The sequence below is a fragment of the Zingiber officinale genome, chromosome 7B (genome assembly GCF_018446385.1).
Source record: "Zingiber officinale cultivar Zhangliang chromosome 7B, Zo_v1.1, whole genome shotgun sequence".
NCBI classification, from domain to species: Eukaryota; Viridiplantae; Streptophyta; class Magnoliopsida; order Zingiberales; family Zingiberaceae; genus Zingiber; species Zingiber officinale.
In genome coordinates, this window is record NC_055999.1 from 46,071,888 (window position 1) to 46,216,066 (window position 144,179).

Here is a 144,179-nt window from a genome sequence, read left to right on the forward strand (position 1 = left end):
TCATTTTCAATTTTGATCAACTCAAATCTATATAATAATTTTGACCAAAAACTGTTTTATGGGTTAATCATCAAAATTTAATTAACCTCCTTTATAATACCTGTACCATAAAGTCATTTAAATATATATATATATATATTTTTAATTTTGATTAGCTTAAGTCAATATAGTAATTTTGGCTAAAATTACTATGTGAATTTAAACGATGAGGATGTATGACATTTGACATCAGGGTTAATTTTTAAAAATTGACGATTTATAATTATTCCATCATACATCTAATATTTGTGTATTTATATTTATCTTCCTCTATATTTATAAGACTCTATAAGACCGATGATATTAAAGGGTCGTTAAGATAACAAATTTATTTTTTTAATTTAAATTTTTTTATACTTAATACTATAATCTAATTCTTAATTTCTAAAATTAAAATCTTAAATGACACACAACAAACTAAAAAAATAAAAATAAAAAACAAACTCTGTCCCAGTGCTCGTCCGCAACTTAGAATTCAGTTTAAAATATTTAAATTTTATAAATAATTGTTATATTGCTTTTCTGGTATTTTTAGAGTTATTTTATTTTATATATATATATATATATATATATATATATATAGAGGATACATCGAAACAAAATTATATAGGTATAAAATTTAGTTATCATCAATCTTACAGTATAATTGATATCAAAATAATGACGAAACTGAAGGATTGACCTGGTCCAAAGCCAATGCACTGTATCTTACTTGTCGTTCGATGAAATTCCTGCCAGCGCAACGAAAAGTCTCTTGCAAGAGGAAGGCGACAATTGAAGTCCTCGTCTCAATAGGGAAGTAGAGTGGAAGTAGAGAAGATTTAGAATTTAGCATATACCCAAATTGAAATAAGCCCTCTCCTCTTGTACCAAGTCCATCCTATCGAATTATTAGGTCTACATATTCAATCTACGTTCGATAATTTAATCTCCTTTGATATATCAAATATTAAATTTTTAATGAGTTTAATTCTTAATGACAAACTTAATCCTTAAATCTTTCACTTAGACTATAGGTGATACCGTATACACTACACAACACCTTAGTTGAGTTCAACCATGCCAAAATTTTATGGGTTAAATACCTCTTAAGCAACTTGGTCCATTAATTCCATCAATACAAGAATCAAAAGACTTAATATTAATCGCAATACCAACTTTATTAATGACATATATCTAATATGAATGTATAGTATGAAAATGACATGAAATGTGATATGTACATGTCATTCTCAATAAGATCTCTTTATGATAGGACCCAAATCTTGTTTACTAATACTTTATGCTAAACCACAATAGTAAATATGTTAGGAGATTATTAGTGCAATCATTCCCAGAGTCGTGGTTGACCAGTTTGACTAAGCTCGAGTGGTTTCGAGTTTGAGTTTTGAAATTTGGACAATATGTTGTGGATAACATATTTGGACAATATATGAGAAAGGTCAAGTAGGTGAAGGAGGATTTGTACTTGACTGGTAAAGTCCTAAGTGAAGGTTAGGCAAGGCAAGTCCTAACTCGAGGGTTAGACAAAGGAAAAGTCCAAGTGGGTGAGAGAGGATTACACTTTTGTAAGGAAAGGCCTAACTACGGTTAGACAAAGGAAAGTCTAAGTGGGTCAAAGAGGACTACACGTTGGCAAGGAAAGTCCAAGTGGATCAAGGAGGATCGCACGTTGGCAAAAAAATGTCCTAACTACAGTTAGGCAAAGGAAAGCACAAGTAGGTCAAGAAGGATCGCACGTTGGTAAGGAAAGTTTAAGTGGATTAAAGAGGATCACATATTGGCAAAAGAAAGCCCTAACTGTGGTTAAGCATAGGGAAGTCCAAGTAGGTCAAGGGGGACCGCACGTTGATAAGATAAAGTCATAACTGCGGTTAGGCAAGAGGAAAATCCAAGTGAGTTAAGGAGGACTGCACTTAGTGATCGAATGTCTAACGGGAAGTTGGCCAAGTCCAAGTTGGTCAAAGGTTGACCGAACACTTGGTGGAGAAATCCCAACAGGTCATGGTTGATCAGAGATTAGGCAAGGGAGCCCTAGACTTGAGTTAAGCAAGTTAGAGTTTGATAATTAATTAGGTGATTGATTGAGACCTGTGCCAATCAATCAGTGCATCTCTTCGTGAAGTGCATAGTGAATCGATCAGGTGATCGATTCACCCTGAACTCAATCGATCAAGTGATCGATTGAAAAGTATTTTTCATGAAGCATAGTACATTGCACTGTGCTAAATCGATTGAGAAGAATTCCAATTGATTAAGGATATCGCGAGATGCTTGATCAATTGGCTAATCAATTAAGTTTGGTCGCAAGCGAACGGAGAGCTTCTAAATCAATCATGTGATCGATTAAAGAAGCTTGATCGATTGGGTACTCTATTGGGAGAAGTTTGAGAGCGAACAGAGGGCTTCGTAATTGATTGAGTGACTGATTAAGAAGACCCGTAATTGATTGGCTAATTGATTAAGTAACAAAGAAAATAGCCATTACGAGGTTTGGAGGGCTAGATGTGCTCAGATCTGATATGGCAATCGATTGGGGGTAAGGCCAATCGATTGGGAGCCCTAATCCGCAGGATATAAAGGCGACGATGAAGATTCAAATGAAACTCTTCTTCTCCACTCTTCACTGCTAGTTCTTGGACGATTCAAGGTAAAGTGTTGCTGCACTTCTGAGTCTACAAGAGGTGTTTTCAAGCAAGAAGAAAGCAAGCAAAGTTCTCTTTGTATCTGTGTATTCATTTCCTTGTTATTGTTGTATTTCTTTTACTGTGAGCTTGTACGAGGTTTCTTCATATCTGGATTATTTCTAAGAATGAGTGCTTTTCATAGTGGAGTGTGTGCATTGTGTGGATCCTTGGATTAGTCACTTCAAGGAGGTAGATACCAAGTAAGTCCTAGTATTAATGATTGCTTCAAGTTGTCTACTTTAAATCATCATCAACGAAACGATTGGAGCTAATCACCTCCCATTTAGCTCGCCAGAGTGTCCTAACAAAATCATGATTTAATCTTATAACTCAAAATGAAGTCCTACATCATATTTACAAGCACTATATACAAAACTATAATAGTAAATCATGATGTCTTTATATCAAAGTCATAACTTTATACACATGTATAAACTTTAGTACGTATATTAAGCCAAAAAAAAATATGTATTCATTAATATAGAGCATTACACCATATTCAAACTTCCACTAAATGGGTATTTCGTTAAAATGAAGAACCCCCCCTTATTCAACACATGTTGATGAAACACTTTAGGAGGCAAACCCTTGGTGAATGGAAATGTTAACATTCAGTCTATTCTTATATGTTTTATTTGTTGGTGCAGTTAGCACTAACGGTCTAACTCAGGTTTTGATGAATGACAAATCAGGTTAAGTTAGGTGTGTCGTGATCTAACACTCTGATCGAGTGTGCAGGCTAAGTCCAGATAGGTCGACGGGCTAACCGTATGTCTGGCAAGAAGTCCAAACGGGTCGACGGGCTGACCAGACGCTTGGCGAGAAGTCCAGCTAGGTCGACGGGCTAACCGGATAGCTGGCGAGAAGTCCAGACGGGTTGAAGGGCTGACCGGACGTCTAGCAGGTAAGTAAAGGTAAGTCATTGGAAGGGAGTGACTGTGAGGACGCGTTCCCAGGAAGGGAACATTAGGCGTCGATCCGACTTAGATCCATTTCAGATATCTAAGTCGAGATCATGACTAGATTTCGGTCTCGGAAAGACGGAATCTAAGTCATACTTCTTATACTGAACTCATAAACTGTGCTAACACTTTATTTTGTAGGATCTATTTGTCTCAGACTAACCTTATTTTGCAGGAAAGCTGTTCGGTGGAAAAAGGTGGTCTGGGCGCCCGGGAGGCACCCGGGCGCCCTGGAGGCAAAAATTATCCTGATCGCGCGTCGTCACTTGGAGCTCGCTAGTTGGACTTGCCACGTCTCACCATGGCGCCCGAAAGGGATCCAGGGCGCCCCGAGCTTCATATAAAAGATGGGGCGGAGGCAGAGTTGAAGACACAACTATCAACTAAGAATCTACTGCTTACTCTGCTGCTCTACACTCCTGCGACGCCGCAAGGCTATTCCGACAAAGCGCTTTCTTAAGTCTAATTCTTCTTCTCCTGTCGGTATTTTATTTCTGTCAATTCTTGTACTTAATTATTTTGTAATCATCATTCGAATTGATAGTGATTGCCCAACGAAAGTACTCACAGAGTACAGGCCTTTGAGTAGGAGTCGTCACAGGCTCCGAATGAAGTAAAATTACTGTGTCTGTTCTTTTAAATTTCGCTGCGCTTAACTCTTTACAACGTTGTTTTTTTGAATCGATATTCACCCCCCCCCCCCTATTATTTGATCACTCTGAATTTTTTTTTAAACATGATCATTTTTAATGTTGATGTGTTTAGACTTTAACGAACTGTAGTTATTCTTAGAATATAATTCTATAATTTTATTAACAAAATTGATCATCAATAGTCTGTCAATAACCCCAAGGATTTGTAATCCTGTGATAAGGTTCTGCAGTCATAGCCCATGATTGGATGCTTTATAGTAGGCTATAAATTCTACCTTTATCGTGGAAGTGACTATTAGCATCTACTTGATGCTTTTCCATGATATAGCTTCTCCTGTCAACATGAAGACATAACTTGAGGCATACCTCCTTCTATCTAAGCATCCAACAAAATCATAGTCTGAATATCGAATGGTCTCCAGATGACCTGATCTCCGATAAGTGAGCATGCATGTAATACCTTGTTATTTGCAAATATTGCATAACCGTCCTTGTGACTTTTAAATGCTCTATATGGGTACTCAGATATCTTCCTAACATCCCTACTATATACATAAGATCTGAATACTTACATACCTGAGCATACATCAAACTCCCAACTATTGATGCATAAGGGAATTATTACATTTTCTTTATTTTAAGTTCATGGCATAAACTGTTGGGATTTTCGAGCCGCAAAAACCGCTTTTTGCGTTGCGGAAACCCCGAAATCTCATGCCACCGGATCCGTGTGAAGATAAAATTTTACATGTACAAGTTTTTCTATCCTAGATCTATATTAGATCTACATGGTTAAGAGTTTACCCTTGTAGCGAAGCCCTTCGAGAATCCCACTTGTCCAAAAGTTGCCGGATCTCAAGTGTATTCAAATGGACACACCTCTATACGTATCCACACGAACAATAGAGATGGAGAAAACACTTAGAGTGTGCTAGCACTCTAATGGTGTTCGGCCGAGGAGAAGAGGGGGAGCAAGAAGAGAGGAGGAAGAAGATGAAGTTAAGGTTGCCTTGAATTAGCACACAAATGCACTAATTCCTCCTTTTAAGTGGCTGACCACACAAGGAAGACCAAGAGTCATGGCTCTTGGTTTTCCCTCATGAGGTGGCACACACATGTGCTTACCTTGATGATGTGGAACATTATCATTGACCCACTTAATGCCAACTCACAAATGAGGTGGCAATTGTCAAGTCAAACTTGACCTTTCATCTTCCCTCTCAAGTCAAGTCAAACTTGACTTAAATTCCCCCATGGTTGATCAAAATTCAACCATTTGATTCAAATCAATTTAATATAATGAATCTCTATTCATTGATTAAATTGATTCAATGAAATATAATCTAAACTAGATCCATTGAACACATGAATCAAATCGAGTCCAACTCAATTAGTTTAATTTGGATTACTCTTAATCCAATTTGGTTCATCACATGAACCTAATCCTCTAGGTACATCAAATGAACCTAATCTCCATCTAATTTCCCTTTCTGTGTGACCCTATAGGTTCTTGTAACGTTGGCAATAAACCCATTTAGAAGCATAAGTAATGAGCAGTATCTAGCAACATATCATTACTACCTAAGTTACAAGAATGTTGAGATCCAACATCACCTTGTTACTACTAATTATGAGTCTTCATAATATATAACAAGTGTCCTTCTATCCTTGACACCTAGATTGATCAATGTGAGGCATAGACCGTGTCATCCTCTAATGAATCTAAATCTTGAACTCCAAGTAGACTCACTATAATCAAATGAGCTCAATATCTCATATTGATTCATTTGGACATGACCATGCACTTAGTAGTCTCACTCTATCAAGAATAACGATGTCACTCCCGTTATATAGGAGGGATAGATCCCATCTACATCATTCACATCCCTCCACATAATTTGTTACATACCCAGTAATCGCCTTTATAGTCCACCCAGTTACGGGTGACGTTTGTCGAAGCCAAAGTATGTGACTCTTTATGTAGGGAACCATGGTGACTTCAGGTCCAAGAACTAATAGTCATACTAATAGTCACATGAGAAAGTATATGACACTCATATAACGATCCATGATACTTTCTCATAGCGGGTCATTCAGTATACATTCTCCAATGTATACCCATGTGTCAACTTGATATCTCTATATCCATGACTTGTGAGATTAAGTCATCGAGTTGACCTACATGCTAGTCTCGTCGCATTAACATTGTCCCTGAATGTTAATACTTGACTAGGAATGATTAAGAGTAGTGTTCTCTATATCATCTCACTATCGATTCAACCAATCGATTGATATAGATAAGAACCTTCTACTCAAGGACGTTATTATACTTAGTTATTTGATACCAATACAAGTAAGTATAATAACCAAAACAAATGCCTTTATATACATAGGAATATGATACAATGAGTCCATACAACAATCATCATATGATTGACTCTAGGGCTCTAACTAACAATCTCCCACTAGCACTAGTGCCAATCAGTGTAGGCTCTAAGGCCCAATGACCTAGTGTGACCATCATACTTTCTCTGTGCCAAAGCCTTGGTCAAGGGATCTGCGATGTTAGCCTCTGTGGGTACTCTGCAAATCTTCACATCTCCTCTATCGATGATCTCTCAAATGAGATGGAAGCGTCTTAGTATGTGTTTGGTCCGCTGGTGTGAGCGAGGTTCCTTAGCCTGTGCAATTGCTCCAATGTTGTCACAATAGAGCTCTACCGGATCGGCTATGCTAGGAACCACCCCAAGCTCAGTAATGAACTTGCAGATCCAAACTGCTTCCTTCGCTGTTTCTGATGCAGCAATATACTCGGCCTCTATTGTAGAATCAGCGACTGTGTCCTGCTTCAAAGTCTTCCAACTCACGGCACCACTATTTATGTAAAACACGAACCCAGACTACGATCGATAATCATCCTGGTCAGTTTGGAAGTTATCATCACTGTAACCCTTTACAACTAGCTCGTCATCACCTCCATATATCAAGAAATATTCTTTAGTCCTTCTCAAATACTTAAGAATATTCTTGACCGCTATACAGTGACTTTCACCTGTATCTGACTGGTATCTGCTCGTCATGCTCAAAGCATACGAAACATCAGGACGAGTACATAGTATGGCGTAGGTGATAGATCCTATGGCTGAGGCATAAGGGATCGTATCCATACGGTCTCTCTCCTCTCTAGAAGAGGGACTTTGAGTCTTCGAAAGACTCACACCATGTGACATCGGTAGAAAACCTTTCTTAGAATTCTGCATGGCAAACCGTAGTAATACCTTGTTAATGTATGTACTCTGACTTAGGCCAAGCAATCTCTTAGATCTATCTCTATAGATCTGTATGCCTAGAATACGGGTTGCTTCACCTAAGTCCTTCATTGAAAGATAATTCCCTAGCCAAGTCTTTACAGACTGCAACAAAGGGATGTCGTTCCCAATGAGTAGTATGTCATCCACATACAATACAAGGAAGACAACAGTGTTCCCTAAAACCTTCTTGTAGACACAGGGTTCATCTTCATTCTTGATGAAACCAAAATGTTTGATCGCATCATCGAATCGAAGATTCCAGCTCCGAGAAGCTTGCTTTAGTCCATAAATGGACTTATGCAGCTTGCATACTCTGCCAGTATGCTGTGGATCTACAAAACCCTCAGGTTGTGTCATGTACACATCCTTGAGCAGGTTTCCATTCAGAAACGTGGTTTTGACATCCATCTGCCAGATCTCATAATCGTGGTATGCTGCAATAGCAAGCATGATCCGAATGGTCTTAAACATCGCTACTGGAGAAAAGGTTTCATCATAATCAATACCATGAATTTGCTTGAAACCTTTAGCTACCAGACGACCCTTATATATAAGTCCATCCATGTCAGTCTTTCTCTTAAAGACCCACTTACACCCAATGGGTTTAACCCCTTCAGGTGGATCAACCAAAGTCCATACTTGGTTGGTGTACATGGATTTCATCTCGGATCTCATGGCTTTTAGCCATTTCTCAGAATCTGGTCTCATCACAGCTTCCTGATAGGAGGTAGTCTCATTCTCAATAAGCATAGAGTCATCATGGTTAGACAAGAGAAATGAGTATCTCTCAGGCTGACGACGTATCCTATCAGACCTGTGAAGAGGTATGCCTACTTGAACTGGTTGTTGTTCCTCAACTCCTTGTGGAACAATCTCATCATCTATAACACTTTGTGGTTCCAGTTCAACTTCCATCAAGGCTTCAGTGCTATGGTCCATATCTTGAACTTCTTCAAGATTGAACGTACTCCCACTAGTTTTTCTAGAAACAAAGTCCCTTTCTAGAAAAACCCAGTCTTAGCCACAACTACTTTGTGTTGACTGGGAATGTAGAAGTAATATCCCTTTGTTTCCTTGGGATATCCTATAAAATAGCACTTATCGGATTTTAGTCCCAATTTGTCTGAGACTTAACATCGAACGTAAGCCTTACAACCAAATCCTCATAAAAGACACCTGGGCATCTCTCCCAGTCCATATCCTATATGGTGTCTTTATCACAGCCTTGGATGGAACACGGTTGAGTATGAAGGCTGCAGTGTCCAGAGCATAGCCCCAAAGAGATATAGGAAGATCTGTGTGACTCATCATAGACCGTACCATATCTAATAGGGTACGATTCCTCCTTTAGGATACACCATTCCATTATGGTGTTCTAGGAGGAGTGAGCTGGGATAGAATCCCACACTCAGCTAGATTGTCATGAAACTCATGGCTAAGGTATTCTCCACCTCGATCTGATTGAAGTATCTTAATACTCTTGCCAAGCTGGTTTTGTACTTCATTCTTGAATTCTTTGAACTTTTCAAAGGATTCTAACTTATGTGTCATCAAATACACATAACCATATCTACTGAAGTCATCATTAAATGTAATGAAGCACCTATAACCACCTCTAGCAGCGACATTGAAAGGTCCACATACATCACTATGTATAAGTCCTAATAAGTCAGTCGCTCTCTCGCTGTGTCCATTAAAGGGAGTCTTGGTCATCTTGCCCAGTAGGCATGACTCACATGTCTCATATGATTCAAAATCAAATAAGTCCAGCAAACCATCTTTATGGAGCTGGGATAGACGTTTGTCATTTATATGACCTAAGCGACAGTGCCAAAGATAGGTTTGATTCATTTCATTTGATTTGAACCTTTTGGTATTTATGTTATAGATGGGGCTCTCTAAGTCTAGAATATAGAGTCCGTTAATCAGAGGTGCACTACAATAGAACATATCATTTAAATAAACTAAACAACATTTGTTCTTTATTATAAATGAAAAACCTTTCTTGATCAAACAAGAAACTGAAATTATGTTCTTAGTAAGAGTAGGCACATAACAAGATTCATCTAGTTCTAGTACAAGCCCAGAGGGCATAGATAGAAAATAAGTTCCTACAGCAATAGCATCAACCCGTGCTCCATTGCCTACTCGTAGGTCCACCTCGTCCTTCGTCAATGCCCTGCTATTTCTCAACGCTTGCACATTAGTACAAATGTGAGAAGCACATCCGGTATCTAATACCCATGATGAAGAAATAGAGAGATTAACTTCTATAACATATATACCTGAAGTAGAAGTCTCACTTCTCTTCTTCTTAAGATCTTCCAGGTAGACTTTGCAGTTCCTCTTCCAGTGCCCGATCTGACCGCAGTGGAAGTAGGTAGCATCCTTGGCAACCCCTCCTTTGGGTTTCAGTGCCTTGTCTTTGCCCTTGCCTTGGGACTTTCCCTTACCTTTAGGCTTGCCCTTGCCTTTGCCCCTTTGCACCATCAAATTGGAGTTGGGCTTAACCTTCTTAAGGTTGATCTCAACAGTTCTCAACATACTCAGAAGCTCAGGCAGTGGCTTGTCAATTTCATTCATATTGTAGTTCATGACGAATTGACTGTAGCTCTTTTGCAAGGATTGCAAGATCAAATCAGTGGCCAACTCTTGGCCAAGGGGAAATCCCAACCTCTGTAGGTTTTCTATGTACCCAATCATCTTGAGTACATATGGACCTACGGGAGTCCCGTCTTGCATCTTGCACTGAAATAGTGCCTTAGAGATCTCGAATCTCTCGTGCCTAGCTTGTCCTTGATATAGTTGATGAAGATGTTCAATCATATCATAAGCACCCATCAACTCGTGTTGCTTCTGAAGCTCAGAGTTCATGGTTGCGAGCATGAGACAGGACACATCTAATGTGTCATCTTGATGCTTCTTATAAGCATCACGGTCAGCTCGCGTGGCAGTGGCAGGAGGTGCCTCGGGAATAGGCTGCTCCAGGACGTACAGTTTTCGTTACTGTGTGAGAACAATTCTTAGGTTCCTGTACCAGTCTAGGAAGTTAGCTCCGTTGAGCTTGTCCTTAGCAAGGACAGAACGCAGGGAGAAGGAGTTCGTGTTTGACGACATGACAATCTACAATAGAAAATACAAAAAATAAATAATCATATTCCACTAATCATTTAATTAGGCTTTTAACTAAATGATGCTCCCACTGAATTATAGAACTTTTGTAGAATCAAGTCATGGATGTGGTCAAACCACACTCATTAGATTCTAACCAACTAGCTATAATTCTTGCGGTACAAGATCCACATCATACTATGACCTGAGTTAGTTTTGGCTAAATCGCCCAAGACTTAGTATGATCGGTAGGTAGCTAATTACCAATTACATATCTATGCAACTCTTGTTTATAGGATCAAGATCCGCATGTATATTAAAACTTGAGTTAGCTTTGGCTAAATCGCCTAAGAGTTAATATAAATGTGATTTTGACCTATCTATCAACCATTGGAAAATGCCTATAGTTAAACCCGATCTAATTGAGTTTAACTAGTTTTACTCAATGTAATTGAGTTTGTACTCACCCATGCATTGATAGGCGAGACCAAGATTGTCCCTCCGCACTCTACCAAGATAATATGCGTTGCTCTGCTTTGGTAGATTCAACAACAATATGTGATCGAGGTAGTGATGGGTATCACGGCATGGTAGGCATTTCGAGTTGACGCGATTTAGATCTAATCTAATCATTGATGTGTATCATATACTCGATTTAGATCTAATCTAATCGTGGGGTATCATATACGCGATTTAGATCTAATCTAATCGTTAAAGCACTAATTAATTACTCTACTCTAGCATGCATCACATACACACACACAAGCAATTAATTAAATTGTGATTAGTCATGGCCCTACTATGATCTTCTCAAGCCAATGAGAAGATCAGATGGTCAACCTAGGGTCAACAACTTCTCCAAGCTCCTACCTTTGACCGCCATGTGTTGCTCGCACCCTCCTCGTAACTCCTCCTCGAGTGGACCTTCCACCGCTTCAATTTTGTACATTATAAATTTGAAACTCGAGTTACATTCAAGTATAAACTATTTACAATAGGAATATAAAATAAAGGAAGGCACGACGCGCAGGTCGCGATCATATACAACACGCACAATCACACAAAAATGGCACACATGCTATATTATGAATTACAACACATATTTCCAATCAAATTGGGTTCCTTGGGCCATGACTATCAAAATATCATATATAATTCTAAATTATGTATTTTATATAAATTTCTGTGATTTTACTGCTATTTTTACAATTTTATGAGTAACAATTTCCCGGCGATCCCGTTTAGCAATTTTCGGGCGCGATCGCGGGACAATGCCCCTTGCGGGGTTATGGGCAACCCCCCTTCTCGTGAAATGAGTCTCACGAGTGTCCCACGATGATCTTACAGTGCCCTAAGCCACTGTCCCAAAATATTTTGGGCGAGAACTTGCTGTTTCAGAAAATTTTTCTTGGTAGTCGAAGCCTATAAGTGTCCTAGCACTCGTTGCTTCGCTTCTACTAGAAAAATACTCATAAAAACCATAAAAATCATAAAATCACAGAAACTTATAGAACTTTAATTTTTCATAAAAATTAAAATAAAAACAAGTACATGTTCGCATGTGGCTCTGATACCACTGTTGGGATTTTCGAGCCGCAAAAATCACTTTTTGCATTGCGGAAACCCCGAAATCCCATGACACCAGATCCGTGCGAAGATAAAATTTTACATGTACAAGTTTTTCTATCCTAGATCTACATTAGATCTACATGGTTAAGAGTTTACCCTTGTAACAAAGCCCTTCGCGAATCTCGCTCGTCCAAAAGTTGCCGGATCTCGAGTGTGTTCAAGTGGACACACCTCTATACGTATCCACACGAACAATAGAGATGGAGAAAACACTTAGAGTGTGCTAGCACTCTAATGGTGTTCGGCCAAGGAGTAGAAGAGGGAGAGCAAGAAGAGAGGAGGAAGAAGTTGAAGTTAAGGTTGCCTTGAATTAGCACACAAATGCACTAATTCCTCCTTTTAAGTGGCTGGCCACACAAGGAAGACCAAGAGTCATGGCTCTTGGTTTTCCCTCATGAGGTGGCACACACATGTGCTTACCTTGATGATGTGGAACATCATTATTGGCCCACTTAATGCCAACTCACAAATGAGGTGGCAATGGTCAAGTCAAACTTGACCTTTCATCTTCCCTCTCAAGTCAAGTCAAACTTGACTTAAATTCCCCCATTGTTGATCAAATCAATTTAATATAATGAATCTCTATTCATTGATTAAATTGATTCAATGAAACATAATCTAAATTAGATCCATTGAACAAATGAATCAAATCGAGTCCAACTCAATTAGTTTAATTTGAATTACTCTTAATCTAATTTGGTTCATCACATGAACCTAATCCTCTAGGTACATCAAATGAACCTAATCTCCATCTAATTACCCTTTCTGTGTGACCCTATAGGTTCTTGTAACGTTGGCAATGCTCCTAAACCCATTTAGAAGCATAAGTAATGAGCGGTATCTAGCAACACATCATTACTACCTAAGTTACAAGAATGTTGAGATCCAACATCACCTTGTGACTACTAATTGTGACTCTTCACAATATATGACAAGTGTCCTTCTATCCTTGACACCTAGATTGATCAATGTGAGGCATAGACCATGTCATTCTCTAATTAATCTAAATCTTGAACTCCAAGTAGACTCACTATAATCAAATGAGCTCAATATCTCATATTGACTCATGTGGGCATGACCATGCAATATGTCCGCGGGACTTGGGCCTTGGAGTAGGAGTCGCCGAAGGCTCCGAACCAAGTAAAAATCACTTATGTTTTTCTCATGTTTCTTCTCTTTTATTTCTTACTTTCCGCTGCATACTTATGTTTTCAAAAATCGAAAAAGAAGTATTTTTGAAAACCACATGATTACCCCCCCCCCCCTTCACGTACATCATGATCCAACGCTATCACCCTTTGATATAGGTGTGTTACCAAGAGCACAATTTTGTATGCGATACAGAATGACCACCTTTTTAATATAGGCCTTTTTATGAAAGTCTAGGTGTGCCCCTTAAATGATCACAACAAATTTGTATGTCTGAAATAAAAGATGTAAAATTTTCATTTCAAATTCACCTAATAGAAATGTCTTGGTTTTATGCAGTAAACCTTTATCATTGTTTACTAGAAAAATATTGTCCACATATAGAATAAGTATAATATGTTAGGACATGTATGAGCTAAAGGAGGGAGGGGGGGGGGGGGTTGAATAGCTCGCTTCATTTCTTTGATTTTGAATGACAGCAAGAAACTTGAAGCGAAGACTCAATGCTAAGACTTTGATTTTACTTGGTATCTACCTTCTTAAGGTGACTAATCTAAAGGTTCACTCCTCACACTCACAACTCCACTATGAATGACTCCTTCTTGAAAACTTTTTGGAGATAGAGAAGCCTCATACAAGCTTGAATACGAGAATACAAATAAGAAACACAAATAAGATTACAAAGGAAATTGAAAAATGATTTAGAAATATGAACCTTTCTTTGCTTGCTATTTTCTTACTTTGGATTACCTCTTAGTTATAGGAAATGTCATAGCACATGTTTCCCAAACACCTAAGAACTAGCCCCTTCAAAATATCATGAAACCCACTTTTCAAGGATTTCTCTTGTGCTGAAAAATGCCTCCCAATTGATTGGCTTATCCCAATCGATTGTCACATAGGATCTAACTCTTCAAACCTGCATAACGACTATTTTTTCACTTGACCAATCGATTGGTGAGCCTTACCAATTGATTGATAGCTTCACAATTTATTGAGTGAATCAATTCAAAGCGTTCTATTTTTATGAGAAAATACTCCCTAATTGATTGACCATGCTGAATCGATTGCCCCAATCGATTCAACACCTTTTGTTTTCTCACAAATTTCATCCAATCGATTGCCCTAATAGATTGGTGACATTAAAATCTATTGTCCTAATCAATTCCAGATACTTCTGTTATTTCTCAATGACGCCTTCAATTGATTACCCTAATCGATTGACCTATGCTAAATCGATTATCCTAATCGATTCAATACCCTTCTATACTTCGTGAAAACATCTCTCAATCGATTACACCAATCAATTATTTTGGGTCAATCAATGAAACTAATCGATTGTCTAATCTTAAACTTTGAACCTGAATTTAGGATTCCTTTGCCTTACCCTCAAGTCATCTGTGACTCGTCGAGACTTCTCGTTGCCTAGAATTAGGTCAACCTTGACCTTCCAGGACTTCTTTACCATGTGTTTATCCAACTCTTGACCCACTTGGACTTTTCATCTGGTACCAAGTGTTCAGTCCTACAAGACTCACTTAGACTTACCATTTCATGCCAAGTGTTTAGTCCTCTATGACCCACTTGGACATACGGTCTCGTGCCAAGTGTCTGATCCTCGGTGATCCACTTGGACTTTTTCCTTTCCTAGCCCCACTAGGACTTCCATTGCTTAGTTCCCAACTAGGTCTTCGACTATCTAGCTCCACTAGAACTTCCATTGCCAAGTTCCCAACTATGTTTTATATTGCCTAGCTCCACTCGTTCTTGTTGGTGCGGTTAGCACTAATGGTCTAATCCAAATTTTGATGAATGATAAAGTAGGTTAAGTTAGTTTCATTGTGATCTAACACTTTAACTAAGTGTACATGAGAAGCCTAGACTTGTCGGCGGGCTGACCGGATGTTTGGCACGAAGTCCAGCTAGGTCAACGGGTCGACCTGATAGCTGGCACGAAGCCCAGACTAGTCGACGGGATGATCGAATGTTTGGCACGAAGTCCAGTTAGGTCGACGGGTTGACCTGATAGCTAGCATGAAGTCCAGACAGATCAACGGGCTGACCGGGCGTCTGACAGGTAAATTAAGGTAAGTCACTGGAGGGGAGTGACTTGGTGAAGACACGTTCATGGTTAGGGAACTTAGGCACTGATCCAACTTAGAACCATTTCGGAACTCTAAGTTGAGATCTTGACTAGATTTCAGTTTCGGTGACACGGAATCTAATTACTACTCTTCTTCTATTGTGCTAACTTCTATTTTGTAGGATAGTTTAAACTATTATTTTGCCTCAGACTAACTCCTTCTTGCAGGAGAAGGACTTTCTGGAGAAAGGTGGTCCGGGCGCCCAGAGGCGAAAATTCTATCCTGTCGTCACGGGGAGTGTGCTGATTGGCTGGACCTATGTTACGATTCAGGCGCCTGGAGCATCCTATATAAGGAGGTCTCACCCTGAAATAAAATACAACAACGACATTTGCTCTACTGCGCTGTGCCCCTGCGACGCTGCAAAGCTTCTCCGACAACGTGCTCTTTTTCCTTTTCTCTATTGTTATTGGTATTTCTTATTTAAAGTTCTTGTACTCAAATTTGTAAATCTTTTATGAACTATTAGTGATTGCCCAACGAAAGCACTCGACGAGTGCGGGCCTTGGAGTAGGAGTCGACCAAGGCTCCGAACCAAGTAAATTGGTTCTTGTTAGCATTGTTCTCTTTTGTTTCCGCTGCGTACTCTCTACGAACATTTTTGATCAATATTGACCCCCTTTATCAACTTTCACTATCCAACAAGTGGTATCAGAGCAGGTACCGCTCTGATTTATTGCAACCACCAATCAGACAAAAGGAGTGAATTTTTTTCTTTTCTTTCCCTTTTTCTTTTCGGCTTTAAGTTTTTCGGAACAATCCAAACTGGTATTGTTGCCTTTTTGGATTTTTTTTCATAGAAAATTCAAATTTCTTTCTTTCTCCCACACTGCTAATCCAAGACCAAGTCTTGGGATTTCTTTTTTTGTTTTTTTGTGTGCAAGAAAAAAAGAAAATATCTCAAATCGAAGGTTTCAGCACAGTCCACCCCCTTCTATTCAACGGTGACAATTTCCCTTACTGGAAGAAGCGAATGGAGGTCTATCGGAAGACTGATTTCGACTAGTGCTTCAGAGTCACTAGAGGATACAAGGTTCCAGTCGACAACTCTGGAAATCCACTAGATCCGAAACAGTGGACTCCGGACTTGAAAAAGAAAGCATCAACGGACTTTAAAGCCCTCAACACGCTGCAATGTGGATTGCCGAGGGAAGAGCTGAATCGAGTGGGCCCACACCAAAATGCGAAGGAATTATGTGACAAGCTGGTCAAACTACACGAAGGAACAAGCGACGCCAAGGTAACTAAATGTGGCCTTCTTTTAAATAAACTTTTTAATATTAAAATGCAGGAAGAAGAAATGGCAAGTCAGCTCCATGCGAGGATCAAAGACATCCTCAATAGGCTTCACGCGATCGACTACCAAATAGAGAATCACAACTAAATCAGGTATGCGCTAAACACGTTTCCTTGAAATGCATTGTGGGAATCCATCATGGATGCTTACAAGATTTAGAAGAATCTCTCTAAATTAAAATTAGATGAGTTATTTTGCGAACTTGAGTTATACGAGCATATTAACACCAGAACCGAGAAAGGTATCACTTTATTTATAGGTTCCTCCAAAGAAAAGACAAAGACCAAGCCTGAACCTGAAGATGAGTCCGACCAAGATTCAGAAGACGAAAAGTACCTGGTGAACCTAGTAAGAAAGATGTTCACCAGGAGGAAGAAGAACTTCAACAGAAAATACCTGCAGAAGATCAACTCCCCAATTGAACCAAGGAGCGTGACTTGCTTCGGGTGCAACAAGAAAGACCACTACAAGAACGAGTGCCCAAAGTTGAATAGCGACAAGTCGAAGACAACCAAGAAGAAGGCTCTAAAAGGAACATGGGACGACTCGTCTTTAGAAGAGTTAGAAGCCAAGGAGCAGAAGCACCAAAGCCACCTCACGTTGATGGTCCGCGAGTTAGAATCGGAGGAAGAATTGGAAGATGGGTCCGAACCCGAATTGAGCCACGAGCCCATACTCATTTCCGATGGCCCCGAAGAGGTATACCTTAGTCTAAATAAGAAAATTTTCAAAGTCATTGCTTGTTTAGATAAAAAATTAACTGCAATTGAAAAAGAAAATAAATTTCTTCTTGAGGAAAACCAAAATCTCAAGGAACAAATCACAATTTCTAATCCAACTCAAGATTTAACACTTGAGGAGGAAAATTCAACACTAAAAATAGAAATTAATAAATGAAAAGGGCTTTTAGAAAAATTTACAACAAGGTCTAAAAATTTAGATCTTATTTTAAATAGTCAAAAAACTATTTACAATAAAACTGGACTTGGCTACAAGTCATGTTCGAATAAACGTTTATACCACTAATAACTCAACATAAACAACAAACTAAAGCTTGGGTTCTGAAAGCATGCTTAACCATGTAAGTAGGAATTTACCAATATTATATACCCAAAGATAAAATATATTATGTAAAATCAAATAAACCAAATCAAAAGTCAAAATACAAACCTAGACCAACTAAACCAAAAACAAACTTTAGAACCTACCAAAAATCATACTATCAACAAGTTAAATATAATTATAAAAGTAATCGACATAAATCCAAAACTAAAACCTAAATCTGATCAATAATTCAGGGGAGGCTTCAGAATAACTGGCACCTCCAAAACTAACCTACCCGATAGGGTAACCAAAAACTAACCTACCCGCAGGGTAATTAGGACTAGTTTAAAAAGGGATAACAGTTTAACTTGATCAACGGTACTGGTGAAGTTTTGGATGATAATACATTAGGGAAACAGACGGGAACTTTGTCTATGCATGTCTAGAAAATATGGCTTCGACCTAGTGCATTTGGCGTAGTGGAACTAACCGAAGCTACCATTTACGGATCCTAACCAATTAGACCAAGGTTTTGTATTAAGTTCAGTGGATAGAATTATTTGAAAAACCTCGAAGGCATGGTTACTCTAATGATGTCCAAGTGACTCACCATAACTCAGAAATTTATCCAAAAAATACATGTCTGTTGAGCCCAAAGCTAAACCTGAATCTAACACAAAGTTAAACCAAACCCTAAAAATCTAATTTAACTCATCTCACAAAATTATACGATTCCCTGATTGAAAATTTAGATCGGATGAGATGACTAAGGACAAAAATCAAAAATAAAATAAAATAAAATAAATTAAGTTAAATTAATTTAAATTAAATAAAATTAACTTAAATTAAATTAAAACTAAAAATTCAATTTAGATTAACTTTAAAATTCTCTTAAAATTAATTTAACTTAAAATTTAATTTAGCAATTATCTTAAATTTTTTTTAAAAACTTAAAATATTATTTTAAAAAAAAATTTTAACTTAAAAATTATTTTAGATCTTTTTAACTTTAAAATTATTTTAAACTTAAATTATTTTAAAAATTATTTTAAACTTAATAATTATCTTAAACCTTTTTAACTTAAAAATTAACTTAAACCTTTTTAACCTAAAAATTATTTTAAATCTTTTTAACTTAAAAAATTATTTTAAACTTAAAAAAATATTTTAAACTAAAAAAATTATTTTAACTTAAAAATTATTTTTTTAAAAAAATATTTTAAATTTAACTTAAGAATCATTTCAAGTAAAATCAAATTTAGACTAACCCTAACTCCTATCTATTGTAGGAAACCAAGTGGATTTGAGATAGTGGTTGCTTCAAACATATGATTGGAAATCACACCAAATTCGCTCAACTTACCTACAAAAGCTTAGGAACAATTGCATTAGAGAACAACGACAAACTCAAGATAATCGACATAGGTAATATTGAACTTAAAACTAACTTTATTAATACAAATGTGTTACTTATTGAAAATTTCAAGTATAACCTTCTTAGTATTAGTCAATTATGTGACACTGGATAAAAGGTTAGGTTCTTATCTTCGGAATGCTTAATCAAGCACTTAGATAACCCTACAATAAGTCTAAAAGGGTTTAGAAGAGACAACATCTATGCAATTAACCTAACCATTTCTTCACTTAAGTGTTATTTAACACAAAAAGAAGAAACTTGGTTATGGCATAGAAGATTGTCACACACAAACTTCAGAAATATAAGCAAATTAAATAGATTAGTTAGAGGATTATCAAAATTACCTAACTTAGACTCAACAATCTGTAATGCTTGTCAACAAGGAAAGCAAACAAAATCCACTCACAAACCAACTAATCAACTTCAAACAAACTCTATACTAGAACTTTTACACTTAGACTTATTGGACTCCCATGGGGCCAAATCCATAAATGGAAGTTTATATTGTCTAGTAATAATAGACGACTATTCTAGGTTCACATGGGTAAAATTCTTAAAAAATAAGGATGAAACTTTTGAAACCTTTACAAATTTTTGCAAACTTTATAAATTTTTGCAAACAAGTTGAAAATAAAAAAGACCTTAATATTAAAAGAATTAGAAGTGACAACGGGGGTGAATTTAAAAATCATAATTTTAACAAATTTTGTCTTGAAAATGGATATCATCATGAATTTTCGTGTCCTAAAATACCTCAACAAAATGAAATTGTAGAAAGGAAAAAATAGAACTCTACTTGAAGCCTCTAGGACAATGGTTAATGAATATAATTTACCTAAATACTTTTGGGCAGAAGCTGTTAGTACAACCTATTATGTGCAAAATGGAACCACAATAAATAAAATACATAACAAAACTCGCTTTGAAATATATTATAATAAACAACCCAATATAAAATATTTTAAGGTATTTGGATGTCCAGTCTTTATACTAAACATAAGAGAACACTTAGAAATTTTTTTTGGTGCAGCGGAGGCCGGCAAGAGGGGGGGGGGGTGAATTGCATCAAAGAAAAATAAAGTATACCCTCCTCGGAGTTTTCAACTTAAAATAAAAGCAATAGTAAATAATAACAAATAAATTAACAGAAACAAAAAAGGAACTCAGCTATTTACTTAGGGTTGTTAATCCAAGGTAGTAAGAAAAAGCGCACTGAAGATTCTCCTTCTCTGAAGGCGGAGAAGCCTTTTCCACTTTAAAAGCTTAGAACTATTGCTAGGAAAGACTACACAGTTGATTGCTTGAGTTGTTGGTTATTTCCTAGCTCCAGGGGCCTTTATATAGCTCCTGGAAAGTCTATCCCGAGGGTCCAAGGTGCCTTTAACAAGGTTCAAGGCGCCTCCAACTCGGTGTAGCAGATAGAACTCTATTCGCTGCGAACGATCAAGTTTGACCAGGCTGAAGGTGCCTCAAAGCAAGTCTGAGGCGCCTTAGCTTGAGGCGCCTTCAACATTGGTTGAAGGCGCCTCGAGCAGTCTTCTCAGCTCCCTTTCTTCTTGGCTTTGACATCCGAGGCTCCGTTTGTTTGGGCGATTGCAGCCAACCGAAATAGGGCTCACCTGAACCCAATTTCCGGCCTTCTCCTCGAGCAGCCTTCCTCCCCGGCTTTACATCCCTCGAACGCCGCACACGTTCTTCTCGCCCACCGGTGTACTCTTCCGTAGCTCTCTTGTCCTTCGAACGTACTGAGCCCGTTGGATCTCTTCCTGTGCCGTCCTTCACGCTAGCTGCATCTTCCGCTAGACTTCCTGCGCTCCTAAGCTCCTACACACTTAGAGACAGGGATCAAACACAAAGCAAAACCTAACCTACTTGGTTGATCACATCAAAACAACACGGGGTGTAACAATCTCCCCCTTTTTGATGTGCATCAACCCAAGTTCAAGTTAGGGTAAAATAGACAAGTAGTAATTTGTAAATAAAATTACTAAACTAAGATGTTAGGCATAAGTTTGCAATAAATAAAATTGCAACTACTTAATTAAGAGTTAACTAGAATTTTTCAAAAATATTTTTAATTTAAAAAAATTCTCTCCCCCTAAACTTGTACTTCTCTCTCCCCCTTTGATCACAACAAAAGTGGGGTAATAATAAGAGAATATGATTTAAAAAATATTTAGCAAATTATACGTTAGAAAAAATTACTGAGCAAGATGAATTTTTTTTAAAAAATATCTAAGCAAAATTTTTTTTTTTGAATTTCCAAAAAAAAATTCTAGGTAAACTGAATTTTTAGAATTTTTCAAAATAATTTATAATTCAAAATTAATTTTTTTTTAGAATTTTCCAAAAAAAATTTCTAAGTAAACTAATTTTTTTTAGAATTTTTTAAAATAATTTCTAAGTCAAAATTAATTTTTAGAATTTTCAAAATATTTTCTAAGTAAACTGAATTTTTAGAATTTTCAAAATAATTTCTAAGTCAAAATTAAATTTTTTTTTCAAAAAAAATTTCTAAGTAAAACTTTCAAGAAATATTTTTCTAGATAATTAAAAAATTTTTAAAGAATTTCTAAGGAAATGTTTAAAAACTTTTCAAAGCATTATTTAATTATAATTTTAATGCTTTTATCAGAAAGTTAATTAAACATTTTTATTTCGATATTTCGGCTTCTAGGTCGTGGCGGGACACTAGACCTTCTTGGTTATTGGAGCAACAACCACTTCCTTAGACAAAGGTTCCATAAAGAAACTCAATGTTTAATTTTCTCACTGTAAGCTTTTAACTAAAAGAAAAATTTAAACTACCAAAGATTTTGGAACCCAATAAAGGTTCCTTCCTACAGGGTTGGTCAAAAACTTAGGGGGTACATATCCTTTAGGTATTCTTCTAAGTTGGCCCTGGTGTTTTCTTATATACCAGTTCAATTTTCCATAAATTCTTAATTTTGATTTTGGAAATTTATTTATGCATGCATCATTATCTTTCAATTTCTCAATTTCAACTTTTAATTTTTCATTTTCTAATTTTAGATTATCATACATTTCTAGTGGGCATGCTTTTGCTAGGTTCAATTTCAATTCAGCATTTTCTTTTTCTAATTTGAATAAGTCTTTAGAAAGAGACTTAATAAAGCGAAAAGATTGAGTTGGGGTTAGATTACGTACCTTACTTACTTGACTTGGTGAGGCTCCCCCTTCACTGCAGCTTTCCTCTTCTGATGTTCCTCCCCCTTCATCTATGCTCTGTTGGATTTTTCGGGCCGCAAAAACCGCTTTTCGCGTCGCGGAAACCCCGAATCACCCAAAAGCCGTAGATCCGTGCATGAAAAACCGAATGAAATTACGAGTACGAGTTTAAAAATTTTAGATCTACTCCTCGATCTACATGTAAAGAATTTTACCCTTGAAGCGTGCCCTTCGCGTTCCCGCTCGTCCAAGGTGTCGGATCTCTAGACCGTCAAGTGTACGGTCCTCTAGAAGTATCCACACGAACAATCCTTGATGGAGAAGACCAAACAAAGGTGTGCTAGCACCTTGTCTTGTTCGGCCAAGAGAGGAGGAGAGGGAGAAGAGAGAGCTCTAGAGGAAGAAGATGACTTAATCACACTTGAATGAAAAATGAATATTTTCATTCCCAACTAGAGTGGCCGGCCACATCTTGGAGGTGTAACTCCCCACATTAATTCCAATTAATGTGGAGACCATTAAGAGTTGTAACCCCCATGAGGTGGCACTCTAGGATGATGTGGATCAACACTATTGGTCCACATATTGCCACCTCACTAAATGACATGGCAACTAGTGTAACCTCCTCATTTAATGTGGGCCGGCCACATTAAATGCTATGGAGGCTTGTAACCTCCATGAGGTGGCACACATTGATGATGTGGAGCAATCCTATTGGTCCACATCTTGCCAACTCACTAGTGATGTGGCAAAAAGTCAAGTCAAACATGACTTTTTCCCTTCCTCTCAAATCAAGTCAAACTTGATCAAATCTCTCTCATGGTTGATCTAATCCAACCATATGATTCAAGCCAACTTAATATAATGAATCTAATTCATTAAATTAAGTTGATTTAATGAGTCATAATCTAAATTAGACTCATTGAATACATGAATCAACTTGAGTCCAACTCAATTAGCTCAATTTGGATTACTCTTAATCCAATATGATTCATCAAATGAATCTAATCCTCTTGGTTCATCATATGAACCATATCTCCATCTAATTGTCCTTAGTGTGTGACCCTATAGGTTCTTGTAACGTTGGAAATGCCCTAAACCCATTTAGGAGCATAAGTAATGAGCGGTATCTAGCAACACATCATTACTACCCAAGTTACAAGAATGTCGAGATCCGACATCACCTTGTGACTACCAATTGTGACTCCTCACAAAATATATGACATTGTCCTTCTATCCTAGACATCTAGATTGATCAATGTGAGGCATAGACCGTGTCATCCTCTAATCAATCTAAATCTTGAACTCCAAGTAGACTCACTCGATCAAATGAGCTCAACATCTAATGTTGACTCATTTGGGCATGGCCACGCACTTAGTGGTCTCACTCTATCAAGAATAGCGATGTCGCTCCCGTCATATGGGAGGGATAGATCCCATCTACATCACTCACATCCCTCTGCATAATTCGTTACATACCCAGTAATCGCCTTTATATTCCATCCAGTTACGGGTGACGTTTGACGAAACCAAAGTACATAACTCCTTATGTAGGGATCCATAGTGACTTCAAGTCCAAGGACTAATAGTCATACTAATAGCCACATGAGAAAGTATATGACACTCATATAATGATCCATGATACTTTCTCATGGCGGGTCATTCAGTATACATTCTCCAATGTATACCCATGTGTCAGCTTGATATCTCTATATCCATGACTTGTGAGATCAAGTCATTGAACTGACCTACATGCTAGTCTTATTGCATTAACATTGTCCCTGAATGTTAATACTCGACTAGGAATGATTTAGAGTAGTGTTCCCTATATCATCTCACTATCGATTCAACTAATCGATTGATATAGGTATGAACCTTCTACTCAAGGACGCTATTATACTTAGTCTATTTGACACTAATACAAATAAGTATAATAACCAAACAAATGCCTTTATTAATATACAAGAATATGATACAATGAGTCCATACAATCATCAAATGATTGGCTCTAGGGCTCTAACTAACATGCTCATCTCTGAGCTTGACTCTTCTTCCATCTGATGGTTAGCCATTAGCGCTAACCCCGAGAAGGCTTCGATGTCTGATTCAGAAGACGACGAATTTGACCAAGTGGCCTTCAGGTTCTTGTGCTTGGAGGATTCTGGCTTCTTGTACTTGACATTTTCCTTTTCTTTCTACTTGCTCTTTAATTTCGAGCAGTCATCCTTTATGTGCCCTTCTTTGTTGCAATTGTAGCAATGAACCGCTCTTCTTTTTCGCTCATACTTCTACGATCTAAATTTGTTAGATTTAAAAAACTTATTAAATCGTCTTACCATTAATGCAGCTTCGGATTTGTCGATCGAGGCTTCGGAGTCAGAATCGTTTGTTCTTGCCTTCAAGGTAATGTTCTGACTTGCTTTCTCCACTTTAATGGGCTATGCAATATGAGATTAGTGAAGTTCAAATGTAGAAAACAAATTTTCTAAAGTACTTACCTTGAAGTCCTTAGAGATGTAATACACATCTACCAAGGAGGCCCACTTTGGAGTTCTGGGGAAGGCGTTGAGTGCGTACCAGATTGAGTCCCGATTCATTACTTCTTTTCCAAGGTTGCTTAGTTGAGTTATTAACTCCTTAATCCTTGCTTGGAGTTGCACTACCTTCTCGCCGTTGTTCATCTGAAGGTTCGTTAACTAGGTCCGGAGGATATCGCGCCTCGCTAGCTTAGCTTCCGAGGTACCTTCGTGAAGCTCCAGGAATTTTTCCTAGAGGTCTTTCACAGAGTCGTAGCTTCCGATTTGACTTACCTCTGTGGTGGTAGCACGCTAAGCAGGTGGAATTCTGCCTTTCCATTGGCGATAAACTTGGCTTGCTCCTTCTTGCTCCACTAATGCTCTTCTTTGTCTTTCAGAACTTCAAAACCATATTTCATAGTTAGTAAAATATCGAAGTCGGTTTTAAAAAATACCTCCATCTGATGTTTCCATGTCGCAAAGTCTCCGTCGAACTTCAGGGGATGAATATTCACTCCGGCCATCGTCTTGATCGTTGTGCTTCAGTCAGCGGTTAGTCCTTCTGAGACGGTCTGGCTCTGATACCAATTATTTGTAACGACCCAAATTTCCTCATTTTGAGCCTCAAAAATAATTCAAAAATATTTAGAAATGCTATAAAAAAATTCTAGAGATTTTTAGAGTATTATTATGCTATTTTTGGAGTTCGTTTGGTATTTTTACCAAGAGGAAGAAGTTTAAAAAAATAATAAAAAATATATATGTTGAAGCCGGGTTTTGAACCCAAGACCTCGGACCCGAACCAGGTTTTAACCGGACACAGCCAACCAGCCGAGCTACGCTCGTTTTGTTAATCATATATGGAGCGATATATATTTAAGTAGTAGTTAGGAACAGTAAGATAAATTGTAAATAAAAGTGCGCGACTGAGGATTCGAAGCCGAGATCTCTGACTTGGTTAAAACCTGGCTAACCAAGTGTGCTGCGGGCGGTTTTGTTTAAGAATAGATAGTAAAATTATTTAAGGTATAGTTGATAATAGAAATAACCCTAGGTTATAAAAAGGGATAAGTTAAGAGAGAAATTAATTTTCTCCCGAAACCCTTTCTCTTCTCTCTCGCGACGGCGTTGCGGGCGAAAACACAGAAGCCGCAGCTAGGGCTTCTCTGACAACCGGCCAACGGGGACTTCTCCGCGAGCTCTTCTCAGATTCGAGCTCCTCTCGTCAAGAAGGAACAGTAGGCACGAGGAAGAGGGCGAGTTTGCGAGATCCTCCGCAAGCCCTCGAAGCATTGGAAGCTTTCTTCTTCGGCTGTAAGTCCAAGAAACCCAAGATAATTTGCTACTCACCTGCAGTAGGATAGCTCCGAGGTTTAAATCTTGATCCTCTCCTTGTTTCCGAAGCTTTGATTGAATTCTCTTGCGTTTCCAGTGTTCGAATCTATTTTGTGCTTGTTGCCGTGTGCTTCAAAGAAAGGGAATAGGGTTTTGTTGTTTAACTTGTGCTTAATTGCTTTGGACCTTGTTTCCTTTTGTTACTGCATATTTCTGAATTATGGCCTGAAGATGACAGAATTTGGGGGCTTGGGTGCTTTCTGCCGTGGTCTTCATGAGGGAAAGGGAGAAGAAAACACTTTGTTTAGTTAGGATTTGTTTGTTTTGTTTATAGTGCACGAGTAGCTATTTTCCTGCTGTTTAGACCTTCATATGTTATGAATCTGCATGAGCAGATTTTCTGTTCTTTCCTTGCTTGGAGATGCACATGAATAGATTTCTAATTTTGTTTCCCTTTTGCTTTTAGATGTGGATGAGCAGAAATAGCATACATATATACATGTAGGAACTTAGTTTTGGTTGTCCTCTTCTTTGCTGCCATGTGTAGGAATAGGCCTTTAAACGAGCATGCAGTAGAGTGGTTTTATACTGTTAGCATTTTCGTTGTTTAGTTTTGATATAGATCCTTCCTTATTAGTTCTTATGGATGCAGATTTCAAGCTTATGTAGCTCCAATGAGTAGGAATAGCTATGTCAGTTCACGTTGCAGTTTTGGGTTTCCTTTGCATTATAAAAAATCTGAACAGCTTTCATTTTAGCATGCTTAAAGATTTCAGAATTATTTTCCTTTGTTTTAAATCTGTTGTAACATGTTTGAAGAAGTTAGATATGCTTTTGTTTGATTTGTTTCTGATATAGCATGCTTATAGAAGTAAGATTTTCTTTCCTTTGATTTAATCCTGTTGTAGAATGCCTATATTCTTTTTAAGAGTTTAAGAAAAATATACGAAAGATAAAGAAAAGAAAGAAAAAGGCCAAGGCCTTAAGTAGATCCCAAAGTCAAGACTTTATGGATTTTGGCACACAAGGTGCTAAAGAAAATGCCGAGGCATTATATAGAAGTGTTAAAAGATAATAAGTATTTTACTTTTATCAGTGGCACTGTACTGGACTCTCAGTTGTCCTTGGGTTGGGCTCCCATAGTCGTCCCTAGGTTTAGATAACCTAGTAGTAACGGCTCGGCCGACGGTCGACGATCGACGACCCGAGGGTCGCCAAATGGGCCGCCAAATGGGTCGGGTCGTTACAAAAGTAAAAGCACAGTTGCCGGGCCCAAGAAGAAGTTGATTATTATTTTGAAGTATTATAAGTATAAGTTTTTGGACAAGTAAAACGAGTTTTACATAAACATAAAGTATTAAAGATTAAGTTTAGAACAAATGAAATAAGATTCATATAGTTCTAAAAATCAGTAAGTTTAGTTCTTTATTCTACCATGTTTATCTAGTAGATGAGTAGTTTTTCATGTTTACCTATTAGATGAGCAACTATTTACTTAGTTACAACCCAGGGGGTTGTTAATCCAAGGCAGTAAGAAAAAGCGCACTGAAGAATCTCCTTCTCTGAAGGCGGAGAAGCCTTTTACACTTTGGAAGCTTAGAACTATTTCTAGGAAAGACTACACAGTTGATTTCTTGAGTTGTTAGTTATTTCCTAGCTCCAGGGGCCTTTATATAGCTCCTGGAAAGTCTATCCCGAGTGTCCAAGGTGCCTCCAACAAGGTTCAAGGCGCCTCCAACTTAGTGTAGCGGATAGAACTCTATCTGTAATGACCCGCCTTCTACTGACTAGGCTGTAAGGCCGATCGCTACATTATGCTGTGCTAAATTACTATTGCGGAAATCTGGATTGATTAAAATTTTACTAAACTGATTACTGTAAAATCTGAACTTAATGTTCTAGGTGTACCTAGGAGTTGTACACATGCTAGGGAAGATAATCTATGCCTCTCGGATTTCCTGCTAGCTGTAATCAGGCATTTCAATCGATCCATGAATCGATTGGGCTGTCGGATCGATCCAGTGATCGATCCAGCTTGATACTGGCACGGAGAAAAACCCTGGATCGGTCGGCTGACCGATCCACAAGCCATCTCGCTTCTGTATGCGGCTGGATCGGTCTATCGACCGATCCAGGAGTACACTGATCGGAGACGATCCGAGGGCTCACCGATCGGTTGGTGACCGATCGATGAGCTTTGTACTGTCAGATCCGACGTCGGCTCGACCGATCCATAAACTCTGTCCGATCGGATCGGTGGGCGACCGATCCAGGGCACTACCCCATTTCTGATCGATCCGTAGATCGATCTGGGTTTCTGATTTCACACTGAAACTCTGATTTCAGCACTAGTTCGTGCCAAAACCTCACACAACAATTATACAATGCATGGAAAACATTCTAATATCCACTAACTAGCATTCTAACATGACATAGTGCAAGGTTTATTAATTCATAGCATTTAAATGACTAGAAATGCATAAAAGTGTCTGAAGAGAAGAAACTAAGTTCTTAATTTGCTAAACTTTCTAAGGATCTTCATTCCAGGTTCCTGCCACACACACCATCTCTGCATTGACCTCCAGCTTCCTCTGCTAGTCCATCTTCCCTTTACCTTTATCTGCTGTATAAGGGAAAATAGTATCTGTAAGCTTTAAGTTTAGTAAGAAACCAACTACCTCACTAAAACATGCAACGATGCAAACATATTTTTAAAGAATGCTATTTAAAAACATGCACTGAATTTTGTTAAAGCATGGCATACTGAAGTTACAAGGCATAAATACTGAAACATGGCATGCATAATAAAATCTAAGCATGGAGCTATCTCATGGTATCAACTAGGAGAACTAAACTGAAACTGAAACTGAGCTAAAACTGAGCTTAAACTATATTCACATAACTAGGTTACGAATTTGAAAGCTATTATCATAATAAGTGTAACGACCCACCTTCTACTGACTAGGCTGTAAGGCCGATCGCTACATTATGCTGTGCTAAATTACTATTGCGGAAAATCTGGATTGATTAAAATTTTACTAAACTGATTACTGTAAAATTTTAACTTAATATTCTAGGTGTACCTAGGAGTTGTACACATGCTAGGGAAGATAATCTATGCCTCTCGGATGTTCTGCTAGCTGTAATAAGGCATTTCAATCGATCCATGAATCGATTGGGCTGTCGGATCGATCCAGTGATCGATCCAACTTGATACTGGCACGGAGAGAAACCCTGAATCGGTCGGCTGACCGATCCACAAGCTTCATCGCTTCTGTATACGGCTGGATCGGTCTATCGACCGATCCAGGAGTACACTGATCGGTCGGTAGACCGATCCAGTGCCTCACTGATCGATCGGCTGATCGATCAGTGAGCTTCTATACCCACTGTTCGCATCTGGATCGGTCGGCTGACCGATCCATAAACTCTCTGTTCACGCCTGGATCGGTCAGCTGACCGATCCAGTGGCACTACCCCATTTCTGATCGATCCGTAGATCGATCTGGGTTTCTGATTTCACATCGAAACTCTGATTTCAGCACTAGTTCGTGCCAAAACCTCACACAACAATTATACAATGCATGGAAAACATTCTAATATCCACTAACTAGCATTCTAACATGACATAGTGCAAGGTTTATTAATTCATAGCATTTAAACGACTAGAAATGCATAAAAGTGTCTTAAGAGAAGAAACTAAGTTCTTAATTTGCTAAACTTCCTAAGGATCTTCATTCCAGGTTCCTGCCACACACACCATCTCTGCATTGACCTCCAGCTTCCTTTGCTAGTCCATCTTCCCTTACCTTTATCTGCAGTATAAGGGAAAATAGTATCTGTAAGCCTTAAGCTTAGTAAGAAACCAACTACCTCACTAAAACATGCAACGATGCAAACATGTTTTTAAAGAATGCTATTTAAAAACATGCACTGAATTTTGTTAAAGCATGGCATACTGAAGTTACATAGCATAAATACTAAAATATGGCATGCATAATAAAATCTAAGCATGGAGCTATCTCATGGTATCAACTAGGAGAACTAAACTGAAACTGAGCTAAAACTGAGCTTAAATTATATTCACATAACTAGGTTACGAATTTGAAAGCTATTATCATAATAAGTGTAATGACCCACCTTCTACTGACTAGGCTGTAAGGCCGATCGCTACATTATGCTGTGCTAAATTACTATTGCGGAAAATCTGGATTGATTAAAATTTTACTAAACTGATTACTGTAAAATTTTAACTTAATATTCTAGGTGTACCTAGGAGTTGTACACATGCTAGGGAAGATAATCTATGCCTCTCGGATGTCCTGCTAGCTGTAATCAGGCATTTCAATCGATCCATGAATCGATTGGGTTGTCGGATCGATCCAGCGATCGATCCAGCTTGATACTGGCACGGAGAGAAGCTCTGGATCGGTCGGCTGACCGATCCACAAGCTTCATCGTCAGAGATATTGGTGGATCGGTCTACCGACCGATCCAGAGTACATCGATCGACGAGACCGATCCGGTGGCTCACCGATCGATCGCCGACCGATCGGTGAGCTTCGTATCATCGCAGATCGATCGGTCGGCCGATCCGATCCATAAACTCGTTCGGTTGGATCGGTCACCGATCGATCCAGTGGCACAGCCTAACCCTGATCGATCTGTAGATCGATCTGGGTTTCGGATTTCGCACTGAAACTCTGATTTCAGCACTAGTTCGTGCCAAAACCTCACACAACAATTATACAATGCATGGAAAACATTCTAATATCCACTAACTAGCATTCTAACATGACATAGTGCAAGGTTTATTAATTCATAGCATTTAAACGACTAGAAATGCATAAAAGTGTCTTAAGAGAAGAAACTAAGTTCTTAATTTGCTAAACTTCCTAAGGATCTTCATTCCAGGTTCCTGCCACACACACCATCTCTGCATTGACCTCCAGCTTCCTCTGCTAATCCATTTTCCCTTTACCTTTATCTGCAGTATAAGGAAAAAGTATCTGTAAGCTTTAAGCTTAGTAAGAAACCAACTACCTCACTAAAACATGCAACGATGCAAACATGTTTTTAAAGAATGCTATTTAAAAACATGCACTGAATTTTGTTAAAGCATGGCATACTGAAGTTACATAGCATAAATACTGAAATATGGCATGCATAATAAAATCTAAGCATGGAGCTATCTCATGGTATCAACTAGGAGAACTAAACTGAAACTGAGCTAAAACTGAGCTTAAATTATATTCACATAACTAGGTTACGAATTTGAAAGCTATTATCATAATAAGTGTAACGACCCACCTTCTACTGACTAGGCTGTAAGGCCGATCGCTACATTATGCTGTGCTAAATTACTATTGCGGAAAATCTGGATTGATTAAAATTTTACTAAACTGATTACTGTAAAATTTTAACTTAATATTCTAGGTGTACCTAGGAGTTGTACACATGCTAGGGAAGATAATCTATGCCTCTCGGATGTTCTGCTAGCTGTAATAAGGCATTTCAATCGATCCATGAATCGATTGGGCTGTCGGATCGATCCAGTGATCGATCCAACTTGATCTTGGCATGGAGAGAAACCCCGGATCGGCTGACCGATCCACAAGCTTCATCGCCAGGCGGGGGATCGGTCACCGACCGATCCAGAGTACATCGATCGGTAGAGTCGATTCAGGCTCACCGATCGATCGGTCACGATCGGTGAGCTTCGCTCCATCGTTGACCGATCGGCCGGCGACCGATCCATAAACTTTGTTCGCGGTTGGATCGGCACCGACTGATCCAGGGCAGTGATTAACCTCGATCGATCCGTAGATCGATCCGGGTTTCAGATTTCACATCGAAACTCCGATTTCCACTAGTTCGTGCCAAAACCTCACACAACAATTATACAATGCATGGAAAACATTCTAATATCCACTAACTAGCATTCTAACATGACATAGTGCAAGATTTATTAATTCATAGCATTTAAACCACTAGAAATGCATAAAAGTGTCTTAAGAAAGAAACTAAGTTCTTAATTTGCTAAACTAACTAAGGATCTTCATTCCAGGTTCCTGCCACACACACCATCTCTGCATTGACCTCTAGCTTCCTCTGCTAGTCCATCTTCCCTTTACCTTTATCTGCAGTATAAGGAAAAATAGTATCTGTAAGCTTTAAGCTTAGTAAGAAACCAACTACCTCACTAAAACATGCAACGATGCAAACATGTTTTTAAAGAATGCTATTTAAAAACATGCACTGAATTTTGTTAAAGCATGGCATACTGAAGTTACATAGCATAAATACTGAAATATGGCATGCATAATAAAATCTAAGCATGGAGCTATCTCATGGTATCAACTAGGAGAACTAAACTGAAACTGAGCTAAAACTGAGCTTAAATTATATTCACATAACTAGGTTACGAATTTGAAAGCTATTATCATAATAAGTGTAACGACCCACCTTCTACTGACTAGGTTGTAAGGCCGATCGCTACATTATGCTGTGCTAAATTACTATTGCGGAAAATCTGGATTGATTAAAATTTTACTAAACTGATTACTGTAAAATTTTAACTTAATATTCTAGGTGTACCTAGGAGTTGTACACATGCTAGGGAAGATAATCTATGCCTCTCGGATGTTCTGCTAGCTGTAATAAGGCATTTCAATCGATCCATGAATCGATTGGGCTGTCGGATCGATCCAGTGATCGATCCAACTTGATACTGGCATGGAGAGAAACCCTGGATCGGTCGGCTGACCGATCCACAAGCTTCATCGCTTCTGTATGCGGCTGGATCGGTCTACCGACCGATCCAGGAGTACACTGATCGGTCGGTAGACCGATCCAGTGGCTCACTGATCGATCGGCTGACCGATCAGTGAGCTTCTGTACCCACTGTTCGCATCTGGATCGGTCGGCTGACCGATCCATAAACTCTCTGTTCGCGGTTGGATCGGTCAGCTGACTGATCCAGTGGCACAGACTAACCCTGATCGATCTGTAGATCGATCTGGGTTTCGGATTTCGCACTGAAACTCTGATTTCAGCACTAGTTCGTGCCAAAACCTCACACAACAATTATACAATGCATGGAAAACATTCTAATATCCACTAACTAGCATTCTAACATGACATAGTGCAAGATTTATTAATTCATAGCATTTAAACCACTAGAAATGCATAAAAGTGTCTTAAGAAAGAAACTAAGTTCTTAATTTGCTAAACTAACTAAGGATCTTCATTCCAGGTTCCTGCCACACACACCATCTCTGCATTGACCTCTAGCTTCCTCTGCTAGTCCATCTTCCCTTTACCTTTATCTGCAGTATAAGGGAAAATAGTATCTGTAAGCTTTAAACTTAGTAAGAAACCAACTACCTCACTAAAACATGCAACGATGCAAACATGTTTTTAATGAAATGCTATTTAAAAAAACATGCACTGAATTTGTTAAAGCATGGCATACTGAAGTTACATGGCATAAATACTGAAACATGGCATGCATAATAAAATCTAAGCATGGAGCTATTTCATGGTATCAACTAGGAGAACTAAACTGAAACTGAAACTAAACTGAGCTAAAACTATATTCACATAACTAGATTACGAGTTTGAAAGCTATTATCATAATAAGTGAAAATAGTAATCATGCTACTGTTTGGGCCCGGCAACTGTACTTGCTATGCGCGCATCCTTAACTAGACCCGGGGTTGCAAATCCCGAATTTAGTAAGGTTTACTAGGTTATCTGAACCTAGGGACGACTGTGGGAGCCCAACCCAATGGATATCTAATCCTGTACAGTGTCATTAAAAATAAAATACTGAATATAGCTACTAATTGTTTATTTTGCTGTTTCTAGGTTATCTGAACCTAGAGCTAGGTTATCTAAACCTAGAGGTGACTGTGGGAGCCCACCCATTGGACCGTAGTCCCATGTAAGCTGAAACTAGACTAATATACAGATTTAAATGCTACTAATGCATTTAACTGAGTTGTTAAAAATATCTGAGGTAATATTTAGCTACACTAATCATTTTGTCGAACACTTGGTGTGCTCCAACTCTCCCCTCTAATAGGGAGACCACCTCTAGGCACCTGACAACGTCTAGAGCCTCCAACTGAAGGAGAACAACATGTCTGGCCCATCTAGAGGTGCTCAACTAGATCCCTAATCTGCGAGGAGGGTTTAAACACACCCTAGGTGCCGAAAAATCTGCATATAGTTAAACTAAAGGCATGCAATCAAACGAAAGCTACTTATACTGCAGGTGAGAGGTTTCTTACTGTTGGTTGCTACTCGGAAAACCTATAGGCTCCACTGTACAAAAATTTTGTACAAAGGTCTGAACCTTTTCCTAGCTACCATGTGTTCTTTTAAATTAAATTTTGGATCGCCTGCGGAACTTAACACGTTTGATCCAAAACTTAATCTATTTGTTCTTTTAGGTTTTGACTTGGATCTCCTGCGGAACTTAACACATTCGACCCAAGTCTCCTTAAATTATTTATTTCATTAAATATTAATTTCCATAATTGGTTCCCAGTACTGACGTGGCGAGGCACATGGCCTTCTTGGATATGGGAGCAACCACCACCGACTAGACAAAACCTTTTATAGAAACCTAATATTTAATTTCCTAAAATAACTTTAGGTTAACCAAAGAGAACAATCAAATCACAAGGAAAAGAAAAAACAAAAGAACACAATATCGAAAAACATATTCGAAATTCTAGAACGTAAGCCTCTTGTATTTGGTATTATTTCCATAAATAACTAGCATTATGCGGAAAAGGAAAAACTACTAGTTATACCTTCTAGAAAGACCTCTTGATCTTCTACCGTATTCCTCTTCTAACCTCGGACGTTGTGTGGGCAACGATCTACCAAGATGAGAAACCACCAACCACCTTCTTCTCCTCCAAGCAAGGTTCGGCCACAAAGGAAAAACTTTACCAAGGAGGAAAACCAAAATACTAACCAAGCTCCAAGAGATGCTAGCTTCCTCTCCTTCTTCTTCTTCTTCTCCTAGTAGTATCCGGCCACCACAAGAGCTCCAAGGGAATAGAGATGTTCGGCCACCACAAGAAGAAGAGAGGGAAAGGGTGTTGGCCGGCCACACCAAAGAATAAGAGAGGGAGAGAAATAATAAGGATTGTCACATGAAGGCACCCTCACCCCTTCTTTTATATTCCTTGGCCTAGGCAAATTAGGAAATTTAATTACAATAAAATTTCCTCAATTTCCTTGACATGATTTAATTTAGAAAAATAAAATAAATTTTCCAAATCAAACTTCAATGGCCGGCCACATCATTGGAGAACAAATTGGACAAGTTTTAATCAACAATTAAAACTTCCTAATTTGTTTCCGGAAATTTTTAAAAAATAAAATTTCTCTTTAAAATCTCTTCATGGTTGATAAAAGGAAATTTCTATAATTTTAATTTTATCAACATGTGAATAATTTTTAAAGAGAAAATAAACCTCTCCAATCTACAAATAAGGAAAGAGATCTAATCTCTTTCTTATCTTTGTAGATCTTTTACAAGAGAGATATTTTATTTTTAATTCTCTTTAAATTATATCTTCCACATAATAATAAAAATTAAAATTAAATTTCTTTTTAATTTTTGCCGGCCCTACTAGCTTGGGTTCAAGCTAGGCCGGCCACCCAATTTTATACCTAGGCGGCCCTAGCTTGTTCCCAAGCTAGCTTGGCCGGCCCAATTGGGTGGGTATAGAAGGTGGGTATAGGTGGGTATAGAACTCTATAAATAAGAGGCTACGATAGGGACCGAGAGGAGGAATTGGTTTTGGTCTCCGATAAAATTATCCCGTGTTCGCTTAACACACAACTTAATTTTATCAATGATAATTCATTCCACTAGAGAACTATCATTGAACTACCGCACCAATCCCAAATTACATTTTGGGCTCCTTCTTATTATGAGCATGTTAGTCTCCCTGTGTTTAAGATATCGAATGTCCACTAATTAAGTGAGTTACTGACAACTCATTTAATTAATATCTAGGTCCAAGAGTAGTACCACTCAACCTTATCGTCATGTCGGACTAAGTCCACCTGCAGGGTTTAACATGACAATCCTTATGAGCCCTCTTGAGGACATTATCAACCTAGTATCTCTAGGACACAGTTTCCTTCTATAATCAACAACACACACTATAAGTGATACCATTTCCCAACTTATCGGGTTTATTGATTCATCGAACTAAATCTCACCCATTGATAAATTAAAGAAATAAATATCAAACATATGTGCTTGTTATTATATTAGGATTAAGAGCACACACTTCCATAATAACTGAGGTCTTTGTTTCTTTATAAAGTCAGTATAAAAGAAACGACCTCTAATGGTCCTACTCAATACACTCTGAGTGTACTAGTGTAATTATATAGTCAAGATAAACTAATACCTAATTACACTACGACCTTCTAATGGTTTGTTCCTTTCCATTTTAGTCGTGAGCTACTGTTTATAATTTATAAGGTACTGATAACATCATCTTCTGTATGTGACACCACATACTATGTTATCTACAATATAAATTAAATGAACAACTACAACAAATGTAGACAATTTGACCAAATGTGATTCTTTATTCATAATGAATGTTTACAAAGCTTAGACTTTCAGTATACACTCCAACACTTACCTCCTGTTCGTAATTTCTTACGATTATAATCGCTAGGTTTCACGGAGGAGAGATCTCTTCAACGATCTTCTCGCGTCTATGCGTTCCTCTCGCGGAGGGGAGCGTCCTCGTGCCTTTGATGTTGCCGGGAGGTGCTCCTAGGGCCCTTGGCTTGGTGCGCCGTGAGAAGGAGGAGGAAAGGAGAGGGGCGGCGTGAGGCTAGGGTAAGGAGAAGAAGTTCACGGTGGAAACCAAAAATATCACCCTCACTTAATTCTTTTCTATTTATATTAAGTGATAATTCCGGCCTAACTCCAATATAAATATAACGGCCTCCTGGTTACTAGAGTTATCCGTAAACCATAGGTCTCGGGTTCAATTCCCTCTTGGGCCGTTTTCGGTTTCTATTTGTTTTTGCTACTTCCGCTACTCTAAAAATTCTGTAAAAATATCCTAAAATTCCAGAAAAATCATAGAATATTTCTAAAATAGTTTTGAGAATTTTCGGGCATTACAATCCCCCATACCTTATAAAAAGTTCATCCTCGAACTTAGAATAATTCTGGGTACTTCTGTCTCATGCTGGCTTCTGTCTCCCATGTTGCCTCTTCTGCTGTGTGACTGTGCCAAATGACTTTGACTAATGGTACTTCCTTGTTCCGCAATTTCTTAACTGCTCGGTCTATTATCTTAATAGGCCGACTGTCATAGCTGAGGTCTTCGCGGATCTGTACCAACTGGGGCTCAATCACCTGGGTGGCATCTGGGGTGTGCTTCTTCAGCATAGAGACATGAAATACATTGTGGACAGTTGACATTTCCTGAGGTAGCTCTAGCTCATATGCTACCTTGCCCACCCTTCTGCTGATAAGGTATGATCCCACATATCTGGGACTTAGTTTGCCCTTCTTCCCAAAATGCATTACTCCCTTCATGGAAGCTACTCTAAGAAACACTGAATCCCCAACTGAAAACTCTAAAGGTCTGCGGCGTGTATCAACATATCTTTTCTGGCGGCTCTGAGCTGTCTCTATCCTTTGGCAGAACTGCTGTATAGCTGCTGTGGTATCTGCCACTAGATCTGTCTGAAGTTCTAGTTCTTTCTGTTCACCACTCTCATACCAGCAGATTGGAGATCTACACCTCCGCCCATAGAGAGCCTCGTAAGGTGCGATACCGATAGTGGCCTGATAGCTGTTGTTGTATGCAAATTCTGCTAGACTCAGATATTTGCACCAACTTCCTTTGAAATCTAGGGCACATGCTCGGAACATATCTTCGAGTACCTGATTTACTCGCTCCGTCCCATCCGTCTCGAGGATGGAAGGTCAGTGTAAACTTTAACTTGTGCCCAAAGTCGATGCATACACCCCGTAAGTGTGATGTGAATCTACTGTCCCTATCTGAAATAATGGTTCGTGGGACTCCATGTAATCTAACGATCTCCTTGAGATACAACTGAGCTAGCTACTCCATGGAGTAGGATATCCTGATAGCTAAGAAGTGGGCTGCTTTAGTTAACCTGTCAACTACTACCCCGATGGTGTCAAAACCGTTCGTAGTTCGGGGTAGTCCCACTATGAAATCCATAGAAATGTCTTCTCACTTTCATTCTGGGATCTGAATGGGCTGCAAAACTCCTCCTGGTCTCTGATGTTCTGCCTTGACCCTCTGACAGGTTAGGCAGGTGCTGACATATCGAGCGATGTCTCTCTTCATCCTGGGCCACCAAAAATGCTTCTTCAAGTCCTGGTACATTTTGGTGGAGCCTGGATGCATCGCATAGGGAGTCTTGTGAGCCTCATCTGAAATCTTCCTTCTGAGTTCCTCCTGATCTGGAACACATAATCTGTTGCCAAAATACAACACCCCGCTATCTGATATTCCGAACTCTCCACCTTCTGATTCTGATAATCCTTGCTTGATTTTCTGAATTTCAGGATCCTGTTCCTGAGCTGTCTGGATGTCACCAAGCAAGGTCGACTCTAAGGTCATAGTAGAGAGCTGTCCGACTATGAGTTCGAGACCGAAATCTGTGATCTCTTTCTGCAGGGGCGGTGACATGGCTGCTAGAGATAATAGGGTAGCGCTGGACTTCCTGCTGAGGGCATCTGCTACCCTATTCGCTTTCCCTGGGTGGTAGAGGATGTCTATATCGTAGTCCTTGACCAGCTCTAGCCATCTCATACGCATATTCGATCCTTCGAGTGAAGAAGTACTTGACTGACGATCTCAGATACACTCTGACCGAGCTCCATACAAGTAATGTCTCCAAATCTTGAGAGCGAACACCATTGCCGCAAGCTCAAGGTCATGAGTAGGATAGTTCTTCTCATAATCCTTGAGTTGTCTGAGGCATAGGCGATCACCTTTCCATCTTGCATCAGGCACCGCTCCTAGTCCCAACTTCGAGGCATCACTATATATGTCAAAGCTATCTGCGTTCTCGTAGAGTCGAATAAGTGTCTCGGTCAATCTCCTTTTCAAACTGAAACTGCTCACCCTCCGCCCACCGAAATTTTCTGCTCTTTACGGTAAGAGCCGCTGGGGAGGCAATCTGGAGAAATCTCACGAATTTCCTGTAGTAACCGCTAATCCCGAAAGCTTCCGATCTCACTAGCGTTCTTGGGTCTTTTCCATTGCTCACAACTTCTATCTTCTTGGGTCTACCATGATACCATCCTTTGAGATGATATGACCCAGGAAGGACACTGATCTAACCAAAATTCACATTTTGTGAACTTGGCATATAACCGGTTCTCAAGGGTCTGTAATAATCGCTCGTGCTCTGTGTTCTTCCTGAGTTCCTGAATAGATAAGAATATCATCGATAAACACGATGACAAACTTAACTAATATATTCCCTGAATACTCTGTTCATGAGGTCCATGAAAGTAGCTGGAGCATTGGTCACACCAAAGGGCATGACTACGAACTCGTAATGTCCGTATCTAGTCCTGAATGCTGTCTTAGGTATATCCCCTTCTTTGACCTTCACCTGATGATAACCTGATCTGAGGTCTATTTTAGAGAACACTGCTGCTCCCTTTAGCTGATCAAACAGGTCATCTATTCTGGGAAGAGGATACCTGTTCTTGATGGTGACTTGGTTCAGCGCTCGATAGTCTATACACAGGCGCATGCTCCCATCCTTCTTCTTCACGAACAATACAGGCGCTCCCCATGGTGAGTGACTAGGACGTATGAAGCCCTTGTCAAGCAGCTCCTGTAGTTGCTCATGAAGTTCCTTCAGTTCTGCTGGAGCCATGCGGTAAGGTGCTTTGGAGATAGGATTTGTACCGGGGATGAGCTCTATCTCAAATTTGATCTCCCTGTCTGGTGCTAGGCCTGGTAACTCTTCGGGGAAGACTGCTGGGTAGTCACATACAACTCGAACCTCTGCTAGCTGTTGGTCCTTGTCCTGACTGGTGCTGACTACGTGTGCTAAGAACCCCGTACATCCTGAATCCATCAATCTCCGTGCCTTCATAGCTGAGAGAAATTTCTTGGGCTTTCTCTTTGGTTTTTCGACGAACTCAAACTGTGCTTCTGCTTCAGGTTGAAATACAACTTTCTGCTTACGGCACTCGATGGAGGCACCGTATCCGATCAAGAAGTCCATTCCAAGGATGACATCGTAGTCCGTCATATTTAGCACTATCAGATCACAAAAGGGTTCTCTGTCTGCTATAATGACTGGCACTGCTCTGAGCCAGTGCGTGGATGCCATAATTTCTCCTGAAGGTAGCGTTGTCAGAAACTGACTACTGAGTACCTCTGGAGGTATTGCTAATTTCGTTGCAAATGCCCTGGATATATATGAATGGGTAGCCCCAGTATCGAATAAGACAGTTGTATTTTGTTGTAAAATACTAATCTGACCTATAACAACTGTCGAGGCATTTGCTACGTCCTCTCTAGTAAGTGAGTAGATCCTCGCATTGGTCGTAGCTAGAGGGGCTTCTAATCTACCCTGGCTGATGTATGGACCATCTAAAGCGGCCTGCATCTGATGTAACTGAGCTGGCTGGCCTCCGTACTGAATCGGCTGTGGCTGAGGATGACTGGTCTTGTTTGGACACTGCTTGGCCATATGCCCTTCCTGTCCGCATTCAAAGCATCCTCGTGTGCCCTTACGACAAACTCCAGGATGGAATTTCCCACAAGTAGCACACTTTGGATAACTGGGCTGCTTTCTGGCTGGTCCTCCTTTTGGGTAACTCCCTGGTTTGCGCTTGTTGCTGGAGTTCCCTTTCCAGTTAGAGCCGTGGGAGCTGTGACGCTGCTGCTTCTGAGTGCCTGAGCCTCCTTGACCTTTAGCTTCTGAGAGGACTTGCTTCTGCTGCTTGATGCTATTCTGGTAATGCTCAGTGATTAGAGCATTGCTCATTAATTCTTCTGTGGTTTGTGGCCTATGAACGCCACCAGCCACGTTCATTGCTATTTCCGGCCTCAGCAACTTGAGCATCAACCGGATTCGTTCCCTTTCTGTGCTGACTAATTCAGGGCATAGACGAGCCAACCTGTTGAATTTCTTCACGCTTCTCCACCGATAGGGTGCCCCGACGAAACTCGTGAACTCGTCAGAGTGACGGTTGGTGACCCGACGTGAAAGAACTCCTCAAAGAATTCCTTCTCGAAGTCAGCCCATGTCATCTGGTTCACTGGGCGCTTCGCTCTGATTCTCTCCCACCACATACGTGCATCTCCTGTCAGACAGAAGGAGGCGCACTTCACCTTCTCATGTTCTGGCCAGTCCAGAAGCTCCATCGTACTTTCCAGTGTTTTGAACCATGCCTGAGCATCCCATGGTTCATTGTTGCTTGAGAAATTCTCTGGCTTGACTCTCTGCCACTGGATCAGATAGGCTTCTCTCTGCGTTCCTGCTGCTGGGGCTACTGGTGCCGTAGGCTGGACTGGTGGAACCTCTAAGACTACTGGCGTCGCTATGTTCGGTTCCGGGGTGACTGTGGGAGTATTCTGTTGATTAGCCTTTAAGGTGGCTATCTCCTGTTGCTCTTCAGCTAGCTGCTGCTGTAACTGAGCCACTAATGCTGTCAGGTCTGGGGGAGGCACTGAACTGCCTGCCTCATGCTGGGGCTCAGTAGCTGGTGCCCTTATAGCTGGATGTCCTCGTGCCATTTCTAAAGATATAGAGGATAGGACATGCATAACTAATACAATCATAATTGTATAACTATTGCTATCATGTTATATACTATCACATACTAACATACATCAGTTATCTATAAACATGAGCTATAACAAGAAAGCAAGAAACATAAATAAAGTAGAGGTATTCTTACTTGGAAGCTGCAGGTACAATGCTGATGTGTGTGTAGGAAGTATGGAAACTGCTCTGATACCACTCTGTAACGACCCGCCTTCTACTGACTAGGCTGTAAGGCCGATCGCTACATTATGCTGTGCTAAATTACTATTGCGGAAAATCTAGATTGATTAAAATTTTACTAAACTGATTACTGTAAAATTTTAACTTAATATTCTAGGTGTACCTAGGAGTTGTACACATGCTAGGGAAGATAATCTATGCCTCTCGGATGTCCTGCTAGCTGTAATAAGGCATTTCAATCGATCCATGAATCGATTGGGCTGTCGGATCGATCCAGTGATCGATCCAAATCTTCGCACGCATCTGGATCGGTCGGTGACCGATCCACAAGATTCATCGCTTCAGATGCGGATCGCTCACGACCAATCTAGAGTACACCGATCGGTCGAGACCGATCCAAAGGCTCACCGATCGCGGCCGACCGATAAGTGAGCTTCGACTCCATCGTCAGATCCGGATTGGTCGCGACCGATCCATAAACTCTACGCTCGATCGGTCAGCTGACCGATCCAGTGGCACAGCCAAACCCTAATCGATCTGTAGATCGATCTGGGTTTCTGATTTCGCACTGAAACTCTGATTTTAGCACTAGTTCATGCCAAAACCTCAAACAACAATTATACAATGCATGGAAAACATTCTAATATCCACTAACTAGCATTCTAACATGACATAGTGCAAGATTTATTAATTCATAGCATTTAAACCACTAGAAATGCATAAAAGTGTCTTAAGAAAGAAACTAAGTTCTTAATTTGCTAAACTTCCTAAGGATCTTCATTCCAGGTTCATGCCACACACACCATCTCTGCATTGACCTCCAGCTTCCTCTGCTAGTCCATCTTCCCTTTACCTTTATCTGTAGTATAAGGGAAAATAGTATCTGTAAGCTTTAAGCTTAATAAGAAACCAACTACCTCACTAAAACATGCAACGATGCAAACATGTTTTTAAAGAAATGCTATTTAAAAAAAACATGCACTGAATTTGTTAAAGCATGGCATACTGAAGTTACATGGCATAAATACTGAAACATGGCATGCATAATAAAATCTAAGCATAGAGCTATTTCATGGTATCAACTAGGAGAACTAAACTGAAACTGAAACTAAACTGAGCTAAAACTATATTCACATAACTAGATTATGAGTTTGAAAGCTATTATCATAATAAGTGAAAATAGTAATCATGCTGCTGTTTGGGCACGGCAACTGTACTTGCTATGCGCGCATCCTTAACTAGACCCGGGGTTGCAAATCCCGAATTTAGTAAGGTTTACTAGGTTATCTGAACCTAGGGACGACTGTGGGATCCCAACCCAATGGATATCTAATCCTGTACCGTGCCACTAAAAATAAAATACTGAATATAGCTACTAATTGTTTATTTTGCTGTTTCTAGGTTATCTGAACATAGAGCTAGGTTATCTAAACCTAGAGGTGACTGTGGGAGCCCACCCATTGGACCGTAGTCCCATGTAAGCTGAAACTAGACTAATATACAGATTTAAATGCTACTAATGCATTTAACTGAGTTGTTAAAAATATCTGAGGTAATATTTAGCTACACTAATCATTTTGTCTAACACTTGGTGTGCTCCAACTCTCCCCTCTAATAGGGAGACCACCTCTAGGCACCCCACAACGACTAGAGCCTCCAACTGAAGGAGAACAACGTGTCTGGCCCATCTAGAGGTGCTCAACTAGATCCCTAATCTGCGAGGAGGGTTTAAACACACCCTAGGTGCCGAAAAATCTGCATATAGCTAAACTAAAGGCATGCAATCAAACAAAAGCTACTTATACTGCAGGTGAGGGGTTTCTTACCTCCTGTTCGTAATTTCTTACGATTATAATCGCTAGGTTTCACAGAGGAGAGATCTCTTCAACGATCTTCTCGCGTCTATGCGTTCCTCTCGCGGAGGGGAGCGTCCTCGTGCCTTTGATGTTGCCGGGAGGTGCTCCTAGGGCCCCTTGGCTTGGTGCGCCGAGAGAAGGAGGAGGAAAGGAGAGGGGCGGCGTGAGGCTAGGGTAAGGAGAAGAAGTTCACAGTGGAAACCAAAAATATCACCCTCACTTAATTATTTTCTATTTATATTAAGTGATAATTCCGGCCTAACTCCAACTTAAATAAAATTGATTCCCTTTCCTTTCAGCACGGCCCTGCTGGGTTCACTTGGTTACCATGGTTCACCATAAGTCGTAGGACCCATAGGTCTCGGGTTCAATTCCCGCTTAAGCTACTTTCATTTTCTATTTGTTTTTGCTACTTCCGCTACTCTAAAAATTCCATAAAAATATTCTAAAATTCCAGAAAAATCATAGAATATTTCTAAAATAGTTTTGAGAATTTTCGGGCGTTACACTATCCACTACAAACGATCATGTTTGACCAGACTGAAGGTGCCTCTAACCAAGTCTGAGGTGCCTTAGTTCTTGAGGTGCCTCAGACTGAGGCTTGAGGCGCCTTAGCTTGAGGCACCTTCAACATTGGTTGAAGGCGCCTCGAGTAGTCTTCTCAGCTTCGTTTCTTCTTTTCTTTGACTTCCGAGGCTCCGTTTGTTTGGGTGATTGCGGCCAACTGAAATAGGGCTCACCCAAATCCAATTTCCGGCCTTCTCCTCGAGAAACCTTCCTCCTCGGCTTAACGTCCCTTGAACTCCGCGCACGTTCTTCTCGCCCACCGGTCTACTCTTTCGCAGCTCTCTCGTTCTTCAGACGCACCGAGCCCGTCGGATCCCTTCTCGTGCCGTCCTTCTTGCTAGCTACGTCTTCCGCTTGACTTCCTGCGCTCCTAAGCTCCTGCACACTCAGACACAGGGATCAAATACAAAGTAGGACCTAACCAACTTGGTTGATCACATCAAAACACCACAGGGTCCAACAAAATTTACTTCTAAAATAAAAATGGAATCTTTGTAGGATACTCACTAAATAGTAGATGTTATAGAATATATAATAAAGTTACACTAAGAATTGAAGAAACCACAAATGTAAAATTTAATGAATTCAACCAAAACCTAGAACAAACCTAAATTCAGCCAATCGATTTTTGTCAAGGCAACAATAATAATGAGGGAACCAGTGAAGATTTAAATCACGAAGAGGAAGATCAACCTTAAGTGAATCAACCTCCTAAAACCATAAGAGTCAACCCAAATCATCCAATTTGATCAAATAATTGGTGATCCAGACCTAAGGGTTCAGACTAGGTCATCATTTAGAAACCTAAGTTAAATCTCTCTGATTTCAAAAATTGAACCAAAAACCATAGCTGAATCTTTACTTGACCCAGACTGGGTCATAGCTATGCAAGAGGAACTAGCTCAATTTACGAAAAATGAGGTTTGAGACTTAGTACCACCACCCAAAAATAAAAAGATAATAGAAACAAAATGAGTGTGTAGAAATAAATTAAGCGAAACTGGGAAAATTACTAGAAACAAAGATAGGTTAGTTGCTAAAGGGTTCAGTCAAGTAGAGGGACTTGACTATGATGAAACTTATACCCCAGTAGCTAGACTAGAGTCCATTAGGATGTTACTCAATTATGCAGCCCATAAAGGGTTTAAATTGTATCAAATGGATGTCAAATCTGCCTTTCTAAATGAACTAATAAAAGAAGAAGTATATGTAGGACAGTCACCTAGGTTTGAAAATTTAGATCACCATGACTATGTCTTTAAGTTAAAGAAAGCATTATACAGACTTAAGCAAGCACCTAGGGCATGGTATGAAAGGTTGACCTCCTACCTAACATCCAAAGGGTTCAACCAAGGTCAAATTGACCCAACCCTTTTTGTCAAATCAATAAAGGAGGATATCTTTATATCCCAAATCTATGTAGATGATATAATATTTGGATAAACCAACTCAGAATTTTTACAAAAATTTACAACTCTAACGGAACAAGAATTTGAAATGAGTTTAGTAGGGAAATTAACTTACTTTTTAGGATTACAAATCAGACAAATTACATTTATCAACAAAAATATACTAAAGAATTACTTAAAAAATTTAGGATGAAAAATACTAAAGAAATAAAGACACCTATGGCAGTTAACACAATCCTAGATGACAACCCTAAAGGTAAATCAATTGATTTAAAATACTATAGGAGTGCCATAGGTAGCCTACTATACTTAACTGCAAGTCGATTCGATATTTTATTTGTAATTAGTATGTGTGCTAGATACCAAACCTATGCTAAAGAATCTCATTTGACTCAAGTCAAACGAATCTTTAGATATCTTAAAGGAACATCAAATGTAGGAATTTGGTACCCTAGAACTAACACTTTTGAACTAATAGGCTATTCTGACTCAGATTATGCTGGCTATAAATTAGACCAAAAAAGTACAAGTGGTGGATGTCAACTACTGGGCTCATCACTTGTCAGCTGGTTCAGTAGAAAGTAACACTGTGTTGCACTATCTACTACTAAGTCAGAATACATAGCTATAGGTGAATGTATTGCACAATTATTATGGATGATGCACACTCTAAAAGATTTTAATTTAAATCTTACAAATGTAAAAGTATTAATTGATAATATTATCTCAATTAACTTAACAAAAAATCCTGTGCATCATTCAAGAACCAAACACATTGAAATTAGACACCACTTTATCAGTGATCATGTTACTAAAGGAGATATTAAACTCAAATACATTGAGTCCAAGTCTAATTTAGTTAATATATTCACTAAACCCCTCCCTGAAAGTTAGTTTAGTAATCAACGTTGAAAATTAGGAATGTGTTTAATAGACTAGGATTCTTAAATTACAGATATTTTTTAAAAAAATGTTTTTTTAGGATAAAACTTTTATGTTTTCAAAATTTCTCATTTTTAGAAATTTTGAAAATCAGCTTTAGCCTTAGAATAGATCAATCCCTTAGAAAGCATGCTCCTATAGATCTAAGGTTTGAGCATCTCACCAACATACTAGGGCTAACTTGTTTGTGTATTTCTGAACTTAGAAAGGGTGAGATGTATAGGCAAATTGCCTAGACTTAAGATGTTTATGTTGGTTCAGTGGGGCCGGCAAGAGGTGGGTGAATTGTCTGCAAAAATAAAAGTATACCCTCCTCGATTTTTTAACTCAAAATAAATAGCAACAATTAAAATAAAAGACAGAATTAAAATAAGAGATAATAAATGAACTTGGTTACAAGCAAGACGGTTGTTAATCCAAGGCGGTTGAACAACTCCACTAGAATGTCTCCTTCACTGTAGGCGGAGAAGCCTTTATACACACTAAAAGAGTTCACAAGTTGCTAGGAATTGAATGATTGATTTAATGAATAATTCCTAGCTCCAGGGGCCTTTATATAGCTCCTGGAAAGCCTATCTCGAGGGTCGAAGGTGCCTCCAGAGAGGTCCAAGGTGCCTCCAACCAGTTTGAATGGATGGAACTCTATCCGAATGTAAACCATCATTTTGACCCGGGCTAAGGCGCCTGAAACAAGAATGAAGGCGCCTCCAATTCTGCTTGAGGCGCCTTCAAGGTTGAGGTGCCTCAAAGCTGGCAAGCATATAAGTGTTTCCAGCTTCTCTTTTTTACTTCTTTAGCTTCTGATTCTCTATTCGTTTGGGTGATTCCAGCCAACCGGAATAGGGCTCACCCGAATCCAATTTCCGGCCTTCTCCTCGAGCAATCTTCAGTCTCGGCTTTACGTGCCTCAAACGTCGCGAATGTTCTTCTCGCCCACCGGTGTACTCTTCCACAGCTCTCTCATCCTTCAGACGCACCGAGCCCGTCGCCTTCCTTCCCGTGCCATCATTCTCGCTAGCTGCATCTTCCGCTCGACTTCCTGTGCTCCTAAGCTCCTGCACACTTAGACATAGGGATAAAAAATAAACAGGACCTAACTAACTTGGTTGATCACATCAAAATAAGCACAGGGCCCAACAATGCCCCCCTTTTTGATGTGCATCAACCCAAGTTCAAGTTAGGGAAAAAACAACCAAATAGTAATTTTAAGAAAATTACTAAACTAACATTTTAAGTACAAAAATTGCAATAATAGATTTACAACATAAGTTAGAAAAAAAATTTATAATTTTTCTAACTCCGCCAAAACCCTAAACTTAACTATCTCCCCCTTTGATCACAGCAAAAAGAGTGGGGAACAAAGTAAAAAAAAATTCTAAGTTAAAAATGTTGGGAGATTGTTGGTGCAATATTCCCCAGGTCAAGGTTGACCTAGTTTGACTGAGCTTGAATTAGGTCAAGCTCGATTCTTAATATTTATGTTTTGATGGTTTGACAATACATGGTTGACAATACATGTAGACAACACATGGAGATTGCAGGTGCAATTGTTCATGTGTGGAGATTGTGATGGAGAGTCAAGTAGGTCAAGGTTGACCTGATACTTGACTGGAAAATCCTGGTGAGTGAAGCTAGGTGAAAGTCCTAACTTAGAGGTTAGACAAAGGAAGTCCTGGTGAGTGAAGCCAGTCAGAAGAAAATCCTGGTGAGTGAAGCCAGTTGAAAGACCTAGTGAGTGAAGCAAGGCAGTGAGGAAATCCTAGTGAGTGAAGCTAGGTGAAAGTCCTGGTGAGTGAAGCCAGGCAGAGGAAAATCCTGGTGAGTGAAGCCAGGTGAAAATCCTAGTGAGTGAAGCTAGGTGAAAGACCTGGTGAGTGAAGCCAGGCAGAAGAGAATTCCTAGTGAGTGAAGCTAGGCAGAAGGAAAGTTCTGGTGAGTGAAGCCAGGCACGAGGAAATCCAGATGAGTCAAGGTTGACCAGACATCTAGTGAAATTCCAAGTAGGTCAAAGGGTTTGACCGGATACTTGGCACGAGGGAGAAAAGTCCAAGTAGGTCAAAGGGATTGACCGGATACTTGGCAAGAGGAGAAAAGTCCAAGTGGGTCAAAGGGATTGACCAAACACTTGGTGAGAGAGTCCTAGCTAGTCATGTTGGAGTGTATACTAAAAGCCTATCTTTTGTAAACATTTATTTGTTAAAATAAAAGAATCACATTGGTCAATATCTACATTTATTTATTAAATGTAATTGTTCAATTAATTTATATAGTAGACAATATAGAGTGTGGTGTCACACTCAGAAGATCATGTTGTCGGTTCTCTATAAATTATAAACAATTGCTCGCGACCAAGATAAAAAGGAACAAACTATCAGTATAGTCGTAGTGTAATTAAATATTAGTTTATCTTGACTAATAAATTACACTAATACACTTTAAGTGTATTGAGTAGGATCATTTAGGTATGTTCTTTTTGTACTGACTTAGTAAAAGAACTAAACCTTAGTTATTATGGAAGTGTGTGCTCTTAATCCTAATATAATAATAAGCACATATATTTAATATTTATTTCTTTGATTTACCAAAGGGTGAGGTTTAGCTCGATAAATCAATATGCCCGATAAGTTGGGAAATGATATTACTTATAGTGTCTGTTGTTGATTATAGAAGGAATCTGTGCCCTAGTTATCTAGGTTGAGAATGTCCCCAAGAGGAGCTTATAAGGATTGTCATGTTAAACCCTGCAGGTGGACCTAGTCCGACATGAAAATAAAGTTGAGTGGTACTACTCTTGGAGCTAGATATTAATTAAGTGAGTTGTCAGTAACTTACTTAATTAGTGGACATTCGTAATCTTAAACACAGGGAGACTAACACACTCATGATAAGAAGGAGCCCATAATGTAATTTGGGATTGGTGCGGTAGTACGGTAATAACTCTCTAGTGGAATGAGTTATTATCCATGAACTTGAGTTGTGTGTTCGGGGCGAACACGGGATACTCAAGCTTATCGGAAGGCCAAAACCAATTTCTCCTCTAGGTCCATGTCTAGCCTCATTATAGCCTCAAGTCCATCCAAATGTAAGGATCTTCTTGGTGTCCAAGAAGGGGGCCGGACCATTGCTTGGTGACCAAGCAATGGGCGGCCACATCCTCTTGAAAGGGGTCGGCCCTATAGCTTGGTGACCAAGCTTGTAGGGGCCAGCCATAATAATTCAAAAAGGGAGGGTTGTTTTGAATTTTTTAAAAATCTTCTCTTTGTAGAAAACTATAAGTTTTAAAAGAGAGATTTTAATTTTTAAAACTTTCCTTATTTGAATTAGGCCACATGTTTAAATAAAGAGTTTAAAAGATTTTAAAACTTTTCTTTTTTAACCATCCTTATGGTTTAAGAAAAAAAAATGAAAAGAAGTTTTAAAATTTAAATTTTCTATCACCATGTTAAAAAAGGAAATTTTATAAGAGAGTTTTTTAAATTTTAAAACATGGTTTTAAATTTTAGAAACTTTCCTTTTTTAACTCATACTTTAGGAAAGAGAGCTTGTAAATTTTATAAGAGGATTTCTTCTTGTAAAATTTTTAAAATTATTTTTCCTTTTTCCCCTTGCTTGGTGCCCAAGCAAGGGCCGGCCAATAGGATTAAACCAAATTCAATCCTAAACCAAATAAGATTGATCATAACCATTGATTGGTGATTGATTTAATCAAGAGGAAAGAAAAGGAAAAATAAAAAGGGAAAAGGAAAAACTCTTGGATGATTTTATTTTTGTAAAAGGTTTTTCCTTATTTGTCTTGGGCAAGTAATATAAAAGAAGGGGTGAGGGGGCTTCATGAGACACAACTCTTATTCTTTTGCTTGGGTGATCTCTTGGTATGGTCGGCCCTCTCCCTTCTTCCTCTCCCTTTGCTCTCTTCTCCTTGGTGGTGGTGGTGGTCGGATTTTAGAAGAAGAAGGAGGAAGCTTTTGGCTGGTGTTCATCTTGGAGGATCATCGCCCACATGACATCCAAGGCGAAGCGAGGAATACGGCAGAGGATCTCGAGGTCATTAGTTACAAAGAGAAGGTATAACTAGTATTTTTTTTCCGCATCATACTAGTTATTTTTCTTTGTATGAATTCTAAATACAAGAGGAAATTAGATCTAGTTTATCGAATTTATTTTTCGATTTTGTGTTTTCTTCTTTTTCGAATTTGTGATTTGACTGTTCTTTTTGGTTAACCTAAAGTTATTTAAGGAAATAAATATTAGCTTTCCTTAAAAGGCTTTGCCTAGGCGGTGGTGGTTGCTCCCATATCCAAGAAGGTCATGTGTCTCGCCATGCAGTCCTGGAAGTCAATTTTGGAAATTAATATTTATGGAATTAATAATTTAGGTAGATTTGAATCAATAGTATTAAGTTCCGCTTGCGATTCAAATCTAAACCATTAAGAACAGATAAGTTATATTTGGAATCAATGATGTTAAGTTTTGTCTGCGATTCTTGATTTAATTTATAAAGAACACAATAGGTTATTTAAGGAAAGGTTCGATACTTGTACAAAAATTTTTGTACAGTGAAACCGGTACGTTTTCCTAGGATTAACCAACAGGTCAAGGGTGACCGGATGCTAGGTTTTATGTACCAACAAGTCATGGTTGACTGGATGTTGGTTTAGGAGGCTTTGGACTTGGTTTTGGGCAAAAACCAAGATCTGGATCGATCAGCCGATCGATTGGGCAAGTCTTCACGACAAGCCTCCTCTCAATCGATCAGTGGATCGATTGGGACAAGTGCGAGATCGCACAGAACAGCGCTGGATCGATTCGTTGATCGATCCAGAGCCCCCAATCGATCAGTGGATCAATTGGGGAGCTGCGATTTCACCCGATAAAGGCTGGATCGATCAGAAGATCGATCCAGACTATTCCTGAGAGCACAGAGGCGCTCTGGATCGATCCAAAGCCTCCCCAATCGATTGGGAGCAATCCAATCGATCGGGATCCGACCGTTGGCGTCGTATTTAGCTATAGGCGTTCGATTCCTTCAGCAGTACTTCATGCATACAGCTTCGATCTTCACAGGCGACTCCACAGCTTCTCCACAGAGCTCTCCATGCCAGATCTTGAAGATTCTTGGAAGTTTTGTCCAAGTCAAGAGGCGAAGAAGAGAAGTTAGGGTTAGGGCTTTTATTGCACTTCTTGTAAGCGTTTTCTTGTTCATTACTGCCCTTTTTCTTTCTTCTTTTATTGAGAGTCTTGTAGGGCTTCTCCGCCTTCGGTAGTTACCGAAAAGGAGTGTTGATTAGTGGAGGTGTGTGTGAGTGTGTGGATCCTTAGACTAGTCACCTCCTTTGGAGGTGGATACCAAGTAAATCTACTTGTTAGCATTGTGTGTGTTGTTTCTTGTATATTTCCGCTGCACATCTTTGAAGAAACAAGCAACGCCGACCACGAGCACGTGACTAGCTATTCACCTCCCCCCCCCTCTAGCTACATTTTGGTCCCAACATATGGTATCAGAGCGAGGTCGCTCTTCACCGGAATCATCGCCGGAAGGGGCAAACATAACAAGAAGAGCTAGAGGGTGAAGAAGTTGGAGAAAAATTATCAAAGTCAAAGAATTCAAGAAGCTTAACTTCAAGATGCAATTCTAAGATAGACTTGGATTTGACACAAGGGTGGCTCCACCGTACACATCTACAAGCTTCGATCTTTGGAAATCAAGGATCGAAAACTTCTTAATGGTGGAGATAGAGCAATGGTTTGCTCTTATGGAAGGCTTTGAAGCTCCAACAAATTCCAAGGGCAAAGTTCTCAAGAGGAGCAAGTGGAGCCAAGACCAAATCCGAAGATGTGAGGCAAATGACAAAGTGACCAAGTTTTTGGTTAATCTATTGCCTAGCCACATTTTGGAGCAAATTGGCGAATTCAAGGATACCAAGGAGCTTTGGAGCAAATTGGCATCAATTCATGAGATCCCCTCCACTGTACCAAGCAAAGAAAAATCCAAAGAGGGTGACTCATTGGAGCAAGATCAAGAGGAGGAGAATTCCGAAGATGAGAGATGCTCATCTTCCGAGGAAGATGTCCAAGAAGCCTCATCTTCAAAAGAATGCAATGAAGATGGCATGGAGAGGGCATACTCCTAGTTCCATGTCCAAGATGAAGATGAAGAAGTCTCCACCTCTAGGATTGAGGGGAGCAACTTTGGTGACACCGGATCAAGAAGAAGGAGAAGTCTCCACATCCGGGTCAAGAGGAGAAGAGGATGAAGAAGCTTCCACCTCCACAAGTCAAGAAAAATCTATTGGAGGAGTATCAAGTTCAGATCAAGAGGAAGCTTTTACCTCCGGATCAAATGGAGAAGATGCCACCCCTACAAGCAAAGGTATAATAATTTCAATAGAAGATAACAAAAATCATATCATTTGTTTTGAGTGTAGGGAAAAAGAGCATTACAAAAGTAAATGCCCTAAATTGGCCAAGAAGAAGGGCCAAGTGGCACAAAAGGGCAAGGAGAAGCCCAAGGAAACCGCTCCCGGAACAAAAAGGAGCAAGGAGCACATTGTGTGCTTTTTGTGCAATCAAAAGGGACATTATAGGAGCCAATGTCCCAAAGGGAAGAAAGCGGTCAAGGCTCTTGGAGGAAGCACAAGTTAAGGGGGAGCCTCCAAGGTAAAAAGAAAGGTATCATTTATTGAGCCTACCCCTTTAAATAATGGTAAAAAGCATGATAGTTCTAATTTATATCATTTCAATGCTATTTACCATGAAAATAGGAGGCATGATAAAGTTAAGGAAAATCATGTAGCTTATCATGCTAAAACCTCTCAACCTAGGTTTAGTAAGGTAGATAGGAATTTAGGTAAGAACCCTAAGGATTCGAGGTATTTGCCTAAGAAGAAGAAAAATCAAGGTTTTAGTGAGAAACCTAAGGTTGAAGAATTATGGAAGGAAAATCAAGTCTTGAGGTCAAGACTTGACAAATTAGAGAGGACTCTTAGAAAAAATCACAAATATGACACAAGGGTCCAAGAGTCAAAACCTAGGTCTAGAAGTATCAAAGTCATCCAATGGTTATAAGGGCTTGGGATACAAATCTAAAACCAAGAAGGATGTAAATTCTTACCATAGGGTTCCATATAGCTATGGAATCAACCCTAGGCCTAGTGGGCAAGTCAAAAATACTAGGGAGGTCATCCCTAAGAGTATTTTTACAACAAATGTGACTAAGACTTCTAAGAAGTCTAGGAAAGTCACTAAGAAGGTCACAAGGGAAGAAATCCCTAGAATTGACCTAGAAAATGTGACCAAGGCTTCTAAGAAGTCAAACAAGGTCACTAGGAAGGTATCTAGGGAAGTTATCCCTAGTGAGTACCTAGAGCATCCAAGAAGCACAAATAGGTTTTGGGTTCCTAGGAGCATCTTCTCTACCCAATAAATGGGTTAGAGAGTGTCAACTCCAATTAGAAGGGTAGTTAACCCAACTTTGATGAAGTTGGCACTCGGAGAGCATTTTCAAGGTTATTGTTAACCTTTGAAAATGAAAAGAATTTTTAGTTACTCTTATAAGAGTAAAATGTGTCACAATTTTATAAATTGGATGATGTTTTAAGTGACACAAATTGAGAAAATCATAAGAACTACCAAGTTGGGATTTTGGTATGTTCTTAGGAAATTAAAGGCAATGTATGCTTTAACTCAATTGGTTACTCTTTAAAGGAGTAAATTGTGCCAAAAATTTGAGGAATATGTTTAATTTAAATTGGCATAAATTAGGAAAATTAAAGAAATGCCAAGTTGGGTTTTGGCATTTTCTTGAGGATAGTGGGCAATCTAGGGTTTAAATTTTTAAGTTAGCTAAGGGTTAAGGATACTTAGGTAGGTAATCTAGGTATTTTATCTATGCTAACTTGCCATACTTTGCTTGCCCATCAAATTCCATGACATCATATTTATTTATTTATGTTTGCACTCATGCCTTATTATGAAAAACAAAAAAAATACCATGTCATGCCATACATACATCATGTAGTTATAGAAATTTTCTTTTGAAAATTATTTCTTTTTGATGTATGCCATAACATCATCATGCATTATTTTATTCCTTGCAAATTAAGGACTAATGACATTTATTAACAAGTAACATCCTTGGTGGATGTTTACAATTCAAAAATGCCTAGATAGATATGCATGATCCCTAGATTAGGGTAAAACCAAAGTTTACATCTCACTAAAAGAACTATAAGGTGACTTGTATGTGTTTTAGTACACATTAGATACAAGTGAGATGTAAGAATGATGAACAAAACTCAAGATGTTGATTCAGTGCATTCTTTTGAGTTTTAGGTTCATCAAAACACAAAGTTATGTGTCTTCCCATCATTGGGAAAGCTAATGTACAAGTCATGTGCATTAAGCCCAAGGAACATGGTGGGATATTGGTTTTGAAAATTATTCTAAAATTCTTTTTGAAAACCTTGGTGAAGGCTATCTTTTGATAGTAATCACCATTGAAAAGTTAAGCACAAACTTGGAAGAAAACACTAAGGTTTTTGCAAGTTTTCAAGTTTGTGTCAATCTTGGAAAATATGAAGTATTTTCTTATAAAACTATTTTTCAATGATAATATAGGCCCTAAATAATATCTACAACAGTTTTCACGATTTTTGGGATTTTGTAGAATTTTCTAGGGGTTTCTGAAATTGACTGAAATGAAATTTCAACAATTTCAGAACTTCAATCGATCAGTTGATCAATTGGAGTGCCTCAATCGATCAGCCGATCGATTGAGAAGGTCATTCACGCGAGCAGAAGCTCGCTAGATCGATCAGTCGATCGATCCAGACTGGCTGAATCGATCAGTGGATCGATTCAAGGTAGTATAGTCGATTGGATCCCAACTCCAATCGATTGGAAATGCTGATTTTGGCTGGGAAAGCCTGATTTCAGCATTCCAAACCAAGTTTAGTCTAGGAAACCATTCCTAACCCCTCAAAATACATTTGTATACATAAAAAGGGTGTTTTCATGTTGAAAACAAGGATGGATTGGTTGAGGAAGACTAAATTGAAGTTTAGGTTGAGGTTTGGTTTCAATATTGAATTTTTGAATCTCAAACTTCTAAATTTGGGTTTCTTAAAGGTTTAGGGATTCCAAGTCATTGTTGGTGCAATGATAGAAGTTCGTGCATATCTTTATGGGGAGTTACTCTTTAAGGACATGAAAAATACTTTTCATACACCTTGGAAGGTGGTTAACCTTCTTTCACAGAAATGCTCAGGGTTGAGCATTTGAAAATAATGGAGAGTGGATATCTTCATTGTTTAAGTTGTAAATGCTCAAGGTTGGGCATTTGTCTACATTGGGGGAGAATGCAGGGTTAAAGGAAAATGAAAGGTATGAGACTTTCATTATCGAGTTGATCACAACGAGTGAGGTTGTGAACAACGATAAGTAACTTTTCAGGGGAAGAGTTTTCTTTTGATGTGTGCCCAAAGATGGGGAGTGTTTGTGATGTGTGCCAATAGGGGGAGAAATGTAGGGTTTAAGTTAGGACTTCATTATCTAAGAGGGAGTTTGCCCTCTTAGGAGGAGAATGAAGGGTTTAACTTATGACTTCATTACCTAGTGGCATGAAAGAGGTTTAGGCTATGGGATTAGCCTAACTTAAAGAAGGTATTGTCAAACATCAAAAGGGGGGAGATTGTTGGGAGATTGTTGGTGCAATATTCCCCAAGTCAAGGTTGACCTAGTTTGACTGAGCTTGAATTGGGCCAAGCTCGAGTCTTAATATTTATGTTTTGATGTTTGACAATACATGTTGATAATACATGGTTGACAATACATGTAGACAACACATGGAGATTGCAGGTGTAATTGTTCATGTGTGGAGATTGTGATGGAGAGTCAAGTAGGTCAAGGTAGACCGGATACTTGACTGGAAAATCCTGGTGAGTGAAGCCAGGTGAAAGTCGTAACTTAGAGGTTAGACAAAGGAAGTCCTGGTGAGTGAAGCCAGGCAGAAGAAAATCCTGGTGAGTGAAGCCAGGTGAAAGACTTAGTGAGTGAAGCTAGGAAGTGAGGAAATCCTAGTGAGTGAAGCTAGGTGAAAGTCCTGGTGAGTGAAGCCAGGCAGAGGAAAATCCTGGTGAGTGAAGCCAGGTGAAAATCCTAGTGAGTGAAGCTAGGTGAAAGACCTGGTGAGTGAAGCCATGCAGAAGAGAAGTCCTAGTGAGTGAAGCTAGGCAGAAGGAAAGTCCTGGTGAGTGAAGCCAGGCACAGGGAAATCCAGATGGGTCAAGGTTGACCAGACATCTGGTGAAAGTCCAAGTAGGTCAAAGGGATTGACCGGATACTTGGCACGAGGGAGAAAAGTCCAAGTATGCCAAAGGGATTGACCGGATACTTGGCAAGAGGAGAAAAGTCCAAGTGGATCGAAGGAATTGACCAGACACTTGGTGAGAGAGTCCTAGCTGGTCAAGGGTGACCGGATGCTAGGTTTTATGTACCAACAAGTCATGGTTGACTGGATGTTGGTTTAGGGGGCTTTGGACTTGGTTTTGGGCAAAAACCAAGATCTGGATCGATCAGCCGATCAATTGGATCATGCCCAATCGATCGACCGATCGATTGGGTGAGTCTTTGCGACAAGCCTCCTCTCAATCTATCAGTGGATCGATTGGGACAAGTGCGCGATCGCACAGAACAGCGCTGGATCGATCTATTGATCGATCCAGAGCCCCCAATCGATCAGTGGATCGATTGGGGAGCTGCGATTTATCGCGATAAAGGCTGGATCGATCAGCAGATCGATCCAGTATATTCCTGAAAGCACAGAGGCACTCTAGATCGATCAGTGGATCGATCCAAAGCCTCCCCGATCGATTGGGAGCAATCCAATCGATCAGGATCAGACCGTTGGCGTCGTATTTAGCTACAGGCGTTCGATTCCTTCAGCAGTACTTCACGAATACAGCTCCGATCTTCACAAGCGACTCCACATCTTCTCCACAGAGCTCTCCACGCTAGATCTTGAAGATTCTTGGAAGTTTTGTCCAAGTCAAGAGGCGAAGAAGAGAAGTTAGGGTTATGGCTTTTATTGCACTTCTTGTAAGCGTTTGCTTGTTCATTACTGCTCTTTTTCTTTCTTCTTATATTGAGAGTCTTGTAGGACTTCTCCGCCTTCGGTAGTTACCGAAAAGGAGTGTTGATTAGTGGAGGTGTCTGTGAGTGTGTGGATCCTTGGACTAGTCACCTCCTTTGGAGGTGGATACCGCTGCACATCTTTGAAGAAACAAGCAACGCCGACCACGAGCATTCACCCCCCCCCCCCCCCCCCCTCTAGCTACATTTTGGTCCCCAAAAAAATTTTTCTAAGTAAGAGAAAAATTCAAGTTTAGACTAAAATATTTTAAGTTAACAACGTTCGTAAAAACAACTTTAAAGCATTTGCTAAGTAAAAACAAATCTTTTTCAGAAAAATTTAGTTAAGATAATTTTAAAAAAAATCTAATTGAGAATTTTTCTAAGAAACATTTTTCTAGAAAAAGATGTTTTTGAAGAATTTCCAAAAAAAATATTTAAAAACTTTTCAAAGTATTATCTATTTTTAATTTTAATACTTTTATCAGAAAGTTAATTAAATATTTTATTTTCAATATTTTGGCCTCTAGGTCATGGCGAGGCACTAGGCCTTCTTGGTTATTGGAGCAACACCCACTTCCTTAGTCAAAACCTCATAAAGAAATTTTAATGTTTAATGTTCTTCTGAAAGCCTTAACTTAAAGAGATTTCAATCTAGTAAAGATTTTGGAACCCAGTATAGATTCCTTGCTGCAGGGTTAGTTAAAAACTTAGGGGGTATATAGCCTTTAGTTATTATTCTAAGTTGACCCTGATGTTTTCTTATATACCAATTTAATTTTCCATAAATCTTAATTTTTGATTTTTGAAAAAACATTAGTATTTAAACATGCATCAGATTTTAACTTTTCAATTTAGAGTTTCAATGTATCATTTTCTGATTTAAAAATATCTAACATTTTATTTAAGTTAGTAATTTCTTTTTCTGATTTAGCTAAGTCTTTAGAAAGAACTTTAATAAATTGAAACGACTATTTAGGGTTTAGAGCACGTACCTTACTTACCTTACTTTATGATGCTCCCCCTTATTCATAGTTTTCCTCTTCTGATGTTACTCCCCCTTCATCTATGCTCATTTTTGAGCTTGACTCTTCTTCTGGCTTTAGATTCGGAGGACGTCGAATCGTCCCACATGGCCTTTAGGATTTTGTGCTTGGAGGAATTTGACTTGTACTTTACCTTCTCCTTGTCTTTTGTCTTTTGCTTTGTTTTTAGGCAGCCATCCTTGATATATCCTTCTTCGTTGCAATTGTAGCACCGGGTCGTTCTTCTGTTGTGCTGATGCTGTCTCGACGGTGATCAAAATTTATTAGTTTTAAGAAATTTATTGAAATGTTTTACCAGTAGCGCCGCTTCGGTTTCATCGATCGATGCTTCGGAGTCAGGATCGTCCTTTTCGGCTTGTAGGGCAATGTTGAGGTTCGATTTTTCTACTTGTTGAGGCTCTGCAAGTCGAGACTCGTGAAGTTCGAAAGTAGAAAATAAAATTTCTAAACTACTTACCTCAAAGTCCTTAGAGATGTAGTAAGCATCTACTAAGGAAGTCCACTCTAGAGTCCTTGGGAAGGCGTTGAGTGCATACCGGATGGAATCTTGGTTTATTACGGATTCGTCGAGATTTATCAGTTGCGTTATCAGCTCCTTGATTCTCGCTTGGAGTTGTGCTACCTTCTCGTCGGTCCGGATTCGTCAGCTGAGTCCGGAGGATGTCACGCCTCGCTAGCTTTGCTTCTGAGGTGCCTTCGTGGAGCTCCATAAATTTATCCCAGAGGTCTTTGGCGGAGTCGTAGCTTCCAATCCGACTTACCTCCTGGGGCGGCATAACACTGAGCAGGTGAAATTCCACCTTTCCGTTGGCCACGAAATCAGCCTGCTCCTTCTTCATCCAGTTGCATTCTTCTTTGTCTTTTGGCGCTGTATATCCATATTTCATTATTAAAAGAATATCGAATTCGATCTTAAAAAATACCTCCATTTTGCGTTTCCACGTAGCGAAGTCTCCGTCGAACTTCGGGGGATGAATGTTCGCTCCGGCCATCGTCTTGATCTTTGTGCTTCATTTGGCGGTTAGTCCTTCTGAGGCGGTCGGGCTCTGATACCACTTGTTGGTTCAGCAGGGCCGATAAGAGGGGGTGAATTGCCTATAAAAATAAAAGTATACCCTCGTCGAGTTTTTAACTCAAAATAAATAGCAACAATTAAAGTAAAAGGCAGAATTAAAATAAGAGACAAGAAATTAACTTGGTTACAACCAAGACGGTTGTTAATCCAAGGCAGTTGAACAGCTCCACTAGAATGTCTCCTTCACTGTAGGCGGAGAAGCCTTTATACACACTAAAAGAGTCCACAAGTTGCTAGGAATTGAATGCTTGATTTAATGAATAATTCCTAGCTCCAGGGGCTTTTATATAGCTCCTGGAAAGTCTATCTCGAGGGTCGAAGGTGCCTCCAGAGAGGTCCAAGGCGCCTCCAACTAGTTTGAATGGATAGAACTCTATCTGAATGTAAATAGTCATTTTGACCAGGGCTGAGGTGCCTCAAACAACCATGAAGGCGCCTCCAAGTTTGAGGCGCCTCCAATTCTGCTTGAGCGCCTTCAAGGTTAAGGCGCCTCCAATCTTTGCTTGAGGCGCCTCAAAGCTGGCAGGTATATAAGTGTTTCCAGCTTCTCTTTTTTACTTCTTTGGCTTTTGATTCTCCATTCATTTGGGTGATTCTGGTCAACTGGAATAAGGCTCATCCGAATCCAATTCCCGGCCTTCTCCTCGAGCAGTCTTCCATCCCGGCTTTACGTTCTTCGAACGTCGTGAACATTCTTCTCGCCCACCGGTGTACTCTTCCGCAGCTCTCTCGTCCTTCGGACGCACCGAGTCCGTCGCCTCTCTTCCCGTGTCGTCCTTCTCGCTAGCTGCATCTTCCGCTCGACTTCCTGCGCTCCTAAGCTCCTGCACACTTAGACATAGGGATCAAAAACAAACAGGACCTAACTAACTTGGTTGATCACATCAAAACAAGCACGGGGCCCAACAGCTTATTTCAGTGCATCGACATAAGTCTGGGTGTTAAATACAAACCACATATCAATCAGGTTAAGTTATTCAGCTTAGTCAAACACTAACTAATAGCAATTAACTTAATCTGACAAGCCCAGTGAAAGTTGTTATCCTCTAATAGTTAGCAAGTAACTAATTAGTTAGATAGTTGTTTTTGATGTCAGGTTCAGGGGCAGAATTATTTCAACTTATTTTCATACTTAGTATCAAAATTATTTTCTCCGCTTTGAAAATATCTTTGAAAAATATTTCCTTAAAATTATTCTTTTTAAATCTGACCTTATAAACTTATTTTTGTAAATCTAATTTCATAAATCTATTTTTGAAAACTAGTATTTTTATAAAACTAATTCTTTGAAAATTAGAATCTTATGTTTCTTAAAAAAAATTGGCCTTTATATAAAACTTATATACAAACCTAGTTTTGAAAATTTGATTTTACAAACTTAGCTTTGAAAATTTGATTTTACAAACTTAGTTTTGAAAATTAGGTATATTTGGAAGTTTGATTTTACAAACATGGTTTTTGTTAATCTTACTTTTGTAAAGTAGGCATATTTGAAAATTAGCCTTTATAAAAATTTATGTTTATAAACGATTTTTAAGTTTTTTTTTTAAAAGGCTAGTATATAAAAATTTAAATTTTGTAAAGTTGGTTTTCTAAGTTAGCTATTTTTTCAAACTTAGCTATTTTTGAAAAACTAAAAGATAAAGTTTAAAGCAAATTTTCTACTTTAAACTCCTCCAAGTCAATCTGACCTTAGTTTGGATTCGTAATTTCATTTTTTTCTCTCTCTCTTTGACTTAACCATTTATCTATTCTATATTCTTTTTTGACGAATGTCAAAGGGGGAGGTTTAGGTGGGTTTAAGTTAGTTAATAAACAAAATACAAAATATCAAACACTAAACCCTAACCTAAAAAACCATCTTAATTGATTGCTTACTTTTTGCATATGTTTTCGCTAACTTAACTCAGGTTATCATTGTATCAAAAAGGGGGAGATTGTTAGTGTGGTTAGGACTAACAGTCTAACACAGATTTTGATGAATGACAAAGTAGATTAAGTTAGTTTCATTGTGATCTAACACTTTAACTAAGTGTGCAAGAGAAGCCTAGACTGGTCGACAGGCTAACCGGATGTCTGGCACGAAGTCTAGCTAGGTGAATGTGTCGACCTGATAATTGGTACGAAGCCTAGACTGGTCGAGGGGCTGACTGAATGTCTGGCATGAAGTCCTGCTAGGTCAATGGAAAGACTTGATAGCTGGCACGAAGTCCAGATGGGTTAACGGGCTGACCGGACGTCTGGCAGGTAAGTTAAGGTAAGTCACTAGAGGGGAGTGACTTGGTGAGGATGCATACCCGGTTAGGGAATTTAGGCGGCGATCCAACTTAGAACCATTTCGAAACTCTAAGTTGAGATCTTGACTAGATTTCGATCTCAGTGAGATGGAATCTAATTACTACTCTTCTTCTATTGTGCTAACTTCTGTTTTGCAGGCTAGTTTAAACTATTATTTTTCCTCGAATTAATTCTTTCTTGCAGGAGAAGGACTTTCTGGAGAAAGGTGGTCCGGGCGCTCGGAAGGGATCTGAGTGCCCAGAGTTGGTCAGGCGCCCGGAATCGGTCCGAGCGTCCGGAGGCAAAAATTCTATCCTGTCATCATGGGGAGCGCACTGATTGGCCGGACCTACGTTACGGTCCAGGTGCCCAGAGCATCCTATATAAGGAGGTCTCGCCTTGAAGCAAAATACAACAACGACATCTTCTCTACTGCGCTGTGCCCCTGCGACGCTGCAAAGCTTCTTCGACAACGTGCTCTTTTTTCGTTTCTCTATTGTTGTTGGTATTTCTTATTTAAAGTTCTTGTACTCAAATTTGTAAATCTTTTACAAACTATTAGTGAGTTCCCAACGAAAGCACTCGACGAGTGCAGGCTTGGAGTAGGAGTCGACCAAGATTTCAAACCAAGTAAATTGGTTCCTGTTAACATTGTTCTCTTTTGTTTCTGCTGCGTACTCTCTATGAATCTTTTTGATCGATATTCAACTCCCCCCCTCTATCGACTTTCACGATCCAATAGTTCTTTCATTATTTTACTTAACCTCTAGTTTGGACTTTTCATTTCCTAACCTCCAATTAGAACTTTTCATTACCTAACCTTTAGTTAGGACTTTCCTAGTTAAGTATCTGGTTCTCCCTTGACTTACTTGACTTTTCTCTCATACATTGTCAAATATCAAAACTCAATCTCGAACCTTCCTAAGTTTAGTCAAATTTGTCAACTTTGATATAAAGAAGATTGCACCAATAATGTTTCCCCTTTTGATGTTTGACAATATCATTAAGTTAGGCTAATACATATTTGCCCAACTTCCTTCTTCATCCCATGCCAAAGAATAAATAAGGGTTTCTTAACTTAAACCCTACATTCTCCCCCTTTGACACATATCAAAAATCTTCTCCCAAGATTCATTTCTCTTATCCAAATGAAGGTTCCCATACTTTCATTGTTTTCAATACTCAACCTTGCGCATTCATCTATCTATAGATCTTCTTTGATATCCAAATCATACCTTTAAGGGTTACTTCCCTCTCAAATTATGCTCCAACTTCTATCATTGTGCCAACAATGATTTAGAGTTCCTAAACCTTTAATAAATCTCAAAATCAAAGTCATGAGGTTGAAAATTTAACCTTGAATCGAAACCTCTTTCTTATCTCCACATTAGTTTCCTTAATTATTCATTTCTAATTGATTCCAACCTATGTTAATCGATTAGTATGGACTGCTAATTGATTACTACCCATTCTAATCGATTGGTAATAGTGGCAAATCAATTGGTAAATCTGATTTTCAGATTCAATTTTTGTCCAAAATTTAGAAATGTCTAAATAATTCTACATTTTTTAAAAAATTATGAAACTTCATGTAGACATTACTTATATCATATACTATCAAAGAAAATAGTTTTATATGAAAATATATCTCATTTTTAAAGAATAGTACAAAATTGGTAACTATTGAAAACTTTAATTTTTCATTCTAACTTTGTATCTAACTAATCAATGACGATTCCTATCAATAAATAGACTTCACCAAGGTTTTTCAAAGTATTTTTAAAATCATTTACAAAAAAATTTTCTAGCTATGATATTTGGGATAAATTCAAATGACTTGCACATTTGTTTTTTTCTATAATTGGACTTTACAACATCATGTGTTTTGATGAAACTAAAATTCAAATAGATGCACTAAATCAACATTTTAAGTTTTGTTCATCCTCCTAATATCTCACTTGTATCTAGTGTATCTTAATACATATACAAGTCAACTTTATGATCTTTGTGAGATATAAAATAGGATTTTCTAAATTAAAGGATCATGCATATTTAACTATACATTTTAACTTTGATCATTCTACCTAGAATGTCAATTAATGTCATTGTCCTTAATTTCAAGGATTAAAAATTAATGCATAATAATGATTATGACATACACCAACTATATTTTTTTCAAAAGAAAAACTATCATATCCTAACAATGCATATATGTCATGACATGTAGCATTTTCCATAGCAATATAAATATATGATATGGTGTCATAACATGTGATAGGGTACACAAGCATGGTAGTTATACCACAAAAGAAAATACCTAACACAAATAAAAATAACTAGCTTTGCTATCTAAGTTTCAATAACTAATTGTTAAGTCAAATTAACAATTTGACATAGATGGCCCTAACTCTCTAAAAAGTGTCAAAGTCCCAACTTAACATACAATTTATACCAATTTGAGTAATCTCAAATCCTCAAGTTCTTATTGACACATTTTAAACTCTTTAAGAGTAAAAGTTAAATTTCTCATTTTCAAGGAGTCCCAATACCTTAAGAATGCCTAAAAATGCCAACTTCATCATGATTAGATTAACTTCCCTTCTAATCAGAGTTAATACACTTTAAACTCATTTAGTGTAAAGAGATCATACTTTTAGGAATCCAATACCTATTGACGCTCCTTAGGTGTACTAGATATTCATTAGGATAACTTCTCTAAATACCTTTATAATGACTTTCCTAAGCTTCTTAGAAGCTTTAGTCATACTGGTCTCCTCAAAGTCAACTCTAAAGATGACTTTCCTTGTAACCTTGACTCAACTTCTAGACATAGGAGGAATTATATAGCTAAATGGAACTATTAGGAGATTGTGTTGCAATCATTCTCGGGTCAAGGTTGACTAGGTTGACTAAGCTCGAGTGGATTTGAGTTTTAGTTTTGATGTCTAGACAATATATGAGAAGAGGTCAAGTAAGTTAAGGTTGACCGGATACTTGACAATATGTGAGAGAGAAGCCAAGTAAGTCATGGAGGACCAGATACTTGACTAGGATAGTTCTAACTAGAGGTTAGGCAAGGGTGAAGTCCTAACTAGAGGTTAGATAAGGCAAAGTCCTAACTTGAGAGTTAGACAAGAGAAAAGTCTTAACTATAGTTAGGCAAAGAAAAGTCTAAGTGAGTTAAGGAGGATCACATATTTGCAAAGAAAAGTCCTAACTGTGATTAGGCAAAAGAAAGTCCAAGTGGGTCAAGGAGGACCGTACGTTGACAAAGGGAAAGTCCTAACTGCGGTTAGGCAAAAAAAAAATCTAATTGGGTCAAGAAGGGTTGCACTTGGTGTTCAGAAGTCTAATAGAAAGTTGGCAAAGAGAAAGATCAAGTGGGTCAAAGGTTGAACGAACACTTGGCAGTCGTAAATCCAACAAGGAGTTGGCATGAAATAAGAAAGTTCTGACGTAGTAAACTTTTGGAGGCTATAGTTTTTGACTTGAATATCAAAATGAGATGATATTAAATGTGAAATGAAGCTCATTTAGAGCTCTACACTTTTTACTACTTACCAATCGATTGGGGGGGGGGGGGTCAATTAATCAGGTAATAAATTGGTTCGTGAAGCACAGTATATAAGGTGTCTTAATATATTGGATAATCGATTACGATCAATCCAATTGATTGATTGATCAATTGGGAGGTTTCTCATGATAAACTATGGCTTCTAAATAGATTAAGTGATTGATTAAAGTCACTCAATCAATTAGATAATCGATTGGGAGAAGAAGTTCATGACAAATAGTGAATCAATTGGCTGATCCATTGGGAGAAGTTTGCGGGCAAACAATGAGTTTCTAGATTGATCAAGTGATTGGTTGAAGCCTTGTAATCAATTAGGTAATCATTTGGGAGAAGTTTGTGAGATTTGGATGGTTAGATTTGGTAGGATCTGACATGCCATTCGATTGGGGGTAAGACCAATCGATTGGGAGCCCTAATCTAGGGATATAAAGGCATTCACAAGGATTCAAATGAACTTCTTCTTTTCCTCTATTCATTGCTGGATCTTGGGTGTTTGGGAGAACAAGTGTTGTTGCATTTTCCACCACCAAGAGGCTATTCCAAGCAAGAAGAAAGCAAGCTAAGCAAATGTTCACGTTGTAAATCGTTTTTGATTTCTTTGTAACCTATGTTGCAGTTCTTGTTTGTATTTCTTGAATTTGGAATTGTATGAGGTTTATCCACTTTCGGATTATTCTTGAGAAGTATTTTTAATAGTGGAGTGCGTGCAATTTGTGGACCCTTGGATTAGTCACCTCATGAAGGTGGATACCAAGAAAAATCAAGAGTGTTAGCATTGCTTCTAGTTTTCTGCTGTAAATCTCATCGACGAAGAAATTGGATCTAATCACCCCTTCTCTAGCTCTTGAAGTGTTCTAACAGGAACTTTATGATATAAGACCATACTTTCCTTGGACATAGGTTTATATCCCAAAATCCATAGATGACTCTTGTCTTTCTAAATCTAGGTTTTTCTTTTTGGACCTTTTGAGATTATTTGTCATTTTCTCTAGGGTCTTCTCTAATTTATCAAGTTTTGACTTTAAACCTAGAATTTAAATTATTAAATCCTCAAATTTTGATTTTTCTTGATTGCCTTGGATTTTCCTTTTTATAGGCATATTTCTAAATTGCTTAGTATTTTTGCCTAAATCATTTTCTACCTTCCTATCCTTAGATAAGGTGGTTTTAGCATGATATGACCTATAATTCTCCTTAATTAGAATTATCATTCTTCATAACTTCATGATAATAAGCATTAAAATTATAAAATTTATTTCTAGCATGCTTGTTATTTTATTTTTAAGGTGATATCATTAACTAATGATACCTTAGATTAGCTGTTAGAAGCTCCTTCTTGATTTGAGATTCCTCCTTTGTTCTTGCTTGATGCCCTCCTCTTTAGACATTGATTTTGATAATGTCCCTTATGATTACACAAGAAGCACACAATGTTCTCTTTTCCCTTTTGTATCAAGGTTCCGACCTCTTTGGATTTTTCCTTCACCTTGGGTGCTATTTGAACCTTATTTTTCATTAATTTGGGACACTTGATCTTGTAGTGCCCTTTTCCTCTACACTTAATGAAAAATGATATAATTTTTTATTTTTAATAATCAAAATTGTTATACTTTATAGAGGTGACACATTCTTCTTCATTTGATCTGGAGGTAGAGACATCCTTTCGGTCTAGTATCAATGGCCTCTCCCCCTCAATCCTTGAGGTGGATACTTCTTCAATTTTGTCCTCAGATATTGAGAACCTCTCAACTTATGAATCCTCAAGTTCTTGATCCATGGAGTCTCCCTCTTTGGGCGCGCTTTCACTTGACATTGAGGTTGGATCTTCATGGGGCTTGGTCATTTTACTTCATAATTCATTTTCACTGTTGTAATCCATTAATTTACACAAGATATCAATAGGAACCAAATTAAGAAAAAAATTTGTTACCTTGTCATTTATCTTGTATTTTTAGAGTTTCTCCTCGGTCCACTTCTTTTTCTTGAGGAGTTTTCTTTTGTTTCCCATGGGTGCTTCAAATCTCTCTATTAGAGCAAACCATTGCTCTATGTTTATCATGAAGAAATTCTCAATCCATCTTTCCATTAGTCGAATCCTTCCAATCCAAAAGATGGAAGTGCCCAAACGTCATATCCTAACCCATCTCAAGAATCCAATTTTGAACTTGAGCTCCCATCTTTGACGTGTTGATAATTAGGGCTCAAACTTTCACTATCTTCTTCTTCCTCTAGCTCTTGCTTCTTCCAACAATAAGTCTGATGAAGAGCGGTCTTATTCTGATACCACTTATTAGGACATGTATGAGATAGACGAGGATGAATAGCTCGCTTCACTTTAATTTTAAATGGTGGCAGAAAACTTGAAGCAAAGACTTTACAATGCTATCACTTAGATTTTACATGGTATCCACCTCCTTGAGGTGACTAATCTAAGAGTCCACTCCTCACACTCACATATCCACTATGAATGCCTCATTTTTAGAAACTTTTCAGAGGTGGAGAAGCCTTGTATAAGCTCGAATTACAATGAAAATTGAAAAATGACTTTACAACATGAACCTTGCTTTGCTTGCTCTTTTTTTGCTCTGGATTACCTCTTGGTGGTAGAAAATGCAGTAGCACTTATCTCCCAAACATCCAAGAATTGGTCCCTTCAAAACATCGTAAAATCACCTTTTCTAGGACTTCTCTTGGGCTAGAAAATACCTCCTAATCGATTGACCTTACCCCCAATCAATTGCCACATAGGATTTGACCATTCAAATCTATAGAACAACTCTTTTTCATCCGATCAATCGATTAGTGAGCCATACCAATCGATTGATAACTTACCAATTGATTGAGTGAATCAATTTCGAATCCTTCTATTTTCGTGAGAAAACACTCTCAATCGATTATCCTAATCTATTGATCATACTGAATCAATTTTCCCTAATCAATTTAGCACCTTTCAACTTCCACATGAAAACCATCCAATCGATTCATAATTGATTAGTGATACCAGAATTGATTGCCCTAATTGATTTTGGATCCTTCTATTCTCTCATGATGACCCCTTCAATCGATTACCCTAATTGATTGACCCATGCTGAATTGATTGTCCTAATCGATTCAACACCCTTTTGTGCTTTATGAAAAGAGCTCTCAATCGATTACACCAAGCAATTATTTTGGGCCAATCAATCATACTAATTGGTTGCCCAACCCTAAACTTTGAACCTGAGTTTAATGTTCCTTTTTCTGACCCTCAAGACATCCATGGCTTGTCCCGTTGCCTAAAATCATGTCAACCTTGACCTTTAAGGGTCTTTTTTACCAAGTGTTCAGTTAACCTTTGATCCATTTATACTTTTAATCTCGTGCCAAGTGCTTGGTCCTCCATGACCTACTTGGAATTACCGTCTCATGCTAAGTGTTTGTTTCTCCATGACTCACTTGAACTTGCAGTCTCATGCCAAGTGTCTAGTTCTCTATGACCCACTTGGACAATATCCCAATCTAACCCTGCTAGGACTTCTATTGCCTAGTTTTCAATTAGGTCTTCCACTGTCTAGCTCTATTAGGACTTCCATTGCATAGTTTCTAGCTAGGTCTTCTACTACCTAGCCCCACTAGGATTTTCATTGCCTAGTTCTCAACTAGGTATTTCACTGCCTAGTCCCGCTAGGACTTTAATTGTCTTATCTGTTGGTTAGTCCTAGGAAAACGTACCGGTTCCACTGTACAAATTTTTTTGTACAAGTGTCGAACCTTTCCTTAAATAACCTATTGTGTTCTTTAGAAGTTAAATTAGATATCGCAGACGGAACTTAACATCATTGATTCCAAATTTAACTTATCTGTTCTTAATGGTTTAGATTTGAATCGCAAGCAGAACTTAACACTATTGATTCAAATCCACCTATGTTATTAATTCAATTAAATATTAATTTCTAAAATTGGCTTCCAGGACTGCATGGCGAGGCACATGGCCTTCTTGGATATGGGAGCAACCACCACCACCTAGTCAAAGCCTTTTAAGGAAAGCTAATATTTAATTTCCTTAAATAACTCTAGGTTAACCAAAAAGAACAATCGAATCACAAATTCGAAAAAGAAGAAAACACAAACTCGAAAAATAAATTAGATAAACTAGATCTAATTGCCTCTTGTATTTAGAATTCTTACAAAAAAAATAACTAATATGATGCGGAAGAAAATTACTAGTTATACCTTCTCTTTGTAAGCTAATGACCTCGAGATCTTCTGTCGTATTCCTCGCCTCGCCTTGGACGCCGTGTGGGCGATGATCCTCCAAGATGAACACCACCCAAAAGAGCTTCTCCTCCTTGTAATATTCGGCCACACCACCACAATAGAAAAGAGAGCAAAGGGAGAAGAGAGGGAGAGAGGGGCCGGCCACCAAGAGAGTCTCCAAGTCAAAGAATAAGAGTTGTATCTGATGAAGCCCCCTCACCCCTTCTTTTATATTACTTGCCCAAGGCAAATAAGGAAAAACTTTTTACAAAAAATAAAATCATCCAAGAGTTTTTCCTTTCTCCTTTTAATTTTTCCTTTTCTTTCTTCTTGATTGAATCAATCACCAAAAATAAATTTGATGATTTTATTATTTTATAATATGGCCGGCCACTTGCTTGGGCACCAAGCAAGGTGGCCGGCCACCTCATCCAGAAGAATAAGGAAATATATTTTTTTATAAAATTTTACAATAAAAACTCTTATAAAATTTTATAAGCTCTCTTTCCTAAAGTAGGAGTTAAAAAAAGGAAAGTTCTAAAAATTAAAACTATATTTTAAAATTTAAAACTTCTCTTATAAAATTTCCTTTTTTAACATGATGATAGAAAATTTTAATTTTAAAACTTATCTTCCTTTTTTTTCTTAAACCATGAGGATGGTTAAAAAAGGAAAGTTTTAAAACTTTTAAAACTCTCTATTAAAACATGTGGCCAAATTCAAATAAGGAAAGTTTTTTAAAATAAAATCTCTCTTTTAAAACTTATAGTTTTCTTCAAAGAGAAGATTTTAAAAATTCAAAACAACCCTCTTATTTGAATTATTCTTGGCCGGCCCCTACAAGCTTGGTCACCAAGCAATAGGGTCGGCCCCTATAAAGAGGATGTGGTTGGCCATTGCTTGGTCACCAAGCAATGGTCCGGCCCCCTTCTTGGACACCAAGAAGAACCTTACATATGGATGGACTTGAGGCTATAATGAGGCTACGACAGGGACCTAGAGGAGAAATTGGTTTTGGCCTTCCAATGAGCTTGAGTATCCTGTGCTCGCCCCGAACACACAACTCAAGTTCATTGATAATAACTCATTCCACTAGAGAGTTATTACCGCACTATCGCACCAATCCCAAATTACATTATGGGCTCCTTCTTATTTTGAGTGTGTTAGTCTCCCTGTGTTTAAGATTACGAATGTCGACTAATTAAGTAAGTTACTAACAACTCACTTAATTAATATTTATCTCCAAGAGTAGTACCACTCAACTTCATTATCATGTCGGACTAAGTCCACCTGCAGGGTTTAACATGACAATCCTTATGAGCTCCTCTTGGGGGTATTCTCAACCTAGATAACTAGGACACAGATTCCTTCTATAATCAACAATACACACTATAAGTAATATCATTTCCCAACTTATCAGGAATATTGATTTATCGAGCTAAACCTCACCCTTTGATAAGTCAAAGAAATAAATATTAAATATATATGCTTGTTATTATATTAGGATTAAGAGCGCACACTTCCATAATAACTAAGGTCTAGTTCTTTTACTAAGTCAGTACAAAAGAACTTACCTAAATGGTCCTCCTCAATACACTTAGAGTGTATCAGTATAATTTATTAGTCAAGATAAACTAATACTTAATTACACTACGATTATTCTGATGGTTTGTTCCTTTCCATCTTAGTCGTGAGCAAATGTTTATAATTTATAGAGAACTGACAACATGATCTTCTGAGTGTGACACCACACTCCATGTTATCTACTATATAAATTAATTGAACAATTACATTTAACAAATAAATACAGATATTGACCAATGTGATTCTTTTATTTCAAAAATAAATGTTTACGAAAGTTAGGCTTTTAGTATACACTCTAACATTATCTAACCTCCAGTTAGGACTTTCCATTGTTTAACCTCTAGTTAGGGATTTTTGTTGCCTAACCTTCAATTAGGACTTTTCCATTCATGTATTCGGTCCTCCCTTGACCTACTTGACTTTTCTATTACACATTGTCAAACATTAAAATTCAAGCTCAGACCAACCCGACTTAGTCAAACTAGCTAATCTTGACTCGAGGTCGATTGCACTAACATAAAAACTTTCTCTCACTATTCTTGATATACAAATATTGATCAACAGTATTTTTCTTAAAATCGTATGAAGAAACCACTTGATCAATTTTTTTATATCATTGACAAGATGTCTACTTTAGACAATACATGGACTACCTTAATTTACACACCATGTGAAAGTTCTTTGGCTGTAGCACCATCTATATAGTTTCTATTGAGAAATGTTATCTTAATGCCCATTTGGTGTAACTCTAGTCATAATTGTTAGTTTTGGAAGTACCTACTAAACCTAATTTTGATAATGGCAAAGAGTTTAAAGTTAAGCTATGTTGAGATCTAACAAGCTTACCTGAGTGTGTAGGAAAGATCTATTTGAGTCTAGGTAATGAAGTCTTGGTCAAGGGATTGGACATGATGTTCTAGTCAAGGAATTGGGCATGAAATCCTAGTTAAGTGAACTGGATAGAAGTCTTGGTAGATAGAGGACACAGGGCGAAAGTCTTGGGGGTTGCAAACACTAGATAGAAGTCTAGGCGGGTCAAGGATCGAATGCCTAGCAAAATTCCCAAGGGTCAAGGTCAGATGCTAAGTAAAAGTCTAAAAAGGTGTTTGCCAAAAGGTAACTCTCTTGAGAGGAGTAGGTGAGGATGCATTCCCTGTTGAGGGAATAGTAGGATTTTATTTGACCTAGGGTGTAACAACCCAAATTTCCTCATTATAAGTCTTAATAGTGCTTACAAATATTTAGAAATATTATAGAGATTTTTAGGAATTTTTAGAGTATTTTTATGTAATTTTTGGAGTTCGTTTGGTATTTTTACCAAAAGAAAGAAGTTTCAAAAAATAAAGAGGTTCGGCCGAGGTTCGAACCCCTGACCTCCGACCCAACCCGAGTTTTAAGCGAAGCGCGATAGCCAAGCGCCCAAGAGGGCCATGCTAATAAAATAGATAGTGAAATTTATTTAAGCAATAGTTGGTAACAGAATACTGGAGTTATAAAGGGAGAACTTAGGGATTAATTGCGATGACCTAAACCATCCTCTCCTCTCCTCTTGCTCGCGACGGCAGTGCTCGGGCAGGAAACAAAGACAGAGTTAGGGCATCGTATCCGGCGGCCAGCCAAGGTTCAATCCGAGGGATTCTTTACAGTTTCAAGATCCTCTCGTCGAGGAGAGCTCGTGAGCACGAGGAAGAGCCGAAATTCGAGCAATCCGAAACCCTAGCAGCCCTTTCGTTCAGTTGTATGTTCAAGAACGAGGTAAGCGCTACTCACCTGTAGTAAGGGTAGTTTTGAGCTTTGATTTAGGTTTTCTTTTGGTTTAGAGAATAGGCTGTAGAGGATTTCGGCTTCTAGGGATTTAGGTTTCCCTTTTGGTTTTCGAAACAAGCTGTTAAAAATTGTGGTTTGCTAGGGATATGGTTTTATTTTGGGCTTCGGATTATGCTATGCATAATTGGGTTGCTGGAGGCTTAAGTGTAGCTTCGGGATTTGCTTTCTCCTTTGCATTCCTGCTGTAGCATGCTTAAAGATATCTATATTACTCAATGAAAGTACAAGCTTTGAATAAGTCTCACATAGTTTTTAAGCTTCAGTAGGTTTTAGTTTGGAATGGCTATGAGTAGCAATTTGGTTTCTTTGTTTTCCTTATCGTGGCACTGAACAGGAGGTTGGATGGTTTTCGATTTGTGATTGCAATGGGTATGAATAAATTTAGTTGTGCAAAGATTTAGTAGATCATTAGTAGTATAATTAGATGTGCAGCTTTGTTTTCTGTCCATGGAACTTATTAGTAGAGATGGCTTGTGAGTTAACCATGTTATTAGTCTTTTGGTCAGTTGTTTTAATATGCAGTGTAGAATTCTTCACTGATTCATTTAAGCATTGCAGTTAAATTTTCACAAGCGCTGTAGTTTTAGATCTTTTATCCGAGCACTGCATTCTAAGATTTTATTCAAGCATTTTAGTTTCAATTTATATATATATGCAATGAATACAAATAGTTTGTATAAGCTTGTTGTTTAATTGCCGAGGCATTCACCTTATTAGAGATATTAATAAGTAAGAAGTATTTTACTTGAAGAGGCTAGTACCCGACTTCCGAGGTTGTCGTTAAACAAATCCAAGTGACCGTTTCCGAGGTCTCGGCCATGGTAAGACCAAGGTCTTTACCCTCGTAGGACTGGTGGCTCGCTACCTCAGTTTCTATTAGGGAGCACGTAATGGTACTAAGCTTGGGCCCAAGAGATTATTATTTTGAAGTATAAAAGTATAAGTTTTAAACAAGTGAATAAGCTTCACATAAGTTTAAAATTCAGAAAGTTTAGTTTCCTTTTATGCTAGCATGTTATATAGAATTTTCTTGCTGTTATTTGCTATTAGATGAGGAGCTTTCCATGTTTAGTATTTCAGTATATTCACATGCATATTCGAGTTTTGTGAGTTAGATAGCGCATACTAAGCAATTTTGCTTATAGTTGCATTTCCTCTTACTGCAGATAAAGGAAAGGAAAAGCTATAGAGAAGGAAGGCGACAAGGAGGTGCGGATGGATGTGTGATGTTTGGACTATGGAAGCCTTGGGATTTAGTTTAATAATTCATTAAGACTTTGTATTCAGAATATTAGAACCATTCTTTCATGTTGTTAGATTTGCATTGGATATCTTATGTTTAGAACTCTTTCTTTTAATTGCTATGCACATTGGTTTATTATCTGAGTTGTATCATTGTTGCATGCTTGTGTAGATTTATATATATAGTTTCTAGCATGTTCAGATTGATGTATAGTTTTAGTTGTGAGCGTATGCTTGAGTAGTATGTTTTCCGCTGTTACATATTGTATGCTTTGAGTTTTGAGAGTTTTAAGCATAGATAATTTCATGTGAGAAACATTAGTTAAGACAAGTTAGTAGTCCAGTAGCGCTCCACCCTCACAGACTAGTAGGGAGGAGGGTGGGGTGTTACAAGTTGGTATCAGAGCAGTCCCATTCTCCAGCATCACACACACATCAGCATCAACCTTGCCGTCTTCAAGTAAGAAAGTATTTAAAATTCTTTCATTAGTATGCTTTTCCTTATTATTTACAGTAAAGAGAAATTTTTAGAAGTATTTGATTTTATGTGCAGAATAGTGAGGTGTTTAGAAGTGCTTACTCATAAATGTTTAAAGTCAGGAATTTTGCTTCATTTTCTCTCCCTACATAACTTGATATCAAGAAGAGGACGTCCCCGTACCGCTCATACTGAAGACCGAGCTCCGGAGAACGAAGAACCCAGAACAACTGAACTAAATCTTTCTAAAGTTGTTGCTCAACTCCAGAGACAAGTGGAAGAGCAGCAACAAGTGATCGTTAATCTGATGATGAATCGGCAGCCAGTCCCTCCCACTCCTCCAACTATCAATGTGGAGACTCAAGTGGTGACTGAGGTTCCACCAGCCACCCTGGAAGTCCCCACGGCATCTAGAAGACAAGAAGCATACCTGATACAGTGGTTGAAGCTAAAGCCAGAAAGTTTCTCTGGCACGACTGATCCCTGGGATGCTTAGGCTTGGTTTAAGACACTGGAGAGCACCATGGAGCTTCTTGACTGGCCAGAAGTCGAGAAGGTCAAGTGTGCCTCTTTCTGCCCATCTGGAGATGCTCGTATGTGGTGGGAAAGAGTTAAGAGCAAGAGAGGAGTCAATCAGATGAGCTGGACTGACTTCAAGATAGAGTTTTACGAAGAATTCTTCCGCCAATGGATCACCAATAAACATTATGAGAAGTTTATAGAATTCAGACAAGGTTACCTGTCAGTGGAAGAAGCATTAAAGAGATTCAACAGACTAGCTCGTCTCTGTCCAGAGCTAGTAGGTACAGAGAAAGTATGAGTCAGACTGATGCTCCTAATGTTGAGGCCAGAAATAGCACTTAACATGAGTAGTGGAACTCACCACCACAGACTGGTGAAGAGCTGGTCAGCAGGGCATTAGTCGCTGAGCACTATCTAAAAAACATCAAGGTACAACAAATGCAATTCAAGCCAGTCAAGATAGAAGACAAGACAGCAGGGAGTCAGAAACCTCAGGCAAGTAAGCAGCACTAGAAGGGCAAAGATAACAAGAGGAAACGGTGGAATACAGGAGGTAGTCAAAAAGGAGGTCCAACAGACAAGCAGGCCAAGTTCCCTCCCTGCCCTAAATGTGGGAGACTACATCCAGGAGCTTGTCTTTTGGGTCTGACTGAATGTTATTCGTGTGGTCAAGAAGGACACCTGGCTAAGGCATGTCCTAACAAGCTTAAAGCACCTCAGCAACAGGCAGCGTAATACGGGAACAAGCCTCAGTTACACTACATGCCTGCAACTCTGGACGGACCTCAGCTCAGTTAAGGAAGGTTGGAAGCCCCACCAGAGTCAGCCAGTGCCAGAGTATTCTCCCTCACTAAAGAGAAGCTGCTAGTGCCTCCACGATGGTAACAGGTCAAGTAGTTATTTTTCTTCATTTAGCTACTGCACTATTTGATACAGGGATGCCCCATTCTTTTATATCAGTACTCTTTACCAAAGAATTTGAGATGCCTACAGAGAGCATGAACTCTAAGTTTTTAACGACTCTTCCTTCTGGGGAAGTCATGGAGTTCAACCAGTGGCTTCGGGCTGTACCAGTCAGAATTTTAGACCGAGAGCTATATGTTGATCTAGTAGTCCGTGCGATGCAAGATTTTGATGTCATTCTGGCTATGGATTTCCTCAGTAAGTACAGCGCTTCGGTGGACTGCCGCAGAAGCAAAGTGATTTTCAGCCCAGAAGGTGAACCATCCTTTGAGTTCACGGGAGTGCCGAAGAGGAAGACCCAGAAATTCCTCTCTTCTCTAACAGCTCACCAGATGTTAACTAAAGTGTGTACTAGTTTTCTTGCGTACATTGTGAATGCAGAAGAACAAGAAAGACCCAAGTAGGAAGATGTTCGGGTAGTCTGTGAGTATCCAGAGGTATTCCCAGAAGAGCTACCTGGATTACTGTTGGTGCGGGAAGCATCCGACGATCGAACCTGAATTTTGTTAATGGCAAAGGATTCAAAGTTAAGGGTTGTTGTAATCTAACATGGTTGAATGAGTATTTCAGGAAAGTCCTAGCTGCGGTTAGGCAAAGGGAAAAACCCTAGGGGGTGGTAACCCTAGGTCATAGGGGGTGGTAACCCTATGCGGAAAGTCTTGGCAGGTCGATAGCTTCAGGCAAAAGTCCTAGGGGGTGGTAACCCTAGGTGGAAAGTCCTGGTGTCGCGAACCAGTTGAAAGTCTGGACTAGCCAGGAAGCGGATGTCCAGCAGAAAGTCCGGAAGCATCGAGTGCTGAGCAAAAGTCCAGTCGATCTGGTGGATCGACTGGCAACAGGTAAATCTCCTGAGTGGAGTAGGTGATGACGCGTTCCCCGTAGAGGGAACAGTAGGCGTCGGGTCGACCTAGGATTTCCGGTTGGAAATCCGAAGTCAGACTCGGACAGTCCGAAGACTGTCAATTCTTCTTTATGATGTTTTGTCTTATTCTAACACTGTCTTGCAGGGGATTTTGCTCGGACTAACCTTTGTTTGCAGGTGAGGAACCTGCTGGAAAAAGGCTGTCCGGGCGCCCGGGATGGATCCGAGCGCCCGGAGGTCCGGGCGCCCGGAACAGGTCCGGGCTTCCGGGACCAAAGTTTATCCCCTGCGCGAAGTTGACACGTGCAGCATCCTGGTTGGCTGGCCACGTCACACTCCAGGCGCCCGGAACATCATATAAAAGAAGGGTCAAGGTGCAGCTTCAAGAAAGACAAGAATCTAAGTAATCTCCCTGCGACAAGCTGCTAACGACTCAATCCAGAAAGTGCTGCAACGACACCCCGACAACCCGGAGCTTCGATTTAGTCTTTTGTTGTCGGTATAATCTGTTTACTGCTTTAAATTGTAGTTAATCTGTAATAGTTTTATCGTGCTTATAGTTGTTGCCCACGGAAAGCGATCAAGGATCGCGGGCCTTCGAGTAGGAGTCGCTTTAGGCTCCGAACGAAGTAAATCTTCCTGTCTCTCTGTGTTTGTTATTTCTTTATTCCGCTGCGCTTTTACTCGTTTGTTTTACGAATCGAAAGAAATAGCCACGAACGCTATTCACCCCCCCTCTAGCGTGGTCTCGATCCAACAATTGGTATCAGAGCGGGGTCGTTTTGAATTGGTGCAACCACCTTTCAAAACAAATTTTTCTTTCGATTTTATATTTTTCGGAGTCAATTAGAATTTAGCCTTAAAGCTTTATTCTAATTCTTTTATCGAATTGGCTTTTGCCCGAAGTTGGTGCAACACCACTCGAGCTCGTTATTATTACTATTCTTTATTCCCGCACTACTAATCCAAGACGTAGTCTTGGAACATATATTTTTTTTCGTTGCATATTACAAATGGCTCAACAAGAGGGGTTCAGTACTGTTCGTCCCCCACTATTCTCCGGAGATGATTTCGGTTATTGGAAGGGAAGAATGGAGACGTATCTGAAGATTCAGTTCGAAACATGGATGATCATTAAGACGGGACTTCAGCTACCTTCCGATGACGACGGCAAACCAACCCCCTGCGAGAAGTGGGGCGCCTCTCTAATCAAAAAGGTGGAAGCCGACGCCAAAGCTACCTGCACCCTCCAGTGCGACCTTACCAAAGAAGAACTCAACAGAGTCGGTCCGTTCTCTTCCGCAAAGGAGCTCTGGGAAAAGCTAGTTGAACTCCACGAAGGCACTAACGACACCAAGGTAAGTAAAAGAGATCTTTTACTTAATAAATTATATAATCTAAAGATGCAGGAAGGCGAAACGGCAAGTTCTCTACATGCGAGAATCCAAGACATCCTCAATTCTCTTCACGGAATCGAACAGAAGATAGAGAATCGGGACGTCATAAGGTATGTTTTAAACTCATTTCCAAGGAACACATTGTGGGCATCAATGGTAGATGCCTACAAAGTTTCCAAGGACTTGTCTTCAATAAAATTAGACGAATTATTTTGTGAATTTGAACTTCATGAGCAGACTAATGCACAGCCAACCGAGAAAGGTATTGCGTTGGTTGCAGGTACAAGTCGAACACGGGAACCGAGATCATGACGAAGAACGGAATCGGAGTCGGAGGTTGAACCAGACTCAGACGATGAAGACATTGAAATTACAACCGAGCTGGTAAACCTCGTAAAGAAGCTCTACAAAACGAAGGGCTTCAACAAAAGAGATCTAAAAAAGGCAGTAAAAACGAAGGAAGGTTCACAGAACTCAAAGATGAAGTTTGAAGTTACATGCTACGGCTGCAACCAAAAAGGGCACATCAAATCCAACTGCCCTAACCTGAAGGAGGTCAAAAAGCAAAGAAGGAAAAAGGTCCTTAAGGCAACATGGGACGAATTTTCATCGGAGGACGACGACGAGCTTGAACAGACGAGTCTACTCGCATTAATGGCCCGGGACCAAATCGTCGAATCCAGAAGCGAGAGCGAGTCCGAGGCGGAGTCCGAGCAAAGCCACGGATCCGTATCCGTTTCCGAAGGACCAGACCCCGCTGTAAGTATCTCTCGGTTAAACATTTTAGTTAGTTATTTATTGCGCAAATTAGCTAAGTCAAACCTGAAAGTTAAGTCACTTCTAAAGGAAGTATCTGTCCTTAAAGAAGTGGCTGACACTAAAACCTTACCTGACCAGAGTCAGACTGAATTTCCAACTCAAGTTCATAAACATGAGGAAGAAAATTCAAGTCTAAAAAATCAGGTTAAAGATTTAAAAACTACTTTAGAACGGTTTTCTTTGGGCTCCAAGAACTTGGACTTAATTCTTGGGACACAAAGGGCCATTTACAATAGAACTGAGCTAGGATATAAAAGTAAATATAAATCTTACTTATCCTTAATAAACAAACAAAGTAGTAACACAGCCCAAGCATGGGTCCCCAAGTCCAAATTGATCAATCAAGTTGGACTTGGTAAATACTGGGTCCCGAAGGATCAAATACATTACCTCGATAGACCATATCGAGGTCGTGATCCAGGGGGAGCAAAAAGAAAAACAATAATTCGAAATTAAATTATAAATTCAAAAAATTAAATTCAAAATTCGAAATTAAATTATAAATTCAAAATTCGAAATTAAAATTATAAATTCAAAAATTAAATTCAAAATTCGAAATTAAAATTATAAATTCAAAAATTAAATTCAAAATTTGAAATTAAATTATAAATTCAAAATTCGAAATTAAATTATAAATTCAAAAATTAAATTCAAAATTCGAAATTAAAATTATAAATTCAAAAATTAAATTCAAAATTCGAAATTAAATTATAAATTCAAAATTCGAAATTAAATTATAAATTCAAAAATTAAATTCAAAATTCGAAATTAAAATTATAAATTCAAAAATTCAAAATTCAAAATTAAAATTATAAATTCAAAAATTCGAAATTAAATTATAAATTAAAAAATTAAATTCAAAATTCGAAATTAAATTATAAATTCAAAAATGAAACTCAAAATTCGAAATTTAATTATAAATTCAAAAATTAAATTCAAAAATTAAATTATAAATTAAATGAAATTCAAAATTCGAAATTAAATAATTAAATCAAATTAAAAGGAAGGCTCCAGATTATCTGGCACCTCCGAACTTAATATACCCGATAAGGGTAACCAAGAGTAGACCACCCGGCAGGGTAATTGAGGTTAGGTAAAATGACCTAGGTTTAACTTGACCCACGGTACTGGTGAAATTTTTTGGATGATAGTACGTTAGGGAAGCTTGGGCATCGCATGTCTAGGAAGATATGGCTTCGACCTGGTGCATTTGGCCAAGTGGAACTGACCGAAGCTACCCTTAAAATGGATCCTAACTAGTTAGACCAAGGGTTAGTATTAAGTTCAGTGGGTAGGACTATTTGGAAAACCTCGAAGGCATGGTTACTTTAATGAGCTCCGTGTGACTCACCATAGCCCAGAAGTTTATCCAAAGAATGCTTACTTGTTGAACCCAAAGCTAAACCTGAATCTAATACAAAGTTAAACCAGACCTTTGAATTCAACAATAAATCATCTCACATCAATTATAGGATTCCCTGATTGACAATTTAGATCGGGTGAGATGACTAAGCAAACTAAATTTTAAATCTTACTTAAAGTTAAGTTAAACATCCTTCAAAATCAAATTAATTCAAATATCTCCAACCTAAACAATGTTAATCAAGTTAAATTTATAATAATAATAAAAAAAAAAAAAAAACTTTAAAACACTTTTCTAAAACAATTGCAACAATATGACCAATTATTGTTAACTTAGCCTGGGTAAGATAAAATTCTAAGGAGTCCACTTCAGTCAAACTATCTTTTTATCCATTAATAAGAAACCAATTCATTCACTTTATGTGTAGGAGTTGGATCAATGGATGTTGGATAGTGGATGCTACAGACATATGACTGGAGATAAATTGAAGTTTTCAATGCTCAAACTAAAAAATTTAGGATCAGTTGCATTCGGCAACAATGGTCAACTTAAAGTGATCGGGAGAGGTAATATCGAACTCAGCTCCGATTTTATTATTAGAAAAGTTCTGTTAGTTGAAAATTTCAATTTTAACTTACTAAGTATAAGCCAATTGTGTGATAGCGGATACTTAGTCACTTTTGACAAAGCTAGATGTTTAGTCAAAAATATTGAAAATCCTGAAATCACACTTAAGGGACTTAGGAAAAATAATATGTACTCAATCAATCTACCCACATCCTCAATAAAGTGTTTAATAACACAGGAAGAGGAAACTGACTTGTGGCACAGAAGACTGGGTCACACTCACACTAGACTCATTTCAAAAATGAGTCATAATGGTCTAGTTAGAGGTTTGCCCAAAATAAAATTCATTGAAAACTCAATCTGTAATGCTTGTCAACAAGGAAAACAAACTAAGTCAACACACAAATCAACAAATCTAGAAAGAACCAACTCGTTACTTGAGCTCCTTCACCTTGACCTATTTGATTCACATGGAGCCAAGTCACTTAGCAAGAACCAGTATTGCTTAGTAATAATTGATGACTACTCTAGGTTTACATGGGTAAGATTCCTAAAAACAAAAGATGAAACCTATGAAATATTTAGTAATTTTTGCAAACTAATAGAAAATGAAAAAGATACTAAAATTAAAAGAATAAGAAGTGATCACGGGGGAGAATTTGAAAATCATAGATTTACTCAATTTTGTAAAATAAATGGATACCTACATGAATTTTCATGTCCTAGAACCCCTCAGCAAAATGGTCTAGTGGAACGTAAAAATAGAACACTACAAGAAGCCGCTAGAACTATGTTAAATGAATATAATTTAAATCACCAATTTTGGGCTGAAGCAATAAATACTGCAAATCATATTCAAAACAGAATTTTAATCAACAAATTTCACAAGAAAACCCCTTATGAACTATATTATCATAAAATTCCTAACTTAAACTATTTAAAAATATTTGGGTGTAAAGTTCACATTTTAAATACTAAAGATTATTTAGGAAAATTCACACCCAAATCTAACCCAGGAATATTTTTAGGATACTTCTCAAATAGTAGAGCTTATAGAGTCTACAATCAAAACACCCTAAAAGTTGAAGAAACAACTAATATAATATTTGATGAAGAAAATAATCTACCAAATATAAATGTGAATGTTGAACCAAGAAATATAGAAGATGATGAAATTCAACCAAATCTTAATAAACCAGAGGAACCAGCCCCTGACCCAATTATAAGACCAACTAGGGCCAGTACCTCTCATCCACCTGACCAAATCTTGGGTGATCGAAACCTAGGAGTCAGAACTAGATCTTCCTATAGAATCCATAGTCAGATTGCCCTAATTTCTAAAATCGAACCTAAAACAATAGAAGAAGCACTACCCGACCCGGACTGGATCATAGCTATGCAGGAGGAATTAGCCCAATTTGAAAGAAACCAAGTCTGGGACCTTGTACCTAAACCCATAGATAAATCAATAATAGACACCAAATGGGTTTTTATAAATAAGTTGGATGATCAGGGTGATATCATAAGAAACAAAGCTAGACTAGTAGCCAAAGGGTTTAGTCAAGTTGAAGGATTAGACTATGATGAAACCTATGCACCGGTAGCTAGACTCGAATCCATTCGAATGCTATTAGCCTATGCAGCAAATAAAGGGTTTAAATTATACCAAATGGATGTTAAGTCAGCCTTTTTAAATGGTTTCATCAAAGAAGAGTTCTTTGTAAGCCAACCCCCAGGATTTGAAGACTTAAACAATCCTACTCACGTATTTAAGTTAAAAAAGGCCTTGTATGGACTTAAACAAGCCCCTAGGGCATGGTATGAACGGTTGTCCAATCACTTAATTTCCAAAGGCTTCAACCAAAGTAAAATAGATCCAACTCTATTCGTAAAAACTATAGAAAAAGACATCTTCATAGCCCAAATCTATGTTGATGATATAATTTTTGGATCTACTAACTCTAAATTTCTAAAAGAATTTGTTAAATTAATGGAAAGTGAATTTGAAATGAGTATGGTTGATGAACTTAATTTTTTCTTAGGCTTACAAATAAAACAAACTAAAGATGGAATTTACATTTATCAAACTAAATATGCTAAGGAGTTAATTAAAAAATTCTGCATGGAAAATTCAAAGATAATAAACACTCCAATGGCAACCAACATCAATATTGACTCTGACTCAGTAGGAAAACCAGTAGACCCAAAATATTATAGAAGTGTAATAGGTAGCTTATTGTACCTAACTGCAAGCCGACCTGATATATTATTTGCTGTAGGTATGTGCGCAAGATACCAATCCTGTGCAAAAGAGTCACACTTAACCTATGTTAAAAGAATACTTAGGTACATTAAAGGTACTCTAAATATAGGACTCTGGTACCCTAGAACTTGCACTCTTGACCTTCATGGCTATTCTGACTCAGATTACGCTGGATGCAAGTTAGATAGAAAAAGCACAAGTGGCAGTTGTCAATTTCTAGGGCAATGCCTTGTAAGTTGGTCAAGTAGAAAGCAACATTGTGTTACTTTATCTACCACTGAAGCTGAATATATAGCCTTAGGTGAATGCGCATCTCAATTTCTATGGATGATGCATACTTTTAAAGACTATCAGCTAGAATATCATAAAACAAAAATTTTAATTGATAATATAAGTTCAATAAATCTAACAAAAAACCCAATTCATCACTCAAGGACTAAACATATAGAGGTGAAGCATCATTTTGTAAGGGATCATGTAGCTAAGGGTGATATCATACTCAACTATGTTGAGTCAAAATCAAACCTAGCTGACATTTTCACAAAACCCTTACCTGAACTTGAGTTCAGCTCACTTAGAAGACAAATAGGCATGTGTTGGGTAGAATAGATACTATAACTTTATATTCTTTACTTTTTTTTATAACTTCTAGGCAAAATTGATTTACCAAAATCCCCACTTTACTAGACTTTCAAAAGTTGGATTTAGTCTAGGATTGTACCCTTAGAAATCATGTTCCTCCAGGACTCAGCCAGAGCATCTCACAAACACCTAGGTTTACCTTGATTGTGTTTGTAAAACATAGAACGGTGTGAGATGCATAGGGTACAGCCTGGACTCAAGAATGCTTATTTCTGTGCATCAATATGAGTCTGGGCATTAAATACATAATTAACAGTAATCAAATCAAGTCTTCCAGCCTTAGTCAAATCTAACTGGATCAATTAACTTGACTTGACTAACCAGGTGAACACTGTTGCCCTCTAGGCAATCAGCAAGTAGCTAAATGGTTAGACAGTTGGTGGAGGCAATATTAAAGTTTAAGCATGTTTGTACTTAAGGGCTCTGATACCTGATCAAAATCAAATCTTGACTCATGCTTGGACTTTAGAACACTGAAACCTTACTAAAACTAAATTAAGGTTATCTCTTCTCCTTTGCCTTAAGTATTCCTGAAATTTATCTCAAAAACATTCCTTAAACAGTTTTATCAAAATTTTCTCCAAACTTAACTTTCAAATATCTTCTTCTTTGAAAATTTTTTTTAAACCCTTTTGAAAATTCATTAAGTTGTTAAAGCTTTAAAAATTATTTTTCCTTCCAAATTTATTTGAAAATCTTTGAAGTTGAAACTTGTATTTTGAAAATTTTTCTATGAAAATTTTGGAAACCAATGTTTTTCTATAGACTCTATAGACTCAAAAAGAGCTCATGTTTTTCTATGTCTATTCAAACAAAATAAATTCTAAGGTGTTGTCCTTCACTTCCCTTGCCTAAGTTAAAATGTTTTTAATTCTGTCTTGAAAATTAAGTTTTTCAAAACTAGCTCATTTTTGATATATGGCAAAGGGGGAGAGTAGAGAAATTCAAAGTAGAGAAATTCTAAAGAAAAAGGAAACCCTGTATTAAGGGGGAGCATCACAAAAAGTTTAAGTGTTAGCTTAAGTTAGGCGTTCATTTGAATTTAGATACTTAAGCTTGCTCAATATACTTATGCATTTGTTTTTTCACTTAACTTTGAATCTGGGTTGCCATAATCAAAAAGGGGGAGATTGTTGGTGCGGGAAGCATCCGACGATCGAACCTGAATTTTGATAATGGCAAAGGATTCAAAGTTAAGGGTTGTTGTAATCTAACATGGTTGAATGAGTATTTCAGGAAAGTCCTAGCTGCGGTTAGGCAAAGGGAAAACCCTAGGGGGTGATAACCCTAGGTCATAGGGGGTGGTAACCCTATGTGGAAAGTCTTGGCAGGTCGATAGCTTCAGGCAAAAGTCCTAGGGGGTGGTAACCCTAGGTGGAAAGCCCTGGTGTCGCGAACCAGGTGAAAGTCTGGACTAGCCAGGAAGCGGATGTCCAGCAGAAAGTCCGGAAGCATCGAGTGCTGAGCAAAAGTCCAGTCGATCTGGAGGATCGACTGGCAACAGGTAAATCTCCTGAGTGGAGTAGGTGAGGACGCGTTCCCCGTAGAGGGAACAGTAGGCGTCGGGTCGATCTGAAGTCAGACTCGGACAGTCCGAAGACTGTCAATTCTTCTTTACGATGTTTTGTCTTATTCTAACACTGTCTTGTAGGGGATTTTGCTCGGACTAACCTTTGTTTGCAGGTGAGGAACCTGCTGGAAAAAGGCTGTTCGGGCGCCCGGGATGGATCCGGGCGCCCGGAGGTCCGGGTGCCCTGGACCAAAGTTTATCCCCTGCGCGAAGTTGACACGTGCAGCATCCTGGTTGGCTGGCCACGTCACACTCCAGGCGCCCGGAAGGGATCCAGGCGCCCGGAACATCATATAAAAGGAGGGTCAAGGTGCAGCTTCAAAAAGACAAGAATCTAAGTAATCTCCCTGCGACAAGCTGCTAACGACTCGATCCAGAAAGTCTTGCAACGACACCCCGACAACCCGGAGCTTCGATTTAGTCTTTTGTTGTCGGTATAATTTGTTTACTGCTTTAAATTGTAGTTAATCTGTAATAGTTTTATCGTGCTTATAGTTGTTGCCCACGGAAAGCGATCAAGGATCGCGGGCCTTTGAGTAGGAGTCGCTTTAGGCTCCGAACGTAGTAAATCTTCCTGTCTCTCTGTGTTTGTTATTTCTTTATTCCACTGCGTTTTTACTCGTTTGTTTTACGAATCGAAAGAAATAGCCATGAACGCTATTCACCCCCCCCCCCTCTAGCGTGGTCTCGATCCAACAATTACCTCCCAACAGAGAAGTGGAGTTTGAAATTGAGTTGGTTCCTGGTACCGGTCCAATTTCAAAAGCTCCGTGCCGAATGTCTCCAGCAGAACTGAAAGAGCTACAAGAACAACTCCAGGAGCTGCTTGACAAGGGTTTCATCCATCCTAGTCATTTACCTTGGGGAGCTCCAGTGTTGTTCGTTAAGAAGAAAGACGGATCTATGCGGATGTGCATAGATTATTGAGCGCTGAATAAAGTAACTATTAAGAACAAGTACCCTCTTCCCAGAATAGATGATCTATTTGATCAGTTAAAGGGACAACAGTGTTCTCTAAGATAGATCCGCACTCTGGGTACCATCAGTTGAAAGTGAAAGAAAGTGATATACCCAGGACAACTTTTAGGACCAGATATGGACACTACGAGTTTGTAGTCATGCCTTTTGGTGTGACTAATGCACCTAAGGTCTTCATGGACATAATGAAAAGGGTGTTCATCGATGACATTATAATCTATTCAAGAACCCCAGAGGAGCATGACACACACTTGAGGATAGTACTGCAGACCCTTCAGCAAAAGCAGCTTTATGCTAAATTCTCAAAGTGCGAATTATGGTTAGAGCAGGTGGCGTTTCTAGGTCATATTATTTATAAAGAAGGTATCCAGGTGGATCCTGCCAAAATAGAAGCGGTCAACAACTAGAGTAGACCCAAGAATGCTAGGGAGATTAGAAGCTTCCTTGGTTTAGCTAGGTACTATAGAAAATTCGTGGAAGACTTTTCCAGGATAGCCTCTCCATTAACATCCCTAACTAGGAAGAACAAGAAGTTTGAATGGTCAGACAAATGTGAGCAAAGTTTCCAAGCATTGAAGAAGAAACTGACCAGTGCTCCTATTCTGACTGTTCCAGAGAGTGACAAGAGTTTTGACATATACAGTGATGCCTCCAAGATGAGCCTCAGAGCTGTTCTCATGCAAGAAGGGAAGGTTATAGCTTATGCTTCCAGACAACTCAAAGACTATGAGAAGAACTACCCCACTCATGATCTTGAGCTGGTTGCTGTGGTTTTTGCACTAAAACTCTGGCGACATTATTTGTATGGGGTTCAGTGCAGAATCTTCACCGACCATCAGAGTTTGAAGTATTTCTTTACCCAGAAAGATTTAAACATGAGACAGCGCAGGTGGCTAGAGTTGGTTAAGGATTATGACTGTGAAATCCTCTACCACCCAGGTAAAGCTAACAAAGTGGCGGATGCACTGAGTTGAAAGTCTAGTGCAATGCTAATGCCCTTGTCATCATTAGCACTGCCACTGCAAAAGGAATTGTCAGATTTTGGAGTCAAAATTGTTTATGGGCAACTCTCTGCATTAACCTTAGAGTCAACCTTGCTTGAGGATATACAGAGAAAGCAAAGTGATGATCCAGATATCCAGAAGATCAAGCAAGGAATACAAAAAGAAGAAAATTCAGAGTTTCGAGTATCAGACAGTGGAATCCTTTATCAGGGGAGTCATCTTTGTGTCCCCAATGATGAGGAATTAAGAAAGAAGATTCTGGAAGAAGCTCATAGCACACCATACTCCATGCGTCTTGGTTCCACCAAGATGTATCAAGATTTGAAACAAAGATTCTGGTGGTCTGGACTCAAGAGATATGTCGCAAAATATGTCAGTACCTGCCTGACATGCCAGAGAGTCAAAGCAGAGCACCAGAGACCAGGAGGAGTTCTACAGCCTCTCCCAATACCAGAGTGGAAATGGGAAGAAATATCCATGGATTTCATAACAGGTCTTGCAAGAACTACTAATGGATATGATGCAATATGGGTGATAGTGGACAGATTGACCAAGTCTGCCCATTTTATAGCCATCAAGGTGTCCCACTCTATAGAGCAGTTGGCACAGCTATATGTTAAGGAAGTGATCAGATTTCATGGAGTTCCGAAGTCGATTGTTTCTGATAGGGATGGGCGCTTCACCTCTCATTTTTGTGAGTGTGTTCAGAATGCACTAGGCACCAAACTCAAGTTCAGCACAGCCTTCCATCCCCAGACTGATGGACAGACAAAACGAGTAAATAAGATTTTAGAAGACATGCTCAGGGCTTGTGCATTAGATTTTAAAGATAGTTGGTGCAAGTATCTGTATTTAGCTGAATTCGCCTACAACAATAGCTACCAGGCCACTATCAAAATGGCACCTTATAAGGCACTGTATGGTCGAAAGTGTAGATCACCTATATGCTTGCTGTAGACTGGAGAAAGAAAAGAGATGGAATCAGAACTAGGCAGGCAGACTGAGATGATAGAAGAAACCACACAGGTTATCCAGAAGATCAGAAAGAGGATTGAGACTGCCCAGAGCAGACAGAAAAGTTATGTTGACACTCGCCATAGGCCACTTGAATTCCAAGTAGGGGATTTAGTCTTTCTCAAAGTTGCTCCTATGAAGGGAGTGATGAGATTTGGCAAAAAGGGCAAGTTGAGTCTCCGCTACGTAGGACCCTATCCGATCATAGAGAGGATTGGGAAAGTAGCTTACAAGCTGGACTTACCACAAGATATGTCAGCAATACACAATGCATTTCATGTCTCCATGCTAAAGAAGTGTCTCCACGACCCTAGCCAAGTGATTCAGCCTCAGTCAGTGTAGATCCAGGAGGATCTTAGCTATGAGAGCAGACCTAAACAGATAGTGGACAGAGAAGTTAAGAGACTAAGAAACAAATAAGTACCACTAGTGAAGGTCATCTGGCAGAATCAGAAGCACGAGGAAGTTACTTGGGAGCGTGAGGACAGCATGAGACAGAAATATCCAGAATTATTCTAAGTTCGAGGACGAACTTTTTATAAGGTATGGGGAATTGTAACAACCCAAATTTCCTTATTACAAGTCTTAATAGTGCTTAAAAATATTTAGAAATGCTTTAGAAATATTCTAGAGATTTTTAGGAATTTTTAGAGTATTTTTATGTAATTTTTGGATTTCATTTGGTATTTTTACCAAAAGAAAGAAGTTTCAAAAAATAAGAAGGTTCGGCCGAGCTTCGAACCCGTGACCTCCGACCCAACCCGAGTTTTAAGCGAAGCGCGATAGCCAAGCGCCCAAGAGGGCCATGCTAATAAAATAGATATTGAAATTTATTTAAGCAATAGTTGGTAACAGAATACTGGAGTTATAAAGGGAGAACTTATGGATTAATTGCGGTGACCTAAACCATCCTCTCCCCTCCTCTCGCTCGTGACGGCGGTGCTCGGGTAGGAAACAAAGCCGGAGTTAGGGCATCGTCTTCGGCGGCCGACCAAGGTTCAATCCGAAGGATTCTTTACAGTTTCAAGATCCTCTCGTCGAGGAGAGCTCGTGGGCACGAGGAAGAGCCGAAATTCAAGCAATCCGAAACCCTAGTGTTAGCTAGAGCCCTAGAGCCAATCATTTGATGATTGTATTTTGGACTTGTTATATCATATTCTATATAAATAAAGGCATTTGGTTTTTGGTTATTATACTTACTTGTATTGGTGCCAAATAAACTAAGTATAATAACGTCCTTGAGTAGACGGTTCTCACCTATATCAATCGGTTTAGTTGAACCGATAGTGAGATGATATAGGGAACACTACTCATAATCATTCCTAGTCGAGTATTAACATTCAGGGACAATGTTAATGCAATAAGACTAGCATGTAGGTCAACTCGATGACTTGATCTCACAAGTCATGGATATAGAGATATCAAGTTGACACATGGGTATGCATTACAGAATGTATACTGAATGACCCGCCATGAGAAAGTATCATGGATCGTTATATGAGTGTCATATACTTTCTCATGTGGCTATTAGTACGACTACTAGTCCTTAGACCTGAAGTCACTATGGTTCCCTACATAAGGAGTTATGTACTTTGGTTTCGTCAAACGTCACCCGTAATTGGGTGGACAATAAAGACGATTACTGGGTATGTAACAAATTATGCGGAGGGATGTGAGTGATGTAGATGGGATCTATCCCTCCTATATGACGGGAGAGACATCGGTATTCTTGATAGAGTGAGACCACAAAGTGCATGGCCATGCCCAAATGAGTCAATATAGGATATTGAGCTCATTTGATTGAGTGAGTCTACTTGGAGTTCAAGATTTAGATTGATTAGAGGATGACACGGTCTATGCCTCACATTGATCAATCTAGATGTCTAGGATAGAAGGACACTTGTCATATATTGTGAGGAGTCACAATTAGTAGTCACAAGGTGATGTTGGATCTCAACATTCTTGTAACTTGGGTAGTAATGATGTATTGCTAGATACCGCTCATTACTTATGTTTCTAAATGAGTTTAGGGGCATTGCCAATATTACAAGAACCTATTGGGTCACACACAAAGAACAAGTGGATGGAGATTAGGTTCATATGATGAACCAAGAGGATTAGATTCATTTGATGAATCAAATTGGATTAAGAGTAATCCTAATTGGGCTAATTGAGTTGGACTCAAGTTGATTCATGTGTTCAATGAGTTTAATTTAGATTATAACTCATTGAATCAATTTAATTAAATGAATTAGATTCATTATATTAAATTGGCTTGAATTAAATGGTTGGATTAGATCAACCATGAGAGAGATTAAGTCAAGTTTGACTTGACTTGAGAGGAAGATGAAGAGTCAAGTTTGACTTGACTTTATGCCACCTCATTGGTGAGTTAGCATTAAGTGGACCAATGATTGTTAGGTTCCTTCGTACGGCTAGAGAGGGGGGTGTGAATAGCCGACCCCAAATCTTTGCTCGTTTCTTCCTACGATTAGGTTAGCGCAGCGGAAAATACAACAAAGAAACGAAAGAGAAGAAAATCAAACCTTAACACAGCGATGTACGAGGTTCGGAGATGATACTCCTACTCCTCGGCGTGTCCGTTAGGTGGACGAGCCCTATCAATCCGTCGGTGGATGAGTCCCCGGAGAACCGGCTAATATCAACTCCTTGTGGGTGGAGAAACCTCGCCACAATCACTTGCAACAGCAAGCTAAGAGTACAAGAGAATAGCAAGAACAAAATGAATGTAAAACAAACAAGCTTGCCTTCTCGTCGACTGAGGTCCCGGATGAAGTAGCAACTCCACGGACAGATGCAACAGCAAGCCAGTCGAGAAAACTGTCGGGGAAGCTCACGCGAAGCTTCAGCAGCGGTTGAGCTCAGCAAAGCTCGGAGCACCAGAAGAAGCAGAAGCTTCAGGCAGGAGAGAACTTCCAGAAGGAAGAAGAAGAAGAAGAAGGCTCGCAGCAGCAGCCCTCCTTTTATAACCTGCGAAGAAGGCGAAGAAAACACAGAAGAAATCTAGCCGTTGCGTCGCAACGGCTAGTGCCTGGATCGGTCTGTGGACCGATCAGGCTCCATGTGGATCGGTCCACAGACCGATCCATTCCCTAACTTCGCTTCTGTTCCGTCTCTGATCGGTCCATGGACCGATCAGGGAAGCTCCTGATCGGTCCACAGACCGATCAGGGAACCTCCTGATCGGTCCGTAGACCGATCAGGCTTCTCTTCTCCCGAACTTCTTTGCGCCTCTGATCGGTCTGGCAGACCGATCAGGAACTAATCTGATCGGTCACCAGACCGATCAGTAACCGAACAGAGAGCTTCTATTCGGTATCTGATCGGTCACCAGACCGATCAGAGCAAACAGAGTATCACTGGATCGGTCTGGTGACCGATCCAGAGCTTGGTTTTTGCCCAAACCAAGTCCCAAGACTTCCAAACCAATATCCGGTCAACCTTGACCTATTGGTACTTCATCCCTAGCATCTGGTCACTCCCTTGACTGCTAGAACTCCTCGCCAAGTGTCCGGTCAATCCTTTGACCTACTTGGACTTTCAACACCAAGTCCGATCATCCCGATCCATCTGGATTTTTCCTCTGCAGCTTCACTCACCGGGACTTTCACCGCTTCACTCACCAGATTTCCATCGCCTAACATCCAGCTTAGGACTTTCTCCCGCTGCTTCACTCACCGGACTTTCCCACTGCCTCGCTTCACTCACTGGGACTTTCCACACCGCCTAACATCCAGTTAGGACTTTCTCACTGCCTGACTTCACTTTCCCCGCTTCACTCACCAGGATTTCCACACCGCCTAACATCCCAGTTAGGACTTTCTCACTGCCTGGCTTCACTCACCAGGACTTTTCCCCGTGCCAAACTCCCTGCTTGGACTTTTCCGTGCCAAGTCTCCATACTTGGACTTTTCGCGTGCCAAGCTCCCTGCTTGGGCTTTTCCGTTGCCAAGTCTCCATACTTGGACTTTTTCCCGAATCAGGTCAACCAAGTCAACCTTGACCTACGGTTGCACCAATAATCTCCCAAACATCTATTCTTGTCCCACATCAAGAATAGAACTCTCTCACGAGTGTCAAACATCAACATGCAACTCAACTAGGTCAATCTTGACCTAAGGTTGCCTCAACAATCTTCCCAAGTCAAACATCAAAATACAACTCGAGTCACGTCAACTCGAGTCGGGTCAACCAGGTCAACCTTGACCTAAGGTTGCACTAACAATCTCCCCCTTTTTGATGTTTGACAAAACCATAATCAAGTTAGGTTAACCCGATAACCTAACTTAGGTTTTCAATCATCTTCCAATGTCCAATGTTCTTTCCTTGAACATTCTCTGGACATTCTCCCCTTAGTTTTACCGTTATAACCTAACTTGTGTTCTCCAATAATTCTCCCCTTTTGACACACATCAAAAGAATTCCAATGTTCTTCCTTGAACATTCCTTGACATTCTTTCCCTAGCTTAGGTTAACCCGATAACCTAACTTGGGTTCTCCAATAATTCTCCAATGAACACTCTCCCCTTTTTGACACACATCAAAAAGAAAAAGGAGAGTATCAAGGTCAAGAGTTTCTTCCTAATGAAAGTCCCATACCTTTCATTGAAACTCTTAATTTCCCTTTGATACTAAACTCAACAATCAATTTAGTGATAATCCCATATCACTAATCCTCAAAAGTCTTAAGGAGTACAAACTCCCCTAAAAGTCAACTCCTCTTGACAATTAGGTAAAACTCCCCTAAAGGTCAACTCCCCTTGACCATTGCACCAACAATGTCTTTGAGATTTCCAAACCTTTAAAAATCCACAAAACCCAACTTCCGCTGAAATTTCGGACCAACAACTGAAAATCGAATCGCACGCTCGATCGGTCCCCGGACCGATCAGAATCCCCATGTCCCTGACCGATCCACGCTCACTTATCGCATCGATCGTCACCGATCGGTCACCGGACATCGATCAAGATTTCTGGATCGGTCCGGTGACCGATCCACACTCTGAAATCAGAGATTTCTGATTTCCCTTCCCGGAAATTCAGAAACTCCTAATAAATTCCAGAAAATTCCAAAAATCGTAAAATTTTGAGGATACACTCCTCATACCATATACTATCACGGAAAAATAATTGTCTATGGGAATAGTTTCCATTTTTCAATCTTGATACAAAGTTCAAAAACTTTGAAATAGTTCAAGTTTAACTTAACTTTGTATCACAATGTTCAATGATGAATGCTATCACTAGGAAAGCTTCATCAAGGTTTTTCAAATCAATTTTAAAATGCTTTTAAAACCATTTGAATTTAGGACCATAATCTTAGGGCTAGATGTACATGACTTGTACACAAGCTTTCCCTATGATCCTCAATTTCTTGAATTAGGGTCATCTAGGTACAAGAACAATGCACCTTGATCCTAACTCATGATCCTAATATCTCACACACATCTAAGGTGTATCAAACCACATTCAAGTCAATTTGATGTGAGATATGGGTTAAGGTCAACTTAGGCTAAGTTCTCATGCATTTTCTAAACACCAATTTGATCTCAATATCAAAAAGTGTTTTTATCCTTAGATCAATTTCATTGATTATTAATGCAAGAGATGATGACATGGCATAAAATGGTATCATAAATGAAAACATGTGCCAATGTCATGATGTCATGGCATAAAGTTTGAAACTTAAATAAACATGACATAAAAACTAGCCTAAGCATTATCATGACATTTCAAATGATAATAACTTAAATATGATGTCATGACATGGCATATGGCAAACAATCATGGTAAGTTAGCACAAATGAAATACCTAGATTACCTATCTAAGTATCCTTAATCACTTAGCTAATTTAACTTCTAATCCTAGATTGCCCTTATATCCCTAAGAGAAACCAAAATCTCAATTATGGTATTTCTCTAGGTTTTCCTCAAATTGTACCACTTAAGATTAAAAATGATATTTCCACCATTAGGCACATTTAGCTCTTCAAAGGAGTAAATGATAATTCCACTTCATTTTCAAAGGTTCTCAACACCTTGAAAATGCTCCTTGAGTGTCAATTTCCTCAAAGTTGGGTTAACTACCCTTCTTATTGGAGTTGACACTCTCTAACCCATTTATGGGGTAGAGAAGATGCTCCTAGGAACCCAATACCTATTTGAGCTCATTGGGTTCACTAAATATTCACTAGGGATAACTTCCTTAGCAACCCTCCTAATGACCCTCTTAGGCTTTGAAGCCTTGGTCATTTGGGTCTCGTCAAGGTCAACTATAGGGGTGACTCCTTGTAACCTTGGTAATGGTCTTCCTAGCCCTAGGTTTTGTTCCATAATCGAATGGAACATTGTGGTAAGTGGGCTTGACCATTTGGGACTTAGGTTTATGACCCAAACCTTTCTTGTCCTTGGACTTGAGTTTTTGACTCTTAAACCCTAGAGATGACTTCTCCATATTTTTAAGAGTCTTTTCTAAATTATCAAGTCTTGACCTCAAGACTTGATTTTCTCTCTCTAATACCTCAAGTTTTAATTTGTCATTTTCTCTTGAGATATTCCTAGGCATGTGTCTAGTCTTCTTGGGATTTCTACCTAGGTTTTCCTTAACTTTAGAAGCGTTAATCCTAGGGTTGGTATTTCTAGTGTTATCCTTACCTAGGCTAACATGTTTAGCTCCTAAGCACATGTATTGGTTCCTAAAGTTAACATGCTTATCATTATTAACAATTGCAACAAAACTACTAGCATGAGTTTTATTAGAATTGCAATAATGAACCTTAGAGGTTACCTTAGGGTTTGCCTTAGCTCCCCCTATCGATGTGCCCGGTCTCTTGCCCTTGTGAGGTTGCCTCCCCCTCGGACATTGGCTCCTATAGTGTCCCCTTTGCTTGCATTGGAAGCACACCACGTGCTCCTTGCCTTTGCGTATCGGGACTCCGGCTTCCTTGACCTTTGGCGCCGGTGGAGTCTTTCTTACCCTCTTTGGACACTTACTCTTGTAATGTCCATGTTCCCTACACTCAAAGCACATAATGTGTAATTTAATTGAACTTAAATTGCTTGAGTTACCTAGGGTTGAGGGTGGAGATGAGCTTTCTTCTTCAACCCTTCCGGAGGTGGAAACTTCTTCTTCTTGCTCCGAACTTGAACAAGAGGAACTCTCCTCCTCTTCTTCCTTGGATGTTGAGTAGCCCTCAACTCTCAATTCGCTCCCTCCATGATGTGAGCTACTTGGCTCACTAGGCTCCTCTTCATGGCTTGAAGTGGAGCTCTCCTCATGAAACTTGGCCAAGTTGTTCCACAATTCCTTGGCGTTGTTGTACCTATCTATCTTGCACAAAACATTATTAGGTAACGCAAATTCAATAATTTTTGTTACCTCGTCATTGATTTCGGATTGTCGGATTTGCTCTTTCGTCCACTCCTTCTTCTTGATAAGTTTTCCTTCCTCATCCATCGGAGGGGAAAACCCTTCTTGTATACAAAACCAATTTAACATATTAGTCCTAAGAAAATACATCATCCTTACCCTCCAATACGTGAAGTTGTCGTGAGACTCGTAGAAGGGTTGAATCGTGATATCTTCTCCATAGAGATCCATCTCTAGCCCGTGCTCCCCCGGGTGTTGATCCGTCGAAGAGCAACCTCGCTCTGATACCACTTGTTAGGTTCCTTCGTACGGCTAGAGAGGGGGGTGTGAATAGCCGACCCCAAATCTTTGCTCGTTTCTTCCTACGATTAGGTTAGCGCAGCGGAAAATACAACAAAGAAACGAAAGAGAAGAAAATCAAACCTTAACACAGCGATGTACGAGGTTCGGAGATGATACTCCTACTCCTCGGCGTGTCCGTTAGGTGGACGAGCCCTATCAATCCGTCGGTGGATGAGTCCCCGGAGAACCGGCTAATATCAACTCCTTGTGGGTGGAGAAACCTCGCCACAATCACTTGCAACAGCAAGCTAAGAGTACAAGAGAATAGCAAGAACAAAATGAATGTAAAACAAACAAGCTTGCCTTCTCGTCAACTGAGGTCCCGGATGAAGTAGCAACTCCACGGACAGATGCAACAAAGCCATCGAGAAAGCGGGGAAGCTCACGAAGCTTCAGAATGGTTGAGCTCAGAAAGCTCGAGCACCGTAAGCGAAGCTTCAGGAGAGAACTTCCGAAGGAAGAAGAAGAAGAAGAAGGCTCGCAGCAGCCTCCTTTTATAACTGCGAAGAAGCGAAGAAAACACGAAGAAATCTGGCCGTTGCGTCGCAGGCTGGTGCTGGATCGATGCGTGGACCGATCGGGCTCCATGTGGATCGGTCCACGGACCGATCCATTCTGTTCCGTCTCCGATCGGTCCATGGACCGATCAGGAAACCTCTGATCGGTCCACAGACCGATCAGGACTCCTGATCGGTCCGTAGACCGATCAGCTTTTCTCCCGAACTTCTTTGCGCCTCGATCGTTGTCCGATCGGCAGACCGATCAGGAACTAATCTGATCGGTCACCGACCGATCGAATCGGAGCATTTTAGCACGCCCGATCGGTCACCGGACCGATCGAGCAACAGATATCACCGGATCGGTCGGTGACCGATCCGAGCTTTTTTTGCCCAAACCAAGTCCCAAGACTTCAAACCAATATCCGGTCAACCTTGACCTATTGGTACTTCATCCCTAGCATCTGGTCACTCCCTTGACTGCTAGAACTCCTCGCCAAGTGTCCGGTCAATCCCTTTGACCTACTTGGACTTTCCAACACCAGAAGTCCGATCATCCCTGATCCATCTGGATTTTCCCTTGCCTGGCTTCACTCACCAGGACTTTCACCTGGCTTCACTCACCAGGATTTCCATACTGCCTAACATCCCAGTTAGGACTTTCTCACTGCCTGGCTTCACTCACCAGGACTTTCCCACTGCCTGGCTTCACTCACCAGGACTTTCCACACTGCCTAACATCCCAGTTAGGACTTTCTACTGCCTGGCTTCACTCACCAGGACTTTCACCTGGCTTCACTCACCAGGATTTCCACACTGCCTAACATCCCAGTTAGGACTTTCTCACTGCCTGGCTTCACTCACCAGGACTTTTCCCCGTGCCAAACTCCCTGCTTGGACTTTTCCGTGCCAAGTCTCCATACTTGGACTTTTCGCGTGCCAAGCTCCCTGCTTGGGCTTTTCCGTTGCCAAGTCTCCATACTTGGACTTTTTCCCGAATCAGGTCAACCAAGTCAACCTTGACCTACGGTTGCACCAATAATCTCCCAAACATCTATTCTTGTCCCACATCAAGAATAGAACTCTCTCACGAGTGTCAAACATCAACATGCAACTCAACTAGGTCAATCTTGACCTAAGGTTGCCTCAACAATCTTCCCAAGTCAAACATCAAAATACAACTCGAGTCACGTCAACTCGAGTCGGGTCAACCAGGTCAACCTTGACCTAAGGTTGCACTAACAATGATGATGCTCCACATCATCATGGTTACTTTAGTGAAGTGCCACCTCATGGGAGTTACCAAGAGTTGTGACTATTGGTATCCCATGGAGGTTACAAACCACTTAATTAGATGAAAAAAGAGTTTCATTTTTGCAAGTGTAACTCTCATTCAAGTGATCTTCCTCCTCCTAAGCTCTCTTCTTGCTCCTTCTCTTCTCTTGGTCGTGGGTTTCAAGCAAGGGAGAAGAAAGGAGAGTGAATCTAATCCAAGAAGAAAGGTTAATGAAAGTCACATAGAGATTTTAGTGGAGTGTGTTCTCTTCTTTTCCTTTCTTCTTCTTCCAATCCTACCCAAGAGCCCTAGAGAGTACTAGCACACTTGTGGTGCTCTCTTCTCCATCCTTGAGTGTTAGAGAACACTTCTTGTTCGTGTGGATATCACTAGAGAGTTGTCTACGTTGACAACTTCGAGATCCGGCGTACCGTTGGACGAGCTGGATTTGTGAGGGCACGCTTCAAAGGTATAACTCTTATCTACTGTAGATCTGGAGTGTGAAACTCGTATTCGTAGTTTTAGAAATTTTTCTTTGCACGGATCCGTTGGCTTTGGGGATTTCGGGGTTTCCGCGACGCGAAAACGCGGTTTTCGCGGGCCGAAAAATCCAACAGTGGTATCAGAGCCACGTGCGAAGGCGTGTACGAGTTTGTTTTTGATTTTTTATGAAAAAATAGCTTCTGTAATTTTCTGTAAATTTAGGTTTTTTATAGTTTTTTATGGGAAATTTTCTTGTAGAACCGAAGCACAAGTGTTTCGGCACTTGTAGGCTTCCGCTACCGGGAAGATTTTTCCAAAACGGCTTGGTTTCGCCCCAAATCTTTTTGGGATAGTGGGCTAAGGCACTGTTAGATCGCAAAGGAACTCTCGCGATGGTTAGATCGCGGGTAGGGGCGCTGCCCTTGGCCCCGCAAGGGGATTCATTCCGCGATTGCGCCCGAAAACCGTTAAACGGAACCGCCGGGAAATTATACTCGTAAAAATTGTAAAAATTATAGAAAAATTACAGAAAATTATAGAAATATATAATTTTGAATTATATATTGTTTTTGTGATAGTCAAGGCCCAAAGACCCAAATTGGATTTGGAAATGTGTTGTAATTCATAATACGGCCTGCGTGCCGTTATGTGATGTGCGTGCTGTATTTATTTTATTTTATTTTCATGACCTGCGCGTCGTGCCTTTCTCTTATATTCTAGTTGTAAATTTGATTTAGACTCGAATGTAACTCGAGTTTCAAAATTGTAATGTAAATTTTGAAGTGGTGGAAGGTCCACACGAGACGGAGTTACGAGGGGGGCGCGAGCAACACAAGGTGGTTAATCGAAGAAGCTTGAGAAGCTGTTGACCTTAGGTTGACCATCCGATCTTCTCATTGGCTTGAGAAGATCGTAGTAGGGCCATGACATAATCACAAAATTATTTGATTAATTATTTAATTAATTGTTTGTGTGTATGTGATGCATGTTAGTTAATTAAGTAATTAATTAGTGCCTTGCGATTAGATTAGATCTAAATCATGCACATGATGCATTCCACGATTAGATTAGATCTAAATCAAGTATTTGATACGCATCATCGTTTAGATTAGATCTAAAACGCGTCAACTCGTAATGCCTACCATGCCGTGATACCTACCACTACCTCGATCGCATGTTGTTGTTTAATATGCCAAAGTAGAGCAACACATACTATCTTGGTAGGGTACGGAGGGATAATCTTGGTCCCGCCTATCAACGCATGGGTGAGTACAACTCAATTAGATTGAGTATTCCTAGTTAACTCGGTTGGATCGAGTATAACTATAGGCATTCTTCCAACGGTTGGAAAGATAGGTCAAAATCACATATATATTAACTCTCGGGCGTATTAGCCAAAGCTAACTCGAGTTTTAATATAAATGCGGATTTTGATCCTATAAACAAGAGTTGCATAGAGATGTAATTGGTAATCGTTACCTACCGATCATACTAAGTCTTGGGCGTATTAGCCAAAGCTAACTCAAGAGTTAGTATGATGTGGATCTTGTCCCACATGAATTATAGAATTCAGTGGGAGCATCATTTAGTTGAAGGCCTAATTAAATGATTTAAAGAATATGATATTTATTTCTGCATTTATTTCTGTTGTAGAATTTCCATGACGTCAAATACGAACAACTTCTCTCTGCGTTATGTCCTTAAGAAGGACAAGCTCAATGGAGCAAATTTCCTGGACTGGTACAGGAACCTGAGAATAGTTCTCACCCAAGAACATAAACTGTACGTTCTGGAGCAGCCCATTCCGGAGGCTCCTCTTGCCACTGCCACGCGAGCAGACCGAGATGCTTACAAGAAGCATCAAGATGACGCATTAGATGTGTCCTGTCTTATGCTCGCGACCATGAACTCTGAGCTTCAGAAGCAACATGAGTTGATGGGCGCTTACGATATGGTTGAACATCTTTGTCACCTATATCAAGGACGAGCGAGGCACTGGAAGAGGAACTCCAAAGAATACCTGGAAGATCTTACGAAGAAGAGAAATAAGATTTCTACTTCAGGTATACATGTTATAGAAGTCAACCTCTCTATTTCTTCATTATGGGTATTAGATACCGGATGTGCTTCGCACATTTGTACTAATGTACAAGCGCTGAGAAATAGCAGGGCATTGACGAAGGGTGAGGTAGACCTACGAGTAGGCAATGGAGCACGGGTTGCTGCTATTGCTGTAGGAACTTACTATCTATCTCTGCCTTCTGGGCTTGTACTAGAATTAGACGATTGTTGTTATGTGCCTGCCTTGACTAAGAACATAATTTCAGTTTCTTGTTTGGACAAGAAAGGATTTTCGTTTATAATAAAGAATAAATGTTGTTCCATCTTTTTAAACGATATGTTCTATTGTAGTGCACCTCTGATAAACGGACTCTATATTCTAGACCTTGAGAGCCCTATCTATAACATAAATACCAAGAGGTTCAAGTCAAATGACATGAACCAAACCTACCTCTGGCACTGTCGCTTAGGTCATATAAATGACAAGCGCTTATCCTAGCTCCATAAGGATGGTTTGTTGGACTCATTTGATTTTGAATCATTTGAAATATGCGAGTCATGCCTACGAGGCAAGATGACCAAGACTCCCTTTAGTGGGCACAGCGAGAGAGCAACTGATTTGTTAAGACTCATACATAGTGATGTATGTGGCCCTTTCAATGTTGCTGCTAGAGGCGGTTATAGATACACTTCATCACATTTACTGATGACTTCAGTAGATATGGTTATGTGTACTTGATGACACATAAGTCTGAATCCTTTGAAAAGTTCAAAGAATTCAAGAATGAAGTACAGAACCAGCTTGGCAAGAGTATTAAGATACTTCGATCCGATCAAGGTGGAGAATACCTTAGCCATGAGTTTCGTGACTATCTAACAGAGTGTGGGATCCTATCCCAACTCACTCCTCCTGGAACACCACAGTGGAATGGTGTATCCGAAAGGAGGAATCGTACCATATTAGATATGGTGCGATCTATGATGAGTCACACAGATCTTCCGACATACCTTTGGGGTTATGCTCTAGACACGGCAGCTTTTATACTCAACCGAGTTCCATCCAAGGCCGTGATAAAGACACCATATAGGATATGGACTGGGAGAGATGCCAGGTGTCTTTCATGAGAATTTGGGGTTGTGAGACTTACGTTAGACGTCAAGTCTCAGACAAGTTAGGACCCAAATCCGACGAGTGCTATTTTATTGGATATCCCAAGGAAACTAAGGGATATTACTTCTACATTCCCAGTCAGCACAAGGTAGTTATGGCAAAGACTGGGGTCTTTCTAGAAAGGGACTTTGTTTCTAGAAAGACTAGTGGGAGCACGTTCGATCTTGAAGAAGTTCAAGATGCGAACAATAGCACTGAAGCCTCGATGGAAGTTGAACTGAAACCACAAAGTGTTGTGGATGATGTTGTTCCACAAGGAGTTGAGGAACAACAACCAGTTCAAGTAGACATACCTCTTCACAGATCTGATAGGGTACGTCGTCAGCCTGAGAGATACTCATTTCTCTTATCTGACCATGATGACATTGTGCTCATAGAGGATGAGCCTACCACCTATCAAGAAGCTGTGATGTGACCAGATTCCGAGAAATGGCTAGAGGCCATGAAATCCGTAATGGAATCCATGTATACCAACCAAGTATGGACTTTGGTTGATCCACCTGAAGGGGTAAAACCCATTGGGTGCAAGTGGGTTTTTAAGAGAAAGACTGACATGGATGGACTTATCTATAAGGGTCGCTTGGTAGCTAAAGGTTTCAAGCAGATTCATGGTATTGACTATGATGAAACCTTTTCTCCAGTAGCAATGTTTAAGTCCATTCGGACCATGCTTGCTATTGCAACCTACCATGACTATGAGATATGGCAGATGGATGTTAAAACCGCATTTCTGAATGGAAACCTACTTGAGGATGTGTACATGACACAACCTGAGGGTTTTTGTAGATCCATAGCATACTAGCAGAGTATGCAAGTTGCATAGGTCCATTTATGGACTAAAGCAAGCTTCTCAGAGCTGGAATTTTCGATTCGATGATGCAATCAAACAGTTTGGTTTCATCAAGAACGAAGATGAACCTTGTGTCTACAAGAAGGTTTTAGGGGACATAGTTGTCTTCCTCATATTGTATGTGGATGACATACTGCTCATTGGGAAGGACATCCCTATGCTTCAGTCTGTCAAGACATGGCTAGGGAGTTGCTTCTCAATGAAGGACTTAGGTGAGACATTCCGTATTCTAGGGATACAGATCTATAGAGATAGATCTAAGAGATTGTTTGGACTAAGTCAGAGTACATACATTGACAAGGTACTCCTTCGGTTTGCCATGCAGAACTCCAAGAAGGGATTTCTACCGATGTCACATGGCATGAGTCTTTCGAAGACTCAAGGTCCCTCTTCTAAAGAGGAGAGAGACTGCATGGATCAGATCCCTTATGCCTCAGCCATAGGATCGATCATGTACGCCATGCTATGTACTCGACCTGATGTCTCGTATGCTTTGAGCATGACGAGCAGATACCAGTCAGATCCAGGTGAAAGTCACTGGATAGCGGCCAAGAATATTCTTAAGTACTTAAGAAGGACTAAAGAATATTTCTTGATATATGGAGGCATTGATGAGCTAGCTGTAAAGGGTTACAGTGATGCTAGCTTCCAGACCGACCAGGATGACTATAGATCGCAGTCGGGGTTCATGTTTTACATTAATGGTGGTGCTGTGAGCTGGAAGAGTTCGAAGCAGGACACAGTAGCTGATTCTACGATAGAGGCCGAGTATATTGCTGCATCAGAGGCAGCAAAGGAGACAGTTTGGATTCACAAGTTCATCACTGAACTTGGGGTGGTTCCTAGCATTGTTGACCCTATTGAGCTCTATTGTGACAACAATGGAGCTATAGCACAGGCGAAGGAACCTCGCTCACACCAGCGGACCAAACACATACTACGGCGCTTCCATCTCATTCGAGAGATCATCGAGAGAGGAGATGTGAAGATTTGTAGAGTACCTACAGAGGCTAATATCGCAGATCCCTTGACCAAGGCTTTGGCACAGAAGAAGCATGATGGTCACACTAGGTCATTTGGGCTTAGGGCCTACACTGATTGTCACTAGTGCTAGTGGGAGATTGTTAGCTAGAGCCCTAGAGCCAATCATTTGATGATTATATTTTGGAGTTGTTATATCATATTCTCTATAAATAAAGGCATTTGGTTTTTGGTTATTATACTTACTTGTATTGGTGCCAAATAAACTAAGTATAATAACGTCCTTGAGTAGACGGTTCTCACCTATATCAATCGGTTAGTTGAACCGATAGTGAGATGATATAGGGAACACTACTCATAATCATTCCTAGTCGAGTATTAACATTCAGGGACAATGTTAATGCAATAAGACTAGCATGTAGGTCAACTCGATGACTTGATCTCACAAGTCATGGATATAGAGATATCAAGTTGACACATGGGTATGCATTACAGAATGTATACTGAGTGATCCGCCATGAGAAAGTATCATGGATCATTATATGAGTGTCATATACTTTCTCATGTGGCTATTAGTATGACTACTAGTCCTTAGATCTGAAGTCACCATGGTTCCCTACATAAGGAGTTATGTACTTTGGTTTCGTCAAACGTCACCCGTAATTGGGTGGACCATAAAGGCGATTACTGGGTATGTAACAAATTATGCGGAGGGATGTGAGTGATGTAGATGGGATCTATCCCTCCTATATGACGGGAGAGACATCGGTATTCTTGATAGAGTGAGACCACGAAGTGCATGGCCATGCCCAAATGAGTCAATATAGGATATTGAGCTCATTTGATTGAGTGAGTCTACTTGGAGTTCAAGATTTAGATTGATTAGAGGATGACACGGTCTATGCCTCACATTGATCAATCTAGATGTCTAGGATAGAAGGACACTTGTCATATATTGTGAGGAGTCACAATTAGTAGTCACAAGGTGATGTTGGATCTCAACATTCTTGTAACTTGGGTAGTAATGATGTATTGCTAGATACCACTCATTACTTATGTTTCTAAATGAGTTTAGGGGCATTGCCAACGTTACAAGAACCTATTGGGTCACACACAAAGAACAAGTGGATGGAGATTAGGTTCATATGATGAACCAAGAGGATTAGATTCATTTGATGAATCAAATTGGATTAAGAGTAATCCTAATAGGGCTAATTGAGTTGGACTCAAGTTGATTCATGTGTTCAATGAGTCTAATTTAGATTATAACTCATTGAATCAATTTAATTAAATGAATTAGATTCATTATATTAAATTGGCTTGAATTAAATGGTTGGATTAGATCAACCATGAGAGAGATTAAGTCAAGTTTGACTTGACTTGAGAGGAAGATGAAGAGTCAAGTTTGACTTGACTTTATGCCACCTCATTGGTGAGTTGGCATTAAGTGGACAAATGATGATGCTCCACATCATCATGGTTACTTAAGTGAAGTGCCACCTCATGGGAGTTACCAAGAGTTGTGACTCGTGGTATCCCTTGGAGGTTACAAACCACTTAATTAGATGAAAAAAGAGTTTCATTTTTGCAAGTGTAACTCTCATTCAAGTGATCTTCCTCCTCCTAAGCTCTCTTCTTGCTCCTTCTCTTCTCTTGGTCGTGGGTTTCAAGCAAGGGAGAAGAAAGGAGAGTGAATCTAATCCAAGAAGAAAGGTTAATGAAAGTCACATAGAGATTTTAGTGGAGTGTGTTCTCTTCTTTTCCTTTCTTCTTCTTCCAATCCTACCCAAGAGCCCTAGAGAGTGCTAGCACACTTGTGGTGCTCTCTTCTCCATCCTTGAGTGTTAGAGAACACTTCTTGTTCGTGCGGATATCACTAGAGAGTTGTCTACGTTGACAACTTCGAGATCCGGCGTACCATTGGACGAGCGGGATTTGCGAGGGCACGCTTCAAAGATATAACTCTTATCTACTGTAGATCTGGAGTGTGAAACTCGTATTCATAGTTTTATAAATTTTTCTTTGCACGGATCTGTTGGCTTTGGGGATTTCGGGGTTTCCGTTACGCGAAAACGCGGTTTTCGCGGCCCGAAAAACCCAACGCCTAGCAGCCCTTTCGTTCGGTTGTCAGTTCAAGAATGAGGTAAGCGCTACTCACCTACAGTAAGGGTAGTTTCAAGCTTTGATTTAGGTTTTCTTTTGGTTTAGAGAACAGGCTGTAGAGGATTTCGGTTTCTAGGGATTTAGGTTTCCGTTTTGGTTTTCGAAACATGCTGTTAAAAATTGTGGTTTGCTAGGGATATGGTTTTCTTTTGGGCTTCGGATTATGCTATGCAGAATTGGGTTGCTGGAGGCTTAAGTGTAGCTTCGGGATTTGCTTTCTCCTTTGCATTCCTGCTGTAGCATGCCTAAAGATATCTATATTACTCAATGAAAGTACAAGCTTTGAATAAGTCTCACATAGTTTTTAAGCTTCAGTAGGTTTTAGTTTGGAATGGCTATGAGTAGCAATTTGGTTTCTTTGTTTTCCTTACCGTGGCACTGAACAGGAGGTTGGTTGGTTTTCAATTTGTGATTGCAATGGGTATGAATAAATTTAGTTGTGGAAAGATTTAGTAGATCATTAGTAGTATAATTAGATGTGCAGTTTTGTTTTCTGTCCGTGGAACTTATTAGTAGAGATGGCTTGTGAGTTAACCATGTTATTAGTCTTTTGGTCAGTTGTTTTAATATGCAGTGTAGAATTCTTCATTGATTCATTTAAGCAATGCAGTTAAATTTTCACAAGCGCTGTAGTTTTAGATCTTTTATCCGAGCACTGCATTCTAAGATTTTATTCAAGCATTTTAGTTTCAATTTATATATATATGCAATGAATACAAATAGTTTGTATAAGCTTGTTGTTTAATTTCTGAGGCATTCTCCTTATTAGAGATATTAATAAGTAAGAAGTATTTTACTTGAAGAGGCTAGTACCCTACTTCCGAGGTTGTCATTAAACAAATCCAGGTGACCGTTTTCGAGGTCTAGGCCCTGGTAAGACCAAGGTCTTTACCCTCGTAGTACTGGTGGCTCGCTACTCAGTTTCTATTAGGGAGCGCGCAATGGTACTAAGCCTGGGCCCAAGAGATTATTATTTTGAAGTATAAAAGTATAAGTTTTAAACAAGTGAAATAAGCTTCACATAAGTTTAAAATTCGGTAAGTTTAGTTTCCTTTTATGCTAGCATGTTATATAAAATTTTCTTGCTGTTATTTGCTATTAGATGAGGAGCTTTACATGTTTATCATTTCAGTATATTCACATGCATATTCGAGTTTTGTGAGTTAGATAGCGCATACTAAGCAATTTTGCTTATAGCTGCATTTCATCTTAATGCAGATAAAGGAAAGGAAAAGCTATAGTGAAGGAAGGCGACAAGGAGGTGCGGATGGATGTGTGATGTTTGGACTATGGAAGCCTTGGGATTTAGTTTAATAATTCATTAAGACTTTGTATTCAGAATATTTGAACCATTCTTTCATGTTGTTAGATTTGCATTGGATATCTTATGTTTAGAACTCTTTCTTTTAATTGCTATGCACATTGGTTTATTATCTGAGTTGTATCATTGTTGCATGCTTGTGTAGATTTATATATATAGTTTCTAGCATGTTCAGATTGATGTATAGTTTTAGTTGTGAACGTATGCTTGAGTAGTATGTTTTCCGCTGTTACATAATGTATGCTTTGAGTTTTGAGAGTTTTAAGCATAGATAATTTCATGTGAGAAACATTAATTAAGACAAGTTAGTAGTCCAGTAGCGCTCCACCCTCACAGACTAGTAGGGAGGAGGGTGAGGTGTTACAAGTTGGTATCAGAGCAGTCTCATTCTCCAGCATCACACACACATCAGCATCAACCTTGTCGTCTTCAAGTAAGAAAGTATTTAAAATTCTTTCATTAGTATGCTTTTCCTTATTATTTACAGTAAAGAGAAATTTTTAGAAGTATTTGATTTTATGTGCAGAATAGTGAGGTGTTTAGAAGTGCTTACTCATAAATGTTTAAAGTCAGGAATTTTGCTTCATTTTCTCTCCCTACATAACTAGATATCAAGAAGAGGGCGTCCCCGTACTGCTCGTACTGAAGACCGAGCTCCAGAGAACGAAGAACCCAGAACAACTGAACCAAATCTCTCTAAAGTTGTTGCTCAACTCCAGAGACAAGTGGCAGAGCAGCAACAAGTGATCGATAATCTGATGACGAATCGGCAGCCAGTCCCTCCCACTCCTCCAACTATCAATGTGGAGACTCCAGTGGTGACTGAGGTTCCACCAGCCACCCTAGAAGTCCCCACAGCACCTAGAAGACAAGAAGCATACCTGATACAGTGGTTGAAGCTGAAGCCAGAAAGTTTCTCAGGCACGACTGAGCCCTGGGATGCTCAGGCTTGGTTTAAGACACTGGAGAGCACCATGGAGCTTCTTGACTGGCCAGAAGTCGAGAAGGTCAAGTATGCCTCTTTCTGCCTATCTGGAGATGCTCGTATGTGGTGGGAGAGAGTTAAGAGAAAGAGAGCAGTCAATCAGATGAGCTGGGCTGACTTCAAGATAGAGTTTTACGAAGAATTCTTCCCCCAACGAATTACTAATAAACATTATGAGGAGTTTATAGAATTCAGACAAGGTGACCTGTCAGTGGAAGAAGCAGTAAAGAGATTTAACAAACTAGCTCGTCTCTACCCAGAGCTAGTAGGTACAGAGAAAGAACGAGTCAGACTGATGCTCCTAATGTCGAGGCCAGAAATAGCACTTAACGTGAGTAGTGGAACTCACCACCACAGACTGGTGAAGAGCTGGTCAGTCGGGCATTAGTCACTGAGCACTATCTGAACAACATCAAGGCACAACAAATGCAATTCAAGCTAGTCAAGATAGAAGACAAAACAGCAGGGAGTCAGAAACCTCAGGCAAGTAAGCAGCCCTAGAAGGGCAAAGATAACAAGAGGAAATGGTGGAATACAGGAGGTAGCCAAAAGGGAGGTCCTACAGACAAGCAGGCCAAGTTCCCTCCCTGCCCTAACTGTGGTAGACTACATCCAAGAGCCTGTCTTTTGGGTCTGACTGGATGTTATTCGTGTGGTCAAGAAGGACACCGGGCTAAGGCTTGTCCAAACAAGCTCAAAGCACCTCAGCAACAGGCAGTGCAATACGGGAACAAGCCTCAGTTACACTACATCCCTGCAACTCTGGACGGACCTCAGCTCAGTCAAGGAAGGTTGGAAGCCCCACCAGTTTCAGCCAGTGCCAGAGTATTCTCCCTCACTAAAGAGAAAGCTGCTAGTGCCTCGATAGTCGTAACAGGTCAAGTAGTTATTTTTCAGCATTTAGCTACTATACTATTTGATACTGGGGCGACCCATTCTTTTATATCAGTACTCTTTGCCAAAGAATTTGAGATGCCTACAGAGAGCATGAACTCTAAGTTTTTAACGACCCTTCCTTCTAAGGAAGTCATGGAGTCCAACCAGTGGCTTTGGGCTATACCAGTCAGAATTTCAGACCGAGAGCTATATGTTGATCTAGTAGTCCTTGCGATGCAAGATTTTGATGTCATTCTGGCTATGGATTTCCTCAGTAAGTACAGTGCTTCGGTGGACTGCCGCAGAAGGAAAGTGATTTTCAGCCCAGAAGGTGAACCATCCTTTGAGTTCACGGGAGTGCCGAAGAGGAAGACCCAGAAATTCCTCTCTTCTCTAACAGCTCACCAGATGTTAGCTAAAGGGTGTACTGGTTTTCTTGCGTACATTGTGAATGCAGAAGAACAAGAAAGACCCAAGTAGGAAGACGTTCGGGTAGTCTGTGAGTATCCAGAGGTATTCCCAGAAGAGCACCAAGATTACCTCCCAACAGAGAAGTAGAGTTTGAAATTGAGTTGGTTCCTGGTACCGGTCCAATTTCAAAAGCTCCGTGCCGTATGTCTCCAGCAGAACTGAAAGAGCTACAAGAACAACTCCAGGAGCTGCTTGACAAGGGTTTCATCCATCCTAGTCATTCACCATGGGGAGCTCCAATGTTGTTCGTTAAGAAGAAAGAAAGATCTATGCGTGCATAGATTATAGAGCGCTGAACAAAGTAACAATTAAGAACAAGTACCCTCTTCCCAGAATAGATGATCTATTTGATCAGTTAAATGGGGTAACAGTGTTTTCTAAGATAGATCTACGCTCTGGGTACCATCAGTTTAAAGTGAAAGAAAGTGATATACCCAGGACAACTTTCAGGACCAGATATGGACACTACGAGTTTGTAGTCATGTCTTTTGGTGTGACTAATGCACCTGTGGTCTTCATGGACTTAATGAACAGGGTGTTCATAGAATACCTTGACAAGTTTGTCATCGTGTTCATCGACGACATTCTGATCTATTCAAGAACACCAGAGGAGCATGATACGCACTTGAGGATAGTACTACAGACCCTTCAGCAAAAGCAGCTTTATGCTAAATTCTCAAAGTGCGAATTATGGTTAGAGCAGGTGGCGTTTCTAGGTCATATCATTTCTAAAGAAGGTATCCAGGTGGATCTTGCCAAAATAGAAGCGGTCAACAACTGGAGTAGACCCAAGAACGCCAGGGAGATCAGAAGCCTCCTTGGTTTAGCTGGGTACTACAGAAAATTCGTGGAAGACTTTTCCAGGATAGCCTCTCCATTAACTTCCCTAACTAGGAAGAACAAGAAGTTTGAATAGTCAGACAAATGTGAGCAAAGTTTCCAAGCATTGAAGACGAAACTGACCAGTGCTCCTATTCTGACAGTTCCAAAGAGTGACAAGAGTTTTGACATATACAGTGATGCCTCCAAGATGAGCCTCGGAGCTGTTCTCATGCAAGAAGGGAAGGTTATAGCTTATGCTTCCAAACAACTCAAAGACTATTAGAAGAACTACCCCACTCATGATCTTGAGCTGGCAGCTGTGGTTTTTGCACTAAAACTCTGGCGACATTATTTGTATGGGGTTCAGTGCAGAATCTTCACCGACCATCAGAGTTTGAAGTATTTCTTTACCCAGAAAGATTTAAACATGAGACAGGGCAGGTGGCTAGAGTTGGTTAAGGATTATGACTGTGAAATCCTCTACCACCCAGGTAAAGATAATAAAGTGGCGGATGCACTGAGTCGAGAGTCCAGTGTAACCTTGATGCCCTTGTCATCATTAGCACTGCCACTACAGAAGGAATTGTCAGATTTTGGAGTCGAAATTGTTTATGGGCAACTCTCTGCATTGACCTTAGAGTCAATCTTGCTTAAGGATATACAGAGAAAGCAAAGTGAAGATCCAGATATCCAGAAGATCATGCAAGGGATACAAAAAGAAGAAAATTTAGAGTTTCGAGTATCAGACAGTGGAATCCTTTATCAGGGGAGTCATCTTTGTGTCCCCAATGATGAGGAATTTTGAAGGAAGATTCTGGAAGAAACTCATAGCACACCATACTCCATGTGTCCTGGTTCCACCAAGATGTATCAAGATTTGAAACAAAGATTCTGGTGGTCTGGACTCAAGAGAGATGTCGCAAAATATGTCAGTACCTGCCTGACATGCCAGAGAGTCAAAGCAGAGCACCAGAGACCAGGAGGAGTTCTACAGCCTCTCCCAATACCAGAGTGGAAATGGGAAGAAATATCCATGGACTTCATAATAGGTCTTCCAAGAACTACTAATGGCTATGATGCGATATGGGTGATAGTGGACAGATTGACCAAGTCTGCCCTTTTTCTAGGCATCAAGGTGTCCCACTCTATAGAGCAATTGGCACAGCTATATGTTAAGAAAGTGATCAGACTTCATGGTGTTCCGAAGTGGATTGTTTCTGATAGGGATGGGAGCTTCACCTCTCATTTTTGGGAGTGTGTTCAAAATGCACTAGGCACCAAACTCAAGTTCAGCACAGCCTTCCATCCCCAGACTGATGGACAGACAGAACGAGTAAATCAGATTTTAGAAGACATGCTCAGGGCTTGTGCATTAGATTTTAAAGTTAGTTGGTGCAAGTATCTGTATTTAGCTAAATTCGCCTACAACAATAGCTACCAGGCCACTATCAAAATGTCACCTTACGAGGCACTGTATGGTCGAAAGTGTAGATCACCTATATGCTGGCTGGAGACTGGAGAAAGAAAAGAGATGGAATCAGAACTTGGCAGGCAGACTGAGATGATAGAAGAAACCACACAAGCTATCCAGAAGATCAGACAGAGGATTGAGACTGCCCAGAGCAGACAGAAAAGTTATTTTGACACTCGCCGTAGGCCACTTGAATTCCAAGTAGGGGATTCAGTCTTTCTCAACGTTGCTCCTATGAAGGGAGTGATGAGATTTGGCAAAAAGGGCAAGTTGAGTCCCCGCTACGTAGGACCCTATCCGATCACAGAGAGGATTGGGAAAGTAGCTTACAAGTTGGACTTACCACAGAACATGTCACTGTTAGTACTTTCAATTGTAATCTCTTTTTGTACCAAATTTACGATTTGATAGTGAATTGCCTACAGTAATCGCTCAACGAGCGAGGGCCTTGGAGTAGGAGTCGCCCAAGGCTCTGAACCAAGTAAAAACACTTGGGTCCTTTTTGTGTTTGCTTTTATTGTTATTTCCGCTGCATTACACTCAAACGCTTTACGTATTCGAATTGAACGAAATAGCCACGAGTGTTATTCACCCCCCCCCTTAGCACCTCTCGATCAAACAATTGGTATTAGAGCGGGGTTGCGTTGATCTGGTGCAACCACCGATCACGCAATTCTTTCGTGGTGTTTTCAATTTTTACAGAGTCAATTAGAATCTAGCTTAATAGCTATATTCTAATTATTTTTTTGAATCGGATTTTGCTCGAAGTTGGTGCAACACCACTCGAGCTCGTGATATTAATTTTATTTCCCGCACTACTAATCCAAGACCTAGTCTTGGGACATTTCTATTTTTTTCTTTTATTTTGCATATTATCAATGGCCCAACAAGAAGGATTCAACACCGTTTGTCCCCCGCTCTTCACCGGAGAAGATTTCGGGTACTGGAAGGGGCAAATGGAAACCTTCCTCAAAATACAGTTCGACATGTGGATGATCATCAAGATGGGATTGCAACTACCAACCGACGAAGATGGCAAGCCTACACCCTGCGAAAAATGGGAACCATCACTAATCAAGAAAGTGGAAGCCAACTCACGAGGGCAAGCCTACACCCACGAGGGCACCTCCGACACCAAGGTGAGTAAAAGAGACCTTTTGTTTAATAAATTATATAACCTGAAAATGCAGGACGGAGAGACAGGAAGTTAACTTCACGCACGCATACAAGACATTCTCAACTCCCTTCATGCGATCGGGCAAAGAGTCGAGGATCGGGACATCATAAGGTACGCACTCAACGCTTTTCCGAGGAGTACATTGTGGGCATCAATGGTAGATGCCTACAAAGTCTCCAAGGACTTATCTTCCATTAGACTAGATGAATTGTTTTTGGAATTCAAACTGCATGAACAGACTAATACACAGCCAACCGAGAAGGGTATTACTTTGGTTGCAGGTACCAGTCAAACACGCGAACCAAGATCATGGCGAAGAACTGAATCGGAGTCGGAAGACAAACCCGACTCAGACAATGAAGATGGCGAATTGACCTCTGAACTCGTGAATCTGGTGAAGAAGCTCTACAAGAAGAAGAAGGGCTTCAACAAAAGAGATCTGAAGAAAGCAGTCCAATGCAAGGAGAGTCAACCAAGCTCTAAAGTCAAGTTCGAAGTAACTTGCTACGGGTGCAACTAGAAAGGGCACATCAAGGCCAACTGCCCAAATCAGAAGGATGCAAAGAAGCAGAGGAAAAAGAAGGTGCTGAAAGCGACATGGGACGAATCCTCAGAAGAAGATACCGACGACGAACTCGATCAAACGAGTCTACTTGCACTGATGGCCCGGGACCAGATCAATCTGTCCGAGAGCGAGAGCGAGTCGGAAGCCGAGTCCCAGCGAAGCCACAGATCCATATCCGTTTCCGAAGGGCCTGAAACCGCTGTAAGTATTCCTCGGTTAAACAATTTAGTTAATTACTTATTATGCAAATTAGCTAAATCAAACCTTAAGGTGAAGTCACTTCTAAAGGAAGTAGCAATTCTTAAAGAAGTGACTAACTCCGAAACCTTGCCTGACCCTGTTCAGACTGAAAATTCAACTCAAGTTTAAAAACTTGAGGAAGAAAATTCCAGTCTGAAAACTCAGGTCAAAGATTTGAAAAATACATTAGAATGGTTCGCTTTGGGCTCCAAGAAGCTTGACCTGATTCTTGGGACACAAAGAGTCGTTTTACAACAAAACTGGGCTAGGTTATAAAACTAAAAGAAAATATAGATCTTACCTGTCCTTAGTAAATAGACAAAATAATAAATCAGTCCAAGCATGGGTACCCAAGTCCAACCTGGTTATTAAGTTGTACTTGGTCAATATTGGGTCCCTAAGGATCAAATACATTACCTAGATAGACCATACCGAGGTTATGATCCAGGGGGAGCTAGAAGAAAAACAATAAAAATTAAATTAAATTAAAACTCAAATTAAATAAAATTAAATTAAAATTTAAATAAAATCAAATTAAATTGAAATTCAATTTAAAATTCAAATTAGAATTCAATTTGAAATTCAGATTAAATAAAAAAATCAAATTAAAATTAAATTCAGATTAATTCAAAATTTAAATAAAATTCAGAAATTAAATTCTTACAAAATCTTAAAAATCTAAGGGAAGGCTCCAGAATAGCTGACACCTTCAAACTTAATCCACCCGACAAGGGTAACCAAGAGTAAACTACCCGGCAGGGTAATTAAGGTTAGATTAAAATGGGCTAGGTTTAACTTGACTCATGGTACTAGTGAAGCTTAGTTATCGCATGTCTAGGAAGATATGGTTTCGACCTAGTTCATTTGTCTAAGTGGAACTGACCGAAGCTACCATTTATGGATCCTAACTAGTTAGACCAAGGTTTTGTACTAAGTTCAATGGATTGGACTATTTGGAAAACCTCGAAGGCATGATTACTTTAATGATGTCCTTGTGACTCACCATAGCCAAGAAGCTTATCCAAACAATACCTACTTGTTGAACCCAAAGCTAAACCTGAATCTAACACAAAGTTAAACCAAACTCTAAAATTGAACCTAATTCATCGCACAAAAATTATAAGATTACCTGATTAAAAATTTAAATAGGGTGAGATGACTAAGGAATAGAAATTAAAATAAAATCAAATTTGAAATTCAAAAATATAAATCAAAATTCTAAATTCAAATTCAAATTTAAACTTTGAGTTAAAATTCAAATTTCGAAATTAAAATTCATAATTAAAATTAAATTAATTCTAATTCAAAATTCAAATTCGAAATTCGAATTAAAATTAAAATATGTAATTAAAATTAAATTAACTAACTTAAATATTTTTCAAAATTAATTAACTTAAATATTTTTCAAAATTAATTAACTTAAATATTTTTCAAAATTTAATTAACTTAATTATCTTCAAAATTAATTAACTTAAATATTTTTCAAATTTAATCAACTTAATATTTTCAAAAATTGATTTACTTTTTCAAAATTTAATTAATATTCTTTCAAATTTAATCAACTTAATATTTTCAAAAATTGATTTACTCTTTCAAAATTTAATCAACTTAATATTTTCAAAAATTAATTTACTTTTTCAAAATTTAATTAATATTCTTTCAAAATTTAAATGAGCTTAATATTTTCAAAAATTAATTTAAACTTAATACTTTTTCAAAATTTAATTCTTTCAAAAATTTAATTAATTTAATATTTTTCAAAATTAAATTAAATATATTTCAAATTAAGTTAACTTAAATATTTTTTTTCTTCAAATTAATTAACTTAAATATTTTTTTAAAAAAATTAATCAACCTCATTTTCAAACTCAATCAACTTGAGTTTCCAAATCCAATCAACTTAATTAGCCTTCAATACTTAATACTGTTTCATAAATTAAAATTTTGACACGTAGGCGCACAGAGAAGGCGCCTCCCACACGAGGGAGGCGCCCTCAATCACGGTGGGAAAACTCCTGCCGCCTTAATCAAAGGCACCTCGGATGCTCTCCGAGGCACCTCCAATATCACCTATAAGGCGCCTTAACCGGGGTTAAGGCGCCTTCAACCCGCATTTTTGCCACGAACAGAAATCCTTTCTGTTCGTTTTCTGCCGACGCCGAGCATGAGTTTCTCGTGCGATTTCTCCCCAACCAAGGCGCCTTCAACCCACCTCTTCCTCCTCTACTCCTAGCCATGCCTCCTAGGTATACTATAAACCTTCCTTAATCGTCTACTACATGAATTTCGTACTAGTTTTTGCTATTTTTCTTGCATATTGTCAAAAATAGGAAACATTGCATTGTTGATCCTACACCGGCTAGGGCCCCTTCTACGGATCCTAGATTTCCCTCGAAACAACATAGGGTAGATTTTGCTATGTTTACCTTTGAGTCCATTAAACCTAGGTATGTAGGTTGGATATTTTTCTCCCAGTTCTGTCACCCTGCTGTCCAGATGATAGATTACTATCACATAGGGAAACTGGTTTACTGCAACAACACAGTAAACCAGGATTTGTGTGCCCAGTTCTATCACAACCTTGAAAAGGTTGATGATACTACATATTCCACCAGAGTGGGTGGAACTGACATCCAGTTTACCCCCTCCCTGATTCGTACGAGTCTAGAGCTTAGCGAGTCCACATGTACCTTCCTGTGCTACCCGGGTAGGGATCTACCATTCGATGATCCCTATTCCCATATCACCTTAGATGACATCTATATGCATTTTTTTTGGGGAGGAGAGACCCTTTGGCCTGACTGAGTTCAGGTCAACTCTTCTTGGAGTTCAGGACTACATCATTTACAGAGTCATGACAACATGCATCTTGCCTATCACATATAGACATTGCTCTGCATATGTTCTATAACATCATTCATGCATCTAGTACAGTCACGTCTAGAGTGGTCCATATGCCCTACTGTCATATCCTGACCCATATTTTCTCCACCTTTAGGATAGACACGACCATAGGGACACTCATCCCACTTACCATATACGATGAGTTAGGGCAGTGGAGTCTTCGATAAGCCGGTATAGAGGTCACCGCCGAGGGGATTCTGGCCTGGAAGGGCCGGCCGTCGCCAGTCGCTGCTCCTATCGCTCCAGAGGGCGAGGATGCACCAGGCGAGGGAGAGGAGTGGCCCGACTTCTTAAAAGAGGAGTTTTTTTGCAGATCCTTCCACCTCTGCCGGGCCCTCCACATCAGCCGGGCCTTCGACTTCGGCATCACTCTCTATCGAGGACAGACTCGCCCGTCTTGAAGTTCAGTCCATTGAGACTCGACGCGCTGTTCGAGAGAGCCATCGCTTCCTCCGATCACTACGATCCGAGATAGCTGCAGGGTTCGCCTCTCTCCGAGGCAAGATATGTCGCCAGGGACAGCCTCAACCTGCACCCGAGCAGCCCCTTGCACCACGTCCAGCTGATGACCCTTCAGCTGATGATCCTGCTTTCGATGATCCTACCTTATGACACTACCATTTGATGTATCTTGGATAGACACCTATATTGTCCAGTTTGACTGTACTGGTGCTTAGTTGAACTCTACTTATTTATGCTTACTAGTTTTTTTAAATTCTGCTCTTAGAAGACAAATAGGAATGTGTTGGGTAAAATTGATTCACAAATCAGTTTCCTACTTTTTAAATGATTTACTTGTTTTTCAAAATCATCTTGTGCTTTAAAAATTCTAGGCAAAATTTTGTTTTCAAAATCCCAATTTTTCTTAGATTTTCAAAATATGGACTTAGCCTAGGCTCTACCCTAGAAATCATGCTCCCCTAGAATTGAGCCAGAGCATCTCACAAACACCTAGGCTTACCTTGATTGTGTTTGAAAAACTTAGAATGGTGTGAGATGCATAGGGTATAGCCTAGACTCAAGAATACTTATATCTGTGCATCAATATGAGTCTGGGCGTTAAATACCTAATATACAGTAATCAAGTCAAGTCATCAAGCCCTAGTCAAATCTAACTGGATCTATTGACTTAACTTGACTAATCAAGTGAAAGCTGTTGTCCTCTAGACAATTAGCTAGTAGCTAGATGGTTAGACATGTGGCTAAGAAATTAAGTATTTGATTTTTTTTAGGGTTACTCAACTTGAACATTAGGGCTCTGATACCTTTTTAAAACAACCTAGTTAACTTGCAATCAATTTAACTCGACTCATGCTTGGACATTAAGGTTTAAACTAATTGCTCCTCCTTGCCCGTTAAGTATTTTGGAATTCATTATTCGTTTAAATACTTTTTAAAAAAATAGTCTTAAACTTTCTTAATATTTTTTTTAAACTTTTCAAAATATTTTGAAAATTTAGTGAAGTTTATTTGTTTCTCTTTCCAAGTTATTGTTCAAAAAGCTTGTTCAAAATTAAGAAAATATTTACCAACAAAATTTTTCGAATCTATCTAACAGAGTTTAAAAATTTCAACTAAGTTTCAAAAGTTATTTTTTCAAAATAAACTTTTTACTAGCTCTTTAAACTTAGTTGAAAGAAAAATGATCTCTTTAGACATTTAGCTATGAATTTTACAATGAAATTTAATTATAAAATGCTAAGTGTTTGAAAAGTTCTTTAAATTAGCCAAAATCCCTTCTTTTAAGCTAAGTGTTTTCTTTAAAAGTTTTTTCCCAAACTTAATTCAATTTTCGTACTTAAGAAAATCCCTTTTAAAAGACTTTTAAGTTTAATGAAAAATCTTTAAATAAAGTCTTTAAAAGCTTAAGTTTTCAAAATTTTGGCTAAACAGAATTGTTTTGCACTTTTTCTTAGCAAAATTTTACTAAGTCTTTCTCCTACAAAGTTTTCCCTACAAAGTTTTAAAAGCCATGTGCTTTAAAATGTCATTTTTTACTAAGTTTTCCTACAAAGTTTTTTGATATATGGCAAAGGGGGAGAGTAGGACAAAAATTCAAATAAGGATAAGAGTTCTCTTATTAAGGGGGGGTTCTCTTATTAAGGGGGAGCCCTCTTATTAAGGGGGAGCCTTAACTTTGTAAATTTTAAGCTTACCTTAAATTCTAAAATCTTTTTAGCTTGTACTTAACCTGTTACTCAAGTATGTTTACGTTTGGGCTTAAACTTCTTATTTTAAAGCATGCTTATGTTTATTTTTGCATTTTGTTTACTTAACTTTGAATTTGAGTTGCCATAACCAAAAAGGGGGAGATTGTTGGTGCAGAAAGCATCAGACGATTGAACCCAAGTTTTGATAATGGCAAAGGGTTCAAAGTTAAGTTGTCTTTGTTGGGATCGAAAATGGAGCTAGAGGGGGGGGGGGGGGGGGAATAGCTCGACGCGATCTCGTGCTTGTTGTTGCTTGTTTCTTCAAAGATAAGCAGCGGAAATACAAGAAACAATACATACAACGCTAACAAAAGGATTTACTTGGTATCCACCTCAAGATGAGGTGACTAATCCAAGGATCCACACACACGAGCACTCTCCACTATGGAAAACACTCCTTTAGGGTAACTACCGAAGGCGGAGAAGCCTTTGCAAACTCACACAACAAACAAGAAGAGAAGAAGAAGCAACTATAAATAAATCTTACAAGATTGTGTACAATAAGCCCTAGCTAGCTTCTTCCTCTTGCTTGGGATGCCTCTTGACCTTGAAAACGCTGCTCCAAGAAACTTCAAGAACTGGCGGTGAGCTCTGGAGAAAAACCCTAGAAGATCACTGTGCTCATGGAGGAGAAGGCCGAGAGAGCTCTACCGAGTTCTCCGCACGCCAACGGCTAAATACGACGCCAACGGTCGGATCCCAATCGATTGAATTGCTCCCAATCGATTGGGGAGTCTTTAGATCGATCCACCGACCGATCAAGAGCACCTCTGTGCTCTCGGGAATTGCCTGGATCAATCGGCCGATCGATCCAAGGCTTATCGCGCGAAGTCCCAGCTCCCAATCGATCGCCCGATCGATTGGGGGCTCTGGATCGATCGGTTGATCGATCCAGAGCTGTTTTGTTCGCGTGATGCTCGTTCCCAATCGATCCACTGATCGATTAGGAGGAGGTTTGTTGCGAGAACTCATCCAATCGATCGGTCGATCGATTGGGCATGTGCCAATCGATCGACTGATCGATCCAGCTCCTTATTTTTGCCCAAAAACAAGTCCAAAGTCCCCTAAACAAACATCCGGTCAACCATGACCTGTTGGTCCATCATGCCTAGCATCCGGTCACCCTTGACCTACTAGGACTCACTCACCAAGTGTCCGGTCAATCCCTTTGACCACTTGAACTTTTTAACTCGTGCCAAGTATCCGGTCAATCCCTTTGACCTACTTAGACTTTCCAACACCAGATGTCCGATCAGCCTTGATCCATCTGGATTTCCTCGTGCCTGACTTCACTCACCAGGACTTCTCAATTGCCTATTTTCACTCACTAGGACTTCTCAACTGCCTGACTTAACTCACCAGGACTTTCATTCTGCCTATCTTCACTCACTAGGTCTTTCACCTGGCTTCACTCACCAGGATTTTCCATTCTGCCTAACTTCACTCACTAGGTCTTTCACCTGGCTTCACTCACCAGGATTTTCCTTCTGCCTAGCTTCACTCACTAGGTCTTTCACCTGGCTTCACTCACCAGGATTTCCAGTCAAGTATCCAGTCAACCTTGACCTACTTGACTCTCCTTCACAATTTCCCCACATGAACAATCGCACCTGCAATCTCCATGTGTTGTCTACATGTATTGTCAAACATCGAAAGCCAAACATCAAGACTCGAGCTTGACTCAATTCAAGCTCAGTCAAACAGGTCAACCTTGACCTAGAGAATATTGCACCAACAAATTCCTCCTTTTTGATGTTTGACAATACCTCCTTTAAGTTAGGCTAATCCCATAGCCTAAACTTCCTTTATGCCAATATATGAATGAGGATTCTCTTCATCTTTCCCTTTGCCCATAGGGCGATGCACATTCTCCCCCTATTTAGGAAATGAAGGCCTAACTTAAACCCTACATTCTCCCCCTATTGGCACACATCACAAACATTCCCCATCTTTGGGCACACATCAAAAACAAACTCTCCTCCTGAAGAGTTTACCCTTTGTTGTTTACAACTTCACTCGTTGCTCACAACACAATAATGAAGGTCTCATACCCTTCATTATTCTCAACGCTCATCCTTGAGCATATACCACTTGGTATATTCACACGATTCAAATGAAGGTCCCATACCCTTCATTTTCATCAAATGCTCATCCTTGAGCATATATCACTGAAACAATGAAGATATCCACTCTCCATTGTAGTCAAATGCCCAACCTTGAGCATTCTCATGAAAGAAGGTTAACCACCTTCCAAGGTGTATGAAAAATAATTTTCATGTCCTTAAAGAGTAACTCACCATAAAGACATGGTCGTGACTTCTGTCATTGCACCAACAATTTAGGGAACCCAAATTTAGAAGTTTTGAGGTTCATAAATTCAATAATGAAACCAAACCTCAACCTAAACTTCTACTTAGTCTTCCTTAACCAATCCATCCTAGTTTTCATCATGAAAACTCCCCCTAGATGTATAAAAATATGTTTTGAGGGGTAAGGAATGGTTACATAGACTAAAACATGGTCCAAAATGCTGAAATCAAGCTTTCCCAGCCAAAATCAGCATTCCCAATCGATTGGAGTTGGGTTCCAATCAATTGAACCCTGCTGAATCGATCCACTGATCGATTCAGACTGCCTAGATCGATCAACTAATCAATCTAGCGAGCTTTTTCTCGCGGGAAAGTTCCTCTCAATCGATCGCCCGATCGATTGAGGCACTCCAATCGATCGGGTGATCGATTGGGGCTCTGAAAAACTGAAAGTTCATTTCAGTGAATTTCAGAAACTCCCCAAAACTCTACAAAATTATAAAAATCGTGAAAATTCATGTAGACACTACTTAGGGGATATACTATTAAGGAAAAATAATTTTCTATGAAAATACTTTCTATTTTTCAAGATTGATACAAACTTAAAAACTTGTAAAAACTTTAGTGTTTTCTTCTAGTTTGTGTCTAACTTTTTAATGATAATTACTATCAAAAGATAGTCTTCATCAAGGTTTTCTAAAAGAATTTTAAAATGATTTTCAAAACCAATGTCCAACCATGTTTTTTGGGCTCAATGCACATGACTTGTACATTAGCTTTTCCAATGATTGGAAAACACATAACTATGTGTTTTGATGAACCTAAAACTCAAAATAATGCACTAAATCAACATCTTGAGTTTTGTTCTTCATCCTAACATCTCACTTGTATTTAATGTGTATGAAACCACATACAAGTCACCTTATAGTTCATAGTGAGATGTAAACTTTGGTTTTGCCCTATTCTAGGGATCATGCATATTTATCTAGGCATTTTGAGGTTATGAACATCCACCAACGTTGTTACATGTTAATGGATGCCATTTGTCCTTAGTTTGCATAAAATAAAATAATGCATGATAATGTTATGGCATAGATCAAAAAGAAATAATTTTCAAAGGAAAATATCCTATACCTACATGATGTATGTATGACATGACATGATATTTTTGTGGTTTTCATAATAAAATATGAATGCAAAAATAAACATGATGTCATGACATATGATGGGCAAACAAAGCATGGCAAGTTTTAGCATTAATGAAATATACCTAGATTACTTATCTAAGTATTCTAAAACCTTAGCTAAATCCTAGATTGCCCAATTTCATCAAGGAAATGCCAAAACCCAATTTTGACATTTTCATTGCCTTTTCCTACATTGTGCCAATTTAAATTAAGCATATTCCTCAAAATTTGACACAAATTACTCTCTCAAAGAGTAACCACTTTAAGTTAAGGCATAAATTGCCTTTAATTTCCTAAGAACATACCAAAATCCCAACTTGGTAGTTCTTTTGATTTTCCCTATTTGTGTCACTTAGAATATCATCCAATTTCTCAAAATGTGACACATTTTACTCTTCCCAAGAGTAAACATATACCCCTTATCATTTTCAAAGGTTAATAATAACCTTGAAAATGCTCTCTGAGTGTCAACTTCATTAAAGTTGGGTTAACTACCCTTCTAATCGGAGTTGACACTCTCTAACCCATTTATGAGGTAGAGAAAATGCTCCTAGGAACCCAAAACCTATTGGTGCCCCTTGGATACTCTAGGTATTCACTAGGGATAACTTCCCTAGATACCTTCCTAGTGACCTTGTTAGACTTCTTAGAAGCCTTGATCACCTTTTCTAGGTCAACCCTAGGAATAACCTCCCTTTTGACCTTCTTTGGGACTTTCTTAGACTTCTTAGAAGTCTTAGTCACATTTGTTGCAAAAATACTCTTAGGGATAACCTCCCTAGTATATTTGACTTGACTCTTAGTCCTAGACTCGGTTCCATAGCTATATGGAACCCTATGGTAAGAAATTACATCCTTCTTAGCCTTGGGTTTGTATCCCAAACCTCTATGGCCATTGGATGACCTTTGTACTCCTAAACCTAGGTTTTGTTCATTTTGCCCTTTTAGGATATTTTCCATCCTTTTAAGGGTCTTTTCTAACTTATCAAGTCTTGACCTCAAGACTTGATTTTCCATCCTTAAGTCCTTAGCTTTAGGTTTTTCAATGAATTCATGAGCATTTTTATTTCTAGACCTATAACTAAAATTCTTAGTTTCCTTGTCTAGATTTTTATCTATCTTTCTAAACCTAGGTGGTAGTTTTAGCATGTAGAGGCACATGTTTTTCTTTAAAGCTCTCATGCTTTCTATTCTTATGGTAAATAGCATTAAAATGATAAAAATTAGAACTAGCATGCTTTTTACCATTATTCAAGGGAGTAGGCTCAATAAATGATACCTTTCTTTTTACCTTGGAGGCTCCCCCTTGAGTTGTGCTTCCTTTATGAGCCTTGACCACTTTCTTCCCCTTGGGACATTGGCTCCTATAATGTCCCTTTTGATTGCAAGAGAAGCACACAATGTGCTCCTTGCTCTTCTTTGTTGTGGGAACGGTCTCCTTGGGCTTCTCCTTGCCCTTTAGTACAACCTGGCCCTTCTTCTTGGCCAACTTGGGGCACTTGCTCTTGTAATGCCCATGTTCCCTACACTCAAAACATACAATGTGATTTTTATTTTTAATTGAATTAGTTATACCTTCATGTGTAGGGATGGCACATAATCCTCCATTTGATGTTTCTTGATTTTTGGAGGATACATCGTCTTCTTCTCCATTTGACCCGGATGTAGAAGCTTCTCCTTCTTCTTGATCCGGCGAAACCAAAGGTTGCTCCCCCTCAATCCTAGAGGTGGAGACTTCTTCATCTTCATCTTGTATGTGAAACAAAGAGTATGCTCCCTCTTTACCTTTTTCATTGAATTCCTTTGAAGATGAAGCTTCTTGGACTTCTTCTTCGGAAGTTGAGCATCTCTCAACCTCGTAGTCCTCTTCCTCTTGATCTTGATCCAATGAGTCACCCTCTTTGGATTCTTCTTGGTTTGGTACAGTGCAGGGGATCTCATGAATCTTTGCCAATTTTCTCCATAGCTCTTTGGCATCTTCAAAATCTCTAATTTGCTCCAAGATGTTGTTTGGCAATAAATTGACCAAAAGCTTGGTCACTTTGTCATTGGCCTCACATCTTTGGATTTGTTCTTGGCTCCACTTGCTCCTCTTGAGAACTTTGCCCTTGGAATTTGTTGGAGCTTCAAATCCTTCCATTAGAGCAAACCATTGCTCTATCTCCATCATCAAGAAATTCTCGATCCTTGATTTCCAAAGATCGAAGCTTGTTGAAATAAATGATGAATGCACACTTGTATTGAATCCAAGTCCGTCTTGGAATTCCATTGAAGTTGAGCTTGATAAAATCTTTGACTTGAAGAATTTTGCTCCAACTTCTTCACCCTCTAGCTCTTTTCCCTTTCCGGGGATGATTCCGGTGAAGAGAAACCTCGCTCTGATACCACTTGTTGGGACCTGAAATGGAGTTAGAGGGGGGGGGGTGAATAGCTCGGCACGATCTCATGCTTGTCGTTGCTTGTTTCTTCAAAGATAAGCAGTGGAAATACAAGAAACAATACATACAACGCTAACAAAAGGATTTACTTGGTATCCACCTCAAGATGAGGTGACTAATCCAAGGATCCACACACACGAGCACTCTCCACTATGGAAAACACTCCTTTACGGTAACTACCGAAGGAGGAGAAACCTTTACAAACTCACACAAGAAACAAGAAGAGAAGAAGAAGCAACTACAAATAAATCTTACATGATTGTGTACAATAAGCCCTAGCTAGCTTCTTCCTCTTGCTTGGGATGTCTCTTGATCTTGGAAACGCTGCTCCAAGAAGCTTCAAGAACTGGCAGTGAGCTCTGGAGAAAAATCCTAGAAGATTGCTGTGCTTGTGTTGAAGAAGGCCGAGAGAGCTCTAACGAGTTCTGCACACGCCAACGGCTAAATGCGATGCCAACGGTCGGATCCCAATCGATTGGATTGCTCCCAATCGATTGGGAAGGCTTTGGATCGATCCACCGATCGATCCAGAGCGCCTCTGTGCTCTCGGGAATTGCCTGGATTGATCGGTCGATCGATCCAGGGCTTATCGCGCGAAGTTGTAGCTCCTAATCGATCGCCCGATTGATTGGGGGCTCTGGATCGATCGGTTGATCGATCCAGAGCTGTTTTGTTCGCGTGATGCTCGTTCCCAATCGATCCAATGATCAATTAGGAGGAGGTTTGTTGCAAGAACTCATCCAATCGATCGGTCGATCGATTGGGCATGTGCCAATCGATCGACTGATAGATCCAGCTCCTTGTTTTTGCCCAAAAACAAGTCCAAAGTCCCCTAAACCAACATCCGGTCAACCATGACCTGTTGGTCCATCATGCCTAGCATCCGGTCACCCTTGACCTACTAGGACTCACTCACCAAGTGTCCGGTCAATCCCTTTGACCACTTGAACTTTTTAACTCGTGCCAAGTATCCGGTCAATCCCTTTGACCTACTTAGACTTTCCAACACCAGATGTCCGATCAGCCTTGATCCATCTGGATTTCCTCGTGTCTGGCTTCACTCACCAGGACTTCCCAATTGTCTAGCTTCACTCACTAGAACTTCTCAACTGCCTAACTTCACTCACCTGGATTTTCATTCTGCCTAGCTTCACTCACTAGGTCTTTCACCTGGCTTCACTCACCAGGATTTTCCATTCTTCCTAGCTTCACTCACTAGGTCTTTCACCTGACTTCACTCACCAGGATTTACCTTCTACCTAGCTTCACTCACTAGGTCTTTCACCTGATTTCACTCACCAGGATTTCCAATCAAGTTTCCAGTCAACTTTGATCTACTTGACTCTCCTTCATAATTTCCCCACATGAACAATCACACCTGCAATCTCCATGTGTTGTCTACATGTATTGTCAAACATCGAAACCCAAACATCAAGACTCGAGCTTGACTCAATTCAAGCTCAGTCAAACAGGTCAACCTTGACCTAGGGAATATTGTACCAACTTGTGATATAACAAGTTTTTGGAGCTTGCAGGAAAGTCCTAAGTGGTACTTAGGCAAAAGTCCTAGCTGTGGTTAGGTAGGTGGAAAACCCTAGGGGGTGGTAACCCTAGGTCATAGGGGGTGGTAACCCTATGCGGAAAGTGTAACGACCCGCCTTCTACTGACTAGGCTGTAAGGCCGATCGCTACATTATGCTGTGCTAAATTACTATTGCGGAAATCTGGATTGATTAAAATTTTACTAAACTGATTACTGTAAAATCTGAACTTAATATTCTAGGTGTACCTAGGAGTTGTACACATGCTAGGGAAGATAATCTATGCCTCTCGGATGTCCTGCTAGCTGTAATTAGGCATTTCAATCGATCCATGAATCGATTGGGCTGTCGGATCGATCCAGTGATCAATCCAGCATGATACTGGCAGGGAGAGAAACCCTGGATCGGTCGGCTGACCGATCCACAAGCTTCATAGCTTTTGTATGCAGCTGGATCGGTCTACCGACCGATCCAGGAGTACATTGATCGGTCGGTAGACCGATCCAGTGGCTCACTGATCGGTCGGCTGACCGATTAGTGAGCTTTGTACTTCTCAGGATCGGTCGGTGACCGATCCATAAACTCTGAACTTCCCAACTACCTACTGACCTGCCGATCGATCCGTAGATCGATCGGTTTCGATTTCGCACTGAAACTCTGATTTTAGCACTAGTTCGTGCCAAAACCTCACACAACAATTATACAATGCATGGAAAACATTCTAATATCCACTAACTAGCATTCTAACATGACATAGTGCAAGATTTATTAATTCATAGCATTTAAACTACTAGAAATGCATAAAAGTGTCTTAAGAAAGAAACTAAGTTCTTAATTTGCTAAACTTCCTAAGGATCTTCATTCCAGGTTCCTGCCACACACACCATCTCTGCATTGACCTCCAGCTTCCTCTGCTAGTCCATCTTCCCTTTACCTTTATCTGCAGTATAAGGGAAAATAGTATCTGTAAGCTTTAAGCTTAGTAAGAAACCAACTACCTCACTAAAACATGCAACGATGCAAACATGTTTTTAAAGAATGCTATTTAAAAACATGCACTGAATTTTGTTAAAGCATGGCATACTGAAGTTACATGGCATAAATACTGAAACATGGCATGCATAATAAAATCTAAGCATGGAGCTATCTCATGGTATCAACTAGGAGAGCTAAACTGAAACTGAAACTAAAACTGAGCTAAAACTGAGCTTAAACTATATTCACAAAACTAGGTTACGAATTTGAAAGCTATTATCATAATAAGTGAAAATAGTAATCATGCTGCTGTTTGGGCCCGACAACTGTACTTGCTGTGCGCGCATCCTTAACTAGAAAGGTTTAATAGGTTATCTGAACCTAGGGACGACTGTGGGAGCCCAACCCAATGGATATCTAATCCTGTACAGTGCCAGTAAAAATAAAATACTGAATATAGCTACTAATTGTTTATTTTACTGTTTCTAGGTTATCTGAACCTAGAGCTAGGTTATCTAAACCTAGAGGCGACTGTGGGAGCCCCCCCATTGGACCGTAGTCCCATGTAAGCTGAAACTAGACTAATATACTGATTTAAATGCTACTAATGCATTTAACTAAGCTGTTAAAAATATCTGAGGTAATATTTAGCTACACTAATCACTTTGTCGAACACTTGGTGTGCTCCAACTCTCCCCTCTAATAGGGAGATCACCTCTAGGCACCCGACAACGTCTAGAGCCTCCAACTAAAGGAGAACAACGTGTCTGGCCCATCTAGAGGTGCTCAACTAGATCCCTAATCTGCGAGGAGGGTTTAAACACACCCTGGGTGCCGAAAAATCTGCATATAACTAAACTAAAGGCATGCAATCAAACGAAAGCTACTTATACTGCAGGTGAGGGGTTTCTTACCTCCTGTTCATAATTTCTTACGATTATAATCGCTAGGTTTCACGGAGGAGAGATCTCTTCAACGATCTTCTCGCGTCTATGCGTTCCTCTCGCGGAGGGGAGCGTCCTCGTGCCTTTGATGTTGCCGGGAGGTGCTCCTAGGGCCCTTGGCTTGGTGCGTCGAGAGAAGGAGGAGGAAAGGAGAGGGGCGGCGTGAGGCTAGGGTAAGGAGAAGAAGTTTACGGTGGAAACCAAAAATATCACCCTCACTTAATTATTTTCTATTTATATTAAGTGATAATTCCGGCCTAACTCCAACTTAAATAAAATTGATTCCCTTTCCTTTCAGCACGGCCTTGCTGGGTTCAACTGGTTACTAGAATTATCCGTAAACCATAGGTCTCGGGTTCAATTCCCGCTTAGGCCGTTTTCGGTTTCTTTTTGTTTTTGCTACTTCCGCTACTCTAAAAATTTTGTAAAAATATTCTAAAATTTCAGAAAATTCATAGAATATTTATAAAATAGTTTTTAGAATTTTCGGGTGTTACAATCCCCCATACCTTATAAAAAGTTCGTCCTCGAACTTAGAATAATTCTGGGTACTTCTGTCTCATGCTGGCTTCTGTCTCCCAAGTTGCCTCTTCTGCTGTGTGATTTCGCCAAATAACTTTGACTAATGGTACTTCCTTGTTCCGTAATTTCTTAACTGCTCGGTCTATTATCTGAATAGGCCGACTGTCATAGCTGAGGTCTTCGCGGATCTGTACCGACTGGGGCTCAATCACCTAGGTGGCATCTGGGGTATGCTTCTTCAGCATAGAGGCATGAAATACATTGTGGACAGCTGACATTTCCTGGGGTAGCTCTAGCTCATATGCTACCTTGCCCACTCTTCTGCTGATAAGGTACGGTCCCACATATCGGGGACTTAGCTTGCCCTTCTTCCCAAAACGCATTACTCCCTTCATGGGAGCTACTCTAAGGAACACTGAATCCCCAACTGAAAACTCTAAGGGTCTGCGCCGTGTATGGCTCTGAGCTGCCTCTATCCTCTGGCGGATCTGTCAGTATAGTCTTTGTGATATCGCCACTAGATCTGCTCAAGTTCTAGCTCTTTCCTGCTCACCACTCTCATATCGCCAGATTGGAGATCTACACCTCCGCCCATAGAGAGCCTCATAAGGTGCCATACCGATAGTGGCACGATAGTTGTTGTTGTATGCAAATTCGCTAGACTCGGATATTTGCACCAACTTCCTTTGAAATCTAGGGCACATGCTCGGGCATATCTTGAGTACCTGATTTACTCGCTCTGTCTGAGGATGGAAGACTGTGCTAAACTTTAACTTCATGCCCAAAGCTGACTGTACACACTCCCAGAAGTGTGACGTGAACCTGCTGTCTTTGTCTGAAATAATGGTTCGTGGGACTCCATGTAATCTAACGATCTCCTTGAGATACAACTGAGCTAGCTGTTCCATGGAGTAGGATATCCTGATAGCTAAGAAGTGGGCTGATTTAGTCAATCTGTCGACTATTACCCAGATGGTATCAAAACCATTCGTGGTTCTGGGTAATCCCACTATAAAATCCATAGAAATGTCTTCCCACTTCCATTCTGGTATCTGTATGGGCTGCAAAACTCCCCCTGGTCTCTGATGTTCTGCCTTAACCCTCTAACAGGTTAGGCAGGTGCTGACGTATCGAGCGATGTCTCTCTTCATCCCAGGCCACCAAAAACATTTCTTCATGTCCTGGTACATTTTGGTGGAGCCAGGATGCATCGCATAGGGAGTCTTGTGAGCCTCATCTGAAATCTTCCTTCTGAGTTCCTCCTGATCTGGAACACATAATCTGTCGCAGAAATACAACACCCCTCTATCTGATATTCTGAACTCTCCACCTTTTGATTCTGCTAATCCTTGCTTGATTTTCTGAATTTCAGGATCCTGTTCCTGAGCTGTCTGGATGTCACCAAGCAAGGTCGACTCTAAGGTCATAGTAGAGAGCTGTCCGACTATGAGTTCGAGACCGAAATCTATGATCTCTTTCTGTAGGGGTGGTGACATGGCTGCTAGAGATAATAAGGTAGCACTGGACTTTCTGCTAAGTGCATCTGCTACTCTATTGGCTTTCCCTAGGTGGTAGAGGATGTCTATATCGTAGTCCTTGACTAGCTCTAGCCATCTGCACTGTCGCATATTCAGATCCTTCTGAGTGAAGAAGTACTTCAGACTCTGATGATCTGTATACACTCTGCACTGAGCTCCATACTAGTAATGTCTCCAAATCTTGAGGGCGAACACCACTGCTGCAAGCTCAAGGTCATGAGTAGGATAGTTCTTCTCATAATCCTTAAGTTGTCTGGAGGCATAGGCGATCACCTTGCCATTTTGCATCAGCACTGCTCCTAGTCCCAACTTCGAGGCATCACTATATATGTCAAAGCTATCTCCGTTCTCTGGTAGAGTCAGAATAGGTGCACTGGTCAATCTCCTTTTCAGCTCGCTGAAACTGTTCTCACAGATCTTTTTCTTCTTTCTGGTAAGAGCTGTCAGTGGGGAGGTTATCCTGGAGAAATCCTCTACGAATTTCCTGTAGTAACCTGCTAATCCCAGAAAGCTTCTGATCTCACTGGCGTTCTTGGGTCTTTTCCAGTTGCTCACAGCTTCTATCTTACTGGGGGTCTACCATGATACCATCCTTTGAGATGATATGACCCAGGAAGGACACCTGATCTAGCCAAAATTCACATTTGGTGAACTTGGCGTACAGCTGATTCTGCTGAAGGGTCTGCAATACTGTTTTCAGGTGCTCTACGTGTTCTTCCTGAGTTCTTGAATAGATAAGAATGTCATCGATGAACACGATAACGAACTTATCTAAGTATTCTCTGAATACCCTGTTCATGAGGTCCATGAAAGTAGCTGGAGCATTGGTCACACCAAAGGGCATGACTATGAACTCGTAATGTCCGTATCTAGTCCTGAATGCTGTCTTAGGTAAATCCCCTTCTTTGACCTTCACCTGATGATAACCTGATCTGAGGTCTATTTTAGAGAACACTGCTGCTCCCTTTAGCTGATCAAACAGGTCATCTATTCTGGGAAGAGGATACCTGTTCTTGATGGTGACTTGGTTCAGTGCTTGGTAGTCTATACACAGGCGCATGCTCCCATCCTTCTTCTTCACGAACAATATAGGCGCTCCCCATGGTGAGTGACTAGGACGTATGAAGCCCTTGTCAAGCAGCTCCTGTAGTTGCTCATGAAGTTCCTTCAGTTTTGCTGGAGCCATGCGGTAAGGTGCTTTGGAGATAGGATTTGTACCGGGAATGAGCTCTATCTCAAATTCGATCTCCCTGTCTGGTGCTAGGCCTGGTAACTCTTCGGGGAAGACTACTGGGTAGTCACATACGACTCGGACCTCTGCTAGCTGTTGGTCCTTGTCCTGACTGGTATTGACTACATGTGCCAAAAATCCCGTACATCCTGAATCCATTAACCTCTGTGCCTTCATAGTTGAGAGAAACTTCTTGGCCTTTCTCTTGGGTTCTCCGACGAACTCAAACTGTGCTTCTGCTTCAGGTTGGAATACAACTTTCTGCTTACGGCACTCGATGGAGGCACCGTATCTGATCAAGAAGTCCATTCCAAGGATGACATCGTAGTCAATCATATTTAGCACTATCAGATCACAAAAGAGCTCTCTGTTTGCTATAATGACTGGCACTGCTCTGAGCCAGTGCGTGGATGCCATAATTTCTCCTGAAGGTAAGGTCGTCAGAAACTGACTACTGAGTACCTCTGGAGGTCTCGCTAATTTCTTTGCAAATGCCTTGGATATATAAGAATGGGTTGCCCCAGTATCGAATAAGACAGTTGTACTTTGCTGTAAAATACAAATCTGACCTGTAACAACTGTCGAGGCATTTGCTACGTCCTCTCTGGTGAGTGAATAGATCCTCGCATTGGTCGTAGCTGGAGGGGCTTCTAATCTGCCCTGGCTGATATGTGGACCATCTAAAGTGGCCTGCATCTGATGTAACTGAGCTGGCTGGCCTCCCTACTGAATCGGTTGCGGCTGAGGAAGACTGGTCTTCTTTGGACACTGATTGGCCATATGCCCTTCCTGTCCGCATTCGAAGCATCCTCGTGTGCCCTTACGACAAACTCCAGGATGGAATTTCCCACAAGTAGCACACTTTGGATAACTGAGCTGCTTGCTGGCTGGCCCTCCTTTTGGGTAACTCCCTAGTTTGCGCTTGTTGCTGGAGTTCCCTTTCCAGTTAGAGCCATGGGAGCTGTGACCCTGCTGATATGTGGACCATCTAAAGTGACCTGCATCTGATGTAACTGAGCTGGCTGGCCTCCCTACTGAATCGGTTGCGGCTGAGGAAGACTGGTCTTCTTTGGACACTGATTGGCCATATGCCCTTCCTGTCCGCATTCGAAGCATCCTCGTGTGCCCTTACGACAAACTCCAGGATGGAATTTCCCACAAGTAGCACACTTTGGATAACTGAGCTGCTTGCTGGCTGGCCCTCCTTTTGGGTAACTCCCTAGTTTGCGCTTGTTGCTGGAGTTCCCTTTCCAGTTAGAGCCATGGGAGCTGTGACCCTGCTGCTTCTGAGTGCCTGAGTCTCCTTGACCTTTAGCTTCTGAGAGGACTTGCTTCTGCTGCTTGATGCTATTCTAGTAATGCTCAGTGATTAGAGCACTGCTCACTAATTCTTCTGTGGTTTGTGGCCTATGAACGCCACCAGCCACGTTCATTGCTATTTCCGGCCTCTGCATCTTGAGCATCAACCGGATTCGTTCCCTTTCTGTGCTGACTAATTCAGGGCATAGACGAGCCAACCTGTTGAATTCTTCACGGCTTCCTCAACTGATAGGTTGCCCTGACGAAACTCAGTGAACTCGTCGTAGTGACGGTTGGTGACCCACACATGAAAGAACTCCTCAAAGAATTCCTTCTCGAAGTCAGCCCATGTCATCTGGTTCACTGGGCGCTTCGCTCTGATTCTCTCCCACCACATACGTGCATCTCCTATCAGACAGAAGGAGGCGCACTTCACCTTCTCATGTTCTGGCCAGTCCAGAAGCTCCATCGTACTTTCCAGTGTTTTGAACCATGCCTGAGCATCCCATGGTTCATTGCTGCCTGAGAAATTCTCTGGCTTGACTCTCTGCCACTGGATCAGATAGGCTTCTCTCTGCGTTCCTGCTGCTGGGGCTACTGGTGCCGTAGGCTGGACTGGTGGAACCTCTAAGACCACTGGTGTCGCTAAGTTAGGCTCCGGGGTGACAGTGGGAGTGTTCTGCTGACTAGCCTTTAAGGTGGCTATTTCCTGTTGCTGTTCAGCTAGCTGCTGCTGTAACTGAGCCACTAGTGCTATAAGGTCTGGGGGAGGCACTGAACTGCCTGCCTCATGCTAGGGCTCAGTAGCTGGTGCCCTTCTAGCTGGACGTCTTCGTGCCATTTCTAAAGACATAGAGGGCATACATAACTAAGGCAATCATGTTTATATATCTACTATCATTATCATGTTAGGTGTTATCATCAATCAACATGCTACAGTATCTATAAACATGAAAGAAAGAACATAATAAAGTGAGAGACGTTTCTTACTTGGAAGCTGCAGGTTCAATGCTGATGTGTGTGTAGGAAGTATGGAACACTGCTCTGATACCACTCTGTAACGACCCGCCTTCTACTGACTAGGCTGTAAGGCCGATCGCTACATTATGCTGTGCTAAATTACTATTGCGGAAATCTGGATTGATTAAAATTTTACTAAACTGATTACTGTAAAATCTGAACTTAATATTCTAGGTGTACCTTGGAGTTGTACACATGCTAGGGAAGATAATCTATGCCTCTCGGATGTCCTGCTAGCTGTAATTAGGCATTTCAATTGTTCCATGAATCGATTGGGCTGTCGGATCGATCCAGTGATCGATCCAGCTTGATATTGGCACGGAGAGAAACCCTGAATCGGTCGGCTGACCGATCCACAAGCTTCATCGCTTCTGTATGCGGCTGGATCGGTCTACCGACCGATCCAGGAGTACACTGATCGGTCGGTAGACCGATCCAGTGGCTCACTGATCGGTCGGCTGACCAATCAGTGAGCTTTGTACTTCTCTGTTCGCATCTGGATCGGTCGGCTGACCGATCCATAAATCTCTGTTCACGACTGGATCGGTCAGCTGACCAATCCAGTGGCACAACCCAGTTCTGATCGATCCATAGATCGATCTGGGTTTCTGATTTCAGCACTGAAACTCTGATTTCAGCACTAGTTCGTGCCAAAACCTCACACAACAATTATACAATGCATGGAAAATATTCTAATATCCACTAACTAGCATTCTAACATGACATAGTGCAAGATTTATTAATTCATAGCATTTAAACTACTAGAAATGCATAAAAGTGTCTTAAGAAAGAAACTAAGTTCTTAATTTGCTAAACTTCCTAAGGATCTTCATTTCAGGTTCCTGCCAAACACCCTCTCTGCATTGACCTCCATCTTCCTCTGCTAGTCCATCTTCCCTTTACATTTATCTGCAGTATAAGGGAAAATAGTATCTGTAAGCTTTAAGCTTAGTAAGAAACCAACTACCTCACTAAAACATGCAACGATGCAAACATGTTTTTAAAGAATGCTATTTAAAAACATGCATTGAATTTTGTTAAAGCATGGCATACTGAAGTTACATGGCATAAATACTGAAACATGGCATGCATAATAAAATCTAAGCATGGAGCTATCTCATGGTATCAACTAGGAGAACTAAACTGAAAATGAAACTAAAACTGAACTAAAACTGAGCTTAAACTATATTCACATAACTAGGTTACGAATTTGAAAGCTATTATCATAATAAGTGAAAATAGTAATCATGCTGCTGTTTGGGCCCGGCAACTGTACTTGCTGTGCGCGCATCCTTAACTAGACCCGGGGTTGCAAATCCCAAATTTAGTAAGGTTTACTAGGTTATCTGAACCTAGGGACGACTGTGGGAGCCCAATCGAATGGATATCTAATCCTGTACAGTGCAACTAAAAATAAAATACTGAATATAGCTACTAATTGTTTATTTTACTGTTTCTAGGTTATCTGAACCTAGAGCTAGGTTATCTAAACCTAGAGGCGACTGTGGGAGCCCACCCATTGGACCGTAGTCCCATGTAAGCTGAAACTAGACTAATATACTGATTTAAATGCTACTAATGCATTTAACTGAGCTGTTAAAAATATCTGAGGTAATATTTAGCTACACTAATCACTTTGTCGAACACTTGGTGTGCTCCAACTCCCCCCTCTAATAGGGAGACCACCTCTAGGCATCCGACAACGTCTAGAGCCTCCAACTGAAGGAGAACAACGTGTCTGACCCATCTAGAGGTGCTCAACTAGATCCATAATCTGCGAGGAGGGTTTAAACACACCCTGGGTGCCGAAAAATCTGCATATAACTAAACTAAAGGCATGAAATCAAACGAAAGCTACTTATACTGCAGGTGAGGGGTTTCTTACCTCCTGTTCGTAATTTCTTACGATTATAATCGCTAGGTTTCACGGAGGAGAGATCTCTTCAACGATCTTCTCGCGTCTATGTGTTCCTCTCGCGGAGGGGAGCGTCCTCGTGCCTTTGATGTTGCCGGGAGGTGCTCCTAGGGCCCTTGGCTTGGTGCGCCGAGAGAAGGAGGAGGAAAGGAGAGGGGCGGCGTGAGGCTAGGGTAAGGAGAAGAAGTTCACGGTGGAAACCAAAAATATCACCCTCACTTAATTATTTTCTATTTATATTAAGTGATAATTCCGGCCTAACTCCAACTTAAATAAAATTGATTCCCTTTCCTTTCAGCACGGCCCTGCTGGGTTCAACTGGTTACTAGAATTATCCGTAAACCATAGGTCTCGGGTTCAATTCCCGCTTAGGGCGTTTTCGATTTCTATTTGTTTTTGCTACTTCCGCTACTCTAAAAATTCTGTAAAAATTTTCTAAAATTCCAAAAAATTCATAGAATATTTATAAAATAGTTTTGATAATTTTTGAGCATTACAGAAAGTCTTGGCGGGTCGAGTGCTTCTGGAAAAAGTCCTAGGGGGTGGTAACCCTAGGTGAAAACTCCTGGTGTCGCAAACCAGGTGGAAGACTAGATGGGCCGGGAAGCGGAAGTCCAGCAGAAAGTCCGGAAGCTTCGAATGCTGAGCAAAAGTCCAGTCGATCTGGAGGATCACACTGGCAATAGGTAAATCTCCTGAGTGGAGTAGGTGAGTACGCGTTTCCCGTAGAGGGAACAGTAGGCGTGGGGTTGACCTAGGGTTTTCGGTTGGAAGTCCGAAGTCAGATCCGGACAGTCCGATGACTGTCGATTATATCACTTATAATATGTCTGTGCTAACTTTGTTTTGTAGGGTTTGTGTTTGGGACTAACACATTTTACAGGAACAAAGAAGCACATTTGAGCACAGATAAACAGTGTTCGAGGCGCCTCCATGGGGCTTGGAGGCGCCTCGGGTGTAAGCCGAAGCCAGCTGTCCAGAGGAGCTAGAGGTGCCTCGGAGGAAGCTGAAGGCGCCTTGAGGAGGCTTGAAGGCACCTTACACCTGATAAGGTGCGACCAGGTTTGCGTTGATCCACCCGTGCGACTCGGCGACCTGGAGGAGCCTCGAACCGGCTTGGAGGCGCCTCCAGCACTTTTTAAAAGAGGGGTCGAGGCAGAGGCTCAGTATATCAATTCTAAAGCTGTTATTCATCAACGTACTGCTCAAAAAATGACCCGACGAAGCTACGACGAGTTTTCGACAACCCAAAGTTACAAGTCTTCCTCTTAGTGTTGTCGGTATAAGTTACTGTTAGTACTTTCAATTGTAATCTCTTTTTGTACCAAATTTATGATTTGATAGTGAATTTCCCACAGTAATCGCTCAACGAGCGAGGGCCTTGGAGTAGGAGTCATCTAAGGCTCCGAATCAAGTAAAAACACTTGGGTCCTTTTTTGTGTTTGCTTTTATTGTTATTTCCGCTGCATTACACTCGAACGCTTTACGAATTCGAATCGAACGAAATAGCCACAAGCGCTATTAACCCCCTCTAGCACTTCTCGATCCAACAAAAGTCAGAATGGACAGTCTCGAGACTATCAAACTAAGTTAAAATGCAATATTTTTCCTTTTGTGCTAAATCTATGGTGCAGTAATCAAAGTTGGAAGTTAGCAAGAAAAAAGACTTCCAGACGCCAGGGAAGGGTCTAGGCACTTGAATGTCCATGCGCCTAGAGTGGGTTTAGGTTCCTAGATTAGGCAGAACCCAGCTGTGAGTGCAGATGAGGTGGTGCACTCTAATTGGCCAAAACATGTTAGAGTCCATGCACCAAGGCAGATCCATGCTCCTGGAGATGGATAAAACCTACGTTGATAGAGCTTCGCCGAGTTGCAACCACGTTAGCTGTCCAAGCACTCGGGAGTGGTCCAGGCGCCCGAAGTTTGATAAATCCCTGACGAAGCAAGATCTTATAGGCTTCGATTTAGGTGCCTCAGACTGTTCTAGGCACCTGTAAAAGGCTATAAAAAGGGCTTCAACCAGTAGCTTCAAAATACAATTCTCTATGACTTCTATACTTGCACTCTGCTCCAAAATCTCTCCACGATGTCTGAACGCTGATCCGACAACTAACGCCAAACCTGCTACTCATTTAATGTTTTTAGTAAATTTTGTCTTTACATTTACTTTGTAATTCATATTTATTTTGTAATTCTTTAAGCTATTAGTGAATTACCTAATGTAAACATTCAATGAGTGTGGACCTTAGAGTAGGAGTCGTCGAAGGCTTTGAACCAAGTAAAACTAACTTGTTAACAATTCTTTTTCCTTCTTTTAATTCTATTTTTGCTGCATTTTCTCTAATTTTTAACAAAAATGTGAAAAATTCATGAGCGCTATTCACCCCCCTTTAGCACATTCTTTGATCCTTTAATTGGTATTATAGTGGGGGCACTCTGAATTGGTGCAAACACCATAAGAGCCTTTTGTTTCTTTTTCATTTTTTTCAAGCAAAAATTATTCTTATGCCTTTTTTTTATTTTTCATTTTCAAATTTTCGTCATAAGTAAGAATTGGTGTGATCACCTCTTTTGACAATTTTCTCATTTCTTTGAATTTTCTCGAAGTTGGTGCAAGACCACTTGATCGATATTTCTTTTCGAGTACATTATTGTTTTCTTCTGTACTACTAATCCAAGACCAAGTCTTGGTATATTTTCCTTTATATTCTTATTATGCGAGATCAATTATACGAAATGACCCATCAAGAAGTTTATAGCATTGCTCTCCCACCTCTTTTCTCCGACGAGGACTTTGGCTACTGGAAGAGTCGAATAGAATACCACTTGAAGACACAAGTGGAAATGTGAATCATCATCTAGATGGGATTTGCACTACTGCTCGATGGCACTGGAGTACATGTGACATGCCAAAATTAGGACCCACACATGATGAAAAAGATTGAGGCAGATGTTAAGGAAATTCAGACTCTCCAATACGGCCTGACCAAGAAAGAACTGAACTGAGCCAGTCCCTTCAATAGTGCCAAGGACCTTTGGGAGAAACTAATCAAGCTACATGAAGACACCTCCAATACAAAAGTAAGTAAAAGAGATTTAATTTTAAATAAATTATATAACATAAAAATGTAGGAAGGAGAATCAACAAGGTAGCTTCATGCTCGAATCCTGGATCTCCTCAACAACCTTCACCAGATCGGGCAGAAAGTGGAGAATTGAGACATAATAAGGTATACCTTAAATACTTTTTTGAGGAATACTTTGTGGGCATCCATGGTAGATACTTATAAAGTTTTCAACGATCTTTTATTAATTAGACTAGATGAGTTATTTTTTGAGTTTGAATTGTATGAACAAACTAATGCTACTTTGGTCGAGATAAGTATTGGGGTACTTGTTGGAAAATTCACAAACAAGAAGCTGAAGTCCAAGTACCAACTTGAACCCAAATTTGAAGATGAATCAGATTCTGAAGATGAAGACAAGATCACTGTTGAACTAGTTAACTTAATTCAAAAATTATACAAAAGAAGAAAGGATTCACCAAACATAAAATCAAGAAGTTGATCGAAACAATGGTTAAAGGGAGTCACTCAAAACCAAGTCAGACTCCAAAGAGAAAGTTAGAAATTATATATTACAGTTATAACAAAAAAGGACACTTCAAGTTAACATGCCCAAACCTCAAAGAAGGCAAGAAGTAAAAAAGGAAGAAGCTACTTGGGACGAATCTTCATCGGAAGACTCAGAGGAAGAAGAACAAGCTCAAGAGAGATTTCTTGCATTACCAGCACAGGAACAAATGGTTGAAACTGAGTTTAAGTCTGAAATCGAAGTTGAATATGAATTTGAGACCAAGAGAAGCCACGAATCCATATTCATTTCTAAAGGACCAAGCACTAATGTAAGTTCTGCATTAGTTGAAAATTTATATAACATGATATTTTACTTAACTCATAAATTAGCCAAGTCTAACGTTCGGGTCAAGTCACTCCAAAAGAAGGTAATAGCCCTTAAGGAGAAAACTTACCCAAGTCCTTTGACTGAGTAAGTTCAAAGTGGAACTTCAACTCAAGTCCAATAACTTGAAGAAAAAAATTCTACATTAAAAACTCAAGTCAAAGAACTTAAGAATTCATTGGAACAATTAACTTTGGGTTCCAAGAATCTTGATATGATTCTTGAAAAATAAAGAGCTGTATATAATAGATCCAGACTAGGATACAAGGCTAAGTCTCATTTCAAATTGTATTTATCAATTATAAATAGAAATAGAAATCAAGTCCAAGCATGAGTTCCTAAGCCAACCTTGGACACTCAAGTTAGACCAAACCAATATTGGATCTCTAAGGGTCAAATTCATTCCCTAGATAGACCATATCAACGTTATGATCTAGGGGGAGCAAATAGAAAAACTATTTTTACAATTAGATAAACTTATTTTATTGCTTGATTTCCTGTTTTAATATATATGCGTAGTTTAATTTCTATTTAATTTAGAATGGTTAGATAAGTGTTAGTATTAGCCCTGTACCAATTATGAGATGATTGTAAAGGGCTCATTTTGTATCATATATCATTACTAATAAAAGGAAAAGTTGATTATTATATTTATTTCAGTTCAGTGTCGATTGAATAAGTATAATAATGTCCTTGGGTGGTAGGTTCTTATCTATAGTATATCAATTAGTTGAATTGATAGTGAGATATTGTAGAGAACACTACTTTTAATTATTCCTAGTCGAGCATTAATATATAAGGACAATATTAATGCGTTGAACTATCATGTAGGTCAATGGATGACTTAATCTCACAAGTCATGGATATGAGATATCAGGTTGACACATGGGTATATATGAGAGAATATATACTGAATGACCCGCCATGAGAATGTTTCATGGATCATTATATGAGTGTCATAAACATTCTCATATGACTATTGGTATGAATAGTCCTTAGACCTGAAATCACTACGGTTCCCTACATAAGGAGTTGTATACTTTGGTATCGTCAAATGTCACCCGTAATAGGATGGACTATAAAGTCGATCACTGGGTATGCAATAAATTATGCGGAGGGATGTAGATGGGATCTATACCTTCCATATGAAGGATGCGATATTTGTGGGCCCCTTGATTAGTAGGACACATGAAAGCATGACCATGTGTAAATGAGTCAATATGAGATATTGAGCTCATTTATTTGAGTGTATCTACTTAGAGATCAAGAAACACAAACATTGATAAGAGGATGACACGGTCTATGCCTCATTGATCAATCTAGATATCAGGGATAGAGGGACCAAGTCATACAAGATAATAGCCATGGACAGGTTAGATCGGATCTTGACTTTCTTGTCACTTGGGTAGCAATGATGCCTTGCTAGATGTCACTCATTGCTTATGTATCTAAATGTTGATTTGGGTATATTGTCAACGTTACGAGAACCTATAGGGTCACAATAAAGAACAAGTTGGTATGGAGATGGGTTCATGTGATGGATCATTGGATTAAGTGTAATCTGAATTAGACTCATTGAGTTAGACTCAAATGGATCCAATTGTTAGATTGAGTCGAGTTACATGAGAATCAATGGGTTGGACTCATTGGGTGAACTTGAGTTCACCAAGGAAGTTTAATGGTCAAAATTGAACCATTGGATTGAATGGTTAATTTTGAGCCATTGGATGGGAAGATGAAAGGGCAAAACTCTTGGTATTCATGTGATGGGTATATATATATATCATTTGGATGATATTTTGTGTGTGTGAGGCCTTTTGCATTCTTCTTCTTCCTCTTTCCCTCTCTTGGCTGAAACTCCTAGGTGAGGTTGCTATCACAACCTTAGGTGTTTTCTTCTCCATCTTGTTTTATTTGTGAGACAAACAAAGACAAGGCTTGTTCATGTTGATACCATAGAGGCATGGACGTGTGAACATGCTGAGATCCGAGCTGTCAGGAGATCGTGTGCACGCATCAAGGGTATAATCCTATCATGCAACTTAGTATAGATTATTTGTATGCAATGTTTATTCCCTTCTCATGGATCTGCTGGATAGAGGATCTAGTTAATTTCCACTACGCTTTCATGTGTTTAGCGCGCTAGATCCCAACAATAAGGACTTAGTCTTATTTAACACTTGCTCAACCTGGTACTAGGGTGGGGCGAGATGATAGTACGTTAAGGAAGCTTGGTCTAAGAGTCAAATAGGATAAGACGTACCCTATTTGGTCTACTTAGCTATGTGGAACTAACCAAAGCTACCTTAGACTAGTTAGACCAAGGTTTTTCAATAGAAAAATTAAATATATAATTTCTTAGATAGGCTTTGTTTAGAAGTAGTTATTATTCTGATACCCAAGAAGGCCCTTGTGTCTTGCCACAACCTGAAAGTTAATTTTTGAAATATATATTTAATTGATTGACAGTTAAACTTGAATCTAATTCAAATGTCAATCAATTTCATAAACATCTCACAAAAACTATAAGGTTCCCTGATTGATAATTTAGAAAATGGTGAGACAAATTTAGACTAATTAGACTAATTCAACTTAAGCTAACTTTAAATTAACCTTTAATTAATTCAACTTAAACAAACTTTAAATTAACCTTAAATTAATTCAACTTAAACTAACTTTAAATTAATCTTTAATTAATTCAACTTAAATTAACTTTAAATTAACTTAACTTAAACTAACTTTTAAATTAACCTTTACTTAACTCAACTTAAACTAACTTTAATTTTTTTCCCATAATTTTTGGTTCAGACAATACAAGTTTTTTAAAGGAATTTATGAAGTTAATGGAAAATGAGTTTGAGATGAGCCTAGTAGAATAACTGAATTTCTTTTTGGACTTACAAATAAAACAAACTAAGGAAATATTTATGTTTTCCAAAACAAATATGCTAAGAAGTTAATTAAAAAATTTGAAATGAAAAATTTTAAAGAAATTAATACACCAATGGAAACAAATATAAAAATTGATAATGATCTAAAAGGAAAATCAATTGACTTAAAATACTTTAGAAGTGCCATAGATAGTCTACTATACTTAATTACAAGTCGACCTGATATATTATTTGCAGAAAAATCTGTGTGCTAGGTATCAAATATGTGCAAAAGAATCAATATGTGCTAGGAATAGGAGAAAGCAATCTCCGAACCATGTTACATCGATCTTGTTAGTGTTTGTATTCTTATTTAGTTTCATTAGTTCATTAGGCACTAACAAGTTGTAGGAGCAAGAATTTGAAGAACACCTATGCATCTCCCCTTCTAGCTGGCCTAAGATCTTCAA